Source organism: Lathamus discolor, chromosome W, assembly GCF_037157495.1.
Source record: "Lathamus discolor isolate bLatDis1 chromosome W, bLatDis1.hap1, whole genome shotgun sequence".
NCBI classification, from domain to species: Eukaryota; Metazoa; Chordata; class Aves; order Psittaciformes; family Psittacidae; genus Lathamus; species Lathamus discolor.
In genome coordinates, this window is record NC_088908.1 from 5,363,305 (window position 1) to 5,506,917 (window position 143,613).

The following is a 143,613-nucleotide window of genomic DNA, read 5'->3' on the forward strand; positions in this document are numbered from 1 at the left end:
TCCTTTCCCACAAGTGAAACAAGAGATTGATAGTCCTCCTTAGCCCGCCATCCTTCAATCCCTAGCATGTTCCTCTTGGGCTTGTCCCCAACAGGCCCAGTTAAATCCCCTCCCCACTTCATAACTAGTTTAAAGCCCTGTCAATAAGCCCTGCTAACTCCTGCCCCAAAACCCTTTTTCTTCTCTGGGACTGGTGTATCCCGCCTGTCACCAGCAAACCAGGTGTCCCATACAGCAGCCCGTGACAGAAAAACCCAAACCCCTGCCTTTGGCACCAGTCACGTAGCCATACATTAACCTGCAGAGTCTTCTTATATATCCCTTCACCCTCGCTTGCAACAGGTATGGAGGCAAACACCACTTGCGCTCCAGACCCTTTAACCAGCCTTCCCAGGGCCCTGTAGTCTCTCTTCATTGCCCTTACGTTCCTCGTAATAATTTCGTCACTGCCAACCTGAAAAACCAGCAGTGGGTAGTAGTCAGACGGCTGCACCAGTTCAGAGAGCTTCTTTTTAACATCTCTAATCCGAGCCCCAGGCAGGCAGCAGACCTCCCTGTGGGGTGGATCCGGTCGACAAATGGGCCCTTCTGTTCCCCTCAGAAGGGAGTCACCCACCACAATTACTCTTTTTTCTTCTTGGTTGGGGAAGTTCTGAGGCATGGGGGTGAGTGACACAAACATTGCTGTCACTCAATTTATCTCCTAAAAGTGCATTTGACTCCATCGTTTCTGGTGCGCACTCTTGTTTCCAGAGGAGTTGTGACAGGGGAGGACGAGCGCGTGGACTCTAATCCCACAGCCGAAGGGCCATCAGGGAAACTCCTGCTGGGCATCTTCAGCACACAGTGAGCTTTGCAACTCTGAAACACACATTGCTGTCACCTCTCACTTTCCTACCTGAAAGTCCAATTGAATCCTACATCTCCTGTGCTTGCTCCTTGTGAGCAGTAGCAGAATATAGCACTTACGTTTGGACTCTGCTGAAACAGCAGAAGAGACAGTCCAGAAAGTTCCCACTGATCATCAGCGCACAGCGAGCTTTGCAACTCTGCAACACACATTGCTGTCACTCCTCCCTTTCCTGCCTGAAAGACGAACTGATTCCACCATCTCTGTGCCCGCTCTCTGCTTAGCAGCAACAGAGAGAGTATAGCAGGAATGTTTAGACAGGGCTATAACAGCAGAAGAGCCTTGCAAAAAAGCTCCTGCTGATCATGTTTAGCACACAGTGAGTTTTGAAGCTGTGACACAAACATAGCTGTCACTCCTCACTTTATCTCCTAAAAGTGCATTTGAGTCCAACGTTTCTGGTGCGCTCTGTCGTTTCGAGAGGAGTTGCGACAGGGGAAGACGAGCGCTTGGACTCTAATCCCACAGCCGAAGGGCGTGCAGGGAAACTCCTGCTGGCCATCTTCAGCACACAGTGATCTTTGCAACCCTGAACACATATAGCTGTCACCTCTCACTTTCCTACCTGAAAGTCCAATTGAATCCTACTTCTCCTGTGCTTTGCTCCTTGTGAGCAGTAGCAGAATATAGCCCATACGTTTGCACTCTGCTGAAACAGCAGAAGAGACAGTCCTGAAAGTTCCCACTGATCATCTTCAGCGCACAGCGAGCTTTGCAACTCTGCAGCACACATTGCTGTCACTCCTCCCTTTCCTGCCTGAAAGACCAACTGATTCCACCATCACTGAGCCCGCACTCTATTGAGCAGCAACAGGGAGAGTATAGCAGGAATGTTTAGACTGGGCTAAAACAGCAGAAGAGCCTTGCAAAAAAGCTCCTGCTTTTCATGTTTAGCGCACATTGATCATTAAACTGCGACACAAACATTGCTGTCATTCACTTTATCTCCTAAAAGTGCATTTGAAACCATCGTTTCTGGTGCGCTCTCTCGTTTCGAGTGGAGTTGTGACAGGGGAGGACGAGCGCTTGGACTCTAATCCCACAGCCGAAGGGCGTGCAGGGAAACTCCTGCTGGGCATCTTCAGCACACAGTGAGCTTTGCAGCTCTGAAACACATATAGCTGTCACCTCTCACTATCCTACCTGAAAGTCCAATTGAATACTACATCTCCTGTTCTTGCTCCTTGTGAGCAGTAGCAGAATATAGCACTTACGCTTGGACTCTGCTGAAACAGCAGAAGAGACAGTCCAGAAAGTTCCCACTGATCATCAGCGCACAGCGAGCTTTGCAACTCTGCAACACACATTGCTGTCACTCCTCCCTTTCCTGCCTGAAAGACGAACTGATTCCACCATCTCTGTGCCCGCTCTCTGCTTAGCAGCAACAGAGAGAGTATAGCAGGAATGTTTAGACAGGGCTATAACAGCAGAAGAGCCTTGCAAAAAAGCTCCTGCTGATCATGTTTAGCACACAGTGAGTTTTGAAGCTGTGACAAAAACATAGCTGTCACTCCTCACTTTATCTCCTAAAAGTGCATTTGAGTCCAACGTTTCTGGTGCGCTCTGTCGTTTCGAGAGGAGTTGCGACAGGGGAGGACGAGCGCTTGGACTCTAATCCCACAGCAGAAGGGCGAGCAGGGAAACTCCTGCTGGGCATCTTCAGCACACAGTGATCTTTGCAACCCTGAACACATATAGCTGTCACCTCTCCCTTTCCTACGTGAAAGTCCAATTGAATCCTACATCTCCTGTGCTGCAATTTGTGAGCAGTAGCAGAATATAGCCCATACGTTTGCACTCTGCTGAAACAGCAGAAGAGAAAGTTTAGAAAGTTCCCACTGATCATCTTCAGAACACAGAGAGCTTTGCAACTCTGCAACACACATTGCTGTCACTCCTCCTTTTCCTGCCTGAAAGACCAAAAGATTCCACCATCTCTGTGCCTGCTCTCTGCTGAGCAGCAACAGGGAGAGAAGAGCAATAATGTTTAGACTGGGCTAAAACAGCAGAAGAGCCTTGCAAAAAAGCTCCTGCTGATCATGTTTAGCACACAGTGAGCTTTGAGGCTGTGACACAAACATTGCTGTCACTCCTCACTTTATCTCCTAAAAGTGCATTTGAGTCCAACGTTTTTGGTGCCCTCTCTCGTTTCAAGAGCAGATGTGACAGGGGAGGACGAGCGCTTGGACTCTAATCCCACAGCCGAAGGGCCAGCAGGGAAACTCCTGATGGGCATCTTCAGCACACAGTGAGCTTTGCAACTCGGAAACACACATTGCTGTCACCTCTCACTTTCCTACCTGAAAGTCCAATTGAATCCTACTTCTCCTGTGCTTTGGTCCTTATGAGCAGTAGCAGAATATAGCCCATACGTTTGCACTCTGCTGAAACAGCAGAAGAGACAGTCCTGAAAGTTCCCACTGATCATCTTCAGCGCACAGCGAGCTTTGCAACTCTGCAACACACATTGCTGTCACTCCTCCCTTTCCTGCCTGAATGACCAACTGATTCCACCATCTCTGTGTCCGCTCTCTGCTGAGCATCAACAGAGAGAGTATAGCTGGAATGTTTAGACTGGGCTAAAACAGCAGAAGAGCCTTGCAAAAAAGCTCCTGCTGATCATGTTTAGCACACAGTGAGTTTTGAAGCTGTGACACAAACATTGCTGTCACTCCTCACTTTATCTCCTGAAAGTGCATTTGAAACCATCGTTTCTGGTGCGCTCTCTCGTTTCGGGAGGAGTTGTGACAGGGGAGGACGAGCGCTTGGACTCTAATCCCACAGCCAAAGGGCGTGCAGGGAAAATCCTGCTGGGCATCTTCAGCACACATTGAGCTTTGCAACTCGGAAACACACATTGCTGTCACCTCTCACTTTCCTACCTGAAAGTCCAATTGAATCCTACATCTCCTGTGCTTGCTCCTTGTGAGCAGTAGCAGAATATAGCACTAACGTTCAGATTCTGCTGAAACAGCAGAAGAGACAGTCCAGAAAGTTAACATTGATCATCTTCAGCGCACAGCGAGCTTTGCAGCTCTGCAGCACACATTGCTGTCACTCCTCCCTTTCCTGCCTGAAAGACCAATTGATTCCACCATCTCTGTGCCCGCACTCTATTGAGCAGCAACAGGGAGAGTATAGCAGGAATGTTTAGACTGGGCTAAAACAGCAGAAGAGCCTTGCAAAAAAGCTCCAGCTTTTCATGTTTAGCGCACAGTGAGCTTTAAACTGCGACACAAACATTGCTGCCACTCACTTTATCTCCGAAAAGTGCATTTGAATCTATCGTTTCTGGGGCGCTCTCTCGTTTCGAGTGGAGTTGTGACAGGGGAGGAAGAGCGCTTGGACTCTAATCCCACAGCCGAAGGGCGTGCAGGGAAGCTCCTGCTGGCCATCTTCAGCACACAGTGATCTTTGCAACCCTGAACACATATAGCTGTCACCTCTCCCTTTCCTACCTGAAAGTCCAATTGAATCCTACATCTCCTGTGCTGCAATTTGTGAGCAGTAGCAGAATATAGCCCATAAGTTTGCACTCTGCTGAAACAGCAGAAGAGACAGTCCTGAAAGTTCCCACTGATCATCTTCAGCGCACAGCGAGCTTTGCAACTCTGCAGCACACATTGCTGTCACTCCTCCCTTTCCTGCCTGAAAGACCAACTGAATCCACCATCTCTGTGCCCGCTCTCTGCTGAGCAGCAACAGGGAGAGTATAGCAGGAATGTTTAGCCTAGGCTAAAACAGCAGAAGAGCCTTGCAAAAAAGCTCCTGCTGATCATGATTAGCACACAGTGAGCTTTGAAACTGTGACACAAGCATTGCTGTCACTCCTCACTTTATCTCCTAAAAGTGCATTTGAAACCATCGTTTCTGGTGCGCTCTCTCGTTTCGAGAGGAGTTGTGACAGGGGAGGACGAGCGCTTGGACTCTAATCCCACAGCCGAAGGGCCAGCAGGGAAACTCCTGCTGGGCATCTTCAGCACACATTGAGCTTTGCTACTCTGAAACTCACATTGCTGTCACCTCTCACTTTCCTACCTGAAAGTCCAATTGAATCCTACATCTCCTGTGCTTTGCTCCTTGTAAGCAGTAGCTGAATATAGCACTTACGTTTGGACTCTGCTGAAACAGCAGAAGAGACAGTCCTGAAAGTTCCTACTGATCATCTTCAGCGCACAGCGAGCTTTGCAACACTGCAACACACATTGCTGTCACACCTCCCTTTCCTGCCTGAAAGACCAACTGAAACCACCATCTCTGTGCCAGCTCTCTGCTGAGCAGCAACAGGGAGAGTATAGCAGGAATGTTTAGACTGGGGTAAAACAGCAGAAGAGCCTTGCAAAAAAGCTCCTGCTGATCATGTTTAGCACACAGTGAGCTTTAAACTGTGCCACAGAATCACAGAATCACAGAATCCCAAGGGTTGGAAGGGACCTAAAATGATCATCTAGTCCAACCCCCCTGCAAGAGCAGGGTAACCTACAGTACATCACACAGGAACTTGTCCAGGCGGGCCTTGAATATCTCCAGTGTAGGAGACTCCACAACCCCCCTGGGCAACCTGTTCCAGTGCTCTGTCACTCTTACAGTAAAGAAGTTCTTCCTGATGTTAACGTGGAACTTCCTATGTTCCAGTTTACACCCATTGCCCCTTGTCCTATCACTGGATATCACTGAAAAAAGCCTAGCTCCATCATCCTGACACCTACCCTTTACATATTTGTAAACACTGATGAGGTCACCCCTCAGTCTCCTCTTTTGCAAGCTAAAGAGACCCAGCTCCCTCAGCCTCTCCTCATAAGGGAGATGTTCCACTCCCTTAATCATCTTTGTGGCTCTGCGCTGGACTCCTTCAAGCAATTCCCTGTCCTTCTTGAACAGAGGGGCCCAGAACTGGACGCAATATTCCAGATGCGGCCTCACCAAGGCTGAGTAGAGGGGGAGGAGAACCTCTCTTGACCTACTAACCACTCCCTTTCTAATGCACCCTAAGATGCCATTTGCCTTCTTGGCCACAAGAGCACATTGCTGGCTCATGGTCATCCTCCTATCCACCAGGACCCCCAGGTCCCTTTCCCCTTCACTACTTTCCAGCAGGTCAACCCCCAACCTGTACTGGTACATGGGGTTGTTCTTCCCCAGATGCAAGACTCTACACTTGCCCTTGTTAAATTTCATCAAGTTTCTCCCCGCCCAACTCTCCAGCCTGTCCAGGTCTCGCTGAATGGCAGCACAGTCCTCTGGTGTGTCAGCCACTCCTCCCAGTTTTGTGTCATCAGCAAACTTGCTGAGGGTGCACTCAGTTCCCTCATCCAGGTCATTGATGAAAATATTAAACAGCACCGGTCCCAGCACCGACCCCTGAGGAACTCCACTAGTCACAGACCTCCAGCTAGATTCTGCGCCATTGACCACAACTCTCTGCCTTCTTCCTTTCAACCAGTTCTCGATCCACCTCACTACTTGATCGTCAAGCCCACACTTCCTTAGCTTATCTATGAGGATGCTGTGGGAGACAGTATCAAATGCCTTACTGAAATCAAGAAAAACTACATCTACCGCTCTACCATCATCCCTCCACCTAGTCACTTCCTCATAGAAGGCTATAAGGTTGGTCATACATGACTTCCCCCTCATAAAACCATGTTGGCTGTTCTTAATGACCCCCTCATCCTTGATATGCCTAGTGATGGAGTCAAGAATAAGTTGTTCCATCATCTTTCCAGGGATGGAGGTAAGGCTGACCGGTCTATAATTACCCGGGTCCTCCTTCTTGCCCTTCTTATAGATTGGTGTGACCTTTGCCATCCGCCAATCCTCAGGCACCTCGCCCATTTCCCACGACTTACCAAAGATGATGGAAAGTGGCCTAGCAATGACCTCCGCCAGCTCCCTCAGCACCCGTGGGTGCATTCCATCCGGACCCATCGATTTACAGATGTCCAGTTTGCATAGCTGATCCCTAACCCAATCCTCATCTACCAAAGCAAACTCCTCCTTTGTCCTGACTCCTTCTGGGGCTATAGAAATCCGGGGCCCTCGGGGAGAGTCTGCAGGAGTAAAGACAGAGGCAAAGAAGGCATTCAGCACCTCTGCCTTCTTTATATCCTCTGTCTCCAGGGTACCCACTTCGTTCAGCAATGGGCCTATATTGCCTCTTGTTTTAGTTTTATTTGCTATGTATTTGAAGAAGCCCTTTCTATTGTCTTTAACCCGACTAGCAAGATTGAGTTCCAAGGAGGCCTTAGCTGTCCTAATTGCCTCCCTACATCCTCTAACAACTGTCCTATATTCCTCCCAAGCGGCCAGCCCCTCCTTCCATAATCCATAGATTCTCCTTTTCCACTTGAGTTTGCCCAGCAGCTCCTTGTTTAACCACGCCGGTCTCCTAGATCCCTTACTTGACTTCCTACTCATTGGGACGCTCCGATCCTGAGCTTGGAAGAAGCGGTCCTTGAATGCTAACCAACTATCTTGAGCCCCTTTACCGCCTAGTACACTTTCCCATGAGACTTCCCTTAGCAGTTGACTGAAGAGGCCAAAGTTGGCCCTTCGGAAATCCAGAACTGTGGCTTTGCTAGGTATTCTATTCCTCCCACACAGGATCCTAAACTCCACCATCTCATGGTCACTGCAGCCAAGGCTGCCATTGACCGTCACCACTTCGACCAAACCCTCCTTGTTGGCGAGTACTAAATCTAGCAGCGCTGCTCCCCTAGTTGGTACGTCCACCATTTGCATTAAGAAATTATCATCAATGCACTCGAGGAACCTCCTAGACTGTGAATGACTGGCTGTGTGAGTCTTCCAGCAAATATCGGGGTAATTAAAGTCCCCCACGACGACTAAGGCATGTAGTCGCGAGGCTACTTCCAGTTGCCTGTAGAAAGCCTCATCAACTCCTTCGTCCTGATCAGGAGGTCTGTAATAGACCCCCACAACTGTATCACCCGTGCCAGTCAGCCCCTTGATTCGTACCCACAGACATTCCACTTGCTCCTCATCCGACCCCGGACAGAACTCAATACATTCTAGTTGCTCTCTCACGTAAAGAGCAACTCCACCACCTCGCTTCGCTGACCTATCTTTCCTAAAAAGGACATAGCCATCCATGACCACATTCCAGTCATGTGAACTGTCCCACCATGTCTCTGTAATCGCCACTAGATCATAACCTTTAGCCCGCACACAGACTTCTAACTCCTCCTGTTTATTCCCCATGCTGCGTGCATTGGTGTACAGGCATTTCAGGGAGCCAGTCCTAGTACCCTTTTTCCCCTGCGGGACAGGGTCTAAAGAGCTATCCTTTCCCACAAGTGAAACAAGAGATTGATAGTCCTCCTTAGCCCGCCATCCTTCAATCCCTAGCATGTTCCTCTTGGGCTTGTCCCCAACAGGCCCAGTTAAATCCCCTCCCCACTTCATAACTAGTTTAAAGCCCTGTCAATAAGCCCTGCTAACTCCTGCCCCAAAACCCTTTTTCTTCTCTGGGACTGGTGTATCCCGCCTGTCACCAGCAAACCAGGTGTCCCATACAGCAGCCCGTGACAGAAAAACCCAAACCCCTGCCTTTGGCACCAGTCACGTAGCCATACATTAACCTGCAGAGTCTTCTTATATATCCCTTCACCCTCGCTTGCAACAGGTATGGAGGCAAACACCACTTGCGCTCCAGACCCTTTAACCAGCCTTCCCAGGGCCCTGTAGTCTCTCTTCATTGCCCTTACGTTCCTCGTAATAATTTCGTCACTGCCAACCTGAAAAACCAGCAGTGGGTAGTAGTCAGACGGCTGCACCAGTTCAGAGAGCTTCTTTTTAACATCTCTAATCCGAGCCCCAGGCAGGCAGCAGACCTCCCTGTGGGGTGGATCCGGTCGACAAATGGGCCCTTCTGTTCCCCTCAGAAGGGAGTCACCCACCACAATTACTCTTTTTTCTTCTTGGTTGGGGAAGTTCTGAGGCATGGGGGTGAGTGACACAAACATTGCTGTCACTCAATTTATCTCCTAAAAGTGCATTTGACTCCATCGTTTCTGGTGCGCACTCTTGTTTCCAGAGGAGTTGTGACAGGGGAGGACGAGCGCGTGGACTCTAATCCCACAGCCGAAGGGCCATCAGGGAAACTCCTGCTGGGCATCTTCAGCACACAGTGAGCTTTGCAACTCTGAAACACACATTGCTGTCACCTCTCACTTTCCTACCTGAAAGTCCAATTGAATCCTACATCTCCTGTGCTTGCTCCTTGTGAGCAGTAGCAGAATATAGCACTTACGTTTGGACTCTGCTGAAACAGCAGAAGAGACAGTCCAGAAAGTTCCCACTGATCATCAGCGCACAGCGAGCTTTGCAACTCTGCAACACACATTGCTGTCACTCCTCCCTTTCCTGCCTGAAAGACGAACTGATTCCACCATCTCTGTGCCCGCTCTCTGCTTAGCAGCAACAGAGAGAGTATAGCAGGAATGTTTAGACAGGGCTATAACAGCAGAAGAGCCTTGCAAAAAAGCTCCTGCTGATCATGTTTAGCACACAGTGAGTTTTGAAGCTGTGACACAAACATAGCTGTCACTCCTCACTTTATCTCCTAAAAGTGCATTTGAGTCCAACGTTTCTGGTGCGCTCTGTCGTTTCGAGAGGAGTTGCGACAGGGGAAGACGAGCGCTTGGACTCTAATCCCACAGCCGAAGGGCGTGCAGGGAAACTCCTGCTGGCCATCTTCAGCACACAGTGATCTTTGCAACCCTGAACACATATAGCTGTCACCTCTCACTTTCCTACCTGAAAGTCCAATTGAATCCTACTTCTCCTGTGCTTTGCTCCTTGTGAGCAGTAGCAGAATATAGCCCATACGTTTGCACTCTGCTGAAACAGCAGAAGAGACAGTCCTGAAAGTTCCCACTGATCATCTTCAGCGCACAGCGAGCTTTGCAACTCTGCAGCACACATTGCTGTCACTCCTCCCTTTCCTGCCTGAAAGACCAACTGATTCCACCATCACTGAGCCCGCACTCTATTGAGCAGCAACAGGGAGAGTATAGCAGGAATGTTTAGACTGGGCTAAAACAGCAGAAGAGCCTTGCAAAAAAGCTCCTGCTTTTCATGTTTAGCGCACATTGATCATTAAACTGCGACACAAACATTGCTGTCATTCACTTTATCTCCTAAAAGTGCATTTGAAACCATCGTTTCTGGTGCGCTCTCTCGTTTCGAGAGGAGTTGTGACAGGGGAGGACGAGCGCTTGGACTCTAATCCCACAGCTGAAGGGCGTGCAGGGAAACTCCTGCTGGGCATCTTCAGCACACAGTGAGCTTTGCAGCTCTGAAACACATATAGCTGTCACCTCTCACTATCCTACCTGAAAGTCCAATTGAATACTACATCTCCTGTTCTTGCTCCTTGTGAGCAGTAGCAGAATATAGCACTTACGCTTGGACTCTGCTGAAACAGCAGAAGAGACAGTCCAGAAAGTTCCCACTGATCATCAGCGCACAGCGAGCTTTGCAACTCTGCAACACACATTGCTGTCACTCCTCCCTTTCCTGCCTGAAAGACGAACTGATTCCACCATCTCGGTGCCCGCTCTCTGCTTAGCAGCAACAGAGAGAGTATAGCAGGAATGTTTAGACAGGGCTATAACAGCAGAAGAGCCTTGCAAAAAAGCTCCTGCTGATCATGATTAGCACACAGTGAGTTTTGAAGCTGTGACAAAAACATAGCTGTCACTCCTCACTTTATCTCCTAAAAGTGCATTTGAGTCCAACGTTTCTGGTGCGCTCTGTCGTTTCGAGAGGAGTTGCGACAGGGGAGGACGAGCGCTTGGACTCTAATCCCACAGCAGAAGGGCGAGCAGGGAAACTCCTGCTGGGCATCTTCAGCACACAGTGATCTTTGCAACCCTGAACACATATAGCTGTCACCTCTCCCTTTCCTACGTGAAAGTCCAATTGAATCCTACATCTCCTGTGCTGCAATTTGTGAGCAGTAGCAGAATATAGCCCATACGTTTGCACTCTGCTGAAACAGCAGAAGAGAAAGTTTAGAAAGTTCCCACTGATCATCTTCAGAACACAGAGAGCTTTGCAACTCTGCAACACACATTGCTGTCACTCCTCCTTTTCCTGCCTGAAAGACCAAAAGATTCCACCATCTCTGTGCCTGCTCTCTGCTGAGCAGCAACAGGGAGAGAAGAGCAATAATGTTTAGACTGGGCTAAAACAGCAGAAGAGCCTTGCAAAAAAGCTCCTGCTGATCATGTTTAGCACACAGTGAGCTTTGAGGCTGTGACACAAACATTGCTGTCACTCCTCACTTTATCTCCTAAAAGTGCATTTGAGTCCAACGTTTTTGGTGCCCTCTCTCGTTTCAAGAGCAGATGTGACAGGGGAGGACGAGCGCTTGGACTCTAATCCCACAGCCGAAGGGCCAGCAGGGAAACTCCTGATGGGCATCTTCAGCACACAGTGAGCTTTGCAACTCGGAAACACACATTGCTGTCACCTCTCACTTTCCTACATGAAAGTCCAATTGAATCCTACTTCTCCTGTGCTTTGCTCCTTGTGAGCAGTAGCAGAATATAGCCCATACGTTTGCACTCTGCTGAAACAGCAGAAGAGACAGTCCTGAAAGTTCCCACTGATCATCTTCAGCGCACAGCGAGCTTTGCAACTCTGCAACACACATTGCTGTCACTCCTCCCTTTCCTACCTGAAAGACCAACTGATTCCACCATCTCTGTGTCCGCTCTCTGCTGAGCATCAACAGAGAGAGTATAGCTGGAATGTTTAGACTGGGCTAAAACAGCAGAAGAGCCATGCAAAAAAGCTCCTGCTGATCATGTTTAGCACACAGTGAGTTTTGAAGCTGTGACACAAACATTGCTGTCACTCCTCACTTTATCTCCTAAAAGTGCATTTGAAACCATCGTTTCCGGTGCGCTCTCTCGTTTCGAGAGGAGTTGTGACAGGGGAGGACGAGCGCTTGGACTCTAATCCCACAGCCGAAGGGCCATCAGGGAAACTCCTGCTGGGCATCTTCAGCACACATTGAGCTTTGCTACTCTGAAACACACATTGCTGTCACCTCTCACTTTCCTACCTGAAAGTCCAATTGAATCCTACATCTCCTGTGCTTGCTCCTTGTGAGCAGTAGCAGAATATAGCACTTACGTTCAGATTCTGCTGAAACAGCAGAAGAGACAGTCCAGAAAGTTAACACTGATCATCTTCAGCGCACAGCGAGCTTTGCAGCTCTGCAGCACACATTGCTGTCACTCCTCCCTTTCCTGCCTGAAAGACCAATTGATTCCACCATCTCTGTGCCCGCTCTCTGCTTAGCAGCAACAGGGAGAGTATAGCAGGAATGTTTAGACTGGGCTAAAACAGCAGAAGAGCCTTACAAAAAAGCTCCAGCTTTTCATGTTTAGCGCACAGTGAGCTTTAAACTGTGACACAAACATTGCTGCCACTCATTTTATCTCCTAAAAGTGCATTTGAATCTATCGTTTCTGGTGCGCTCTCTCGTTTCGAGAGGAGTTGTGACAGGGGAGGACGAGCGCTTGGACTCTAATCCCACAGCCGAAGAGCCAGCAGGGAAAGTCCTGCTGGGCATCTTCAGCACACAGTGAGCTTTGCAACTCTGAAACACGCATTGCTGTCACCTCTCACTTTCCTAGTTGAAAGTCCAATTGAATCATACATCTCCTGTGCTTGCTCCTTGTGAGCAGTAGCAGAATATAGCACTTACGTTTGGACTCTGCTGAAACAGCAGAAGAGACAGTCCTGAAAGTTCCCACTGATCATCTTCAGCGCACAGAGAGCTTTGCAACTCTGCAACACACATTGCTGTCACTCCTCCCTTTCCTGCCTGAATGACCAACTGAATCCACCATCTCTGTGCCCGCTCTCTGCTGAGCAGCAACAGGGAGAGTATAACAGGAATGTTTAGACAGGGCTATAACAGCAGAAGAGCCTTGCAAAAAAGCTCCTGCTGATCATGATTAGCACACAGTGAGCTTTGAAGCTGTGACACAAACATTGCTGTCACTCCTCACTTTATCTCCTAAAAGTGCATTTGAAACCTTCGTTTCTGCTGCGCTCTCTCGTTTCGAGAGGAGTTGTGACAGGGGAGGACGAGCGCTTGGACTCTAATCCCACAGCCGAAGGGCCAGCAGGGAAACTCCTGCTGGGCATCTTCAGCACACAGTGAGCTTTGCTACTCTGAAACACACATTGCTGTCACCTCTCACTTTCCTATCTGAAAGTCCAATTGAATCCCACATCTCCTGTTCTTGCTTTGTGAGCAGTAGCAGAACATAGCACTTACGTTTGGACTCTGCTGAAACAGCAGAAGAGGCAGTCCAGAAAGATCCCACTGATCATCTTCAGCTCACAGCGAGCTTTGCAACTCTGCAACACACATTGCTGTCAGTCCTCCCTTTCCTGCCTGAAAGACGAACTGATTCCACCATCTCTGTGTCCGCTCTCTGCTGAGCAGCAACAGAGAGAGTAGAGCAGGAATGTTTAGACTGGGCTACAACCGCAGAAGAGCCTAGCAAAAAAGCTCCTGCTGATCATGTTTAGCACACAGTGAGCTTTGAAGCTGTGACAAAAACACTGCTGTCTCTCCTCACTTTATCTCCTAAAAGTGCATTTGAGTCCAACGTTTTTCGTGCCCTCTCTCGTTTCAAGACCAGATGTGACAGGGAAGGACGAGGGCTAGGACTCTAATCCGACAGCCGAAGGGCCAGCAGGGGAATTCCTGCTGGACATCCTCAGCACACATTGAGCTTTGCTACTCTGAAACACACATTGCTGTCACCTCTAACTTTCCTACCTGAATGTCCAATTGAATCCTCCATCACCTGTGCTTGCCCTTAGTGAGCAGTAGCAGAATATAGCACTTTACGTTTGGACTCTGCTATAACAGCAGAATCACAGAATCACAGAATCCCAAGGGTTGGAAGGGACCTAAAAAGGTCATCTAGTCCAACCCCCCTGCAAGAGCAGGGTAACCTACAGTACATCACACAGGAACTTGTCCAGGCGGGCCTTGAATATCTCCAGTGTAGGAGACTCCACAACCCCCCTGGGCAACCTGTTCCAGTGCTCTGTCACTCTTACAGTAAAGAAGTTCTTCCTGATGTTAACGTGGAACTTCCTATGTTCCAGTTTACACCCATTGCCCCTTGTCCTATCACTGGATATCACTGAAAAAAGCCTAGCTCCATCATCCTGACACCTACCCTTCACATATTTGTAAACATTGATGAGGTCACCCCTCAGTCTCCTCTTTTGCAAGCTAAAGAGACCCAGCTCCCTCAGCCTCTCCTCATAAGGGAGATGTTCCACTCCCTTAATCATCTTTGTGGCTCTGCGCTGGACTCCTTCAAGCAATTCCCTGTCCTTCTTGAACAGAGGGGCCCAGAACTGGACGCAATATTCCAGAAGAGACAGTCCAGAAAGTTCCCACTGATCATCTTCAGCGCACAGCGAGCTTTGCAACTCTGAAACACACATTGCTGTCACCTCTCACTTTCCTACCTGAAAGTCCAATTGAATCCTACATCACCTGTGCTTGCTCTTAGTGAGCAGTAGCAGAATATAGCACTTTACGTTTGGACTCTGCTATAACAGCAGAAGAGACAGACCAGAAAGTTCCCACTGATCATCTTCAGCGCACAGTGAGCTTTGCAACTCTGCAACACACATTGCTTTCACTCCTACCTTTTCTGCCTGAAAGACCAACTGATTCCACATTCTCTGTGCCCGCTCTCTGCTGAGCAGCAACAGAGAGAGTATAGCAGGAATGTTTAGACTGGGCTAAAACAGCAGAAGAGCCTTGCAAAAAAGCTCCTGCTGATCATGTTTAGCACACAGTGAGCTTTGAAGCTGTGACACAAACATTGCTGTCACTCCTCACTTTATCTCCTAAAAGTGCATTTGATTCCAACGTTTTTGGTGCCCTCTCTCGTTTCAAGAGCAGATGTGACAGGGGAGGACGAGCGCTTGGACTCTAATCCCACAGCCGAAGGGCGTGCAGGGAAACTCCTGCTGGGCATCTTCAGCACACAGTGAGCTTTGCAACTCTGAAACACATATTGCTGTCACCTCTCACTTTCCTACCTGAAAGTCCAATTGAAACCTACATCACCTGTGCTTGCTCTTAGTGAGCAGTAGCAGAATATAGCCCATACGTTTGCACTCTGCTGAAACAGCAGAAGAGACAGTCCTGAAAGTTCCCACTGATCATCTTCAGCGCACAGCGAGCTTTGCAACTCTGCAACACACATTGCTGTCAGTCCTAACTTTCCTGCCTGAAAGACCAACTGATTCCACCATCTCTGAGCCCGCACTCTATTGAGCAGCAACAGGGAGAGTATAGCAGGAATGTTTAGACTGGGCTAAAACAGCTGAAGAGCCATGCAAAAAAGCTCCTGCTTTTCATGTTTAGCGCACAGTGAGCATTAAACTGCGACACAAACATTGCTGTCATTCACTTTATCTCCTAAAAGTGCATTTGACTCCATCGTTTCTGGTGCGCTCTCTCGTTTCGAGAGGAGTTCTGACAGGGGAGGACGAGTGCTTGGACTCTAATCCCACAGCCGAAGGGCGTGCAGGGAAAATCCTGCTGGGCATCTTCAGCACACAGTGAGCTTTGCAAATCTGAAACACATATAGCTGTCACCTCTCACATTCCTACCTGAAAGTCCAATTGAATCCTACTTCTCCTGTGCTTTGCTCCTTGTGAGCAGTAGCAGAATATAGCACTTAAGTTTGCACTCTGCTGAAACAGCAGAAGAGACAGTCCTGAAAGTTCCCACTGATCATCTTCAGCGCACAGCGAGCTTTGCAACTCTGAAACACACATTGCTGTCACCTCACACTTCCCTACCTGAAAGTGCAATTGAATCCTACTTCTCCTGTGCTTTGCTCCTTGTGAGCAGTAGCCGAATATAGCCCATACGTTTGCACTCTGCTGAAACAGCAGAAGAGACAGTCCTTAAAGTTCCCACTGATCATCTTCAGCGCACAGCGAGCTTTGCAACTCTGCAACACACATTGCTGTCACTCCTCCCTTTTTGCCTGAAAGACCAGCTGAATCGACCATCTCTGTGCCCGCTCTCTGCTGAGCAGCAACAGAGAGAGTAGAGCAGGAATTTTTAGACCTGCCTAAAACAGCAGAAGAGCCTTGAAAAAAATCTCCTGCTTGATCATGTTTTGCACACAGTGAGCTTTAAACTGTGACACAAACATTGCTGTCACTCCTCACTTTATCTCCTAAAAGTGCATTTGAATCCGAAGTTTCTGGTACGCACTCTCGTTTGGAGAGGAGTTGTGACAGGGGAGGAGCAGCGCTTGGACTCTAATCCCACAGATGAAGGGCCAGCAGGGAAACTCCTGCAGGGCATCTTCAGCACACAGTGAGCTTTGCAACTCTGCAAAACACATTGCTGTCACTCCTCCTTTTCCTGCCTGGAAGACCAATTGATTCCAACATCTCTGTGCCCACTCTCTGCTGAGCAGCAACAGAGAGAAGGAATGTTTAGACTGGGCTAAAACAGCAGAAGAGCCTTGCAAAAAAGCTCCTCCTGATCATGTTTAGCACACAGTGAGCTTTAAACTGTGACACAAACATTGCTGTCACTCTTCACTCTTTCTCCTAAAAGACCATTTCAATCCCAGAACTCCGTTGCCAGCACTCTGCTGAGCAGCAGAGTGAGCAGGGATGTCTGCAATCTGTAAGGCAGTGGAAGAGACAGGCCTGAAGGCTGCTCTTGTGCTTCTTCAACACACTGAGCTTTACAACTTTGACACACACACTGTTGTCACTCCTCATTGTAGCTCCTAAAAGTGCATTTGAATCCAGCGTTTCTGGTCTCCACTCTCGTTTCCAGTGCAGCAGAGGCAGGTGAGCACGAGCGCTTGGAATCCGCTCCCAGTTCCGAAGGGCAGGGAGGGAAAGTCCTTGCAGATCATCTTCAGCGCACAGTGAGCTTTGCAACTCTGAAACACACATTGCTGTCACTCCTCACTTTATCTCCTAAAAGTCCATTTCAAGCCAACGTTTCTGGTGCGCTCTCTTGCTTCGAGAGCAGTTGTGACAGGGGAGGACGAGCGCTTGGATTCTAATTTCACCGCCGAAGGGCCAGCATGGAAACTACTGCTGGGCATCTTCAGCACACATTGAGATTCACAACTCTGAAACACATATTGCTGTCACCTCTCACTTTCCTACCTGAAAGTCCAATTGAATAATACATCTCCTGTGCTTGCTCTTTGTGAGCAGTAGCAGAATATAGCACTTACGTTTGGACTCTGCTGAAACAGCAGAAGAGACAGTCCAGAAAGTTCCCACTGATCATCTTCAGCACACAGTGAGCTTTGCAACTCTGCAACACACATTGCTGTCTCTTCTTTTCCTGCCTGAAAGACCAATTGATTCCAACACCTCTGTGCCCGCTCTCTGCTGAGCAGCAACAGAGAGAGTAGAGCAGGAATTTTTAGCCTGGGCTAAAACAGCAGAAGAGCCTTGCAAAAAATCTCCTGCTTGATCATGTTTTGCACACAGTGAGCTTTAAACTGTGACACAAACATTGATGTCACTCCTCACTTTATCTCCTAAAAGTGCATTTGAATCCAAAGTTTCTGGTGCGCCCTCACGTTTCGAGAGGAGTTGTGACAGGGGAGGAGCAGCGCTTGGACTCTAATCCCACAGACGAAGGGCCAGCAGGGAAACTCCTGCAGGGCATCTTCAGCACACAGTGAGCTTTGCAATTCTGCAACACACATTGCTGTAACTCCTTTTCCTGCCTGGAAGACCAATTGATTCCAACATCTCAGTGCCCACTCTCTGCTGAGCAGCAACAGAGAGAGTAGAGCAGGAATGTTTAGACTGGGCTAAAACAGCAGAAGAGCCTTGCAAAAAAGCTCCTCCTGATCATGTTTAGCACACAGTGAGCTTTAAACTGTGACACAAACATTGCTGTCACTCTTCACTCTTTCTCCTAAAACACCATTTCAATCCAAGAACTCCGTTGCCAGCACTCTGCTGAGCAGCAGAGTGAGCAGGAATGTCTGCAATCTGTAAGGCAGTGGAAGAGACAGGCCTGAAGGCTGCTCTTGTGCTTCTTCAACACACTGAGCTTTACAACTGTGACACACACACTGTTGTCACTCCTCATTGTAGCTCCTAAAAGTGCATTTGAATCCAGCATTTCTGGTCTCCACTCTCGTTTCAAGAGCAGCAGAGGAAGGTGAGCACGAGCGCTTGGAATCCGCTCCCAGTTCCGAAGGGCAGGGAGGGAAAGTCCTTGCAGATCATCTTCAGCGCACAGTGAGCTTTGCAACTCTGAAACACACATTGCTGTCACTCCTCACTTCATCTCCTAATAATCCGTTTGAATCCATGGTCTCTCCCGCCCTCTCTCGTTTGAACAGCAGCAGTGACAGGTGAACACGATCTCTTGGCCTCTGCTCCCACAGCCGAAGAGCCCGGAGTGAAAGCTCCGGCAGGGCATCTTCAGCACGCAGTCAGCTTTGCAACTGTGACACATATATTGCTCTCGCTCCGCACTTTCCTACCTCAAAGTCCAATTGAATCCAAAATCTCTGTGCCCTTTCTCTGCTGGGCAGAAGCAGAGAGAGTAGAGCAGGAACCTTTAGCCAATGCTAAAAGAGCAGAAGAGACAGTCCAGAAAGTTCCCACTGATCATCTTCAGCGCACAGTGAGCTTTGCAACTCTGCAACACACATTGCTGTCACTCCTCCCTTTTTGCCTGAAAGACCAGCTGAATCGACCATCTCTGTGCCCGCTCTCTGCTGAGCAGCAACAGAGAGAGTAGAGCAGGAATTTTTAGACCTGCCTAAAACAGCAGAAGAGCCTTGAAAAAAATCTCCTGCTTGATCATGTTTTGCACACAGTGAGCTTTAAACTGTGACACAAACATTGCTGTCACTCCTCACTTTATCTCCTAAAAGTGCATTTGAATCCGAAGTTTCTGGTACGCACTCTCGTTTGGAGAGGAGTTGTGACAGGGGAGGAGCAGCGCTTGGACTCTAATCCCACAGATGAAGGGCCAGCAGGGAAACTCCTGCAGGGTATCTTCAGCACACAGTGAGCTTTGCAACTCAGCAACACGCATTGCTGTCACTCCTCCCTTTCCTGCCTGAAAGAAAGACCAACTGAATCCACCATCTCTGTGCCCGCTCTCTACTGAGCAGCAACAGAGAGAGTAGAGCAGGAATGTTTAGCCTGGGCTAAAACAGCAGAAGAGCATTGCAAAAAAAGCTCCTGCTAATCATGTTTAGCACACAGTGATCTTTAAACTGTGACACAAACATTGCTGTCACTCCTCACTTTATCTCCTAAAAGTGCATTTGAAGCCAACGTTTCTGGTGCGCTCTCTCGTTTCACAGAATCACAGAATCACAGAATCCCAAGGGTTGGAAGGGACCTCAAAAGATCATCTAGTCCAACCCCCCTGCAAGAGCAGGGTAACCTACAGTACATCACACAGGAACTTGTCCAGGCGGGCCTTGAATATCTCCAGTGTAGGAGACTCCACAACCCCCCTGGGCAACCTGTTCCAGTGCTCTGTCACTCTTACAGTAAAGAAGTTCTTCCTGATGTTAACGTGGAACTTCCTATGTTCCAGTTTACACCCATTGCCCCTTGTCCTATCACTGGATATCACTGAAAAAAGCCTAGCTCCATCATCCTGACACCTACCCTTTACATATTTGTAAACATTGATGAGGTCACCCCTCAGTCTCCTCTTTTGCAAGCTAAAGAGACCCAGCTCCCTCAGCCTCTCCTCATAAGGGAGATGTTCCACTCCCTTAATCATCTTTGTGGCTCTGCGCTGGACTCCTTCAAGCAATTCCCTGTCCTTCTTGAACAGAGGGGCCCAGAACTGGACGCAATATTCCAGATGTGGCCTCACCAAGGCTGAGTAGAGGGGGAGGAGAACCTCTCTTGACCTACTAACCACTCCCTTTCTAATGCACCCTAAGATGCCATTTGCCTTCTTGGCCACAAGAGCACATTGCTGGCTCATGGTCATCCTCCTATCCACCAGGACCCCCAGGTCCCTTTCCCCTTCACTACTTTCCAGCAGGTCAACCCCCAACCTGTACTGGTACATGGGGTTGTTCTTCCCCAGATGCAAGACTCTACACTTGCCCTTGTTAAATTTCATCAAGTTTCTCCCCGCCCAACTCTCCAGCCTGTCCAGGTCTCGCTGAATGGCAGCACAGTCCTCTGGTGTGTCAGGCACTCCTCCCAGTTTTGTGTCATCAGTTTCGAGAGGAGTTGTGACAGGGGAGGAGCAGCGCTTGGACTCTAATCCCACAGACGAAGGGCCAGCAGGGAAACTCCTGCTGGGCATCTTCAGCACACAGTGAGCTTTGCAATTCTGCAACACACATTGCTGTCACTCCTCCTTTTCCTGCCTGAAAGACCAATTGATTCCAACATCTCTGCGCCCCCTCTCTGCTGAGCAGCAACAGAGAGAAGGAATGTTTAGACTGGGCTAAAACAGCAGAAGAGCCTTGCAAAAAAGCTCCTCCTGATCATGTTTAGCACACAGTGAGCTTTAAACTGTGACACAAACATTGCTGTCACTCTTCACTCTTTCTCCTAAAAGACCATTTCAATCCCAGAACTCCGTTGCCAGCACTCTGCTGAGCAGCAGAGTGAGCAGGAATGTCTGCAATCTGTAAGGCAGTGGAAGAGACAGGCCTGAAGGCTGCTCTTGTGCTTCTTCAACACACTGAGCTTTACAACTTTGACACACACACTGTTGTCACTCCTCATTGTAGCTCCTAAAAGTGCATTTGAATCCAGCGTTTCTGGTCTCCACTCTCGTTTCAAGAGCAGCAGAGGAAGGTGAGCACGAGCGCTTGGAATCCGCTCCCAGTTCCGAAGGGCAGGGAGGGAAAGTCCTTGCAGATCATCTTCAGCGCACAGTGAGCTTTGCAACTCTGAAACACACATTGCTGTCACTCCTCACTTCATCTCCTAATAATCCGTTTGAATCCATGGTCTCTCCCGCCCTCTCTCGTTTGAACAGCAGCAGTGACAGGTGAACACGATCTCTTGGCCTCTGCTCCCACAGCCGAAGAGCCCGGAGTGAAAGCTCCGGCAGGGCATCTTCAGCACGCGGTCAGCTTTGCAACTGTGACACATATATTGCTCTCGCTCCGCACTTTCCTACCTCAAAGTCCAATTGAATCCAAAATCTCTGTGCCCTTTATCTGCTGGGCAGAAGCAGAGAGAGTAGAGCAGGTACCTTTAGCCAATGCTAAAAGAGCAGAAGAGACAGTCCAGAAAGTTCCCACTGATCATCTTCAGCGCACAGCGAGCTTTGCAACTCTGCAACACACATTGCTGTCACTCCTCCCTTTTTGCCTGAAAGACCAATTGATTCCAACATCTCTGTGCCCACTCTCTGCTGAGCAGCAACAGAGAGAGTAGAGCAGGAATGTTTAGCCTGGGCTAAAACAGCAGAAGAGCCTTGCAAAATAGCTCCTGCTAATCATGTTTAGCACACAGTGAGCTTTGAAACTGTGACACAAACATTGCTGTCACTCCTCACTTTATCTCCTAAAAGTGCATTTGAATCCAAAGTCTCTGGTGCTCTCTCTCGTTTCGAGAGGAGTTGTGACAGGGGAGGAGGAGCGCTTGGACTCTAATCCAGCAGACGAAGGGCCAGCAGGGAAACTCCTGCAGGGCATCTTCAGCACACAGTGAGCTTTGCAACTCTGCAACACACATTGCTGTCACTCCTCCCTTTCCTGCCTGGAAGACCAATTGATTCCAACATCTCTGTGCCCACTCTCTGCTGAGCAGCAACAGAGAGAGTAGAGCAGGAATGTTTAGACTGGGCTAAAACAGCAGAAGAGCATTGCAAAAAAAGCTCCTCCTGATCATGTTTAGCACACAGTGAGCTTTAAACTGTGACACAAACAATTCTGTCACTCCTCACATTATCTCCTAAAAGTGCATTTGAATCCAACGTTTCTGGTGCGCTCTCTCCTTTCGAGAGGAGTTGTGACAGGGGTGGACGAGCGCTTGGACTCTAATCCCACAGCCGAAGGGCCAGCAGGGAAACTCCTGCTGGGCATCTTCAGCACACGGTGAGCTTTGCAACTCTGAAACACACATTGCTGTCACCTCTCACTTTCCTACCTGAAAGTCCAATTGAATCCTACTTCTCCTGTGCTTTGCTCCTTTTGAGCAGTAGCAGAATATAGCCCATACGTTTGCACTCTGCTGAAACAGCAGAAGAGACAGTCCAGGAAGTTCCCACTGATCATCTTCAGCGCACAGCGAGCTTTGCAACTCTGCAACACACATTGCTGTCACTCCTCCCTTTCCTGCCTGAAAGACCAATTGATTCCACCATCTCTGTGCCCGCACTCTATTGAGCAGCATCAGGGAGAGTATAGCAGGAATGTTTAGACTGGGCTAAAACAGCAGAAGAGCCCCGCAAAAAAGCTCCTGCTGATCATGTTTAGCGCACAGTGACCTTTAAACTGCGACACAAACATTGCTGCCACTCACTTTATCTCCTAAAAGTGCATTTGAAACCATTGTTTCTGGTGTGCTCTCTCGTTTCGAGAGGAGTTGTGACAGGGGAGGACGAGCGCTTGGACTCTAATCCCACAGCCGAAGGGGCAGCAGGGAAACTCCTGCTGGGCATCTTCAGCACACAGTGAGCTTTGCAACTCTGAAACACACATGGCTGTCACCTCTCACTTTCCTACCTGAAAGTCCAGTTGAATCCTACATCTCCTGTGCTTGCTCCTTGTGAGCAGTAGCAGAATATAGCACTTACGTTTGGAATCTGCTGAAACACCAGAAGAGACAGTTCAGAAAGTTCCCACTGATCATCAGCGCACAGCGAGCTTTGCAACTCTGCAACACACATTGCTGTCACTCCTCCCTTTCCTGCCTGAAAGACGAACTGATTCCACCATCTCTGTGCCCACTCTCTGCTGAGCAGCAACAGGGAGAGTATAGCAGGAATGTTTAGACTGGGCTAAAACAGCAGAAGAGCCTTGCAAAAAAAGCTCCTGCTGATCATGTTTAGCGCACAGTGAGCATTGAAGCTGTGACACAAACATTGCTGCCACTCCTCACTTAGCCTCCTAAAAGTGCATTTGAAACCATCGTTTCTGGTGCGCTCTCTCGTTTCAACAGCAGATGTGACAGGGGTGGACGAGCGCTTGGACTCTAATCCCACAGCCGAAGGGCCAGCAGGGAAACTCCTGCTGGGCATCTTCAGCACACAGTGAGCTTTGCAACTCTGAAACACACATTGCTGTCACCTCTCACTTTCCTACCTGAAAGTCCAATTGAATCCCTCTTCTCCTGTGCTTTGCTCCTTGTGAGCAGTAGCAGAATATAGCCCATAAGTTTGCACTCTACTGAAACAGCAGAAGAGACGGTCCAGAAAGATCCCACTGATCATCTTCAGCGCACAGCGAGCTTTACAACTCTGCAACACACATTGCTGTCAGTCCTAACTTTCCTGCCTGAAAGACGAACTGATTCCACCATCTCTGTGCCCGCTCTCTGCTGAGCAGCAACAGAGAGAGTATAGCAGGAATGTTTAGACTGGGCTAAAACAGCAGAAGAGCCTTGCAAAAAAGCTCCTGCTTGATCATGTTTTGCACACAGTGAGCTTTAAACTGTGACACAAACATTGCTGTCACTCCTCACTTTATCTCCTAAAAGTGCATTTGAAACCATCGTTTCTGGGGCGCTCTCTCGTTTCGAGAGGAGTTGTGACAGGGGAGGACGAGCGCTTGGACTCTAATCCCACAGCCGAAGGGCGAGCAGGGAAACTCCTGCTGGGCATCTTCAGCGCACAGGAGCTTTGCAACTCTGAAACACACATTGCTGTCACCTCTCACTTTCCTACCTGAAAGTCCAATTGAATCCTACATCTCCTGTGCTTTGCTCCTTGTGAGCAGTAGCTGAATATAGCACTTACGTTTCACATTGCGGGTAGTGTGTGACATGGCGTGGGAACTGCTTCAAAGAAGCAAAGGAGCCAAGGAGGATTTGCGGATAGAGATAATAAAGGAATACACTGAGGCAGATAAATTAACACACCCAAAACAAGAAAAACAAGAAACCTGTAGGAGGAAATTTAATAAAAAGGAGATTTTATGTTGACAATCTTCCTTAAAGCAAAATTAAACCAGCAATAAACGTGACCCCTTAAGAGTGGAAGTTCTTCTGTTGTTTTGGTTTTTTTATAAAATAAGAAGTTGCTAATATTTCATCTGCTGTACAAAAGCTGTGAAATAAAGAGGACTTTTCAGAATGTGCTAGCCCATCCTGAGTTTGCTGGAGACGTATTTAAGGTGTCAGAGATCAGTGGCACAGGTTTTATAGAAGAGTGACTTTGTAGATCTTCAGCAAAAGCATGCAGCCCTGATTACCAGACTTTGAAATATAACAGAGGGATTTTTGTACAGATACCTTTAAGTGGATTTTTTCCTAAGTATTTACTGAATTTGCAAGCTTTGATCTTATCTCAGAATTCCATCCCCTGCACTAGGGATTGTTGGCACAGGGTATGATGGTGATTAAAAGATCTCTCTGCATCACGTGGGGCAAAGTAAATAAGAAATGACAGTGCCTCTTGCCCGAGACTCGTTCCTAACTTGGCTAACTTGTCCTTCAGACACTGTACTGGGGCCACAGTTAAATTTCCCTGATGTTGTCATGAAGAGATCTGCCAGCATCTTGTCCCTGAAAGTCTGCTCAGTCAAGATTTACTGGATCAAAATTTTGCCTGTTGCATTATTTGATTTAAATATATGGTTTGGAGAGATGTCCTGGATCTGGGTTAGCCGGAAGAACATTCAGCATAATCCATTTACCCACCGTGAGCACCAGGAGCCATGGCAGTGGCGTTGGCCATCAAAGAGCCAAGTGGCAGCCAGTTCGGATGTAGCTGACGAAGCAGGGAGCAGGGGAAGGTTATCAGGGTGACGGACAGTGCCTCAGAGAGTGGAAACAGGCAGGATGACAAGTTATTTGAGAAAAAGTAGTCTTTCTTTGTATTTAGAGCTCTTTACAACACTTCCTTTTGGAAATGATTCCCTGCCTGCCCTTTTCAGCCAGGGCTTTAAGCACTGAAATGACAAATCTCGAGGAACCTGTCCAGCTCTCCCAGAAAATCCGTGAGTTGCAATCACTTGTCACTGTGTTCTTCAGAGTTAGACCTCATTGCCAGCAGTGGCAGAGACATGCACAGGTTACAGAAGAAGCCTTGGTGGGTCAGGATGCATTTGTCCATTGCTGCCACTGAGCAGAGCATTAGAACTTCTTTATAGGTACTCTATGCATTGTACCAGGGTCTTTGCACAATTTAAAGCAAAGTTTGAACAGATTATCATCCACGGCCCCTCCAGACCTTTGAAAACGATTTTGTGCCTGGAACGGCATCAAGTTTTGAATCTTGTCGCCTCTAGAGCAGTCAACAGTATTACCACAAAAATAAGTAATCAAAATAAAAGAACAGAGATTTGTGCACACTAAATGCCATAAACAAATTTCCAGGATGTGGCAAACACATTTCAAATTAAATACAATAAACAAATTTCTAGGCTGTGGCAATCTACATGCGCAAAACCTAGAAGCATAACTACACATTGGGAACATGAGTGCTTTCTCCTCTTTGGACTAGATTTCTGGATCGCTTGGTCAATGTTTCCAAGAGACAGGTTTCTGTAAGGTCTTATCTGCTCTAACTTGCCCAGGAAAAGCACGGGCTCCACGACAAGACGTAAGCAGCATATTATGACCTTGCAAAGGAACTATGACCAGGATTGTTCAGTGCTTGTCCTGGTTTTGAGCAGCAGCAGTCATTTTTCTCCTTCTTAGGAGCTAGTACAGTGCTGTGTTTTGATCTTTTGGCCTTGGAGCAGTGGTGATAACGCCGATGTTTTCAGTTGCTGCTCGAATGTTTGGTCTGGCCAAGGACTTTCTGAGCCTCATGCTCTGCCAGGGAGGAGGGGAGGCTGGGAGGAAGCAGAGACAGGACACCTGACCCAAGCTAGCCAAAGAGGTATTCCATACCACAGCACGTCATGCCCAGGATGTAACTTGGAGTTACCCGGAAGGGTGGGGACGGCAGGGTTGGAGGAGGTATCGGTCGGTGCTTGGCTGGGGGGAGTGGGGTGAGTTATTGGTCGGCTGGTGTTGAGGTGTTGTATTCTTTCCTCTTGTTATTTCCTTTAGCACCATTATTACTGGTGGTAGCAGCAGTGATTTGTGTTATACCTTAGTTACTGAACTGTTCTTATCTCAACCCGTGGGAGTTGCATTCTTTTCGATTCTCCTCTCCGTCCCTCCAGGAGCAGGGGGAGGGCAAGAAGTGGGGGGAGTGAGTGGACGAGGTTTGTGGTTGGGTTTAAACCACGACAGTTCTTTTTGGCGCCCAACGTGGGGCACAAAGGGTTGAGATAACGACGGAGATGATCAGATTAATAGTCGTCACAGTGCTGATTTATTGGCTCTCAAAGTTGTTTCTCTTGCTCTCAGCGCTTCAGAATGTAGTACATTACATAGAGCCGGTATTCCCTGTGTTCGTGTTTATCAAGTGTGGGGCTTGGGCTAAGGTTTTTGTTTCACTGTACTTTATGGCAATGGCTTGTAATACGGGTGGGCTCCAGCAGCAGGGAGAGATGGACGTGGCCGTGGACTTGTACCTGGCCGTCCCGCTGCTCTTCACCGTCCTGGCCCTTGTCCTCGCCTCCGTCTTCGTGAGGCTGCGGGGAGCTGAGGGGGAGCGGCCCCGGGAGCCGGTGGCGGCCGAAGCGGCCCGGGAGAGCGGCCCCGGGGACCAGGCGGCGGCGGGAGCGGGGCCGGAGCCCGGGAGGAAGGCGGCTGCTGAGCAGCGGGAGGAGGCGGCCGAGGAGCCGAGCCCCGCGGAGGAGCCGAGCCCAGCGGAGGAGCCCAGCCCCGCAGCGGCCGAGAGCGTCCCCCGGCAGCCGCCCGCCGAGCCCCAGGAGGATGCAGGAGCCCAGGCAGCATTTCCCAGCACGGCAGAGGAGGAAGAGCTGCACCCGGGAAAAGAGAAGCTGGTGGTGGGAGAGCCGGCAAGCACGGCAGCTACACCAGCCCCAGGGACAAGTACAGCAGCATCGTTGGAGAGTTCTGAAGGGTTTGAATGGCCTGTGGGTACCCTTGGGACCTGCCTGCTGATTGTGATGGGGATCAGCATGTTGGCACACACACAGAGGGTGTTCTACCCACGGCCATTTTGTCTGATCTCAGAAGTCAAGCAGAGTCGGGTTTGCTTCTTGTCTGGGGTTAGACAACAATATGGGAGGAACAAGAGATATTCCCCAAGGCTGGACAGCCATGAGTGGCAGAGTGTGTGGGACAGTATGAGCGAGTATCTGGTCCACTGGGCCCCTCCAGTGCTTTGGAAGCGTCGGAGATGGAAGGCGGCTCTATGGAGTCCCCAGCAACAAGCTGCAGAAACTGCTGAAGGGGACAGTGAATTATTTCGAGCCTGGTGGGCCATGACACTTCAGGCCATCAGGGCAGAGATGCAACATAGAGATGGACTCATGATCGAGGGGTGGACTTAGCAATGGGCACTATTGCCCAGGTTATTCACGAGTGTGAACACTGCACACAGCCTCTCCTGCTCTGAGAGACTGTAACAAGAGATGGAGCCTGACATCATGGACCGAATGGACTCAGCAGCTTTATAGGTCCATGCACTAAGAAATGATGTTTTTCTCTGTGTATATGTAGATGTATATATATATGTAAGAGTGATGGCATATTGAAGATGTGGGATCTGAGCATGACATGAATGGTATGGAATAAGGGGTGGATAATGTCCTGGTTTTGAGCAGCAGCAGTCATTTTTCTCCTTCTTAGGAGCTAGTACAGTGCTGTGTTTTGATCTTTTGGCCTTGGAGCAGTGGTGATAACGCCGATGTTTTCAGTTGCTGCTCGAATGTTTGGTCTGGCCAAGGACTTTCTGAGCCTCATGCTCTGCCAGGGAGGAGGGGAGGCTGGGAGGAAGCAGAGACAGGACACCTGACCCAAGCTAGCCAAAGAGGTATTCCATACCACAGCACGTCATGCCCAGGATGTAACTTGGAGTTACCCGGAAGGGTGGGGACGGCAGGGTTGGAGGAGGTATCGGTCGGTGCTTGGCTGGGGGGAGTGGGGTGAGTTATTGGTCGGCTGGTGTTGAGGTGTTGTATTCTTTCCTCTTGTTATTTCCTTTAGCACCATTATTACTGGTGGTAGCAGCAGTGATTTGTGTTATACCTTAGTTACTGAACTGTTCTTATCTCAACCCGTGGGAGTTGCATTCTTTTCGATTCTCCTCTCCGTCCCTCCAGGAGCAGGGGGAGGGCAAGAAGTGGGGGGAGTGAGTGGACGAGGTTTGTGGTTGGGTTTAAACCACGACAGTTCTTCAAATGGAATCAGCCAGTCCCAGGAAAAGTGGGTCTCTGGGACATTACAGTGATGTGCTCCATCCTTTGGATTAGTACGAAGCTCCAGCCTTCATCTATGCAGTGCTGAGTTACTGGAGATGCCAGCCTATTGCTCTGCTTGTGTGCCTTTACAATCTTGATATCAATATAATAGCACCGGTGTAAAACTGTAGGGAAGCAGCATGGGGTAAGTTTGTGATATAAAGCTACAACTCCCGGTCACTGTCTTTCCAAGGGAATTGATTCTGAGAAAACTCCAGGAACAAACTGGCAATACCGTCCAAGTTGATTTTCCCTTCCTCTGTCAGGATTTTCCCATTAAAAGCAAATAAATTTTGTCTTTCTTTGGCAAGTGGTAAGCAAAAGAAAGCGTAACTTATATCAAATACGGCAAACCATTTCTGATTCTTATGCAATTTGGTCAAAAATCTCACTAATTAACTGGTACTGTGTGAACATTTTCTGAAATTTTGTGGATTACTCTGAGACCTTGAATCTGTCTGCAACTTTTCCGATCATTATTCTCTACTGTCCAGATAGGAGTGTTACATTCCAATTCACATTCAATAAATAATCTATATTTTAAAATTTATCAAAGATTTTTTGTTTCCTTTTGATCTTCTAATTTTGAGGGATATTGTTTTATTCTAATTGGGCAGGTACCCCCTTTACTTTAACAGATAAAGCAGTTTTCGCCTTACCTGGAACTTCAGGTGCCCATAGTCCCAGATATAACTGATTAAAGATTTCTTCTGTTTCAGGGAGGTCATCCTGTTAGCTTTAATGCTGAATTAAAGATAAACTCAAAACTGCAATTATTTGATTGTTTTTAACTCTAAATTCCATTTTGCCTTCTTTAAATTTTGCTTCTCGACCTAATAAAGATTTTCGAGAGTATGGCGTGCCTAAAAATTTGCGCACTCGTATTTGTTTTCCCAATTTGTACTTTAAAGGTTTCAGAAAGAATGCCTCCCTTTTCTTTTCTTTTTTTTTCTCTCTTTTTCTTGGTGGCCAGTAGCTCCCACGTGTGTAATTCATTCTTTTCTTTCCGGTTTAATAGCAAATAAGTTGCTCCTGTATCCATTAAATTCAACTTTATTTCCTCTAGTCCTTTATCTTAATTTAATCAGTGGATCTCCTAGTGTAGATTCCCCAGGTCCCGTTCAGTCTAGTTCCAATTCAGTCACTGGAGCTCCCCATGTCCCTTCCTCCAGGGCAGCCTCACTTCCAAAGTTCAAACTCTCCATACCAAGAATACCAATCCAGTTCCTCAGAAGAGCACTCTCTTCCACCTCCGTCCGCCATTCCTCCTCCACCAGTTTCAATGCAAGTGCCACATCTTGCATCTGGGGAAGAACAACCCCATGTACCAGTACAGGATGGGGGGTGACCTGCTGGAAAGTAGTGAAGGGGAAAGGGACCGGGGGTCCTGGTGGATAGGAGGATGACCATGAGCCAGCAATGTGCTCTTGTGGCCAAGAAGGCAAATGGCATCTTAGGGTGCATTAGAAAGGGAGTGGTTAGTAGGTCAAGAGAGGTTCTCCTCCCCCTCTACTCAGCCTTGGTGAGGCCGCATCTCGAATATTGCGTCCAGTTCTGGGCCCCTCTGTTCAAGAAGGACAGGGAATTGCTTGAAGGAGTCCAGCGCAGAGCCACAAAGATGATTAAGGGAGTGGAACATCTCCCTTATGAGGAGAGGCTGAGGGAGCTGGGTCTCTTTAGCTTGCAAAAGAGGAGACTGAGGGGTGACCTCATCAATGTTTACAAATATGTAAAGGGTAGGTGTCAGGATGATGGAGCTAGGCTTTTTTCAGTGATATCCAGTGATAGGACAAGGGGCAATGGGTGTAAACTGGAACATAGGAAGTTCCACGTTAACATCAGGAAGAACTTCTTTACTGTAAGAGTGACAGAGCACTGGAACAGGTTGCCCAGGGGGGTTGTGGAGTCTCCTACACTGGAGATATTCAAGGCCCGCCTGGACAAGTTCCTGTGTGATGTACTGTAGGTTACCCTGCTCTTGCAGGGGGGTTGGACTAGATGATCTTTTTAGGTCTCTTCCAACCCTTGGGATTCTGTGATTCTGTGATTCTGTGATCCGTGGCTATAGCACGGCTGAGCTTTTTTTCTACCTGTTCCCAATTCCTATACTCACTTCATGCTTCCTCCTTCACTCCGGTTCACATTTATTCAGCAAAACCTCAGTCATAGAATCATAGAATAGTTATGGTTGGGAAGGACCTCAAGATCATCTAGTTCCAACCCCCCCGGCATGGGCAGGGTCACCTCACACTAAACCATCCCACACAAGGCCTCATCCAACCTGGCCTTGAACACTGCCAGGGATGGAGCAAATTTTTTTTTTTTTTTTTTTTTTGCACACTACTGGAATCTATACTGTGGGTTTTAAATACTAAGAGGTGGGAAGAAAAATGTAGTGGCTCTGTTCTTCCCCAAATAAGTGATGGCAAATGACTGTACAATGAGCTCCTGAGCTTGTATGTGCAGAGAGGAATTTAGCCTTGCAGAAAAGCTCCTGCTGATCATGTTTAGCTCACAGAAAGCTTTAAACTGCGACACAAACATTGCTGTCACTCCTCACTTTATCTCCTTAAAGTGCATTTGAAACCATCGTTTCTGGTGCGCTCATTCATTTCGAGAGGAATTGTGACAGGGGAGGACGAGCTCTTGGACTCTAATCCCAAAGGTGAAAGGCCAGCAGGGAAAATCCTGCTGGGCATCTTCAGCACACAGTGAGCTTTGCAACTCTGAAACACACATTGCTGTCACCTCTCGCTTTCCTACCTGAAAGTCTAATTGAATCCTACATCTCCTGTTCTTGCTTTGTGAGCAGTAGCAGAATATAGCACTTACGTTTGGACTCTGCTGAAACAGAGGAAGAGACAGTCCAGAAAGATCCCACTGATCATCTTCAGTGCACAGCGAGCTTTACAAATCTGCAACACACATTGCGGTCAGTCCTAACTTTCCTGCCTGAAAGACGAACTGATTCCACCATCTCTGTGCCCGCTCTCTGCTGAGCAGCAACAGGGAGAGTATAGCAGGAATGTTTAGCCTAGGGCTAAAACAGCAGAAGAGCCTTGCAAAAAAGCTCCTGCTGATCATGTTTAGCACACAGTGAGCTTTGAGGCTGTGACACAAACACTGCTGTCACTCCTCACTTTATCTCCTAAAAGTGCATTTGAGTCCAACGTTTTTGGTGCCCTCTCTCGTTTCAAGAGCAGATGTGACAGGGGAGGACGAGCACTTGGACTCTAATCCCACAGACGAAGGGGCAGCAGGGAAACTCCTGCTGGGCGTCCTCAGCACACAGTGAGCTTTGCAACTCTGAAACACACATTGCTGTCACCTCTCACTTTCCTACCTGAAAGTCCAATTGAATCCCTCTTCTCCTGTGCTTTGCTCCTTGTGAGCAGTAGCAGAATATAGCCCATAAGTTTGCACTCTGCTGAAACAGCAGAAGAGACAGTCCAGAAAGATCCCACTGATCATCTTCAGTGCACAGCGAGCTTTACAACTCTGCAACACACATTGCTGTCAGTCCTAACTTTCCTGCCTGAAAGACGAACTGATTCCACCATCTCTGTGCCCGCTCTCTGCTGAGCAGCAACAGAGAGAGTAGAGCAGGAATGTTTAGCCTGGGCTAAAACAGCAGAAGAGCCTTGCAAAAAAGCTCCTCCTGATCATGTTTAGCACACAGTGATCTTTAAACTGTGACACAAACATTGCTGTCACTCTCGAAACGAGAGAGCGCACCAGAAACGATGGATTCAAATGCACTTTTAGGAGATAAAGTGAGGAGAGACAGCAATGGTTGTATCACAGCTTCAAAGCTCACAGTGTGCTAATCATGACCAGCAGGAGCTTTTTTGCATGGCTCTTCTGCTGTTTTAGCCCAGTCTAAACATTCCTGCTATAGTCTCCCTGTTGCTGCTCAGCAGAGAGATAGTGGAATCAGTTTGTCTTTCAGGCAGGAAAGTTAGGACTGACAGCAATGTGTGTTGCAGAGTGGTAAAGCTCGCTGTGCACTGAAGATGATCAGTGGGATCTTTCTGGACTGTCTGTTCTGCTTTTTCAGCAGAGTGCAAAATTATGGGCTAAAACAGCAGAAGAGCCATGCAAAAAAGCTCCTGCTGATCATGTTTAGCTCACAGTGAGCTTTAAACTGTGACACAAACATTGCTGTCACTCCTCACTTTATCTCCTAAAAGTGCATTTGAAACCATCGTTTCTGAACGATCTGAAAACTCTCTCCTGAGCAGCAACGGGGAGAGTATAGCAGGAATGTTTAGTCTGGGCTAAAACAGCAGAAGAGCCATGCAAAAAAGCTCCTGCTGATCATGATTAGCACACAGTGAGCTTTGAATCTGTGACACAACCATTGCTGTCCCTCCTCACTTTATCTCCTTAAAGTGCATTTGAAACCATCGTTTTTGGTGCGCTCTCTCGTTTCGAGGGGAGTTGTGACAGGGGAGGACGAGCGCATGGACTCTAATCCCACAGCTGGCGGGCCAGAAGGGAAACTGCTGCTGGGCATCTTCAGCACACAGTGAGCTTTGCAACTCTGAAACACACATTCCTGTCACCTCTCACTTTCCTACCTGAAAGTCCAATTGAATCCTACATCTCCTGTGCTTGCTCTTTGGAGCAGAAGCAGAATACAGCACTTACGTTTGGACTCTGCTGAAACAGCAGAAGAGACAGTCCAGAAAGTTCCCACTGATCATCTTCAGCGCACAGCGAGCTTTGCAACTCTGAAACACACATTGCTGTCACCTCTCACTTTCCTACCTGAAAGTCCAATTGAATCCTACTTCTCCTGTGCTTTGCTCCTTATGAGCAGTAGCAGAATATAGCCCATACTTTCGCACTCTGCTGAAACAGCAGAAGAGACAGTCCTGAAAGTTCCCACTGATCATCTTCAGCGCACAGCGAGCTTTGCAACTCTGCAACACACATTGCTGTCACTCCTCCCTTTCCTGCCTGAAAGACCAACTGAATCCACATTCTCTGTGCCCGCTCTCTGCTGAGCAGCAACAGAGAGAGTATAACAGGAATGTTTAGACTGGGCTAAAACAGCAGAAGAGCCTTGCAAAAAAGCTCAAGCTTTTCATGTTTAGCGCAGATGAGCTTTAAACTGTGACACAAACATTGCAGTCACTCCTCACTTTATCTCCTAAAAGTGCATTTAAAACCATCGTTTCTGGTGCGCTCTCTCGTTTCGAGAGGAGTTGTGACAGGGGAGGACGAGCGCATGGACTCTAATCCCACAGCCGAAGGGCCAGCAGGGAAAATCCTGCTGGGCATCTTCAGCACACAGCGAGCTTTGCAACTCTGAAACACACATTGCTGTCACCTCTCACTTTCCTACCTGAAAGTCCAATTGAATCCTAATTCTCCTGTGCTTTGCTCCTTGTGAGCAGTAGCAGAATATAGCACTTACGTTTGCACTTTGCTGAAACAGCAGAAGAGACAGTCCTGAAAGTTCACACTGATCATCTTCAGCGCACAGCGAGCTTTGCAACTCTGCAACACACATTGCTGTCACTCCTCCCTTTCCTGCCTGAAAGACCAACTGATTCCACCATCTCTGTGTCCGCTCTCTGCTGAGCAGCAACGGGGAGAGTATAGCAGGAATGTTTAGTCTGGGCTAAAACAGCAGAAGCGCCATGCAAAAAAGCCCCTGCTGATCATGATTAGCACACAGTGAGCTTTGAATCTGTGACACAACCATTGCTGTCCCTCCTCACTTTATCTCCTTAAAGTGCATTTGAAACCATCGTTTTTGGTGCGCTCTCTCGTTTCGAGAGGAGTTGTGACAGGGGAGGACGAGCGCTTGGACTCTAATCCCACAGCCGAAGGGGCAGCAGGGAAACTCCTGCTGGACATCTTCAGCACACAGTGAGCTTTGCAACTCTGAAACACACATTGCTGTCACCTCTCACTTTCCTACCTGAAAGTCTAATTGAATCCCTCTTCTCCTGTGCTTTGCTCTTTGTGAGCAGTAGCAGAATATAGCCCATAAGTTTGCACTCTGCTGAAACAGCAGAAGAGATAGTCTAGAAAGTTCCCACTGATCATCTTCAGCGCACAGCGAGCTTTGCAACTCTGCAACACACATTGCTGTCAGTCCTCCCTTTCCTGCCTGAAAGACCAGCTGAATCCACCATCTCTGTGCCCGCTCTCTGCTGAGCAGCAACAGAGAGAGTAGAGCAGGAATTTTTAGACCTGCCTAAAGCAGCAGAAGAGCCTTGAAAAAAATCTCCTGCTTGATCATGTTTTGCACACAGTGAGCTTTAAACTGTGACACAAACATTGCTGTCACTCCTCACTTTATCTCCTAAAAGTGCATTTGAATCCAAAGTTTCTGGTGCGCTCTCTCGTTTCGAGAGGAGTTGTGACAGGGGAGGAGCAGCGCTTGGGCTCTAATCCCACAGACGAAGGGCCAGCAGGGAAACTCCTGCAGGGCATCTTCAGCACACAGTGAGCTTTGCAATTCTGCAACACACATTGCTGTCACTCCTCCTTTTCCTGCCTGAAAGACCAATTGATTCCAACATCTCTGTGCCCCCTCTCTGCTGAGCAGCAACAGAGAGAAGGAATGTTTAGACTGGGCTAAAACAGCAGAAGAGCCTTGCAAAAAAGCTCCTCCTGATCATGCTTAGCACACAGTGAGCTTTAAACTGTGACACAAACATTGCTGTCACTCTTCACTCTTTCTCCTAAAAGACCATTTCAATCCAAGAACTCCGTTGCCAGCACTCTGCTGAGCAGCAGAGTGAGCAGGAATGTCTGCAATCTGTAAGGCAGTGGAAGAGACAGGCCTGAAGGCTGCTCTTGTGCTTCTTCAACACACTGAGCTTTACAACTTTGACACACACACTGTTGTCACTCCTCATTGTAGCTCCTAAAAGTGCATTTGAATCCAGCGTTTCTGGTCTCCACTCTCGTTTCAAGAGCAGCAGAGGAAGGTGAGCACGAGCGCTTGGAATCCGCTCCCAGTTCCGAAGGGCAGGGAGGGAAAGTCCTTGCAGATCATCTTCAGCGCACAGTGAGCTTTGCAACTCTGAAACACACATTGCTGTCACTCCTCACTTCATCTCCTAATAATCCGTTTGAATCCATGGTCTCTCCCGCCCTCTCTCGTTTGAACAGCAGCAGTGACAGGTGAACACGATCTCTTGGCCTCTGCTCCCACAGCCGAAGAGCCCGGAGTGAAAGCTCCGGCAGGGCATCTTCAGCACGCAGTCAGCTTTGCAACTGTGACACATATATTGCTCTCGCTCCGCACTTTCCTACCTCAAAGTCCAATTGAATCCAAAATCTCTGTGCCCTTTCTCTGCTGGGCAGAAGCAGAGAGAGTAGAGCAGGAACCTTTAGCCAATGCTAAAAGAGCAGAAGAGACTGTCCAGAAAGTTCCCAATGATCATCTTCAGTGCACAGCGAGCTTTGCAACTCTGCAACACACATTGCTGTCACTCCTCCCTTTTTGCCTGTAAGACCAATTGATTCCAACATCTCTGTGCCCACTCTCTGCTGAGCAGCAACAGAGAGTGTAGAGCAGTAATGATTATCCTGGGCTAAAACAGCAGAAGAGCCTTGCAAAAAATCTCCTGCTAATCATGTTTAGCACACAGTGATCTTTAAACTGTGACACAAACATTGCTGTCACTCCTCACTTTATCTCCTAAAAGTGCATTTGAAGCCAACGTTTCTGGTGCGCTCTCTCGTTTCGAGAGGAGTTGTGACAGGGGAGGAGGAGCGCTTGGACTCTAATCCCACAGCCGAAGGGCCAGCATGGAAACTCCTGCTGGGCATCTTCAGCACACAGTGAGCTTTGCAACACTGAAACACATATAGCTGTCACCTCTCACTTTCCTACCTGAAAGTCCAATTGAATCCTACTTCTCCTGTGCTTTGCTCCTTGTGAGCAGTAGCAGAATATAGCCCGTACGTTTGCACTCTGCTGAAACAGCAGAAGAGACAGTCCTGAAAGTTCCCACTGATCATCTTCAGCGCACAGCGAGTTTGCAACTCTGCAGCACACATGGCTGTCACTCCTCCCTTTCCTGCCTGAAAGACCAACTGATTCCACCATCTCTGAGCCCGCACTCTATTGAGCAGCAACAGGGAGTGTATAGCAGGAATGTTTAGACTGGACTAAAACAGCATAGGAACCTTTCAAAAAAGCTCCTGCTTTTCATGTTTAGCGCACAGTGAGCATTAAACTGAGACACAAACATTGCTGTCATTCACTTTATCTCCTAAAAGTGCATTTGAACCCATCGTTTCAGGTGCGCTCTCTCGTTTCGAGAGGAGTTGTGACAGGGGAGGACGAGCGCTTGGACTCTAATCCCACAGCCGAAGGGCGTGCGGGGAAACTCCTGCTGGCCATCTTCAGCACACAGTGATCTTTGCAACCCTGAACACATATAGCTGTCACCTCTCCCTTTCCTACCTGAAAGTCCAATTGAATCCTACTTCTCCTGTGCTTTCCTCCTTGTGAGCAGTAGCAGAATATAGCCCATACGTTTGCACTCTGCTGAAACAGCAGAAGAGACAGTCCAGAAAGTTAACACTGATCATCTTGAGCGCACAGCGAGCTTTGCAACTCTGCAACACACATTGCTGTCACTCCTCCTTTTCCTGCCTGAAAGACCAAAAGATTCCACCATCTCTGTGCCTGCTCTCTGCTGAGCAGCAACAGGGAGAGAAGAGCAATAATGTTTAGACTGAGCTAAAACAGCAGAAGAGCCTTGCAAAAAAGCTCCTGCTTTTCATGTTTAGCGCACAGTGAGCATTAAACTGCGACACAAACATTGCTGTCATTCACTTTATCTCCTAAAAGTGCATTTGAAACCATCGTTTCTGGTGCGCTCTCTCGTTTCGAGAGCACATGTGACAGGGGAGGACGAGCGCTTGGACTCTAATCCCACAGCCGAAGGGCTAGCAGGGAGACTCCTGCTGGGCATCTTCAGCACACAGTGAGCTTTGCAACTCTGAAACAGATATAGCTGTCACCTCTCACTTTCCTACCTGAAAGTCCAATTGAATCCTTCTTCTCCTGTGCTTGCTCTTTGTGAGCAATAGCAGAATATAGCACTTAGGTTCAGATTCTGCCGAAACAGCAGAAGAGACAGTCCAGAAAGTTAACACTGATCATCTTCAGCGCACAGCGAGCTTTGCAGCTCTGCAGCACACATTGCTGTCACTCCTCCCTTTCCTGCCTGAAAGACCAATTGATTCCACCATCTCTGTGCCCGCACTCTATTGAGCAGCAACAGGGAGTGTATAGCAGTAATGTTTAGACTAGGCTAAAACAGCAGAAGAGCCTGGCAAAAAAGCTCCAGCATTTCATGTTTAGCGCACAGTGAGCTTTACACTGCGACACAAACATTGCTGCCACTCACTTTATCTCCTTAAAGTGCATTTGAATCTTTCGTTTCTGGGGCGCTCTCTCGTTTCGAGAGGAGTTGTGACAGGGGAGGACGAGCGCTTAGACTCTAATCCCACAGCCGAAGGGCCATCAGGGAAACTCCTGCTGGGCATCTTCAGCACACAGTGAGCTTTGCAACTCTGAAACACACATTGCTGTCACCTCTCACTTTCCTACCTGAAAGTCCAATTGAATCCTACATCTCCTGTGCTTGCTCCTTGTGAGCAGTAGCAGAATATAGCACTTACGTTTGGACTCTGCTGAAACAGCAGAAGAGACAGTCCAGAAAGTTCCCACTGATCATCAGCGCACAGCGAGCTTTGCAACTCTGCAACACACACTGCTGTCACTCCTCCCTTTCCTGCCTGAAAGACGAACTGATTCCACCATCTCTGTGCCCGCTCTCTGCTTAGCAGCACCAGAGAGAGTATAGCAGGAATGTTTAGACAGGGCTATAACAGCAGAAGAGCCTTGCAAAAAAGCTCCTGCTGATCATGTTTAGCACACAGTGAGTTTTGAAGCTGTGACACAAACATAGCTGTCACTCCTCACTTTATCTCCTAAAAGTGCATTTGAGTCCAACATTTCTGGTGCGCTCTGTCGTTTCGAGAGGAGTTGCGACAGGGGAGGACGAGCGCTTGGACTCTAATCCCACAGCTGAAGGGCGTGCAGGGAAACTCCTGCTGGGCATCTTCAGGACACAGTGATCTTTGCAACCCTGAACACATATAGCTGTCACCTCTCCCTTTCCTACCTGAAAGTCCAATTGAATCCTACATCTCCTGTGCTGCAATTTGTGAGCAGTAGCAGAATACAGCCCATACGTTTGCACTCTGCTGAAACAGCAGATGAGAAAGTTTAGAAAGTTCCCACTGATCATCTTCAGCGCACAGCGAGATTTGCAACTCTGCAACACACATTGCTGTCACTCCTCCTTTTCCTGCCTGAAAGACCAAAAGATTCCACCATCTCTGTGCCTGCTCTCTGCTGAGCAGCAACAGGGAGAGAAGAGCAATAATGTTTAGACTGGGCTAAAACAGCAGAAGAGCCTTGCAAAAAAGCTCCTGCTGATCATGATTAGCACACAGTGAGCTTTGAACTGTGTCACAAACATTGCTTTCACTCACTTTATCTCCTAAAAGTGCATTTGACTCCATCGTTTCTGGTGCGCACTCTAGTTTCCAGAGGAGTTGTGACAGGGCAGGACGAGCGCGTGGACTCTAATCCCACAGCCGAAGGGCCATCAGGGAAACTCCTGCTGGGCATCTTCAGCACACAGTGAGCTTTGCAACTCTGAAACACACATTGCTGTCACCTCTCACTTTCCTACTTGAAAGTCCAATTGAATCCTACATCTCCTGTGCTTGCTCCTTGTGAGCAGTAGCAGAATATAGCACTTACGTTTGGACTCTGCTGAAACAGCAGAAGAGACAGTCCAGAAAATTCCCACTGATCATCTTCAGCGCACAGCGAGCTTTGCAACTCTGCAACACACATTGCTGTCACTCCTCCCTTTCCTGCCTGAAAGACGAACTGATTCCACCATCTCTGTGCCCGCTCTCTGCTTAGCAGCACCAGAGAGAGTATAGCAGGAATGTTTAGACAGGGCTATAACAGCAGAAGAGCCTTGCAAAAAAGCTCCTGCTGATCATGTTTAGCACACAGTGAGTTTTGAAGCTGTGACACAAGCATTGCTGTCACTCCTCACTTTATCTCCTAAAAGTGCATTTGAGTCCAACGTTTCTGGTGCGCTCTGTCGTTTCGAGAGGAGTTGCGACAGGGGAGGACGAGCGCTTGGACTCTAATCCCACAGCCGAAGGGCGTGCAGGGAAACTCCTGCTGGGCATCTTCAGCACACAGTGAGCTTTGCATCCCTGAAACACACATTGCTGTCACCTCTCACTTTCCTACCTGAAAGTCCAATTGAATCCTACATCTCCTGTTCTTGCTTTGTGAGCAGTAGCAGAATATAGCACTTACGTTTGGACTCTGCTGAAACAGCAGAAGAGACAGTCCAGAAAGTTCCCACTGATCCTGTTCAGCGCACAGCGAGCTTTGCAACTCTGCAGCACACATTGCTGTCACTCCTCCCTTTCCTGCCTGAAAGACCAACTGAATCCACCATCTCTGTGCCCGCTCTCTGCTGAGCAGCAACAGGGAGAGTATAGCAGGAATGTTTAGACTGGGCTAAAACAGCAGAAGAGCCTTGCAAAAAAGCTCCTGCTGATCATGATTAGCACACAGTGAGCTTGGAAACTGTGACACAAGCATTGCTGTCACTCCTCACTTTATCTCGTAAAAGTGCATTTGAAACCATCGTTTCTGGTGCGCTCTCTCGTTTCGAGAGGAGTTGTGACAGGGGAGGACGAGCGCTTGGACTCTAATCCCACAGCCGAAGGGCCAGCAGGGAAACTCCTGCTGGGCATCTTCAGCACACAGTGAGCTTTGCAACTCTGAAACACACATGGCTGTCACCTCTCACTTTCCTACCTGAAAGTCCAATTGAATCCTACATCTCCTGTGCTTGCTCTTTGAGGCAGAAGCAGAATACAGCACTTACGTTTGGACTCTGCTGAAAATGCAGAAGAGACAGTCCAGAAAGTTCCCATTGATCATCTTCAGCGCTCAGCGAGCTTTGCAACTCTGAAACACACATTGCTGTCACCTCTCACTTTCCTACCTGAAAGTCCAATTGAATCCTACATCTCCTGTGCTTGCTCCTTGTGAGCAGTAGCAGAATATAGCACTTACGTTTGCACTCTGCTGAAACAGCAGAAGAGACAGTCCTGAAAGTTCCCACTGATCATCTTCAGCGCACAGCGAGCTTTGCAACTCTGCAGCACACAATGCTGTCACTCCTCCCTTTCCTGCCTGAAAGACGAACTGATTCCACCATCTCTGTGCCCGCTCTCTGCTGAGCAGCAACAGAGAGAGTATAGCAGGAATGTTTAGACTGGGCTAAAACAGCAGAAGAGCCTTGCAGAAAAGCTCCTGCTGATCATGTTTAGCTCACAGTGAGCTTTAAACTGCGACACAAACATTGCTGTCACTCCTCACTTTATCTCCTAAAAGTGCATTTGAAACCATCGTTTCTGGTGCGCTCTCTCATTTCGAGAGGAATTGTGACAGGGGAGGACGAGCGCTTGCACTCTAATCCTACAGCCGAAGGGCCAGCAGGGAAACTCCTGATGGGCATCTTCAGCACACAGTGAGCTTTGCAACTCTGAAATATATATTGATGTCACCTCTCACTTTCCTACCGGAAAGTCCAATTGAATCCTACATCTCCTGTTCTTGCTTTGTGAGCAGTAGCAGAATATAGCACTTACGTTTGGACTCTGCTGAATCAGCAGAAGAGACAGTCCAGAAAGATCCCACTGATCATCTTCAGCGCACAGCGAGCTTTGCAACTCTGCAACACACATTGGTGGCAGTCCTCCCTTTCCTGCCTGAAAGAGGAACTGATTCCACAATCTCTGTGCCTGCTCTCTGCTGAGCAGCAACAGAGATAAGTAGAGCAGGAATGTTTAGACTGGTCTAAAACAGCAGAAGAGCCTTGCAAAAAAGCTCCTGCTGATCATGTTTAGCGCACAGTGAGCTTTGAAGCTGTGACACAAACACTGCTGTCACTCCTCACTTTATCTCCTAAAAGTGCGTTTGAGTCCAAAGTTTTTGGTGCCCTCTCTCGTTTCAAGAGCAGATGTGACAGGGGAGGACGAGCGCTTGGACTCTAATCCCACAGCCGAAGGGGCAGCAGGGAAAATCCTCCTGGGCATCTTCAGCACACAGTGAGCTTTGCAACTCTGAAACACACATTGCTGTCACCTCTCACTTTCCCCCCTGAAAGTCCAATTGAATCCCTCTTCTCCTGTGCTTTGCTCCTTGTGAGCAGTAGCAGAATATAGCCCATAAGTTTGCACTCTGCTGAAACAGATTAGCCCAGTCTAAACATTCCTGCTATACACTCCCTGTCGCTGCTCAATAGAGTGCGGGCTCAGAGATGGTGGAATCAGTTGGGGTTTCAGGCAGGAAAGGGAGGAGTGACAGCAATGTGTGCTGCAGAGTTGCAAACTCGCTGTGCGCTGAAGATGATCAGTGGGAACTTTCAGGACTGTCTCTTCTGCTGATTCAGCAGAGTGCAAACGTATGGGCTATATTCTGCTACTGCTCACAAGGAGCAAAGCACAGGAGAAGTAGGATTCAATTGGACTTTCAGGTAGGAAAGTGAGAGGTGACAGCAATGTGTGTTTCCGAGTTGCAAAGCTCACTGTGTGCTGAAGATGCCCAGCAGGAGTTTCCCTGCTGGCCCTTCGGCTGTGGGATTAGAGTCCAAGCGCTCGTCCTCCCCTGTCACATCTGCTCTTGAAACGAGAGAGGGCACCAAAAACTTTGGACTCAAATGCACTTTTAGGAGATAAAGTGAGGAGTGACAGCAATGTTTGTGTCACAGCCTCAAAGCTCACTGTGTGCTAAACATGATCAGCAGGAGCTTTTTTTCAAGGCTCTTCTGCTGTTTTAGCTCAGTCTAAACATTATTGCTCTTCTCTCCCTGTTGCTGCTCAGCAGAGAGCAGGCACAGAGATGGTGGAATCTTTTGGTCTTTCAGGCAGGAGAAGGAGGAGTGACAGCAATGTGTGTTGCAGAGTTGCAAAGCTCTCTGTGTTCTGAAGATGATCAGTGGGAACTTTCTAAACTTTCTCTTCTGCTGTTTCAGCAGTGTGCAAACGTATGGGCTATATTCTGCTACTGCTCACAAGGAGCAAAGCACAGGAGAAGTAGGATTCAATTGGACTTTCAGGTAGGAAAGGGAGAGGTGACAGCTATATGTGTTCAGGGTTGCAAAGATCACTGTGTGCTGAAGATGGCCAGCAGGAGTTTCCCTGCACGCCCTTCGGCTGTGGGATTAGAGTCCAAGCGCTCGTCCTCCCCTGTCACAACTCCTCTCGAAACGAGAGAGCGCACCAGAAACGTTGGCTTCAAATGCACTTTTAGGAGATAAAGTGAGGCGTGACAGCAATGTTTGTGTCTCAGTTTAATGCTCACTGTGCGCTAAACATGAAAAGCAGGAGCTTTTTTGCCAAGCTCCTTTGCTGTTTTAGCCCAGTCTAAACATTCCTGCTATACTCTCCGTGTTGCTGCTAAGCAGAGAGCGGGCACAGAGATGGTAGTTTCAGCTGGTCTTTCAGGCAGGAAAGGGAGGAGTGACAGCAATGTGTGCTGCAGAGTTGCAAAGCTCGCTGTGCGCTGAAGATGATCAGTGGTAACTTTCTGGACTGTCTCTTCTGCTGTTTCAGCAGAGTGCAAACGTATGGGCTATATTCTGCTACTGCTCATCAGGACCAAAGCACAGGAGAAGTAGGATTCAATTGGACTTTCAGGTAGGAAAGTGAGAGGTGACAGCAATATGTGTTTCAGAGTTGCAAAGCTCACTGTGTGCTGAAGATGCCCTGCAGGAGTTTCCCTGTTGGCCCTTCGGCTGTGGGATTAGAATCCAAGCGCTCGTCCTCCCCTGTCACATCTGCTCTTGAAACGAGAGAGGGCAACAAAAACGTTGGACTCAAATACACTTTTAGGAGATAAAGTGAGGAGTGACTGCAATGTTTGTGTCACAGCTTCAAAGCTCACTGTGTGCTAAACATAATCAGCAAGAGCTTTTTTGCAAGGCTCTTCTGCTGTTTTAGCCCAGTCTAAACATTCCTGCTATACTCTCTCTGTTGCTGCTCATCAGAGAGCGGGCACAGAGAATGTGGATTCAGTTGGTCTTTCAGGCAGGAAAGGGAGGAGTGACAGCAATGTGTGTTGCAGAGTTGCAAAGCTCGCTGTGCGCTGAAGATGATCAATGGGAACGTTCTGGACTGTCTCTTCTGCTGTTTCAGCAGAGTGCAAAAGTATGGGCTATATTCTGCTACTGCTCATAAGGAGCAAAGCACAGGAGAAGTAGGATTCAATTGGACTTTCAGGTAGGAAAGTGAGAGGTGACAGCAATGTGTGTTTCAGATTTGCAAAGCTCACTGTGTGCTGAAGATGCCCATCAGGAGTTTCCCTGCTGGCCCTTCGGCTGTGGGATTAGAGTCCAAGCGCTCGTCCTCCCCTGTCACAACTCCTCTCGAAACGAGAGAGCGCACCAGAAACGATGGATTCAAATGCACTTTTAGGAGATAAAGTGAGGAGTGACAGCAATGTTTGTGTCACAGTTTAAAGCTCACTGTTTGCTAATCATGATCAGCAGGAGCTTTTTTGCAAGGCTCTTCTGCTGTTTTAGCCCAGTCTAAACATTCCTGCTATACTCTCCCCGTTGCTGCTCAGCAGAGAGCGGACACAGAGATGGTGGAATCAGTTGGTCTTTCAGGCAGGAAAGGGAGGAGTGACAGCAATGTGTGTTGCAGAGTTGCAAAGCTCGCTGTGCGCTGAAGATGATCAGTGGGAACTTTCTAGACTATCTCTTCTGCTGTTTCAGCAGAGTCCAAACGTAAGTGCTATATTCTGCTACTGCTCACAAAGAGCAAGCACAGGAGATGTAGGATTCAATAGGACTTTCAGGTAGGAAAGTGAGAGGTGGCAGCAATATGTGTTTCAGAGCTGCAAAGCTCACTGTGCGCTGAAGATGATCAGTGGGAACTTTCTGGACTGTCTCTTCTGCTGTTTCTGCAGAGTCCAAACGTAAGTGCTATATTCTGCTACTGCTCACAAAGCAAGAACAGGAGATGTATGATTCAATTGGACTTTCAGGTAGGAAAGTGAGAGGTGACAGCTATATGTGTTTCAGAGTTGCAAAGCTCACTGTGTGCTGAAGATGCCCACCAGGATTTTCCCTGCTGGCCTCTCAGCTGTGGGATTAGAGTCCATGCGCTCGTCCTCCCCTGTCACAACTCCTCTCGAAACGAGAGCGCGCACCAGAAACGATGGAGTCAAATGCACTTTTAGGAGATAAAGTGAGGTTTGACAGCAATGTTTGTGTCACAGTTTCAAAGCTCACTGTGAGCTAAACATGATGAGCAGGAGCTTTTCTGCAAGGCTCTTCTGCTGTTTTAGCCCAGTCTAAACATTCCTGCTATAGTCTCCCTGTTTCTGCTCAGCAGAGAGTGGGCACAGAGATGGTGGAATCAGTTCGTCTTTCAGGCAGGAAAGGGAGGACTGACAGCAATGTGTGTTGCAGAGTTGCAAAGCTCGCTGTGCGCTTAAGATGATCAGTGGGATCTTTCTGGACTGTCTCTTCTGCTGTTTCAGCAGAGTGCAAACTTATGGGCTATATTCTGCTACTGCTCACAAGGAGCAAAGCACAGGAGAAGAGGGATTCAATTGGACTTTCAGGCAGGAAAGTGAGAGGTGACAGCAATGTGTGTTTCACAGTTGCAAAGGTCACTGTGTGCTGAAGATGCCCAGCAGGAGTTTCCCTGCTGGCCCTTCGGCTGTGGGATTAGAGTCCAAGCGCTCGTCCTCCCCTGTCACATCTGCTCTTGAAACGAGAGAGGGCACCAAAAACTTTGGACTCAAATGCACTTTTAGGAGATAAAGTGAGGAGCGACAGCAGTGTTTGTGTCACAGCTTCAAAGCTCACTGTGTGCTAAACATGATCAGCAGGAGCTTTTTTGCAAGGCTCTTCTGCTGTTTTAGACCAGTCTAAACATTCCTGCTCTACTCTCTCTGTAGCTGCTCAGCAGAGAGCGGGCACAGAGATGGTGGAATCAGTTCCTCTTTCAGGCAGGAAAGGGAGGAGTGACAGCAATGTGTGCTACAGAGTTGCAAAGCTCGCTGAGCGCTGAAGATGATCAGTGGGAACTTTCTGGACTGCCTCTTCTGCTGTTTCAGCAGAGTCCAAACGTAAGTGCTATATTCTGCTACTGCTCACAAAGCAAGAACAGGAGATGTAGGATTCAATTGGACTTTCAGGTAGGAAAGTGAGAGGTGACAGCAATGTGTGTTTCAGAGTTGCAAAGCTCACTGTGTGCTGAAGATGCCCAGCAGGATTTTCCCTGCTGGCCCGCCAGCTGTGGGATTAGAGTCCATGCGCTCGTCCTCCCCTGTCACAACTCCTCTCGAAACGAGAGAGCGCACCAGAAACGATGGTTTTAAATGCACTTTTAGGAGATAAAGTGAGGAGTGACAGCAATGTTTGTGTCACAGTTTAAAGCTCATCTGCGCTAAACATGAAAAGCTTGAGCTTTTTTGCAAGGCTCTTCTGCTGTTTTAGCCCAGTCTAAACATTCCTGCTATACTCTCTCTGTTGCTGCTCAGCAGAGAGCGGGCACAGAGAATGTGGATTCAGTTGGTCTTTCAGGCAGGAAAGGGAGGAGTGACAGCAATGTGTGTTGCAGAGTTGCAAACCTCGCTGTGCGCTGAAGATGATCAGTGGGAACTTTCAGGACTGTCTCTTCTGCTCTTTCAGCAGAGTGCAAAAGTATGGGCTATATTCTGCTACTGCTCATAAGGAGCAAAGCACAGGAGATGTAGGATTCAATTGGACTTTCAGGTAGGAAAGTGAGAGGTGACAGCAATGTGTGTTTCAGAGTTGCAAAGCTCACTGTGTGCTGAAGAGGCCCAGCAGGAGTTTCCCTGCTAGCCCTTCGGCTGTGGGATTAGAGTCCAAGCGCTCGTCCTCCCCTGTCACATCTGCTCTTGAAACAAGAGAGGGCACCAAAAACGTTGGACTCAAATGCACTTTTAGGAGATAAAGTGAGGAGTGACAGCAATGTTTGTGTCACAGTTTAAAGCTCACTGTGAGCTAAACATGATCAGCAGGAGCTTTTCTGCAAGGCTCTTCTGCTGTTTTAGACCAGTCTAAACATTCCTGCTCTACTCTCTCTGTTGCTGCTCAGCAGAGAGCGGGCACAGAGATGGTGGAATCAGTTGGTCTTTCAGGCAGGAAAGGGAGGACTGACAGCAATGTGTTTTGCAGAGTTGCAAAGCTCGCTGTGCGCTGAAGATGATCAGTGGGATCTTTCTGGGCTGTCTCTTCTGCTGTTTCAGCAGAGTGCAAACGTATGGGCTATATTCTGCTACTGCTCACAAGGAGCAAAGCACAGGAGAAGAGGGATTCAATTGGACTTTCAGGGGGGAAAGTGAGAGGTGACAGCAATGTGTGTTTCAGAGTTGCAAAGGTCGCTGTGCGCTGAAGATGATCAATGGGAACTTTCTGGACTGTCTCTTATGCTGTTTCAGCAGAGTCCAAACGTAAGTGCTGTATTCTGCTTCTGCTCCAAAGAGCAAGCACAGGAGATGTAGTATTCAATTGGACTTTCAGGTAGGATAGTGAGAGGTGGCAGCTATATGTGTTTCAGAGCTGCAAAGCTCACTGTGTGCTGAAGATGCCCAGCAGGAGTTTCCCTGCACGCCCTTCGGCTGTGGGATTAGAGTCCAAGCGCTCGTCCTCCCCTGTCACAACTCCTCTCGAAACGAGAGAGCGCACCAGAAACGATGGTTTCAAATGCACTTTTAGGAGATAAAGTGAATTACAGCAATGTTTGTGTCGCAGTTTAATGATGAATGTGCGCTAAACATAAAAAGCAGGAGCTTTTTTGCAAGGCTCTTCTGCTGTTTTAGCCCAGTCTAAACATTCCTGCAATACTCTCCCTGTTGCTGCTCAATAGAGTGCGGTCTCAGAGATGGTGGAATCAGTTGGTCTTTCAGGCAGGAAAGGGAGGAGTGACAGCAATGTGTGTTGCAGAGTTGCAAAGCTCGCTGTGCGCTGAACATGATCAGTGGGAACTTTCAGGACTGTCTCTTCTGCTGTTTCAGCAGAGTGCAAATGTATGGGCTATATTCTGCTACTGCTCACTAAGAGCAAGCACAGGTGATGTAGGATTCAATTGGACTTTCAGGTAGGAAAGTGAGAGGTGACAGCAATGTGTGTTTCAGAGTTGCAAAGCTCACTGTGTGCTGAAGATGCCCATCAGGAGTTTCCCTGCACGCCCTTCGGCTGTGGGATTAGAGTCCAAGCGCTCGTCCTCCCCTGTCACATCTGCTCTTGAAACGAGAGAGGGCACCAAAAACGTTGGACTCAAATGCACTTCTAGGAGATAAAGTGAGGAGTTACAGCAATGTTTGTGTCACAGCCTCAAAGCTCACTGTGTGCTAAACATGATCAGCAGGAGCTTTTTTGCAAGGCTCTTCTGCTGTTTTAGCCCAGTCTAAACATTCCTGCTATACTCTCCGTGTTGCTGCTCAGCAGAGAGCAGGCACAGAGATGGTGGAATCTTTTGGTCTTTCAGGCAGGAAAAGGAGGAGTGACAGCAATGTGTGTTGCAGAGTTGCAAAGCTCTCTGTGTTCTGAAGATGATCAGTGGGAACTTTCAGGACTGTCTTCTGCTGTTTCAGCAGAGTGCAAACGTATGGGCTATATTCTGCTACTGCTCACAAGGAGCAAAGCACAGGAGAAGTAGGATTCAATTGGACTTTCAGGTAGGAAAGTGAGAGGTGACAGATATATGTGTTCAGGGTTGCAAAGATCACTGTGTGCTGAAGATGCCCAGCAGGAGTTTCCCTGCACGCCCTTCGGCTGTGGGATTAGATTCCTAGCGCTGCTCCTCCCCTGTCACAACTCCTCTCCAAACGAGAGAGCGCACCAGAAACTTTGGATTCAAATGCACTTTTAGGAGATAAAGTGAGGAGTGACAGCAATGTTTGTGTCACAGTTTAAAGCTCACTGTGTGCTAAACATGATCAGGAGGAGCTTTTTTGCAAGGCTCTTCTGCTGTTTTAGCCCAGTCTAAACATTCCTGCTCTACTCTCTCTGTTGCTGCTCAGCAGAGAGTGGGCACAGAGATGTTGGAATCAATTGGTCTTCCAGGCAGGAAAAGGAGTTACAGCAATGTGTGTTGCAGAACACGATCTCTTGGCCTCTGCTCCCACAGCCGAAGAGCCCGGAGTGAAAGCTCCGGCAGGGCATCTTCAGCACGCAGTCAGCTTTGCAACTGTGACACATATATTGCTCTCGCTCCGCACTTTCCTACCTCAAAGTCCAATTGAATCCAAAATCTCTGTGCCCTTTCTCTGCTGGGCAGAAGCAGAGTAGAGCAGGAACCTTTGGCCAATGCTAAAAGAGCAGAAGAGACAGTCCAGAAAGTTCCCACTGATCATCTTCAGCGCACAGCGAGCTTTGCAACTCTGCAACACACATTGCTGTCACTCCTCCCTTTTTGCCTGAAAGACCAGCTGAATCCACCATCTCTGTGCCCGCTCTCTGCTGAGCAGCAACAGAGAGAGTAGAGCAGGAATTTTTAGACCTGCCTAAAACAGCAGAAGAGCCTTGAAAAAAAGCTCCTGCTTGATCATGTTTTGCACACAGTGAGCTTTAAACTGTGACACAAGCATTGCTGTCACTCCTCACTTTATCTCCTAAAAGTGCATTTGAATCCAAAGTTTCTGGTGCGCTCTCACGTTTCGAGAGGAGTTGTGACAGGGGAGGAGCAGCGCTTGGACTCTAATCCCACAGACGAAGGGCCAGCAGGGAAACTCCTGCAGGGCATCTTCAGCACACAGTGAGCTTTACAATTCTGCAACACACATTGCTGTCACTCCTCCTTTTCTTGCCTGAAAGTCCAATTGATTCCAACATCACTGTGCCCACTCTCTGCTGAGCAGCAACAGAGAGAGTAGAGCAGGAATGTTTAGACTGGGCTAAAACAGCAGAAGAGCCTTGCAAAAAAGCTCCTCCTGATCATGTTTAGCACACAGTGAGCTTTAAACTGTGACACAAACATTGCTGTCACTCTTCACTCTTTCTCCTAAAAGACCATTTCAATCCAAGAACTCCGTTGCCAGCACTCTGCTGAGCAGCAGAGTGAGCAGGAATGTCTGCAATCTGTAAGGCAGTGGAAGAGACAGGCCTGAAGGCTGCTCTTGTGCTTCTTCAACACACTGAGCTTTACAACTGTGACACACACACTGTTGTCACTCCTCATTGTAGCTCCTAAAAGTGCATTTGAATCCAGCGTTTCTGGTCTCCACTCTCGTTTCAAGAGCTGCAGAGGAAGGTGAGCACGAGCGCTTGGAATCCGCTCCCAGTTCCGAAGGGCAGGGAGGGAAAGTCCTTGCAGATCATCTTCAGCGCACAGTGAGCTTTGCAACTCTGAAACACACATTGCTGTCACTCCTCACTTCATCTCCTAATAATCCGTTTGAATCCATGGTCTCTCCCGCCCTCTCTCGTTTGAACAGCAGCAGTGACAGGTGAACACGATCTCTTGGCCTCTGCTCCCACAGCCGAAGAGCCCGGAGTGAAAGCTCCGGCAGGGCATCTTCAGCACGCAGTCAGCTTTGCAACTGTGACACATATATTGCTCTCGCTCCGCACTTTCCTACCTCAAAGTCCAATTGAATCCAAAATCTCTGTGCCCTTTCTCTGCTGGGCAGAAGCAGAGTAGAGCAGGAACCTTTGGCCAATGCTAAAAGAGCAGAAGAGACAGTCCAGAAAGTTCCCACTGATCATCTTCAGCGCACAGCGAGCTTTGCAACTCTGCAACACACATTGCTGTCACTCCTCCCTTTTTGCCTGAAAGACCAGCTGAATCCACCATCTCTGTGCCCGCTCTCTGCTGAGCAGCAACAGAGAGAGTAGAGCAGGAATTTTTAGACCTGCCTAAAACAGCAGAAGAGCCTTGAAAAAAATCTCCTGCTTGATCATGTTTTGCACACAGTGAGCTTTAAACTGTGACACAAACATTGCTGTCACTCCTCACTTTATCTCCTAAAAGTGCATTTCAAGCCAACGTTTCTGGTGCGCTCTCTCGCTTCGAGAGCAGTTGTGACAGGGGAGGACGAGCGCTTGGATTCTAATTTCACAGCCGAAGGGCCAGCATGGAAACTACTGCTGGGCATCTTCAGCACACATTGAGATTCACAACTCTGAAACACATATTGCTGTCACCTCTCACTTTCCTACCTGAAAGTCCAATTGAATAATACATCTCCTGTGCTTGCTCTTTGTGAGCAGTAGCAGAATATAGCACTTACGTTTGGACTCTGCTGAAACAGCAGAAGAGACAGTCCAGAAAGTTCCCACTGATCATCTTCAGCACACAGTGAGCTTTGCAACTCTGCAACACACATTGCTGTCTCTTCTTTTCCTGCCTGAAAGACCAATTGATTCCAACACCTCTGTGCCCGCTCTCTGCTGAGCAGCAACAGAGAGAGTAGAGCAGGAATGTTTAGCCTGGGCTAAAACAGCAGAAGAGCCTTGAAAAAAATCTCCTGCTTGATCATGTTTTGCACACAGTGAGCTTTAAACTGTGACACAAACATTGCTGTCACTCCTCACTTTATCTCCTAAAAGTGCATTTGAATCCAAAGTTTCTGGTGCGCTCTCTCGTTTCGAGAGGAGTTGTGACAGGGGAGGAGCAGCGCTTGGACTCTAATCCCACAGACGAAGGGCCAGCAGGGAAACTCCTGCAGGGCATCTTCAGCACACAGTGAGCTTTGCAATTCTGCAAAACACATTGCTGTCACTCCTCCTTTTCTTGCCTGAAAGACAAATTGATTCCAACATCTCTGTGCCCACTCTCTGCTGAGCAGCAACAGAGAGAAGGAATGTTTAGACTGGGCTAAAACAGCAGAAGAGCCTTGCAAAAAAGCTCCTCCTGATCATGTTTAGCACACAGTGAGCTTTAAACTGTGACACAAACATTGCTGTCACTCTTCACTCTTTCTCCTAAAAGACCATTTCAATCCAAGAACTCCGTTGCCAGCACTCTGCTGAGCAGCAGAGTGAGCAGGGATGTCTGCAATCTGTAAGGCAGTGGAAGAGACAGGCCTGAAGGCTGCCCTTGTGCTTCTTCAACACACTGAGCTTTACAACTTTGACACGCACACTGTGGTCACTCCTCATTGTAGCTCCTAAAAGTGCATTTGAATCCAGCGTTTCTGGTCTCCACTCTCGTTTCCAGTGCAGCAGAGGCAGGTGAGCACGAGCGCTTGGAATCCGCTCCCAGTTCCGAAGGGCAGGGAGGGAAAGTCCTTGCAGATCATCTTCAGCGCACAGTGAGCTTCACAACTCTGAAACACACATTGCTGTCACTCCTCACTTTATCCCCTAAAAGTGCATTTCAAGCCAACATTTCTGGTGCGCTCTCTCGCTTCGAGAGCAGTTGTGACAGGGGAGGACGAGCGCTTGGATTCTAATTTCACAGCCTAAGGGCCAGCATGGAAACTGCTGCTGGGCATCTTCAGCACACATTGAGATTCGCAACTCTGAAACACATATTGCTGTCACCTCTCACTTTCCTACCAGAAAGTCCAATTGAATAATACATCTCCTGTGCTTGCTCTTTGTGAGCAGTAGCAGAATATAGCACTTACGTTTGGACTCTGCTGAAACAGCAGAAGAGACAGTCCAGAAAGTTCCCACTGATCATCTTCAGCACACAGTGACCTTTGCAACTCTGCAACACACATTGCTGTCACTTCTTTTCCTGTCTGAAAGACCAATTGATTCCAACACCTCTGTGCCCGCTCTCTGCTGAGCAGCAACAGAGAGAGTAGAGCAGGAATGTTTAGCCTGGGCTAAAACAGCAGAAGAGCCTTGCAAAAAATCTCCTGCTTGATCATGTTTTGCACACAGTGAGCTTTAAACTGTGACACAAACATTGCTGTCACTCCTCACTTTATCTCCTAAAAGTGCATTTGAATCCAAAGTTTCTGGTGCGCTCTCTCGTTTGGAGAGGAGTTGTGACAGGGGAGGAGCAGCGCTTGGACTCTAATCCCACAGACGAAGGGCCAGCAGGGAAACGCCTGCAGGGCATCTTCAGCACACAGTGAGCTTTGCAACTCTGCAAAACACATTGCTGTAACTCCTCCTTTTCCTGCCTGGAAGACCAATTGATTCCAACATCTCTGTGCCCGCTCTCTGCTGAGCAGCAACAGAGAGAGTAGAGCAGGAATGTTTAGACTGGGCTAAAACAGCAGAAGAGCCTTGCAAAAAAGCTCCTCCTGATCATGTTTAGCACACAGTGAGCTTTAAACTGTGACACAAACATTGCTGTCACTCTTCACTCTTTCTCCTAAAAGACCATTTCAATCCAAGAACTCCGTTGCCAGCACTCTGCTGAGCAGCAGAGTGAGCAGGAATGTCTGCAATCTGTAAGGCAGTGGAAGAGACAGGCCTGAAGGCTGCTCTTGTGCTTCTTCAACACACTGAGCTTTACAACTGTGACACACACACTGTTGTCACTCCTCATTGTAGCTCCTAAAAGTGCATTTGAATCCAGCGTTTCTGGTCTCCACTCTCGTTTCAAGAGCAGCAGAGGAAGGTGAGCACGAGCGCTTGGAATCCGCTCCCAGTTCCGAAGGGCAGGGAGGGAAAGTCCTTGCAGATCATCTTCAGCGCACAGTGAGCTTTGCAACTCTGAAACACACATTGCTGTCACTCCTCACTTCATCTCCTAATAATCCGTTTGAATCCATGGTCTCTCCCGCCCTCTCTCGTTTGAACAGCAGCAGTGACAGGTGAACACGATCTCTTGGCCTCTGCTCCCACAGCCAAAGAGCCCGGAGTGAAAGCTCCGGCAGGGCATCTTCAGCACGCAGTCAGCTTTGCAACTGTGACACATATATTGCTCTCGCTCCGCACTTTCCTACCTCAAAGTCCAATTGAATCCAAAATCTCTGTGCCCTTTCTCTGCTGGGCAGAAGCAGAGTAGAGCAGGAACCTTTAGCCAATGCTAAAAGAGCAGAAGAGACAGTCCAGAAAGTTCCCACTGATCATCTTCAGCGCACAGCGAGCTTTGCAACTCTGCAACACACATTGCTGTCGCTCCTCCCTTTTTGCCTGAAAGACCAGCTGAATCCACCATCTCTGTGCCCGCTCTCTGCTGAGCAGCAACAGAGAGAGTAGAGCAGGAATTTTTAGACCTGCCTAAAACAGCAGAAGAACCTTGAAAAAAATCTCCTGCTTGATCATGTTTTGCACACAGTGAGCTTTAAACTGTGACACAAACATTGCTGTCACTCCTCACTTTATCTCCTAAAAGTGCATTTGAATCCAAAGTTTCTGGTGCGCTCTCTCGTTTGGAGAGGAGTTGTGACAGGGGAGGAGCAGCGCTTGGACTCTAATCCCACAGACGAAGGGCCAGCAGGGAAACTCCTGCAGGGCATCTTCAGCACACAGTGAGCTTTGCAATTCTGCAACACACATTGCTGTCACTCCTCCTTTTCTTGCCTGAAAGACAAATTGATTCCAACATCTCTGTGCCCACTCTCTGCTGAGCAGCAACAGAGAGAAGGAATGTTTAGACTGGGCTAAAACAGCAGAAGAGCCTTGCAAAAAAGCTCCTCCTGATCATGTTTAGCACACAGTGAGCTTTAAACTGTGACACAAACATTGCTGTCACTCTTCACTCTTTCTCCTAAAAGACCATTTCAATCCAAGAACTCCGTTGCCAGCACTCTGCTGAGCAGCAGAGTGAGCAGGGATGTCTGCAATCTGTAAGGCAGTGGAAGAGACAGGCCTGAAGGCTGCCCTTGTGCTTCTTCAACACACTGAGCTTTACAACTTTGACACGCACACTGTGGTCACTCCTCATTGTAGCTCCTAAAAGTGCATTTGAATCCAGCGTTTCTGGTCTCCACTCTCGTTTCCAGTGCAGCAGAGGCAGGTGAGCACGAGCGCTTGGAATCCGCTCCCAGTTCCGAAGGGCAGGGAGGGAAAGTCCTTGCAGATCATCTTCAGCGCACAGTGAGCTTCACAACTCTGAAACACACATTGCTGTCACTCCTCACTTTATCCCCTAAAAGTGCATTTCAAGCCAACGTTTCTGGTGCGCTCTCTCGCTTCGAGAGCAGTTGTGACAGGGGAGGACGAGCGCTTGGATTCTAATTTCACAGCCGAAGGGCCAGCATGGAAACTGCTGCTGGGCATCTTCAGCACACATTGAGATTCGCAACTCTGAAACACATATTGCTGTCACCTCTCACTTTCCTACCAGAAAGTCCAATTGAATAATACATCTCCTGTGCTTGCTCTTTGTGAGCAGTAGCAGAATATAGCACTTACGTTTGGACTCTGCTGAAACAGCAGAAGAGACAGTCCAGAAAGTTCCCACTGATCATCTTCAGCACACAGTGACCTTTGCAACTCTGCAACACACATTGCTGTCACTTCTTTTCCTGTCTGAAAGACCAATTGATTCCAACACCTCTGTGCCCGCTCTCTGCTGAGCAGCAACAGAGAGAGTAGAGCAGGAATGTTTAGCCTGGGCTAAAACAGCAGAAGAGCCTTGCAAAAAATCTCCTGCTTGATCATGTTTTGCACACAGTGAGCTTTAAACTGTGACACAAACATTGCTGTCACTCCTCACTTTATCTCCTAAAAGTGCATTTGAATCCAAAGTTTCTGGTGCGCTCTCTCGTTTGGAGAGGAGTTGTGACAGGGGAGGAGCAGCGCTTGGACTCTAATCCCACAGACGAAGGGCCAGCAGGGAAACTCCTGCAGGGCATCTTCAGCACACAGTGAGCTTTGCAATTCTGCAACACACATTGCTGTCACTCCTCCCTTTTTGCCTGAAAGACCAGCTGAATCCACCATCTCTGTGCCCGCTCTCTGCTGAGCAGCAACAGAGAGAGTAGAGCAGGAATTTTTAGACCTGCCTAAAACAGCAGAAGAGCCTTGAAAAAAATCTCCTGCTTGATCATGTTTTGCACACAGTGAGCTTTAAACTGTGACACAAACATTGCTGTCACTCCTCACTTCATCTCCTAAAAGTGCATTTGAATCCAAAGTTTCTTGTGCGCTCTCTCGTTTCGAGAGGAGTTGTGACAGGGGAGGAGCAGCGCTTGGACTCTAATCCCACAGACGAAGGGCCAGCAGGGAAACTCCTGCAGGGCATCTTCAGCACACAGTGAGCTTTGCAACTCTGCAAAACACATTGCTGTAACTCCTCCTTCTCCTGCCTGGAAGACCAATTGATTCCAACATCTCTGTGCCCACTCTCTGCTGAGCAGCAACAGAGAGAGTAGAGCAGGAATGTTTAGACTGGGCTAAAACAGCAGAAGAGCCTTGCAAAAAAGCTCCTCCTGATCATGTTTAGCACACAGTGAGCTTTAAACTGTGACACAAACATTGCTGTCACTCTTCACTCTTTCTCCTAAAAGACCATTTCAATCCAAGAACTCCGTTGCCAGCACTCTGCTGAGCAGCAGAGTGAGCAGGAATGTCTGCAATCTGTAAGGCAGTGGAAGAGACAGGCCTGAAGGCTGCTCTTGTGCTTCTTCAACACACTGAGCTTTACAACTGTGACACACACACTGTTGTCACTCCTCATTGTAGCTCCTAAAAGTGCATTTGAATCCAGCGTTTCTGGTCTCCACTCTCGTTTCAAGAGCAGCAGAGGAAGGTGAGCACGAGCGCTTGGAATCCGCTCCCAGTTCCGAAGGGCAGGGAGGGAAAGTCCTTGCAGATCATCTTCAGCGCACAGTGAGCTTTGCAACTCTGAAACACACATTGCTGTCACTCCTCACTTCATCTCCTAATAATCCGTTTGAATCCATGGTCTCTCCCGCCCTCTCTCGTTTGAACAGCAGCAGTGACAGGTGAACACGATCTCTTGGCCTCTGCTCCCACAGCCAAAGAGCCCGGAGTGAAAGCTCCGGCAGGGCATCTTCAGCACGCAGTCAGCTTTGCAACTGTGACACATATATTGCTCTCGCTCCGCACTTTCCTACCTCAAAGTCCAATTGAATCCAAAATCTCTGTGCCCTTTCTCTGCTGGGCAGAAGCAGAGTAGAGCAGGAACCTTTAGCCAATGCTAAAAGAGCAGAAGAGACAGTCCAGAAAGTTCCCACTGATCATCTTCAGCGCACAGCGAGCTTTGCAACTCTGCAACACACATTGCTGTCGCTCCTCCCTTTTTGCCTGAAAGACCAGCTGAATCCACCATCTCTGTGCCCGCTCTCTGCTGAGCAGCAACAGAGAGAGTAGAGCAGGAATTTTTAGACCTGCCTAAAACAGCAGAAGAACCTTGAAAAAAATCTCCTGCTTGATCATGTTTTGCACACAGTGAGCTTTAAACTGTGACACAAACATTGCTGTCACTCCTCACTTTATCTCCTAAAAGTGCATTTGAATCCAAAGTTTCTGGTGCGCTCTCTCGTTTGGAGAGGAGTTGTGACAGGGGAGGAGCAGCGCTTGGACTCTAATCCCACAGACGAAGGGCCAGCAGGGAAACTCCTGCAGGGCATCTTCAGCACACAGTGAGCTTTGCAATTCTGCAACACACATTGCTGTCACTCCTCCTTTTCTTGCCTGAAAGACAAATTGATTCCAACATCTCTGTGCCCACTCTCTGCTGAGCAGCAACAGAGAGAAGGAATGTTTAGACTGGGCTAAAACAGCAGAAGAGCCTTGCAAAAAAGCTCCTCCTGATCATGTTTAGCACACAGTGAGCTTTAAACTGTGACACAAACATTGCTGTCACTCTTCACTCTTTCTCCTAAAAGACCATTTCAATCCAAGAACTCCGTTGCCAGCACTCTGCTGAGCAGCAGAGTGAGCAGGGATGTCTGCAATCTGTAAGGCAGTGGAAGAGACAGGCCTGAAGGCTGCCCTTGTGCTTCTTCAACACACTGAGCTTTACAACTTTGACACGCACACTGTGGTCACTCCTCATTGTAGCTCCTAAAAGTGCATTTGAATCCAGCGTTTCTGGTCTCCACTCTCGTTTCCAGTGCAGCAGAGGCAGGTGAGCACGAGCGCTTGGAATCCGCTCCCAGTTCCGAAGGGCAGGGAGGGAAAGTCCTTGCAGATCATCTTCAGCGCACAGTGAGCTTCACAACTCTGAAACACACATTGCTGTCACTCCTCACTTTATCCCCTAAAAGTGCATTTCAAGCCAACGTTTCTGGTGCGCTCTCTCGCTTCGAGAGCAGTTGTGACAGGGGAGGACGAGCGCTTGGATTCTAATTTCACAGCCGAAGGGCCAGCATGGAAACTGCTGCTGGGCATCTTCAGCACACATTGAGATTCGCAACTCTGAAACACATATTGCTGTCACCTCTCACTTTCCTACCAGAAAGTCCAATTGAATAATACATCTCCTGTGCTTGCTCTTTGTGAGCAGTAGCAGAATATAGCACTTACGTTTGGACTCTGCTGAAACAGCAGAAGAGACAGTCCAGAAAGTTCCCACTGATCATCTTCAGCACACAGTGACCTTTGCAACTCTGCAACACACATTGCTGTCACTTCTTTTCCTGTCTGAAAGACCAATTGATTCCAACACCTCTGTGCCCGCTCTCTGCTGAGCAGCAACAGAGAGAGTAGAGCAGGAATGTTTAGCCTGGGCTAAAACAGCAGAAGAGCCTTGCAAAAAATCTCCTGCTTGATCATGTTTTGCACACAGTGAGCTTTAAACTGTGACACAAACATTGCTGTCACTCCTCACTTTATCTCCTAAAAGTGCATTTGAATCCAAAGTTTCTGGTGCGCTCTCTCGTTTGGAGAGGAGTTGTGACAGGGGAGGAGCAGCGCTTGGACTCTAATCCCACAGACGAAGGGCCAGCAGGGAAACTCCTGCAGGGCATCTTCAGCACACAGTGAGCTTTGCAATTCTGCAACACACATTGCTGTCACTCCTCCCTTTTTGCCTGAAAGACCAGCTGAATCCACCATCTCTGTGCCCGCTCTCTGCTGAGCAGCAACAGAGAGAGTAGAGCAGGAATTTTTAGACCTGCCTAAAACAGCAGAAGAGCCTTGAAAAAAATCTCCTGCTTGATCATGTTTTGCACACAGTGAGCTTTAAACTGTGACACAAACATTGCTGTCACTCCTCACTTCATCTCCTAAAAGTGCATTTGAATCCAAAGTTTCTTGTGCGCTCTCTCGTTTCGAGAGGAGTTGTGACAGGGGAGGAGCAGCGCTTGGACTCTAATCCCACAGACGAAGGGCCAGCAGGGAAACTCCTGCAGGGCATCTTCAGCACACAGTGAGCTTTGCAACTCTGCAAAACACATTGCTGTAACTCCTCCTTCTCCTGCCTGGAAGACCAATTGATTCCAACATCTCTGTGCCCACTCTCTGCTGAGCAGCAACAGAGAGAGTAGAGCAGGAATGTTTAGACTGGGCTAAAACAGCAGAAGAGCCTTGCAAAAAAGCTCCTCCTGATCATGTTTAGCACACAGTGAGCTTTAAACTGTGACACAAACATTGCTGTCACTCTTCACTCTTTCTCCTAAAAGACCATTTCAATCCAAGAACTCCGTTGCCAGCACTCTGCTGAGCAGCAGAGTGAGCAGGAATGTCTGCAATCTGTAAGGCAGTGGAAGAGACAGGCCTGAAGGCTGCTCTTGTGCTTCTTCAACACACTGAGCTTTACAACTGTGACACACAAACTGTTGTCACTCCTCATTGTAGCTCCTAAAAGTGCATTTGAATCCAGCGTTTCTGGTCTCCCCTCTCGTTTCAAGAGCAGCAGAGGAAGGTGAGCACGAGCGCTTGGAATCCGCTCCCAGTTCCGAAGGGCAGGGAGGGAAAGCACTTGCAGATCATCTTCAGCGCACAGTGAGCTTTGCAACTCTGAAACACACATTGCTGTCACTCCTCACTTCATCTCCTAATAATCCGTTTGAATCCATGGTCTCTCCCGCCCTCTCTCGTTTGAACAGCAGCAGTGACAGGTGAACACGATCTCTTGGCCTCTGCTCCCACAGCCGAAGAGCCCGGAGTGAAAGCTCCGGCAGGGCATCTTCAGCACGCAGTCAGCTTTGCAACTGTGACACATATATTGCTCTCGCTCCGCACTTTCCTACCTCAAAGTCCAATTGAATCCAAAATCTCTGTGCCCTTTCTCTGCTGGGCAGAAGCAGAGTAGAGCAGGAACCTTTAGCCAATGCTAAAAGAGCAGAAGAGACAGTCCAGAAAGTTCCCACTGATCATCTTCAGCGCACAGCGAGCTTTGCAACTCTGCAACACACATTGCTGTCACTCCTCCCTTTTTGCCTGAAAGACCAGCTGAATCCACCATCTCTGTGCCCGCTCTCTGCTGAGCAGCAACAGAGATAGTAGAGCAGGAATTTTTAGACCTGCCTAAAACAGCAGAAGAGCCTTGAAAGAAATCTCCTGCTTGATCATGTTTTGCACACAGTGAGCTTTAAACTGTGACACAAACATTGCTGTCACTCCTCACTTTATCTCCTAAAAGTGCATTTGAATCCAAAGTTTCTGGTGCGCTCTCTCGTTTGGAGAGGAGTTGTGACAGGGGAGGAGCAGCGCTTGGACTCTAATACCACAGACGAAGGGCCAGCAGGGAAACTCCTGCAGGGCATCTTCAGCACACAGTGAGCTTTGCAATTCTGCAAAACACATTGCTGTAACTCCTCCTTCTCCTGCCTGGAAGACCAATTGATTCCAACATCTCTGTGCCCACTCTCTGCTGAGCAGCATCAGAGAGCAGGAATGTTTAGACTGGGCTAAAACAGCAGAAGAGCCTTGCAAAAAAGCTCCTCCTGATCATGTTTAGCACACAGTGAGCTTTAAACTGTGACACAAACATTGCTGTCACTCTTCACTCTTTCTCCTAAAAGACCATTTCAATCCAAGAACTCCGTTGCCAGCACTCTGCTGAGCAGCAGAGTGAGCAGGAATGTCTGCAATCTGTAAGGCAGTGGAAGAGACAGGCTGAAGGCTGCTCTTGTGCTTCTTCAACACACTGAGCTTTACAACTTTGACACACACACTGTTGTCACTCCTCATTGTAGCTCCTAAAAGTGCATTTGAATCCAGCGTTTCTGGTCTCCACTCTCGTTTCCAGTGCAGCAGAGGCAGGTGAGCACGAGCGCTTGGAATCCGCTCCCAGTTCCGAAGGGCAGGGAGGGAAAGTCCTTGCAGATCATCTTCAGCGCACAGCGAGCTTTGCAACTCTGCAACACACATTGCTGTCACTCCTCACTTCATCTCCTAATAATCCGTTTGAATCCATGGTCTCTCCCGCCCTCTCTCGTTTGAACAGCAGCAGTGACAGGTGAACACGATCTCTTGGCCTCTGCTCCCACAGCCGAAGAGCCCGGAGTGAAAGCTCCGGCAGGGCATCTTCAGCACGCAGTCAGCTTTGCAACTGTGACATATATATTGCTCTCGCTCCGCACTTTCCTACCTCAAAGTCCAATTGAATCCAAAATCTCTGTGCCCTTTCTCTGCTGGGCAGAAGCAGAGTAGAGCAGGAACCTTTAGCCAATGCTAAAAGAGCAGAAGAGACAGTCCAGAAAGTTCCCACTGATCATCTTCAGCGCACAGCGAGCTTTGCAACTCTGCAACACACATTGCTGTCACTCCTCCCTTTTTGCCTGAAAGACCAGCTGAATCCACCATCTCTGTGCCCGCTCTCTGCTGAGCAGCAACAGAGAGAGTAGAGCAGGAATTTTTAGACCTGCCTAAAACAGCAGAAGAGCCTTGAAAAAAATCTCCTGCTTGATCATGTTTTGCACACAGTGAGCTTTAAACTGTGACACAAACATTGCTGTCACTCCTCACTTTATCTCCTAAAAGTGCATTTGAATCCAAAGTTTCTGGTGCGCTCTCTCGTTTCGAGAGGAGTTGTGACAGGGGAGGAGCAGCGCTTGGACTCTAATACCACAGACGAAGGGCCAGCAGGGAAACGCCTGCAGGGCATCTTCAGCACACAGTGAGCTTTGCAACTCTGCAAAACACATTGCTGTAACTCCTCCTTCTCCTGCCTGGAAGACCAATTGATTCCAACATCTCTGTGCCCACTCTCTGCTGAGCAGCATCAGAGAGAGTAGAGCAGGAATGTTTAGACTGGGCTAAAACAGCAGAAGAGCCTTGCAAAAAAGCTCCTCCTGATCATGTTTAGCACACAGTGAGCTTTAAACTGTGACACAAACATTGCTGTCACTCTTCACTCTTTCTCCTAAAAGACCATTTCAATCCAAGAACTCCGTTGCCAGCACTCTGCTGAGCAGCAGAGTGAGCAGGAATGTCTGCAATCTGTAAGGCAGTGGAAGAGACAGGCTGAAGGCTGCTCTTGTGCTTCTTCAACACACTGAGCTTTACAACTTTGACACACACACTGTTGTCACTCCTCATTGTAGCTCCTAAAAGTGCATTTGAATCCAGCGTTTCTGGTCTCCACTCTCGTTTCCAGTGCAGCAGAGGCAGGTGAGCACGAGCGCTTGGAATCCGCTCCCAGTTCCGAAGGGCAGGGAGGGAAAGTCCTTGCAGATCATCTTCAGCGCACAGTGAGCTTTGCAACTCTGAAACACACATTGCTGTCACTCCTCACTTCATCTCCTAATAATCCGTTTGAATCCATGGTCTCTCCCGCCCTCTCTCGTTTGAACAGCAGCAGTGACAGGTGAACACGATCTCTTGGCCTCTGCTCCCACAGCCGAAGAGCCCGGAGTGAAAGCTCCGGCAGGGCATCTTCAGCACGCAGTCAGCTTTGCAACTGTGACACATATATTGCTCTCGCTCCGCACTTTCCTACCTCAAAGTCCAATTGAATCCAAAATCTCTGTGCCCTTTCTCTGCTGGGCAGAAGCAGAGTAGAGCAGGAACCTTTAGCCAATGCTAAAAGAGCAGAAGAGACAGTCCAGAAAGTTCCCACTGATCATCTTCAGCGCACAGCGAGCTTTGCAACTCTGCAACACACATTGCTGTCACTCCTCCCTTTTTGCCTGAAAGACCAGCTGAATCCACCATCTCTGTGCCCGCTCTCTGCTGAGCAGCAACAGAGATAGTAGAGCAGGAATTTTTAGACCTGCCTAAAACAGCAGAAGAGCCTTGAAAAAAATCTCCTGCTTGATCATGTTTTGCACACAGTGAGCTTTAAACTGTGACACAAACATTGCTGTCACTCCTCACTTTATCTCCTAAAAGTGCATTTGAATCCAAAGTTTCTGGTGCGCTCTCTCGTTTCGAGAGGAGTTGTGACAGGGGAGGAGCAGCGCTTGGACTCTAATCCCACAGACGAAGGGCCAGCAGGAAAACGCCTGCAGGGCATCTTCAGCACACAGTGAGCTTTGCAACTCTGCAAAACACATTGCTGTAACTCCTCCTTCTCCTGCCTGGAAGACCAATTGATTCCAACATCTCTGTGCCCACTCTCTGCTGAGCAGCATCAGAGAGAGTAGAGCAGGAATGTTTAGACTGGGCTAAAACAGCAGAAGAGCCTTGCAAAAAAGCTCCTCCTGATCATGTTTAGCACACAGTGAGCTTTAAACTGTGACACAAACATTGCTGTCACTCTTCACTCTTTCTCCTAAAAGACCATTTCAATCCAAGAACTCCGTTGCCAGCACTCTGCTGAGCAGCAGAGTGAGCAGGAATGTCTGCAATCTGTAAGGCAGTGGAAGAGACAGGCCTGAAGGCTGCTCTTGTGCTTCTTCAACACACTGAGCTTTACAACTGTGACACACATACTGTTGTCACTCCTCATTGTAGCTCCTAAAAGTGCATTTGAATCCAGCGTTTCTGGTCTCCACTCTCGTTTCAAGAGCAGCAGAGGAAGGTGAGCACGAGCGCTTGGAATCCGCTCCCAGTTCCGAAGGGCAGGGAGGGAAAGTCCTTGCAGATCATCTTCAGCGCACAGTGAGCTTTGCAACTCTGAAACACACATTGCTGTCACTCCTCACTTCATCTCCTAATAATCCGTTTGAATCCATGGTCTCTCCCGCCCTCTCTCGTTTGAACAGCAGCAGTGACAGGTGAACACGATCTCTTGGCCTCTGCTCCCACAGCCGAAGAGCCCGGAGTGAAAGCTCCGGCAGGGCATCTTCAGCACGCAGTCAGCTTTGCAACTGTGACACATATATTGCTCTCGCTCCGCACTTTCCTACCTCAAAGTCCAATTGAATCCAAAATCTCTGTGCCCTTTCTCTGCTGGGCAGAAGCAGAGTAGAGCAGGAACCTTTAGCCAATGCTAAAAGAGCAGAAGAGACAGTCCAGAAAGTTCCCACTGATCATCTTCAGCGCACAGCGAGCTTTGCAACTCTGCAACACACATTGCTGTCACTCCTCCCTTTTTGCCTGAAAGACCAGCTGAATCCACCATCTCTGTGCCCGCTCTCTGCTGAGCAGCAACAGAGAGAGTAGAGCAGGAATTTTTAGACCTGCCTAAAGCAGCAGAAGAGCCTTGAAAAAAATCTCCTGCTTGATCATGTTTTGCACACAGTGAGCTTTAAACTGTGACACAAACATTGCTGTCACTCCTCACTTTATCTCCTAAAAGTGCATTTGAATCCAAAGTTTCTGGTGCGCTCTCTCGTTTGGAGAGGAGTTGTGACAGGGGAGGAGCAGCGCTTGGACTCTAATCCCACAGACGAAGGGCCAGCAGGGAAACTCCTGCAGGGCATCTTCAGCACACAGTGAGCTTTGCAATTCTGCAACACACATTGCTGTAACTCCTCCTTTTCCTGCCTGGAAGACCAATTGATTCCAACATCTCTGTGCCCACTCTCTGCTGAGCAGCAACAGAGAGCAGGAATGTTTAGACTGGGCTAAAACAGCAGAAGAGCCTTGCAAAAAAGCTCCTCCTGATCATGTTTAGCACACAGTGAGCTTTAAACTGTGACACAAACATTGCTGTCACTCTTCACTCTTTCTCCTAAAAGACCATTTCAATCCAAGAACTCCGTTGCCAGCACTCTGCTGAGCAGCAGAGTGAGCAGGAATGTCTGCAATCTGTAAGGCAGTGGAAGAGACAGGCCTGAAGGCTGCTCTTGTGCTTCTTCAACACACTGAGCTTTACAACTGTGACACACACACTGTTGTCACTCCTCATTGTAGCTCCTAAAAGTGCATTTGAATCCAGCGTTTCTGGTCTCCACTCTCGTTTCAAGAGCAGCAGAGGAAGGTGAGCACGAGCGCTTGGAATCCGCTCCCAGTTCCGAAGGGCAGGGAGGGAAAGTCCTTGCAGATCATCTTCAGCGCACAGTGAGCTTTGCAACTCTGAAACACACATTGCTGTCACTCCTCACTTCATCTCCTAATAATCCGTTTGAATCCATGGTCTCTCCCGCCCTCTCTCGTTTGAACAGCAGCAGTGACAGGTGAACACGATCTCTTGGCCTCTGCTCCCACAGCCGAAGAGCCCGGAGTGAAAGCTCCGGCAGGGCATCTTCAGCACGCAGTCAGCTTTGCAACTGTGACACATATATTGCTCTCGCTCCGCACTTTCCTACCTCAAAGTCCAATTGAATCCAAAATCTCTGTGCCCTTTCTCTGCTGGGCAGAAGCAGAGTAGAGCAGGAACCTTTAGCCAATGCTAAAAGTGCAGAAGAGACAGTCCAGAAAGTTCCCACTGATCATCTTCAGCGCACAGCGAGCTTTGCAACTCTGCAACACACATTGCTGTCACTCCTCCCTTTTTGCCTGAAAGACCAGCTGAATCCACCATCTCTGTGCCCGCTCTCTGCTGAGCAGCAACAGAGAGAGTAGAGCAGGAATTTTTAGACCTGCCTAAAGCAGCAGAAGAGCCTTGAAAAAAATCTCCTGCTTGATCATGTTTTGCACACAGTGAGCTTTAAACTGTGACACAAACATTGCTGTCACTCCTCACTTTATCTCCTAAAAGTGCATTTGAATCCAAAGTTTCTGGTGCGCTCTCTCGTTTCGAGAGGAGTTGTGACAGGGGAGGAGCAGCGCTTGGACTCTAATCCCACAGACGAAGGGCCAGCAGGGAAACTCCTGCAGGGCATCTTCAGCACACAGTGAGCTTTGCAATTCTGCAACACACATTGCTGTCACTCCTCCTTTTCTTGCCTGAAAGACAAATTGATTCCAACATCTCTGTGCCCACTCTCTGCTGAGCAGCAACAGAGAGAAGGAATGTTTAGACTGGGCTAAAACAGCAGAAGAGCCTTGCAAAAAAGCTCCTCCTGATCATGTTTAGCACACAGTGAGCTTTAAACTGTGACACAAACATTGCTGTCACTCTTCACTCTTTCTCCTAAAAGACCATTTCAATCCAAGAACTCCGTTGCCAGCACTCTGCTGAGCAGCAGAGTGAGCAGGGATGTCTGCAATCTGTAAGGCAGTGGAAGAGACAGGCCTGAAGGCTGCCCTTGTGCTTCTTCAACACACTGAGCTTTACAACTTTGACACGCACACTGTGGTCACTCCTCATTGTAGCTCCTAAAAGTGCATTTGAATCCAGCGTTTCTGGTCTCCACTCTCGTTTCCAGTGCAGCAGAGGCAGGTGAGCACGAGCGCTTGGAATCCGCTCCCAGTTCCGAAGGGCAGGGAGGGAAAGTCCTTGCAGATCATCTTCAGCGCACAGTGAGCTTCACAACTCTGAAACACACATTGCTGTCACTCCTCACTTTATCCCCTAAAAGTGCATTTCAAGCCAACGTTTCTGGTGCGCTCTCTCGCTTCGAGAGCAGTTGTGACAGGGGAGGACGAGCGCTTGGATTCTAATTTCACAGCCGAAGGGCCAGCATGGAAACTGCTGCTGGGCATCTTCAGCACACATTGAGATTCGCAACTCTGAAACACATATTGCTGTCACCTCTCACTTTCCTACCAGAAAGTCCAATTGAATAATACATCTCCTGTGCTTGCTCTTTGTGAGCAGTAGCAGAATATAGCACTTACGTTTGGACTCTGCTGAAACAGCAGAAGAGACAGTCCAGAAAGTTCCCACTGATCATCTTCAGCACACAGTGACCTTTGCAACTCTGCAACACACATTGCTGTCACTTCTTTTCCTGTCTGAAAGACCAATTGATTCCAACACCTCTGTGCCCGCTCTCTGCTGAGCAGCAACAGAGAGAGTAGAGCAGGAATGTTTAGCCTGGGCTAAAACAGCAGAAGAGCCTTGCAAAAAATCTCCTGCTTGATCATGTTTTGCACACAGTGAGCTTTAAACTGTGACACAAACATTGCTGTCACTCCTCACTTTATCTCCTAAAAGTGCATTTGAATCCAAAGTTTCTGGTGCGCTCTCTCGTTTGGAGAGGAGTTGTGACAGGGGAGGAGCAGCGCTTGGACTCTAATCCCACAGACGAAGGGCCAGCAGGGAAACTCCTGCAGGGCATCTTCAGCACACAGTGAGCTTTGCAATTCTGCAACACACATTGCTGTCACTCCTCCCTTTTTGCCTGAAAGACCAGCTGAATCCACCATCTCTGTGCCCGCTCTCTGCTGAGCAGCAACAGAGAGAGTAGAGCAGGAATTTTTAGACCTGCCTAAAACAGCAGAAGAGCCTTGAAAAAAATCTCCTGCTTGATCATGTTTTGCACACAGTGAGCTTTAAACTGTGACACAAACATTGCTGTCACTCCTCACTTCATCTCCTAAAAGTGCATTTGAATCCAAAGTTTCTTGTGCGCTCTCTCGTTTCGAGAGGAGTTGTGACAGGGGAGGAGCAGCGCTTGGACTCTAATCCCACAGACGAAGGGCCAGCAGGGAAACTCCTGCAGGGCATCTTCAGCACACAGTGAGCTTTGCAACTCTGCAAAACACATTGCTGTAACTCCTCCTTCTCCTGCCTGGAAGACCAATTGATTCCAACATCTCTGTGCCCACTCTCTGCTGAGCAGCAACAGAGAGAGTAGAGCAGGAATGTTTAGACTGGGCTAAAACAGCAGAAGAGCCTTGCAAAAAAGCTCCTCCTGATCATGTTTAGCACACAGTGAGCTTTAAACTGTGACACAAACATTGCTGTCACTCTTCACTCTTTCTCCTAAAAGACCATTTCAATCCAAGAACTCCGTTGCCAGCACTCTGCTGAGCAGCAGAGTGAGCAGGAATGTCTGCAATCTGTAAGGCAGTGGAAGAGACAGGCCTGAAGGCTGCTCTTGTGCTTCTTCAACACACTGAGCTTTACAACTGTGACACACAAACTGTTGTCACTCCTCATTGTAGCTCCTAAAAGTGCATTTGAATCCAGCGTTTCTGGTCTCCCCTCTCGTTTCAAGAGCAGCAGAGGAAGGTGAGCACGAGCGCTTGGAATCCGCTCCCAGTTCCGAAGGGCAGGGAGGGAAAGCACTTGCAGATCATCTTCAGCGCACAGTGAGCTTTGCAACTCTGAAACACACATTGCTGTCACTCCTCACTTCATCTCCTAATAATCCGTTTGAATCCATGGTCTCTCCCGCCCTCTCTCGTTTGAACAGCAGCAGTGACAGGTGAACACGATCTCTTGGCCTCTGCTCCCACAGCCGAAGAGCCCGGAGTGAAAGCTCCGGCAGGGCATCTTCAGCACGCAGTCAGCTTTGCAACTGTGACACATATATTGCTCTCGCTCCGCACTTTCCTACCTCAAAGTCCAATTGAATCCAAAATCTCTGTGCCCTTTCTCTGCTGGGCAGAAGCAGAGTAGAGCAGGAACCTTTAGCCAATGCTAAAAGAGCAGAAGAGACAGTCCAGAAAGTTCCCACTGATCATCTTCAGCGCACAGCGAGCTTTGCAACTCTGCAACACACATTGCTGTCACTCCTCCCTTTTTGCCTGAAAGACCAGCTGAATCCACCATCTCTGTGCCCGCTCTCTGCTGAGCAGCAACAGAGATAGTAGAGCAGGAATTTTTAGACCTGCCTAAAACAGCAGAAGAGCCTTGAAAAAAATCTCCTGCTTGATCATGTTTTGCACACAGTGAGCTTTAAACTGTGACACAAACATTGCTGTCACTCCTCACTTTATCTCCTAAAAGTGCATTTGAATCCAAAGTTTCTGGTGCGCTCTCTCGTTTGGAGAGGAGTTGTGACAGGGGAGGAGCAGCGCTTGGACTCTAATACCACAGACGAAGGGCCAGCAGGGAAACTCCTGCAGGGCATCTTCAGCACACAGTGAGCTTTGCAATTCTGCAAAACACATTGCTGTAACTCCTCCTTCTCCTGCCTGGAAGACCAATTGATTCCAACATCTCTGTGCCCACTCTCTGCTGAGCAGCATCAGAGAGCAGGAATGTTTAGACTGGGCTAAAACAGCAGAAGAGCCTTGCAAAAAAGCTCCTCCTGATCATGTTTAGCACACAGTGAGCTTTAAACTGTGACACAAACATTGCTGTCACTCTTCACTCTTTCTCCTAAAAGACCATTTCAATCCAAGAACTCCGTTGCCAGCACTCTGCTGAGCAGCAGAGTGAGCAGGAATGTCTGCAATCTGTAAGGCAGTGGAAGAGACAGGCTGAAGGCTGCTCTTGTGCTTCTTCAACACACTGAGCTTTACAACTTTGACACACACACTGTTGTCACTCCTCATTGTAGCTCCTAAAAGTGCATTTGAATCCAGCGTTTCTGGTCTCCACTCTCGTTTCCAGTGCAGCAGAGGCAGGTGAGCACGAGCGCTTGGAATCCGCTCCCAGTTCCGAAGGGCAGGGAGGGAAAGTCCTTGCAGATCATCTTCAGCGCACAGCGAGCTTTGCAACTCTGCAACACACATTGCTGTCACTCCTCACTTCATCTCCTAATAATCCGTTTGAATCCATGGTCTCTCCCGCCCTCTCTCGTTTGAACAGCAGCAGTGACAGGTGAACACGATCTCTTGGCCTCTGCTCCCACAGCCGAAGAGCCCGGAGTGAAAGCTCCGGCAGGGCATCTTCAGCACGCAGTCAGCTTTGCAACTGTGACATATATATTGCTCTCGCTCCGCACTTTCCTACCTCAAAGTCCAATTGAATCCAAAATCTCTGTGCCCTTTCTCTGCTGGGCAGAAGCAGAGTAGAGCAGGAACCTTTAGCCAATGCTAAAAGAGCAGAAGAGACAGTCCAGAAAGTTCCCACTGATCATCTTCAGCGCACAGCGAGCTTTGCAACTCTGCAACACACATTGCTGTCACTCCTCCCTTTTTGCCTGAAAGACCAGCTGAATCCACCATCTCTGTGCCCGCTCTCTGCTGAGCAGCAACAGAGAGAGTAGAGCAGGAATTTTTAGACCTGCCTAAAACAGCAGAAGAGCCTTGAAAAAAATCTCCTGCTTGATCATGTTTTGCACACAGTGAGCTTTAAACTGTGACACAAACATTGCTGTCACTCCTCACTTTATCTCCTAAAAGTGCATTTGAATCCAAAGTTTCTGGTGCGCTCTCTCGTTTCGAGAGGAGTTGTGACAGGGGAGGAGCAGCGCTTGGACTCTAATACCACAGACGAAGGGCCAGCAGGGAAACGCCTGCAGGGCATCTTCAGCACACAGTGAGCTTTGCAACTCTGCAAAACACATTGCTGTAACTCCTCCTTCTCCTGCCTGGAAGACCAATTGATTCCAACATCTCTGTGCCCACTCTCTGCTGAGCAGCATCAGAGAGAGTAGAGCAGGAATGTTTAGACTGGGCTAAAACAGCAGAAGAGCCTTGCAAAAAAGCTCCTCCTGATCATGTTTAGCACACAGTGAGCTTTAAACTGTGACACAAACATTGCTGTCACTCTTCACTCTTTCTCCTAAAAGACCATTTCAATCCAAGAACTCCGTTGCCAGCACTCTGCTGAGCAGCAGAGTGAGCAGGAATGTCTGCAATCTGTAAGGCAGTGGAAGAGACAGGCTGAAGGCTGCTCTTGTGCTTCTTCAACACACTGAGCTTTACAACTTTGACACACACACTGTTGTCACTCCTCATTGTAGCTCCTAAAAGTGCATTTGAATCCAGCGTTTCTGGTCTCCACTCTCGTTTCCAGTGCAGCAGAGGCAGGTGAGCACGAGCGCTTGGAATCCGCTCCCAGTTCCGAAGGGCAGGGAGGGAAAGTCCTTGCAGATCATCTTCAGCGCACAGTGAGCTTTGCAACTCTGAAACACACATTGCTGTCACTCCTCACTTCATCTCCTAATAATCCGTTTGAATCCATGGTCTCTCCCGCCCTCTCTCGTTTGAACAGCAGCAGTGACAGGTGAACACGATCTCTTGGCCTCTGCTCCCACAGCCGAAGAGCCCGGAGTGAAAGCTCCGGCAGGGCATCTTCAGCACGCAGTCAGCTTTGCAACTGTGACACATATATTGCTCTCGCTCCGCACTTTCCTACCTCAAAGTCCAATTGAATCCAAAATCTCTGTGCCCTTTCTCTGCTGGGCAGAAGCAGAGTAGAGCAGGAACCTTTAGCCAATGCTAAAAGAGCAGAAGAGACAGTCCAGAAAGTTCCCACTGATCATCTTCAGCGCACAGCGAGCTTTGCAACTCTGCAACACACATTGCTGTCACTCCTCCCTTTTTGCCTGAAAGACCAGCTGAATCCACCATCTCTGTGCCCGCTCTCTGCTGAGCAGCAACAGAGATAGTAGAGCAGGAATTTTTAGACCTGCCTAAAACAGCAGAAGAGCCTTGAAAAAAATCTCCTGCTTGATCATGTTTTGCACACAGTGAGCTTTAAACTGTGACACAAACATTGCTGTCACTCCTCACTTTATCTCCTAAAAGTGCATTTGAATCCAAAGTTTCTGGTGCGCTCTCTCGTTTCGAGAGGAGTTGTGACAGGGGAGGAGCAGCGCTTGGACTCTAATCCCACAGACGAAGGGCCAGCAGGAAAACGCCTGCAGGGCATCTTCAGCACACAGTGAGCTTTGCAACTCTGCAAAACACATTGCTGTAACTCCTCCTTCTCCTGCCTGGAAGACCAATTGATTCCAACATCTCTGTGCCCACTCTCTGCTGAGCAGCATCAGAGAGAGTAGAGCAGGAATGTTTAGACTGGGCTAAAACAGCAGAAGAGCCTTGCAAAAAAGCTCCTCCTGATCATGTTTAGCACACAGTGAGCTTTAAACTGTGACACAAACATTGCTGTCACTCTTCACTCTTTCTCCTAAAAGACCATTTCAATCCAAGAACTCCGTTGCCAGCACTCTGCTGAGCAGCAGAGTGAGCAGGAATGTCTGCAATCTGTAAGGCAGTGGAAGAGACAGGCCTGAAGGCTGCTCTTGTGCTTCTTCAACACACTGAGCTTTACAACTGTGACACACATACTGTTGTCACTCCTCATTGTAGCTCCTAAAAGTGCATTTGAATCCAGCGTTTCTGGTCTCCACTCTCGTTTCAAGAGCAGCAGAGGAAGGTGAGCACGAGCGCTTGGAATCCGCTCCCAGTTCCGAAGGGCAGGGAGGGAAAGTCCTTGCAGATCATCTTCAGCGCACAGTGAGCTTTGCAACTCTGAAACACACATTGCTGTCACTCCTCACTTCATCTCCTAATAATCCGTTTGAATCCATGGTCTCTCCCGCCCTCTCTCGTTTGAACAGCAGCAGTGACAGGTGAACACGATCTCTTGGCCTCTGCTCCCACAGCCGAAGAGCCCGGAGTGAAAGCTCCGGCAGGGCATCTTCAGCACGCAGTCAGCTTTGCAACTGTGACACATATATTGCTCTCGCTCCGCACTTTCCTACCTCAAAGTCCAATTGAATCCAAAATCTCTGTGCCCTTTCTCTGCTGGGCAGAAGCAGAGTAGAGCAGGAACCTTTAGCCAATGCTAAAAGAGCAGAAGAGACAGTCCAGAAAGTTCCCACTGATCATCTTCAGCGCACAGCGAGCTTTGCAACTCTGCAACACACATTGCTGTCACTCCTCCCTTTTTGCCTGAAAGACCAGCTGAATCCACCATCTCTGTGCCCGCTCTCTGCTGAGCAGCAACAGAGAGAGTAGAGCAGGAATTTTTAGACCTGCCTAAAGCAGCAGAAGAGCCTTGAAAAAAATCTCCTGCTTGATCATGTTTTGCACACAGTGAGCTTTAAACTGTGACACAAACATTGCTGTCACTCCTCACTTTATCTCCTAAAAGTGCATTTGAATCCAAAGTTTCTGGTGCGCTCTCTCGTTTGGAGAGGAGTTGTGACAGGGGAGGAGCAGCGCTTGGACTCTAATCCCACAGACGAAGGGCCAGCAGGGAAACTCCTGCAGGGCATCTTCAGCACACAGTGAGCTTTGCAATTCTGCAACACACATTGCTGTAACTCCTCCTTTTCCTGCCTGGAAGACCAATTGATTCCAACATCTCTGTGCCCACTCTCTGCTGAGCAGCAACAGAGAGCAGGAATGTTTAGACTGGGCTAAAACAGCAGAAGAGCCTTGCAAAAAAGCTCCTCCTGATCATGTTTAGCACACAGTGAGCTTTAAACTGTGACACAAACATTGCTGTCACTCTTCACTCTTTCTCCTAAAAGACCATTTCAATCCAAGAACTCCGTTGCCAGCACTCTGCTGAGCAGCAGAGTGAGCAGGAATGTCTGCAATCTGTAAGGCAGTGGAAGAGACAGGCCTGAAGGCTGCTCTTGTGCTTCTTCAACACACTGAGCTTTACAACTGTGACACACACACTGTTGTCACTCCTCATTGTAGCTCCTAAAAGTGCATTTGAATCCAGCGTTTCTGGTCTCCACTCTCGTTTCAAGAGCAGCAGAGGAAGGTGAGCACGAGCGCTTGGAATCCGCTCCCAGTTCCGAAGGGCAGGGAGGGAAAGTCCTTGCAGATCATCTTCAGCGCACAGTGAGCTTTGCAACTCTGAAACACACATTGCTGTCACTCCTCACTTCATCTCCTAATAATCCGTTTGAATCCATGGTCTCTCCCGCCCTCTCTCGTTTGAACAGCAGCAGTGACAGGTGAACACGATCTCTTGGCCTCTGCTCCCACAGCCGAAGAGCCCGGAGTGAAAGCTCCGGCAGGGCATCTTCAGCACGCAGTCAGCTTTGCAACTGTGACACATATATTGCTCTCGCTCCGCACTTTCCTACCTCAAAGTCCAATTGAATCCAAAATCTCTGTGCCCTTTCTCTGCTGGGCAGAAGCAGAGTAGAGCAGGAACCTTTAGCCAATGCTAAAAGTGCAGAAGAGACAGTCCAGAAAGTTCCCACTGATCATCTTCAGCGCACAGCGAGCTTTGCAACTCTGCAACACACATTGCTGTCACTCCTCCCTTTTTGCCTGAAAGACCAGCTGAATCCACCATCTCTGTGCCCGCTCTCTGCTGAGCAGCAACAGAGAGAGTAGAGCAGGAATTTTTAGACCTGCCTAAAGCAGCAGAAGAGCCTTGAAAAAAATCTCCTGCTTGATCATGTTTTGCACACAGTGAGCTTTAAACTGTGACACAAACATTGCTGTCACTCCTCACTTTATCTCCTAAAAGTGCATTTGAATCCAAAGTTTCTGGTGCGCTCTCTCGTTTCGAGAGGAGTTGTGACAGGGGAGGAGCAGCGCTTGGACTCTAATCCCACAGACGAAGGGCCAGCAGGGAAACTCCTGCAGGGCATCTTCAGCACACAGTGAGCTTTGCAATTCTGCAACACACATTGCTGTAACTCCTCCTTTTCCTGCCTGGAAGACCAATTGATTCCAACATCTCTGTGCCCACTCTCTGCTGAGCAGCAACAGAGAGCAGGAATGTTTAGACTGGGCTAAAACAGCAGAAGAGCCTTGCAAAAAAGCTCCTCCTGATCATGTTTAGCACACAGTGAGCTTTAAACTGTGACACAAACATTGCTGTCACTCTTCACTCTTTCTCCTAAAAGACCATTTCAATCCAAGAACTCCGTTGCCAGCACTCTGCTGAGCAGCAGAGTGAGCAGGAATGTCTGCAATCTGTAAGGCAGTGGAAGAGACAGGCCTGAAGGCTGCTCTTGTGCTTCTTCAACACACTGAGCTTTACAACTGTGACACACACACTGTTGTCACTCCTCATTGTAGCTCCTAAAAGTGCATTTGAATCCAGCGTTTCTGGTCTCCACTCTCGTTTCAAGAGCAGCAGAGGAAGGTGAGCACGAGCGCTTGGAATCCGCTCCCAGTTCCGAAGGGCAGGGAGGGAAAGTCCTTGCAGATCATCTTCAGCGCACAGTGAGCTTTGCAACTCTGAAACACACATTGCTGTCACTCCTCACTTCATCTCCTAATAATCCGTTTGAATCCATGGTCTCTCCCGCCCTCTCTCGTTTGAACAGCAGCAGTGACAGGTGAACACGATCTCTTGGCCTCTGCTCCCACAGCCGAAGAGCCCGGAGTGAAAGCTCCGGCAGGGCATCTTCAGCACGCAGTCAGCTTTGCAACTGTGACACATATATTGCTCTCGCTCCGCACTTTCCTACCTCAAAGTCCAATTGAATCCAAAATCTCTGTGCCCTTTCTCTGCTGGGCAGAAGCAGAGTAGAGCAGGAACCTTTAGCCAATGCTAAAAGAGCAGAAGAGACAGTCCAGAAAGTTCCCACTGATCATCTTCAGCGCACAGCGAGCTTTGCAACTCTGCAACACACATTGCTGTCACTCCTCCCTTTTTGCCTGAAAGACCAGCTGAATCCACCATCTCTGTGCCCGCTCTCTGCTGAGCAGCAACAGAGAGAGTAGAGCAGGAATTTTTAGACCTGCCTAAAACAGCAGAAGAGCCTTGAAAAAAATCTCCTGCTTGATCATGTTTTGCACACAGTGAGCTTTAAACTGTGACACAAACATTGCTGTCACTCCTCACTTTATCTCCTAAAAGTGCATTTGAATCCAAAGTTTCTGGTGCGCTCTCTCGTTTCGAGAGGAGTTGTGACAGGGGAGGAGCAGCGCTTGGACTCTAATCCCACAGACGAAGGGCCAGCAGGGAAACTCCTGCAGGGCATCTTCAGCACACAGTGAGCTTTGCAATTCTGCAACACACATTGCTGTAACTCCTCCTTTTCCTGCCTGGAAGACCAATTGATTCCAACATCTCTGTGCCCACTCTCTGCTGAGCAGCAACAGAGAGCAGGAATGTTTAGACTGGGCTAAAACAGCAGAAGAGCCTTGCAAAAAAGCTCCTCCTGATCATGTTTAGCACACAGTGAGCTTTAAACTGTGACACAAACATTGCTGTCACTCTTCACTCTTTCTCCTAAAAGACCATTTCAATCCAAGAACTCCGTTGCCAGCACTCTGCTGAGCAGCAGAGTGAGCAGGAATGTCTGCAATCTGTAAGGCAGTGGAAGAGACAGGCCTGAAGGCTGCTCTTGTGCTTCTTCAACACACTGAGCTTTACAACTGTGACACACAAACTGTTGTCACTCCTCATTGTAGCTCCTAAAAGTGCATTTGAATCCAGCGTTTCTGGTCTCCCCTCTCGTTTCAAGAGCAGCAGAGGAAGGTGAGCACGAGCGCTTGGAATCCGCTCCCAGTTCCGAAGGGCAGGGAGGGAAAGCACTTGCAGATCATCTTCAGCGCACAGTGAGCTTTGCAACTCTGAAACACACATTGCTGTCACTCCTCACTTCATCTCCTAATAATCCGTTTGAATCCATGGTCTCTCCCGCCCTCTCTCGTTTGAACAGCAGCAGTGACAGGTGAACACGATCTCTTGGCCTCTGCTCCCACAGCCGAAGAGCCCGGAGTGAAAGCTCCGGCAGGGCATCTTCAGCACGCAGTCAGCTTTGCAACTGTGACACATATATTGCTCTCGCTCCGCACTTTCCTACCTCAAAGTCCAATTGAATCCAAAATCTCTGTGCCCTTTCTCTGCTGGGCAGAAGCAGAGTAGAGCAGGAACCTTTAGCCAATGCTAAAAGAGCAGAAGAGACAGTCCAGAAAGTTCCCACTGATCATCTTCAGCGCACAGCGAGCTTTGCAACTCTGCAACACACATTGCTGTCACTCCTCCCTTTTTGCCTGAAAGACCAGCTGAATCCACCATCTCTGTGCCCGCTCTCTGCTGAGCAGCAACAGAGATAGTAGAGCAGGAATTTTTAGACCTGCCTAAAACAGCAGAAGAGCCTTGAAAGAAATCTCCTGCTTGATCATGTTTTGCACACAGTGAGCTTTAAACTGTGACACAAACATTGCTGTCACTCCTCACTTTATCTCCTAAAAGTGCATTTGAATCCAAAGTTTCTGGTGCGCTCTCTCGTTTGGAGAGGAGTTGTGACAGGGGAGGAGCAGCGCTTGGACTCTAATCCCACAGACGAAGGGCCAGCAGGGAAACTCCTGCAGGGCATCTTCAGCACACAGTGAGCTTTGCAATTCTGCAAAACACATTGCTGTAACTCCTCCTTCTCCTGCCTGGAAGACCAATTGATTCCAACATCTCTGTGCCCACTCTCTGCTGAGCAGCATCAGAGAGAGTAGAGCAGGAATGTTTAGACTGGGCTAAAACAGCAGAAGAGCCTTGCAAAAAAGCTCCTCCTGATCATGTTTAGCACACAGTGAGCTTTAAACTGTGACACAAACATTGCTGTCACTCTTCACTCTTTCTCCTAAAAGACCATTTCAATCCAAGAACTCCGTTGCCAGCACTCTGCTGAGCAGCAGAGTGAGCAGGAATGTCTGCAATCTGTAAGGCAGTGGAAGAGACAGGCTGAAGGCTGCTCTTGTGCTTCTTCAACACACTGAGCTTTACAACTTTGACACACACACTGTTGTCACTCCTCATTGTAGCTCCTAAAAGTGCATTTGAATCCAGCGTTTCTGGTCTCCACTCTCGTTTCCAGTGCAGCAGAGGAAGGTGAGCACGAGCGCTTGGAATCCGCTCCCAGTTCCGAAGGGCAGGGAGGGAAAGTCCTTGCAGATCATCTTCAGCGCACAGTGAGCTTTGCAACTCTGAAACACACATTGCTGTCACTCCTCACTTCATCTCCTAATAATCCGTTTGAATCCATGGTCTCTCCCGCCCTCTCTCGTTTGAACAGCAGCAGTGACAGGTGAACACGATCTCTTGGCCTCTGCTCCCACAGCCGAAGAGCCCGGAGTGAAAGCTCCGGCAGGGCATCTTCAGCACGCAGTCAGCTTTGCAACTGTGACACATATATTGCTCTCGCTCCGCACTTTCCTACCTCAAAGTCCAATTGAATCCAAAATCTCTGTGCCCTTTCTCTGCTGGGCAGAAGCAGAGTAGAGCAGGAACCTTTAGCCAATGCTAAAAGAGCAGAAGAGACAGTCCAGAAAGTTCCCACTGATCATCTTCAGCGCACAGCGAGCTTTGCAACTCTGCAACACACATTGCTGTCACTCCTCCCTTTTTGCCTGAAAGACCAGCTGAATCCACCATCTCTGTGCCCGCTCTCTGCTGAGCAGCAACAGAGATAGTAGAGCAGGAATTTTTAGACCTGCCTAAAACAGCAGAAGAGCCTTGAAAAAAATCTCCTGCTTGATCATGTTTTGCACACAGTGAGCTTTAAACTGTGACACAAACATTGCTGTCACTCCTCACTTTATCTCCTAAAAGTGCATTTGAATCCAAAGTTTCTGGTGCGCTCTCTCGTTTCGAGAGGAGTTGTGACAGGGGAGGAGCAGCGCTTGGACTCTAATCCCACAGACGAAGGGCCAGCAGGGAAACTCCTGCAGGGCATCTTCAGCACACAGTGAGCTTTGCAACTCTGCAAAACACATTGCTGTAACTCCTCCTTCTCCTGCCTGGAAGACCAATTGATTCCAACATCTCTGTGCCCACTCTCTGCTGAGCAGCATCAGAGAGAGTAGAGCAGGAATGTTTAGACTGGGCTAAAACAGCAGAAGAGCCTTGCAAAAAAGCTCCTCCTGATCATGTTTAGCACACAGTGAGCTTTAAACTGTGACACAAACATTGCTGTCACTCTTCACTCTTTCTCCTAAAAGACCATTTCAATCCAAGAACTCCGTTGCCAGCACTCTGCTGAGCAGCAGAGTGAGCAGGAATGTCTGCAATCTGTAAGGCAGTGGAAGAGACAGGCTGAAGGCTGCTCTTGTGCTTCTTCAACACACTGAGCTTTACAACTTTGACACACACACTGTTGTCACTCCTCATTGTAGCTCCTAAAAGTGCATTTGAATCCAGCGTTTCTGGTCTCCACTCTCGTTTCCAGTGCAGCAGAGGCAGGTGAGCACGAGCGCTTGGAATCCGCTCCCAGTTCCGAAGGGCAGGGAGGGAAAGTCCTTGCAGATCATCTTCAGCGCACAGTGAGCTTTGCAACTCTGAAACACACATTGCTGTCACTCCTCACTTCATCTCCTAATAATCCGTTTGAATCCATGGTCTCTCCCGCCCTCTCTCGTTTGAACAGCAGCAGTGACAGGTGAACACGATCTCTTGGCCTCTGCTCCCACAGCCGAAGAGCCCGGAGTGAAAGCTCCGGCAGGGCATCTTCAGCACGCAGTCAGCTTTGCAACTGTGACACATATATTGCTCTCGCTCCGCACTTTCCTACCTCAAAGTCCAATTGAATCCAAAATCTCTGTGCCCTTTCTCTGCTGGGCAGAAGCAGAGTAGAGCAGGAACCTTTAGCCAATGCTAAAAGAGCAGAAGAGACAGTCCAGAAAGTTCCCACTGATCATCTTCAGCGCACAGCGAGCTTTGCAACTCTGCAACACACATTGCTGTCACTCCTCCCTTTTTGCCTGAAAGACCAGCTGAATCCACCATCTCTGTGCCCGCTCTCTGCTGAGCAGCAACAGAGAGAGTAGAGCAGGAATTTTTAGACCTGCCTAAAACAGCAGAAGAGCCTTGAAAAAAATCTCCTGCTTGATCATGTTTTGCACACAGTGAGCTTTAAACTGTGACACAAACATTGCTGTCACTCCTCACTTTATCTCCTAAAAGTGCATTTGAATCCAAAGTTTCTGGTGCGCTCTCTCGTTTGGAGAGGAGTTGTGACAGGGGAGGAGCAGCGCTTGGACTCTAATCCCACAGACGAAGGGCCAGCAGGGAAACGCCTGCAGGGCATCTTCAGCACACAGTGAGCTTTGCAACTCTGCAAAACACATTGCTGTAACTCCTCCTTCTCCTGCCTGGAAGACCAATTGATTCCAACATCTCTGTGCCCACTCTCTGCTGAGCAGCATCAGAGAGAGTAGAGCAGGAATGTTTAGACTGGGCTAAAACAGCAGAAGAGCCTTGCAAAAAAGCTCCTCCTGATCATGTTTAGCACACAGTGAGCTTTAAACTGTGACACAAACATTGCTGTCACTCTTCACTCTTTCTCCTAAAAGACCATTTCAATCCAAGAACTCCGTTGCCAGCACTCTGCTGAGCAGCAGAGTGAGCAGGAATGTCTGCAATCTGTAAGGCAGTGGAAGAGACAGGCCTGAAGGCTGCTCTTGTGCTTCTTCAACACACTGAGCTTTACAACTGTGACACACATACTGTTGTCACTCCTCATTGTAGCTCCTAAAAGTGCATTTGAATCCAGCGTTTCTGGTCTCCACTCTCGTTTCAAGAGCAGCAGAGGAAGGTGAGCACGAGCGCTTGGAATCCGCTCCCAGTTCCGAAGGGCAGGGAGGGAAAGTCCTTGCAGATCATCTTCAGCGCACAGTGAGCTTTGCAACTCTGAAACACACATTGCTGTCACTCCTCACTTCATCTCCTAATAATCTGTTTGAATCCATGGTCTCTCCCGCCCTCTCTCGTTTGAACAGCAGCAGTGACAGGTGAACACGATCTCTTGGCCTCTGCTCCCACAGCCGAAGAGCCCGGAGTGAAAGCTCCGGCAGGGCATCTTCAGCACGCAGTCAGCTTTGCAACTGTGACACATATATTGCTCTCGCTCCGCACTTTCCTACCTCAAAGTCCAATTGAATCCAAAATCTCTGTGCCCTTTCTCTGCTGGGCAGAAGCAGAGTAGAGCAGGAACCTTTAGCCAATGCTAAAAGAGCAGAAGAGACAGTCCAGAAAGTTCCCACTGATCATCTTCAGCGCACAGCGAGCTTTGCAACTCTGCAACACACATTGCTGTCACTCCTCCCTTTTTGCCTGAAAGACCAGCTGAATCCACCATCTCTGTGCCCGCTCTCTGCTGAGCAGCAACAGAGAGAGTAGAGCAGGAATTTTTAGACCTGCCTAAAACAGCAGAAGAGCCTTGAAAAAAATCTCCTGCTTGATCATGTTTTGCACACAGTGAGCTTTAAACTGTGACACAAACATTGCTGTCACTCCTCACTTTATCTCCTAAAAGTGCATTTGAATCCAAAGTTTCTTGTGCGCTCTCTCGTTTCGAGAGGAGTTGTGACAGGGGAGGAGCAGCGCTTGGACTCTAATACCACAGACGAAGGGCCAGCAGGGAAACTCCTGCAGGGCATCTTCAGCACACAGTGAGCTTTGCAACTCTGCAAAACACATTGCTGTAACTCCTCCTTCTCCTGCCTGGAAGACCAATTGATTCCAACATCTCTGTGCCCACTCTCTGCTGAGCAGCATCAGAGAGAGTAGAGCAGGAATGTTTAGACTGGGCTAAAACAGCAGAAGAGCCTTGCAAAAAAGCTCCTCCTGATCATGTTTAGCACACAGTGAGCTTTAAACTGTGACACAAACATTGCTGTCACTCTTCACTCTTTCTCCTAAAAGACCATTTCAATCCAAGAACTCCGTTGCCAGCACTCTGCTGAGCAGCAGAGTGAGCAGGAATGTCTGCAATCTGTAAGGCAGTGGAAGAGACAGGCTGAAGGCTGCTCTTGTGCTTCTTCAACACACTGAGCTTTACAACTTTGACACACACACTGTTGTCACTCCTCATTGTAGCTCCTAAAAGTGCATTTGAATCCAGCGTTTCTGGTCTCCACTCTCGTTTCCAGTGCAGCAGAGGCAGGTGAGCACGAGCGCTTGGAATCCGCTCCCAGTTCCGAAGGGCAGGGAGGGAAAGTCCTTGCAGATCATCTTCAGCGCACAGCGAGCTTTGCAACTCTGCAACACACATTGCTGTCACTCCTCACTTCATCTCCTAATAATCCGTTTGAATCCATGGTCTCTCCCGCCCTCTCTCGTTTGAACAGCAGCAGTGACAGGTGAACACGATCTCTTGGCCTCTGCTCCCACAGCCGAAGAGCCCGGAGTGAAAGCTCCGGCAGGGCATCTTCAGCACGCAGTCAGCTTTGCAACTGTGACATATATATTGCTCTCGCTCCGCACTTTCCTACCTCAAAGTCCAATTGAATCCAAAATCTCTGTGCCCTTTCTCTGCTGGGCAGAAGCAGAGTAGAGCAGGAACCTTTAGCCAATGCTAAAAGAGCAGAAGAGACAGTCCAGAAAGTTCCCACTGATCATCTTCAGCGCACAGCGAGCTTTGCAACTCTGCAACACACATTGCTGTCACTCCTCCCTTTTTGCCTGAAAGACCAGCTGAATCCACCATCTCTGTGCCCGCTCTCTGCTGAGCAGCAACAGAGAGAGTAGAGCAGGAATTTTTAGACCTGCCTAAAACAGCAGAAGAGCCTTGAAAAAAATCTCCTGCTTGATCATGTTTTGCACACAGTGAGCTTTAAACTGTGACACAAACATTGCTGTCACTCCTCACTTTATCTCCTAAAAGTGCATTTGAATCCAAAGTTTCTGGTGCGCTCTCTCGTTTCGAGAGGAGTTGTGACAGGGGAGGAGCAGCGCTTGGACTCTAATACCACAGACGAAGGGCCAGCAGGGAAACGCCTGCAGGGCATCTTCAGCACACAGTGAGCTTTGCAACTCTGCAAAACACATTGCTGTAACTCCTCCTTCTCCTGCCTGGAAGACCAATTGATTCCAACATCTCTGTGCCCACTCTCTGCTGAGCAGCATCAGAGAGAGTAGAGCAGGAATGTTTAGACTGGGCTAAAACAGCAGAAGAGCCTTGCAAAAAAGCTCCTCCTGATCATGTTTAGCACACAGTGAGCTTTAAACTGTGACACAAACATTGCTGTCACTCTTCACTCTTTCTCCTAAAAGACCATTTCAATCCAAGAACTCCGTTGCCAGCACTCTGCTGAGCAGCAGAGTGAGCAGGAATGTCTGCAATCTGTAAGGCAGTGGAAGAGACAGGCTGAAGGCTGCTCTTGTGCTTCTTCAACACACTGAGCTTTACAACTTTGACACACACACTGTTGTCACTCCTCATTGTAGCTCCTAAAAGTGCATTTGAATCCAGCGTTTCTGGTCTCCACTCTCGTTTCCAGTGCAGCAGAGGCAGGTGAGCACGAGCGCTTGGAATCCGCTCCCAGTTCCGAAGGGCAGGGAGGGAAAGTCCTTGCAGATCATCTTCAGCGCACAGTGAGCTTTGCAACTCTGAAACACACATTGCTGTCACTCCTCACTTCATCTCCTAATAATCCGTTTGAATCCATGGTCTCTCCCGCCCTCTCTCGTTTGAACAGCAGCAGTGACAGGTGAACACGATCTCTTGGCCTCTGCTCCCACAGCCGAAGAGCCCGGAGTGAAAGCTCCGGCAGGGCATCTTCAGCACGCAGTCAGCTTTGCAACTGTGACATATATATTGCTCTCGCTCCGCACTTTCCTACCTCAAAGTCCAATTGAATCCAAAATCTCTGTGCCCTTTCTCTGCTGGGCAGAAGCAGAGTAGAGCAGGAACCTTTAGCCAATGCTAAAAGAGCAGAAGAGACAGTCCAGAAAGTTCCCACTGATCATCTTCAGCGCACAGCGAGCTTTGCAACTCTGCAACACACATTGCTGTCACTCCTCCCTTTTTGCCTGAAAGACCAGCTGAATCCACCATCTCTGTGCCCGCTCTCTGCTGAGCAGCAACAGAGAGAGTAGAGCAGGAATTTTTAGACCTGCCTAAAACAGCAGAAGAGCCTTGAAAAAAATCTCCTGCTTGATCATGTTTTGCACACAGTGAGCTTTAAACTGTGACACAAACATTGCTGTCACTCCTCACTTTATCTCCTAAAAGTGCATTTGAATCCAAAGTTTCTGGTGCGCTCTCTCGTTTCGAGAGGAGTTGTGACAGGGGAGGAGCAGCGCTTGGACTCTAATACCACAGACGAAGGGCCAGCAGGGAAACGCCTGCAGGGCATCTTCAGCACACAGTGAGCTTTGCAACTCTGCAAAACACATTGCTGTAACTCCTCCTTCTCCTGCCTGGAAGACCAATTGATTCCAACATCTCTGTGCCCACTCTCTGCTGAGCAGCATCAGAGAGAGTAGAGCAGGAATGTTTAGACTGGGCTAAAACAGCAGAAGAGCCTTGCAAAAAAGCTCCTCCTGATCATGTTTAGCACACAGTGAGCTTTAAACTGTGACACAAACATTGCTGTCACTCTTCACTCTTTCTCCTAAAAGACCATTTCAATCCAAGAACTCCGTTGCCAGCACTCTGCTGAGCAGCAGAGTGAGCAGGAATGTCTGCAATCTGTAAGGCAGTGGAAGAGACAGGCTGAAGGCTGCTCTTGTGCTTCTTCAACACACTGAGCTTTACAACTTTGACACACACACTGTTGTCACTCCTCATTGTAGCTCCTAAAAGTGCATTTGAATCCAGCGTTTCTGGTCTCCACTCTCGTTTCCAGTGCAGCAGAGGCAGGTGAGCACGAGCGCTTGGAATCCGCTCCCAGTTCCGAAGGGCAGGGAGGGAAAGTCCTTGCAGATCATCTTCAGCGCACAGTGAGCTTTGCAACTCTGAAACACACATTGCTGTCACTCCTCACTTCATCTCCTAATAATCCGTTTGAATCCATGGTCTCTCCCGCCCTCTCTCGTTTGAACAGCAGCAGTGACAGGTGAACACGATCTCTTGGCCTCTGCTCCCACAGCCGAAGAGCCCGGAGTGAAAGCTCCGGCAGGGCATCTTCAGCACGCAGTCAGCTTTGCAACTGTGACACATATATTGCTCTCGCTCCGCACTTTCCTACCTCAAAGTCCAATTGAATCCAAAATCTCTGTGCCCTTTCTCTGCTGGGCAGAAGCAGAGTAGAGCAGGAACCTTTAGCCAATGCTAAAAGAGCAGAAGAGACAGTCCAGAAAGTTCCCACTGATCATCTTCAGCGCACAGCGAGCTTTGCAACTCTGCAACACACATTGCTGTCACTCCTCCCTTTTTGCCTGAAAGACCAGCTGAATCCACCATCTCTGTGCCCGCTCTCTGCTGAGCAGCAACAGAGATAGTAGAGCAGGAATTTTTAGACCTGCCTAAAACAGCAGAAGAGCCTTGAAAAAAATCTCCTGCTTGATCATGTTTTGCACACAGTGAGCTTTAAACTGTGACACAAACATTGCTGTCACTCCTCACTTTATCTCCTAAAAGTGCATTTGAATCCAAAGTTTCTGGTGCGCTCTCTCGTTTCGAGAGGAGTTGTGACAGGGGAGGAGCAGCGCTTGGACTCTAATCCCACAGACGAAGGGCCAGCAGGAAAACGCCTGCAGGGCATCTTCAGCACACAGTGAGCTTTGCAACTCTGCAAAACACATTGCTGTAACTCCTCCTTCTCCTGCCTGGAAGACCAATTGATTCCAACATCTCTGTGCCCACTCTCTGCTGAGCAGCATCAGAGAGAGTAGAGCAGGAATGTTTAGACTGGGCTAAAACAGCAGAAGAGCCTTGCAAAAAAGCTCCTCCTGATCATGTTTAGCACACAGTGAGCTTTAAACTGTGACACAAACATTGCTGTCACTCTTCACTCTTTCTCCTAAAAGACCATTTCAATCCAAGAACTCCGTTGCCAGCACTCTGCTGAGCAGCAGAGTGAGCAGGAATGTCTGCAATCTGTAAGGCAGTGGAAGAGACAGGCCTGAAGGCTGCTCTTGTGCTTCTTCAACACACTGAGCTTTACAACTGTGACACACATACTGTTGTCACTCCTCATTGTAGCTCCTAAAAGTGCATTTGAATCCAGCGTTTCTGGTCTCCACTCTCGTTTCAAGAGCAGCAGAGGAAGGTGAGCACGAGCGCTTGGAATCCGCTCCCAGTTCCGAAGGGCAGGGAGGGAAAGTCCTTGCAGATCATCTTCAGCGCACAGTGAGCTTTGCAACTCTGAAACACACATTGCTGTCACTCCTCACTTCATCTCCTAATAATCCGTTTGAATCCATGGTCTCTCCCGCCCTCTCTCGTTTGAACAGCAGCAGTGACAGGTGAACACGATCTCTTGGCCTCTGCTCCCACAGCCGAAGAGCCCGGAGTGAAAGCTCCGGCAGGGCATCTTCAGCACGCAGTCAGCTTTGCAACTGTGACACATATATTGCTCTCGCTCCGCACTTTCCTACCTCAAAGTCCAATTGAATCCAAAATCTCTGTGCCCTTTCTCTGCTGGGCAGAAGCAGAGTAGAGCAGGAACCTTTAGCCAATGCTAAAAGAGCAGAAGAGACAGTCCAGAAAGTTCCCACTGATCATCTTCAGCGCACAGCGAGCTTTGCAACTCTGCAACACACATTGCTGTCACTCCTCCCTTTTTGCCTGAAAGACCAGCTGAATCCACCATCTCTGTGCCCGCTCTCTGCTGAGCAGCAACAGAGAGAGTAGAGCAGGAATTTTTAGACCTGCCTAAAACAGCAGAAGAGCCTTGAAAAAAATCTCCTGCTTGATCATGTTTTGCACACAGTGAGCTTTAAACTGTGACACAAACATTGCTGTCACTCCTCACTTTATCTCCTAAAAGTGCATTTGAATCCAAAGTTTCTGGTGCGCTCTCTCGTTTCGAGAGGAGTTGTGACAGGGGAGGAGCAGCGCTTGGACTCTAATCCCACAGACGGAGGGCCAGCAGGGAAACTCCTGCAGGGCATCTTCAGCACACAGTGAGCTTTGCAACTCTGCAAAACACATTGCTGTAACTCCTCCTTCTCCTGCCTGGAAGACCAATTGATTCCAACATCTCTGTGCCCACTCTCTGCTGAGCAGCATCAGAGAGAGTAGAGCAGGAATGTTTAGACTGGGCTAAAACAGCAGAAGAGCCTTGCAAAAAAGCTCCTCCTGATCATGTTTAGCACACAGTGAGCTTTAAACTGTGACACAAACATTGCTGTCACTCTTCACTCTTTCTCCTAAAAGACCATTTCAATCCAAGAACTCCGTTGCCAGCACTCTGCTGAGCAGCAGAGTGAGCAGGAATGTCTGCAATCTGTAAGGCAGTGGAAGAGACAGGCTGAAGGCTGCTCTTGTGCTTCTTCAACACACTGAGCTTTACAACTTTGACACACACACTGTTGTCACTCCTCATTGTAGCTCCTAAAAGTGCATTTGAATCCAGCGTTTCTGGTCTCCACTCTCGTTTCCAGTGCAGCAGAGGCAGGTGAGCACGAGCGCTTGGAATCCGCTCCCAGTTCCGAAGGGCAGGGAGGGAAAGTCCTTGCAGATCATCTTCAGCGCACAGTGAGCTTTGCAACTCTGAAACACACATTGCTGTCACTCCTCACTTCATCTCCTAATAATCCGTTTGAATCCATGGTCTCTCCCGCCCTCTCTCGTTTGAACAGCAGCAGTGACAGGTGAACACGATCTCTTGGCCTCTGCTCCCACAGCCGAAGAGCCCGGAGTGAAAGCTCCGGCAGGGCATCTTCAGCACGCAGTCAGCTTTGCAACTGTGACACATATATTGCTCTCGCTCCGCACTTTCCTACCTCAAAGTCCAATTGAATCCAAAATCTCTGTGCCCTTTCTCTGCTGGGCAGAAGCAGAGTAGAGCAGGAACCTTTAGCCAATGCTAAAAGAGCAGAAGAGACAGTCCAGAAAGTTCCCACTGATCATCTTCAGCGCACAGCGAGCTTTGCAACTCTGCAACACACATTGCTGTCACTCCTCCCTTTTTGCCTGAAAGACCAGCTGAATCCACCATCTCTGTGCCCGCTCTCTGCTGAGCAGCAACAGAGATAGTAGAGCAGGAATTTTTAGACCTGCCTAAAACAGCAGAAGAGCCTTGAAAAAAATCTCCTGCTTGATCATGTTTTGCACACAGTGAGCTTTAAACTGTGACACAAACATTGCTGTCACTCCTCACTTTATCTCCTAAAAGTGCATTTGAATCCAAAGTTTCTGGTGCGCTCTCTCGTTTCGAGAGGAGTTGTGACAGGGGAGGAGCAGCGCTTGGACTCTAATCCCACAGACGAAGGGCCAGCAGGAAAACGCCTGCAGGGCATCTTCAGCACACAGTGAGCTTTGCAACTCTGCAAAACACATTGCTGTAACTCCTCCTTCTCCTGCCTGGAAGACCAATTGATTCCAACATCTCTGTGCCCACTCTCTGCTGAGCAGCATCAGAGAGAGTAGAGCAGGAATGTTTAGACTGGGCTAAAACAGCAGAAGAGCCTTGCAAAAAAGCTCCTCCTGATCATGTTTAGCACACAGTGAGCTTTAAACTGTGACACAAACATTGCTGTCACTCTTCACTCTTTCTCCTAAAAGACCATTTCAATCCAAGAACTCCGTTGCCAGCACTCTGCTGAGCAGCAGAGTGAGCAGGAATGTCTGCAATCTGTAAGGCAGTGGAAGAGACAGGCCTGAAGGCTGCTCTTGTGCTTCTTCAACACACTGAGCTTTACAACTGTGACACACATACTGTTGTCACTCCTCATTGTAGCTCCTAAAAGTGCATTTGAATCCAGCGTTTCTGGTCTCCACTCTCGTTTCAAGAGCAGCAGAGGAAGGTGAGCACGAGCGCTTGGAATCCGCTCCCAGTTCCGAAGGGCAGGGAGGGAAAGTCCTTGCAGATCATCTTCAGCGCACAGTGAGCTTTGCAACTCTGAAACACACATTGCTGTCACTCCTCACTTCATCTCCTAATAATCCGTTTGAATCCATGGTCTCTCCCGCCCTCTCTCGTTTGAACAGCAGCAGTGACAGGTGAACACGATCTCTTGGCCTCTGCTCCCACAGCCGAAGAGCCCGGAGTGAAAGCTCCGGCAGGGCATCTTCAGCACGCAGTCAGCTTTGCAACTGTGACACATATATTGCTCTCGCTCCGCACTTTCCTACCTCAAAGTCCAATTGAATCCAAAATCTCTGTGCCCTTTCTCTGCTGGGCAGAAGCAGAGTAGAGCAGGAACCTTTAGCCAATGCTAAAAGTGCAGAAGAGACAGTCCAGAAAGTTCCCACTGATCATCTTCAGCGCACAGCGAGCTTTGCAACTCTGCAACACACATTGCTGTCACTCCTCCCTTTTTGCCTGAAAGACCAGCTGAATCCACCATCTCTGTGCCCGCTCTCTGCTGAGCAGCAACAGAGAGAGTAGAGCAGGAATTTTTAGACCTGCCTAAAGCAGCAGAAGAGCCTTGAAAAAAATCTCCTGCTTGATCATGTTTTGCACACAGTGAGCTTTAAACTGTGACACAAACATTGCTGTCACTCCTCACTTTATCTCCTAAAAGTGCATTTGAATCCAAAGTTTCTGGTGCGCTCTCTCGTTTGGAGAGGAGTTGTGACAGGGGAGGAGCAGCGCTTGGACTCTAATCCCACAGACGAAGGGCCAGCAGGGAAACTCCTGCAGGGCATCTTCAGCACACAGTGAGCTTTGCAATTCTGCAACACACATTGCTGTAACTCCTCCTTTTCCTGCCTGGAAGACCAATTGATTCCAACATCTCTGTGCCCACTCTCTGCTGAGCAGCAACAGAGAGCAGGAATGTTTAGACTGGGCTAAAACAGCAGAAGAGCCTTGCAAAAAAGCTCCTCCTGATCATGTTTAGCACACAGTGAGCTTTAAACTGTGACACAAACATTGCTGTCACTCTTCACTCTTTCTCCTAAAAGACCATTTCAATCCAAGAACTCCGTTGCCAGCACTCTGCTGAGCAGCAGAGTGAGCAGGAATGTCTGCAATCTGTAAGGCAGTGGAAGAGACAGGCCTGAAGGCTGCTCTTGTGCTTCTTCAACACACTGAGCTTTACAACTGTGACACACACACTGTTGTCACTCCTCATTGTAGCTCCTAAAAGTGCATTTGAATCCAGCGTTTCTGGTCTCCACTCTCGTTTCAAGAGCAGCAGAGGAAGGTGAGCACGAGCGCTTGGAATCCGCTCCCAGTTCCGAAGGGCAGGGAGGGAAAGTCCTTGCAGATCATCTTCAGCGCACAGTGAGCTTTGCAACTCTGAAACACACATTGCTGTCACTCCTCACTTCATCTCCTAATAATCCGTTTGAATCCATGGTCTCTCCCGCCCTCTCTCGTTTGAACAGCAGCAGTGACAGGTGAACACGATCTCTTGGCCTCTGCTCCCACAGCCGAAGAGCCCGGAGTGAAAGCTCCGGCAGGGCATCTTCAGCACGCAGTCAGCTTTGCAACTGTGACACATATATTGCTCTCGCTCCGCACTTTCCTACCTCAAAGTCCAATTGAATCCAAAATCTCTGTGCCCTTTCTCTGCTGGGCAGAAGCAGAGTAGAGCAGGAACCTTTAGCCAACGCTAAAAGTGCAGAAGAGACAGTCCAGAAAGTTCCCACTGATCATCTTCAGCGCACAGCGAGCTTTGCAACTCTGCAACACACATTGCTGTCACTCCTCCCTTTTTGCCTGAAAGACCAGCTGAATCCACCATCTCTGTGCCCGCTCTCTGCTGAGCAGCAACAGAGAGAGTAGAGCAGGAATTTTTAGACCTGCCTAAAGCAGCAGAAGAGCCTTGAAAAAAATCTCCTGCTTGATCATGTTTTGCACACAGTGAGCTTTAAACTGTGACACAAACATTGCTGTCACTCCTCACTTTATCTCCTAAAAGTGCATTTGAATCCAAAGTTTCTGGTGCGCTCTCTCGTTTCGAGAGGAGTTGTGACAGGGGAGGAGCAGCGCTTGGACTCTAATCCCACAGACGAAGGGCCAGCAGGGAAACTCCTGCAGGGCATCTTCAGCACACAGTGAGCTTTGCAATTCTGCAACACACATTGCTGTAACTCCTCCTTTTCCTGCCTGGAAGACCAATTGATTCCAACATCTCTGTGCCCACTCTCTGCTGAGCAGCAACAGAGAGCAGGAATGTTTAGACTGGGCTAAAACAGCAGAAGAGCCTTGCAAAAAAGCTCCTCCTGATCATGTTTAGCACACAGTGAGCTTTAAACTGTGACACAAACATTGCTGTCACTCTTCACTCTTTCTCCTAAAAGACCATTTCAATCCAAGAACTCCGTTGCCAGCACTCTGCTGAGCAGCAGAGTGAGCAGGAATGTCTGCAATCTGTAAGGCAGTGGAAGAGACAGGCCTGAAGGCTGCTCTTGTGCTTCTTCAACACACTGAGCTTTACAACTGTGACACACACACTGTTGTCACTCCTCATTGTAGCTCCTAAAAGTGCATTTGAATCCAGCGTTTCTGGTCTCCACTCTCGTTTCAAGAGCAGCAGAGGAAGGTGAGCACGAGCGCTTGGAATCCGCTCCCAGTTCCGAAGGGCAGGGAGGGAAAGTCCTTGCAGATCATCTTCAGCGCACAGTGAGCTTTGCAACTCTGAAACACACATTGCTGTCACTCCTCACTTCATCTCCTAATAATCCGTTTGAATCCATGGTCTCTCCCGCCCTCTCTCGTTTGAACAGCAGCAGTGACAGGTGAACACGATCTCTTGGCCTCTGCTCCCACAGCCGAAGAGCCCGGAGTGAAAGCTCCGGCAGGGCATCTTCAGCACGCAGTCAGCTTTGCAACTGTGACACATATATTGCTCTCGCTCCGCACTTTCCTACCTCAAAGTCCAATTGAATCCAAAATCTCTGTGCCCTTTCTCTGCTGGGCAGAAGCAGAGTAGAGCAGGAACCTTTAGCCAATGCTAAAAGAGCAGAAGAGACAGTCAAGAAAGTTCCCACTGATCATCTTCAGCGCACAGCGAGCTTTGCAACTCTGCAACACACATTGCTGTCACTCCTCCCTTTTTGCCTGAAAGACCAGCTGAATCCACCATCTCTGTGCCCGCTCTCTGCTGAGCAGCAACAGAGAGAGTAGAGGAGGAATTTTTAGACCTGCCTAAAACAGCCGAAGAGCCTTGAAAAAAATCTCCTGCTTGATCATGTTTTGCACACAGTGAGCTTTAAACTGTGACACAAATATTGCTGTCACTCCTCACTTTATCTCCTAAAAGTGCATTTGAATCCAAAGTTTCTGGTGCGCTCTCTCGTTTCGAGAGGAGTTGTGACAGGGGAGGAGCAGCGCTTGGACTCTAATCCCACAGACGAAGGGCCAGCAGGGAAACTCCTGCAGGGCATCTTCAGCACACAGTGAGCTTTACAATTCTGCAACACACATTGCTGTCACTCCTCCTTTTCTTGCCTGAAAGACCAATTGATTCCAACATCTCTGTGCCCACTCTCTGCTGAGCAGCAACAGAGAGAGTAGAGCAGGAATGTTTAGCCTGGGCTAAAACAGCAGAAGAGCCTTGCAAAAAAGCTCCTCCTGATCATGTTTAGCACACAGTGAGCTTTAAACTGTGACACAAGCATTGGTGTCACTCTTCACTCTTTCTCCTAAAAGACCATTTCAATCCAAGAACTCCGTTGCCAGCACTCTGCTGAGCAGCAGAGTGAGCAGGGATGTCTGCAATCTGTAAGGCAGTGGAAGAGACAGGCCTGAAGGCTGCTCTTGTGCTTCTTCAACACACTGAGCTTTACAACTTTGACACACACACTGTTGTCACTCCTCATTGTAGCTCCTAAAAGTGCATTTGAATCCAGCGTTTCTGGTCTCCACTCTCGTTTCCAGTGCACCAGAGGCAGGTGAGCACGAGCGCTTGGAATCCGCTCCCAGTTCCGAAGGGCAGGGAGGGAAAGTTCTTGCAGATCATCTTCAGCGCACAGTGAGCTTTGCAACTCTGAAACACACATTGCTGTCACTCCTCACTTTATCTCCTAAAAGTGCATTTCAAGCCAACGTTTCTGGTGCGCTCTCTCGCTTCGAGAGCAGTTGTGACAGGGGAGGACGAGCGCTTGGATTCTAATTTCACAGCCGAAGGGCCAGCATGGAAACTACTGCTGGGCATCTTCAGCACACATTGAGATTCGCAACTCTGAAACACATATTGCTGTCACCTCTCACTTTCCTACCTGAAAGTCCAATTGAATAATACATCTCCTGTGCTTGCTCTTTGTGAGCAGTAGCAGAATATAGCACTTACGTTTGGACTCTGCTGAAACAGCAGAAGAGACAGTCCAGAAAGTTCCCACTGATCATCTTCAGCACACAGTGAGCTTTGCAACTCTGCAACACACATTGCTGTCTCTTCTTTTCCTGCCTGAAAGACCAGCTGAATCCACCATCTCTGTGCCCACTCTCTGCTGAGCAGCAACAGAGAGAGTAGAGCAGCAATGTTTAGCCTGGGCTAAAACAGCAGAAGAGCCTTGCAAAAAATCTCCTGCTTGATCATGTTTTGCACACAGTGAGCTTTAAACTGTGACACAAACATTGCTGTCACTCCTCACTTTATCTCCTAAAAGTGCATTTGAATCCAAAGTTTCTGGCGCGCTCTCTCGTTTCGAGAGGAGTTGTGACAGGGGAGGAGCAGCGCTTGGACTCTAATCCCACAGACGAAGGGCCAGCAGGGAAACTCCTGCAGGGCATCTTCAGCACACAGTGAGATTTGCAATTCTGCAACACACATTGCTGTAACTCCTTTTCCTGCCTGGAAGACCAATTGATTCCAACATCTCTGTGCCCACTCTCTGCTGAGCAGCAACAGAGAGAGTAGAGCAGGAATGTTTAGACTGGGCTAAAACAGCAGAAGAGCCTTGCAAAAAAGCTCCTCCTGATCATGTTTAGCACACAGTGAGCTTTAAACTGTGACACAAACATTGCTGTCACTCTTCACTCTTTCTCCTAAAAGACCATTTCAATCCAAGAACTCCGTTGCCAGCACTCTGCTGAGCAGCAGAGTGAGCAGGAATGTCTGCAATCTGTAAGGCAGTGGAAGAGACAGGCTGAAGGCTGCTCTTGTGCTTCTTCAACACACTGAGCTTTACAACTGTGACACACACACTGTTGTCACTCCTCATTGTAGCTCCTAAAAGTGCATTTGAATCCAGCGTTTCTGGTCTCCACTCTCGTTTCAAGAGCAGCAGAGGCAAGTGAGCACGAGCGCTTGGAATCCGCTCCCAGTTCCGAAGGGCAGGGAGGGAAAGTCCTTGCAGATCATCTTCAGCGCACAGTGAGCTTTGCAACTCTGAAACACACATTGCTGTCACTCCTCACTTCATCTCCTAATAATCCGTTTGAATCCATGGTCTCTCCCGCCCTCTCTCGTTTGAACAGCAGCAGTGACAGGTGAACACGATCTCTTGGCCTCTGCTCCCACAGCCGAAGAGCCCGGAGTGAAAGCTCCGGCAGGGCATCTTCAGCACGCAGTCAGCTTTGCAACTGTGACACATATATTGCTCTCGCTCCGCACTTTCCTACCTCAAAGTCCAATTGAATCCAAAACTCTGTGCCCTTTCTCTGCTGGGCAGAAGCAGAGTAGAGCAGGAACCTTTAGCCAATGCTAAAAGAGCAGAAGAGACAGTCCAGAAAGTTCCCACTGATCATCTTCAGCGCACAGCGAGCTTTGCAACTCTGCAACACACATTGCTGTCACTCCTCCCTTTTTGCCTGAAAGACCAGCTGAATCCACCATCTCTGTGCCCGCTCTCTGCTGAGCAGCAACAGAGAGAGTAGAGCAGGAATTTTTAGACCTGCCTAAAACAGCAGAAGAGCCTTGAAAAAAATCTCCTGCTTGATCATGTTTTGCACACAGTGAGCTTTAAACTGTGACACAAACATTGCTGTCACTCCTCACTTTATCTCCTAAAAGTGCATTTGAATCCAAAGTTTCTGGTGCGCTCTCTCGTTTCGAGAGGAGTTGTGACAGGGGAGGAGCAGCGCTTGGACTCTAATCCCACAGACGAAGGGCCAGCAGGGAAACTCCTGCAGGGCATCTTCAGCACACAGTGAGCTTTGCAACTCTGCAAAACACATTGCTGTAACTCCTCCTTCTCCTGCCTGGAAGACCAATTGATTCCAACATCTCTGTGCCCACTCTCTGCTGAGCAGCATCAGAGAGAGTAGAGCAGGAATGTTTAGACTGGGCTAAAACAGCAGAAGAGCCTTGCAAAAAAGCTCCTCCTGATCATGTTTAGCACACAGTGAGCTTTAAACTGTGACACAAACATTGCTGTCACTCTTCACTCTTTCTCCTAAAAGACCATTTCAATCCAAGAACTCCGTTGCCAGCACTCTGCTGAGCAGCAGAGTGAGCAGGAATGTCTGCAATCTGTAAGGCAGTGGAAGAGACAGGCTGAAGGCTGCTCTTGTGCTTCTTCAACACACTGAGCTTTACAACTTTGACACACACACTGTTGTCACTCCTCATTGTAGCTCCTAAAAGTGCATTTGAATCCAGCGTTTCTGGTCTCCACTCTCGTTTCCAGTGCAGCAGAGGCAGGTGAGCACGAGCGCTTGGAATCCGCTCCCAGTTCCGAAGGGCAGGGAGGGAAAGTCCTTGCAGATCATCTTCAGCGCACAGTGAGCTTTGCAACTCTGAAACACACATTGCTGTCACTCCTCACTTCATCTCCTAATAATCCGTTTGAATCCATGGTCTCTCCCGCCCTTTCTCGTTTGAACAGCGGCAGTGACAGGTGAACACGATCTCTTGGCCTCTGCTCCCACAGCCGAAGAGCCCGGAGTGAAAGCTCCGGCAGGGCATCTTCAGCACGCAGTCAGCTTTGCAACTGTGACACATATATTGCTCTCGCTCCGCACTTTCCTACCTCAAAGTCCAATTGAATCCAAAATCTCTGTGCCCTTTCTCTGCTGGGCAGAAGCAGAGTAGAGCAGGAACCTTTAGCCAATGCTAAAAGAGCAGAAGAGACAGTCCAGAAAGTTCCCACTGATCATCTTCAGCGCACAGCGAGCTTTGCAACTCTGCAACACACATTGCTGTCACTCCTCCCTTTTTGCCTGAAAGACCAGCTGAATCCACCATCTCTGTGCCCGCTCTCTGCTGAGCAGCAACAGAGATAGTAGAGCAGGAATTTTTAGACCTGCCTAAAACAGCAGAAGAGCCTTGAAAAAAATCTCCTGCTTGATCATGTTTTGCACACAGTGAGCTTTAAACTGTGACACAAACATTGCTGTCACTCCTCACTTTATCTCCTAAAAGTGCATTTGAATCCAAAGTTTCTGGTGCGCTCTCTCGTTTCGAGAGGAGTTGTGACAGGGGAGGAGCAGCGCTTGGACTCTAATCCCACAGACGAAGGGCCAGCAGGAAAACGCCTGCAGGGCATCTTCAGCACACAGTGAGCTTTGCAACTCTGCAAAACACATTGCTGTAACTCCTCCTTCTCCTGCCTGGAAGACCAATTGATTCCAACATCTCTGTGCCCACTCTCTGCTGAGCAGCATCAGAGAGAGTAGAGCAGGAATGTTTAGACTGGGCTAAAACAGCAGAAGAGCCTTGCAAAAAAGCTCCTCCTGATCATGTTTAGCACACAGTGAGCTTTAAACTGTGACACAAACATTGCTGTCACTCTTCACTCTTTCTCCTAAAAGACCATTTCAATCCAAGAACTCCGTTGCCAGCACTCTGCTGAGCAGCAGAGTGAGCAGGAATGTCTGCAATCTGTAAGGCAGTGGAAGAGACAGGCCTGAAGGCTGCTCTTGTGCTTCTTCAACACACTGAGCTTTACAACTGTGACACACATACTGTTGTCACTCCTCATTGTAGCTCCTAAAAGTGCATTTGAATCCAGCGTTTCTGGTCTCCACTCTCGTTTCAAGAGCAGCAGAGGAAGGTGAGCACGAGCGCTTGGAATCCGCTCCCAGTTCCGAAGGGCAGGGAGGGAAAGTCCTTGCAGATCATCTTCAGCGCACAGTGAGCTTTGCAACTCTGAAACACACATTGCTGTCACTCCTCACTTCATCTCCTAATAATCCGTTTGAATCCATGGTCTCTCCCGCCCTCTCTCGTTTGAACAGCAGCAGTGACAGGTGAACACGATCTCTTGGCCTCTGCTCCCACAGCCGAAGAGCCCGGAGTGAAAGCTCCGGCAGGGCATCTTCAGCACGCAGTCAGCTTTGCAACTGTGACACATATATTGCTCTCGCTCCGCACTTTCCTACCTCAAAGTCCAATTGAATCCAAAATCTCTGTGCCCTTTCTCTGCTGGGCAGAAGCAGAGTAGAGCAGGAACCTTTAGCCAATGCTAAAAGTGCAGAAGAGACAGTCCAGAAAGTTCCCACTGATCATCTTCAGCGCACAGCGAGCTTTGCAACTCTGCAACACACATTGCTGTCACTCCTCCCTTTTTGCCTGAAAGACCAGCTGAATCCACCATCTCTGTGCCCGCTCTCTGCTGAGCAGCAACAGAGAGAGTAGAGCAGGAATTTTTAGACCTGCCTAAAGCAGCAGAAGAGCCTTGAAAAAAATCTCCTGCTTGATCATGTTTTGCACACAGTGAGCTTTAAACTGTGACACAAACATTGCTGTCACTCCTCACTTTATCTCCTAAAAGTGCATTTGAATCCAAAGTTTCTGGTGCGCTCTCTCGTTTGGAGAGGAGTTGTGACAGGGGAGGAGCAGCGCTTGGACTCTAATCCCACAGACGAAGGGCCAGCAGGGAAACTCCTGCAGGGCATCTTCAGCACACAGTGAGCTTTGCAATTCTGCAACACACATTGCTGTAACTCCTCCTTTTCCTGCCTGGAAGACCAATTGATTCCAACATCTCTGTGCCCACTCTCTGCTGAGCAGCAACAGAGAGCAGGAATGTTTAGACTGGGCTAAAACAGCAGAAGAGCCTTGCAAAAAAGCTCCTCCTGATCATGTTTAGCACACAGTGAGCTTTAAACTGTGACACAAACATTGCTGTCACTCTTCACTCTTTCTCCTAAAAGACCATTTCAATCCAAGAACTCCGTTGCCAGCACTCTGCTGAGCAGCAGAGTGAGCAGGAATGTCTGCAATCTGTAAGGCAGTGGAAGAGACAGGCCTGAAGGCTGCTCTTGTGCTTCTTCAACACACTGAGCTTTACAACTGTGACACACACACTGTTGTCACTCCTCATTGTAGCTCCTAAAAGTGCATTTGAATCCAGCGTTTCTGGTCTCCACTCTCGTTTCAAGAGCAGCAGAGGAAGGTGAGCACGAGCGCTTGGAATCCGCTCCCAGTTCCGAAGGGCAGGGAGGGAAAGTCCTTGCAGATCATCTTCAGCGCACAGTGAGCTTTGCAACTCTGAAACACACATTGCTGTCACTCCTCACTTCATCTCCTAATAATCCGTTTGAATCCATGGTCTCTCCCGCCCTCTCTCGTTTGAACAGCAGCAGTGACAGGTGAACACGATCTCTTGGCCTCTGCTCCCACAGCCGAAGAGCCCGGAGTGAAAGCTCCGGCAGGGCATCTTCAGCACGCAGTCAGCTTTGCAACTGTGACACATATATTGCTCTCGCTCCGCACTTTCCTACCTCAAAGTCCAATTGAATCCAAAATCTCTGTGCCCTTTCTCTGCTGGGCAGAAGCAGAGTAGAGCAGGAACCTTTAGCCAATGCTAAAAGTGCAGAAGAGACAGTCCAGAAAGTTCCCACTGATCATCTTCAGCGCACAGCGAGCTTTGCAACTCTGCAACACACATTGCTGTCACTCCTCCCTTTTTGCCTGAAAGACCAGCTGAATCCACCATCTCTGTGCCCGCTCTCTGCTGAGCAGCAACAGAGAGAGTAGAGCAGGAATTTTTAGACCTGCCTAAAGCAGCAGAAGAGCCTTGAAAAAAATCTCCTGCTTGATCATGTTTTGCACACAGTGAGCTTTAAACTGTGACACAAACATTGCTGTCACTCCTCACTTTATCTCCTAAAAGTGCATTTGAATCCAAAGTTTCTGGTGCGCTCTCTCGTTTCGAGAGGAGTTGTGACAGGGGAGGAGCAGCGCTTGGACTCTAATCCCACAGACGAAGGGCCAGCAGGGAAACTCCTGCAGGGCATCTTCAGCACACAGTGAGCTTTGCAATTCTGCAACACACATTGCTGTAACTCCTCCTTTTCCTGCCTGGAAGACCAATTGATTCCAACATCTCTGTGCCCACTCTCTGCTGAGCAGCAACAGAGAGCAGGAATGTTTAGACTGGGCTAAAACAGCAGAAGAGCCTTGCAAAAAAGCTCCTCCTGATCATGTTTAGCACACAGTGAGCTTTAAACTGTGACACAAACATTGCTGTCACTCTTCACTCTTTCTCCTAAAAGACCATTTCAATCCAAGAACTCCGTTGCCAGCACTCTGCTGAGCAGCAGAGTGAGCAGGAATGTCTGCAATCTGTAAGGCAGTGGAAGAGACAGGCCTGAAGGCTGCTCTTGTGCTTCTTCAACACACTGAGCTTTACAACTGTGACACACATACTGTTGTCACTCCTCATTGTAGCTCCTAAAAGTGCATTTGAATCCAGCGTTTCTGGTCTCCACTCTCGTTTCAAGAGCAGCAGAGGAAGGTGAGCACGAGCGCTTGGAATCCGCTCCCAGTTCCGAAGGGCAGGGAGGGAAAGTCCTTGCAGATCATCTTCAGCGCACAGTGAGCTTTGCAACTCTGAAACACACATTGCTGTCACTCCTCACTTCATCTCCTAATAATCCGTTTGAATCCATGGTCTCTCCCGCCCTCTCTCGTTTGAACAGCAGCAGTGACAGGTGAACACGATCTCTTGGCCTCTGCTCCCACAGCCGAAGAGCCCGGAGTGAAAGCTCCGGCAGGGCATCTTCAGCACGCAGTCAGCTTTGCAACTGTGACACATATATTGCTCTCGCTCCGCACTTTCCTACCTCAAAGTCCAATTGAATCCAAAATCTCTGTGCCCTTTCTCTGCTGGGCAGAAGCAGAGTAGAGCAGGAACCTTTAGCCAATGCTAAAAGAGCAGAAGAGACAGTCCAGAAAGTTCCCACTGATCATCTTCAGCGCACAGCGAGCTTTGCAACTCTGCAACACACATTGCTGTCACTCCTCCCTTTTTGCCTGAAAGACCAGCTGAATCCACCATCTCTGTGCCCGCTCTCTGCTGAGCAGCAACAGAGAGAGTAGAGCAGGAATTTTTAGACCTGCCTAAAACAGCAGAAGAGCCTTGAAAAAAATCTCCTGCTTGATCATGTTTTGCACACAGTGAGCTTTAAACTGTGACACAAACATTGCTGTCACTCCTCACTTTATCTCCTAAAAGTGCATTTGAATCCAAAGTTTCTGGTGCGCTCTCTCGTTTCGAGAGGAGTTGTGACAGGGGAGGAGCAGCGCTTGGACTCTAATCCCACAGACGAAGGGCCAGCAGGGAAACTCCTGCAGGGCATCTTCAGCACACAGTGAGCTTTGCAATTCTGCAACACACATTGCTGTAACTCCTCCTTTTCCTGCCTGGAAGACCAATTGATTCCAACATCTCTGTGCCCACTCTCTGCTGAGCAGCAACAGAGAGCAGGAATGTTTAGACTGGGCTAAAACAGCAGAAGAGCCTTGCAAAAAAGCTCCTCCTGATCATGTTTAGCACACAGTGAGCTTTAAACTGTGACACAAACATTGCTGTCACTCTTCACTCTTTCTCCTAAAAGACCATTTCAATCCAAGAACTCCGTTGCCAGCACTCTGCTGAGCAGCAGAGTGAGCAGGAATGTCTGCAATCTGTAAGGCAGTGGAAGAGACAGGCCTGAAGGCTGCTCTTGTGCTTCTTCAACACACTGAGCTTTACAACTGTGACACACACACTGTTGTCACTCCTCATTGTAGCTCCTAAAAGTGCATTTGAATCCAGCGTTTCTGGTCTCCACTCTCGTTTCAAGAGCAGCAGAGGAAGGTGAGCACGAGCGCTTGGAATCCGCTCCCAGTTCCGAAGGGCAGGGAGGGAAAGTCCTTGCAGATCATCTTCAGCGCACAGTGAGCTTTGCAACTCTGAAACACACATTGCTGTCACTCCTCACTTCATCTCCTAATAATCCGTTTGAATCCATGGTCTCTCCCGCCCTCTCTCGTTTGAACAGCAGCAGTGACAGGTGAACACGATCTCTTGGCCTCTGCTCCCACAGCCGAAGAGCCCGGAGTGAAAGCTCCGGCAGGGCATCTTCAGCACGCAGTCAGCTTTGCAACTGTGACACATATATTGCTCTCGCTCCGCACTTTCCTACCTCAAAGTCCAATTGAATCCAAAATCTCTGTGCCCTTTCTCTGCTGGGCAGAAGCAGAGTAGAGCAGGAACCTTTAGCCAATGCTAAAAGAGCAGAAGAGACAGTCCAGAAAGTTCCCACTGATCATCTTCAGCGCACAGCGAGCTTTGCAACTCTGCAACACACATTGCTGTCACTCCTCCCTTTTTGCCTGAAAGACCAGCTGAATCCACCATCTCTGTGCCCGCTCTCTGCTGAGCAGCAACAGAGAGAGTAGAGCAGGAATTTTTAGACCTGCCTAAAACAGCAGAAGAGCCTTGAAAAAAATCTCCTGCTTGATCATGTTTTGCACACAGTGAGCTTTAAACTGTGACACAAACATTGCTGTCACTCCTCACTTTATCTCCTAAAAGTGCATTTGAATCCAAAGTTTCTGGTGCGCTCTCTCGTTTCGAGAGGAGTTGTGACAGGGGAGGAGCAGCGCTTGGACTCTAATCCCACAGACGAAGGGCCAGCAGGGAAACTCCTGCAGGGCATCTTCAGCACACAGTGAGCTTTGCAACTCTGCAAAACACATTGCTGTAACTCCTCCTTCTCCTGCCTGGAAGACCAATTGATTCCAACATCTCTGTGCCCACTCTCTGCTGAGCAGCATCAGAGAGAGTAGAGCAGGAATGTTTAGACTGGGCTAAAACAGCAGAAGAGCCTTGCAAAAAAGCTCCTCCTGATCATGTTTAGCACACAGTGAGCTTTAAACTGTGACACAAACATTGCTGTCACTCTTCACTCTTTCTCCTAAAAGACCATTTCAATCCAAGAACTCCGTTGCCAGCACTCTGCTGAGCAGCAGAGTGAGCAGGAATGTCTGCAATCTGTAAGGCAGTGGAAGAGACAGGCCTGAAGGCTGCTCTTGTGCTTCTTCAACACACTGAGCTTTACAACTTTGACACACACACTGTTGTCACTCCTCATTGTAGCTCCTAAAAGTGCATTTGAATCCAGCGTTTCTGGTCTCCACTCTCGTTTCCAGTGCAGCAGAGGCAGGTGAGCACGAGCGCTTGGAATCCGCTCCCAGTTCCGAAGGGCAGGGAGGGAAAGTCCTTGCAGATCATCTTCAGCGCACAGTGAGCTTTGCAACTCTGAAACACACATTGCTGTCACTCCTCACTTCATCTCCTAATAATCCGTTTGAATCCATGGTCTCTCCCGCCCTTTCTCGTTTGAACAGCGGCAGTGACAGGTGAACACGATCTCTTGGCCTCTGCTCCCACAGCCGAAGAGCCCGGAGTGAAAGCTCCGGCAGGGCATCTTCAGCACGCAGTCAGCTTTGCAACTGTGACACATATATTGCTCTCGCTCCGCACTTTCCTACCTCAAAGTCCAATTGAATCCAAAATCTCTGTGCCCTTTCTCTGCTGGGCAGAAGCAGAGTAGAGCAGGAACCTTTAGCCAATGCTAAAAGAGCAGAAGAGACAGTCCAGAAAGTTCCCACTGATCATCTTCAGCGCACAGCGAGCTTTGCAACTCTGCAACACACATTGCTGTCACTCCTCCCTTTTTGCCTGAAAGACCAGCTGAATCCACCATCTCTGTGCCCGCTCTCTGCTGAGCAGCAACAGAGATAGTAGAGCAGGAATTTTTAGACCTGCCTAAAACAGCAGAAGAGCCTTGAAAAAAATCTCCTGCTTGATCATGTTTTGCACACAGTGAGCTTTAAACTGTGACACAAACATTGCTGTCACTCCTCACTTTATCTCCTAAAAGTGCATTTGAATCCAAAGTTTCTGGTGCGCTCTCTCGTTTCGAGAGGAGTTGTGACAGGGGAGGAGCAGCGCTTGGACTCTAATCCCACAGACGAAGGGCCAGCAGGGAAACTCCTGCAGGGCATCTTCAGCACACAGTGAGCTTTGCAACTCTGCAAAACACATTGCTGTAACTCCTCCTTCTCCTGCCTGGAAGACCAATTGATTCCAACATCTCTGTGCCCACTCTCTGCTGAGCAGCATCAGAGAGAGTAGAGCAGGAATGTTTAGACTGGGCTAAAACAGCAGAAGAGCCTTGCAAAAAAGCTCCTCCTGATCATGTTTAGCACACAGTGAGCTTTAAACTGTGACACAAACATTGCTGTCACTCTTCACTCTTTCTCCTAAAAGACCATTTCAATCCAAGAACTCCGTTGCCAGCACTCTGCTGAGCAGCAGAGTGAGCAGGAATGTCTGCAATCTGTAAGGCAGTGGAAGAGACAGGCTGAAGGCTGCTCTTGTGCTTCTTCAACACACTGAGCTTTACAACTTTGACACACACACTGTTGTCACTCCTCATTGTAGCTCCTAAAAGTGCATTTGAATCCAGCGTTTCTGGTCTCCACTCTCGTTTCCAGTGCAGCAGAGGCAGGTGAGCACGAGCGCTTGGAATCCGCTCCCAGTTCCGAAGGGCAGGGAGGGAAAGCCCTTGCAGATCATCTTCAGCGCACAGTGAGCTTTGCAACTCTGAAACACACATTGCTGTCACTCCTCACTTCATCTCCTAATAATCCGTTTGAATCCATGGTCTCTCCCGCCCTCTCTCGTTTGAACAGCAGCAGTGACAGGTGAACACGATCTCTTGGCCTCTGCTCCCACAGCCGAAGAGCCCGGAGTGAAAGCTCCGGCAGGGCATCTTCAGCACGCAGTCAGCTTTGCAACTGTGACACATATATTGCTCTCGCTCCGCACTTTCCTACCTCAAAGTCCAATTGAATCCAAAATCTCTGTGCCCTTTCTCTGCTGGGCAGAAGCAGAGTAGAGCAGGAACCTTTAGCCAATGCTAAAAGAGCAGAAGAGACAGTCCAGAAAGTTCCCACTGATCATCTTCAGCGCACAGCGAGCTTTGCAACTCTGCAACACACATTGCTGTCACTCCTCCCTTTTTGCCTGAAAGACCAGCTGAATCCACCATCTCTGTGCCCGCTCTCTGCTGAGCAGCAACAGAGATAGTAGAGCAGGAATTTTTAGACCTGCCTAAAACAGCAGAAGAGCCTTGAAAAAAATCTCCTGCTTGATCATGTTTTGCACACAGTGAGCTTTAAACTGTGACACAAACATTGCTGTCACTCCTCACTTTATCTCCTAAAAGTGCATTTGAATCCAAAGTTTCTTGTGCGCTCTCTCGTTTCGAGAGGAGTTGTGACAGGGGAGGAGCAGCGCTTGGACTCTAATACCACAGACGAAGGGCCAGCAGGGAAACGCCTGCAGGGCATCTTCAGCACACAGTGAGCTTTGCAACTCTGCAAAACACATTGCTGTAACTCCTCCTTCTCCTGCCTGGAAGACCAATTGATTCCAACATCTCTGTGCCCACTCTCTGCTGAGCAGCATCAGAGAGAGTAGAGCAGGAATGTTTAGACTGGGCTAAAACAGCAGAAGAGCCTTGCAAAAAAGCTCCTCCTGATCATGTTTAGCACACAGTGAGCTTTAAACTGTGACACAAACATTGCTGTCACTCTTCACTCTTTCTCCTAAAAGACCATTTCAATCCAAGAACTCCGTTGCCAGCACTCTGCTGAGCAGCAGAGTGAGCAGGAATGTCTGCAATCTGTAAGGCAGTGGAAGAGACAGGCTGAAGGCTGCTCTTGTGCTTCTTCAACACACTGAGCTTTACAACTTTGACACACACACTGTTGTCACTCCTCATTGTAGCTCCTAAAAGTGCATTTGAATCCAGCGTTTCTGGTCTCCACTCTCGTTTCCAGTGCAGCAGAGGCAGGTGAGCACGAGCGCTTGGAATCCGCTCCCAGTTCCGAAGGGCAGGGAGGGAAAGTCCTTGCAGATCATCTTCAGCGCACAGTGAGCTTTGCAACTCTGAAACACACATTGCTGTCACTCCTCACTTCATCTCCTAATAATCCGTTTGAATCCATGGTCTCTCCCGCCCTCTCTCGTTTGAACAGCAGCAGTGACAGGTGAACACGATCTCTTGGCCTCTGCTCCCACAGCCGAAGAGCCCGGAGTGAAAGCTCCGGCAGGGCATCTTCAGCACGCAGTCAGCTTTGCAACTGTGACACATATTCCTCTCGCTCCGCACTTTCCTACCTCAAAGTCCAATTGAATCCAAAATCTCTGTGCCCTTTCTCTGCTGGGCAGAAGCAGAGTAGAGCAGGAACCTTTAGCCAATGCTAAAAGAGCAGAAGAGACAGTCCAGAAAGTTCCCACTGATCATCTTCAGCGCACAGCGAGCTTTGCAACTCTGCAACACACATTGCTGTCACTCCTCCCTTTTTGCCTGAAAGACCAGCTGAATCCACCATCTCTGTGCCCGCCCTCTGCTGAGCAGCAACAGAGATAGTAGAGCAGGAATTTTTAGACCTGCCTAAAACAGCAGAAGAGCCTTGAAAAAAATCTCCTGCTTGATCATGTTTTGCACACAGTGAGCTTTAAACTGTGACACAAACATTGCTGTCACTCCTCACTTTATCTCCTAAAAGTGCATTTGAATCCAAAGTTTCTTGTGCGCTCTCTCGTTTCGAGAGGAGTTGTGACAGGGGAGGAGCAGCGCTTGGACTCTAATACCACAGACGAAGGGCCAGCAGGGAAACTCCTGCAGGGCATCTTCAGCACACAGTGAGCTTTGCAACTCTGCAAAACACATTGCTGTAACTCCTCCTTCTCCTGCCTGGAAGACCAATTGATTCCAACATCTCTGTGCCCACTCTCTGCTGAGCAGCATCAGAGAGAGTAGAGCAGGAATGTTTAGACTGGGCTAAAACAGCAGAAGAGCCTTGCAAAAAAGCTCCTCCTGATAATGTTTAGCACACAGTGAGCTTTAAACTGTGACACAAACATTGCTGTCACTCTTCACTCTTTCTCCTAAAAGACCATTTCAATCCAAGAACTCCGTTGCCAGCACTCTGCTGAGCAGCAGAGTGAGCAGGAATGTCTGCAATCTGTAAGGCAGTGGAAGAGACAGGCTGAAGGCTGCTCTTGTGCTTCTTCAACACACTGAGCTTTACAACTTTGACACACACACTGTTGTCACTCCTCATTGTAGCTCCTAAAAGTGCATTTGAATCCAGCGTTTCTGGTCTCCACTCTCGTTTCCAGTGCAGCAGAGGCAGGTGAGCACGAGCGCTTGGAATCCGCTCCCAGTTCCGAAGGGCAGGGAGGGAAAGTCCTTGCAGATCATCTTCAGCGCACAGTGAGCTTTGCAACTCTGAAACACACATTGCTGTCACTCCTCACTTCATCTCCTAATAATCCGTTTGAATCCATGGTCTCTCCCGCCCTCTCTCGTTTGAACAGCAGCAGTGACAGGTGAACACGATCTCTTGGCCTCTGCTCCCACAGCCGAAGAGCCCGGAGTGAAAGCTCCGGCAGGGCATCTTCAGCACGCAGTCAGCTTTGCAACTGTGACACATATATTGCTCTCGCTCCGCACTTTCCTACCTCAAAGTCCAATTGAATCCAAAATCTCTGTGCCCTTTCTCTGCTGGGCAGAAGCAGAGTAGAGCAGGAACCTTTAGCCAATGCTAAAAGAGCAGAAGAGACAGTCCAGAAAGTTCCCACTGATCATCTTCAGCGCACAGCGAGCTTTGCAACTCTGCAACACACATTGCTGTCACTCCTCCCTTTTTGCCTGAAAGACCAGCTGAATCCACCATCTCTGTGCCCGCTCTCTGCTGAGCAGCAACAGAGAGAGTAGAGCAGGAATTTTTAGACCTGCCTAAAACAGCAGAAGAGCCTTGAAAAAAATCTCCTGCTTGATCATGTTTTGCACACAGTGAGCTTTAAACTGTGACACAAACATTGCTGTCACTCCTCACTTTATCTCCTAAAAGTGCATTTGAATCCAAAGTTTCTGGTGCGCTCTCTCGTTTGGAGAGGAGGTGTGACAGGGGAGGAGCAGCGCTTGGACTCTAATCCCACAGAGGAAGGGCCAGCAGGGAAACTCCTGCAGGGCATCTTCAGCACACAATGAGCTTTGCAACTCTGCAAAACACATTGCTGTAACTCCTCCTTTTCCTGCCTGGAAGACCAATTGATTCCAACATCTCTGTGCCCACTCCCTGCTGAGCAGCATTAGAGAGAGTAGAGCAGGAATGTTTAGACTGGGCTAAAACAGCAGAAGAGCCTTGCAAAAAAGCACCTCCTGATCATGTTTAGCACACAGTGAGCTTTAAACTGTGACACAAACATTGCTGTCACTCTTCACTCTTTCTCCTAAAAGACCATTTCAATCCAAGAACTCCGTTGCCAGCACTCTGCTGAGCAGCAGAGTGAGCAGGAATGTCTGCAATCTGTAAGGCAGTGGAAGAGACAGGCTGAAGGCTGCTCTTGTGCTTCTTCAACACACTGAGCTTTACAACTTTGACACACACACTGTTGTCACTCCTCATTGTAGCTCCTAAAAGTGCATTTGAATCCAGCGTTTCTGGTCTCCACTCTCGTTTCCAGTGCAGCAGAGGCAGGTGAGCACGAGCGCTTGGAATCCGCTCCCAGTTCCGAAGGGCAGGGAGGGAAAGTCCTTGCAGATCATCTTCAGCGCACAGTGAGCTTTGCAACTCTGAAACACACATTGCTGTCACTCCTCACTTCATCTCCTAATAATCCGTTTGAATCCATGGTCTCTCCCGCCCTCTCTCGTTTGAACAGCAGCAGTGACAGGTGAACACGATCTCTTGGCCTCTGCTCCCACAGCCGAAGAGCCCGGAGTGAAAGCTCCGGCAGGGCATCTTCAGCACGCAGTCAGCTTTGCAACTGTGACACATACATTGCTCTCGCTCCGCACTTTCCTACCTCAAAGTCCAATTGAATCCAAAATCTCTGTGCCCTTTCTCTGCTGGGCAGAAGCAGAGTAGAGCAGGAACCTTTAGCCAATGCTAAAAGAGCAGAAGAGACAGTCCAGAAAGTTCCCACTGATCATCTTCAGCGCACAGCGAGCTTTGCAACTCTGCAACACACATTGCTGTCACTCCTCCCTTTTTGCCTGAAAGACCAGCTGAATCCACCATCTCTGTGCCCGCTCTCTGCTGAGCAGCAACAGAGATAGTAGAGCAGGAATTTTTAGACCTGCCTAAAACAGCAGAAGAGCCTTGAAAAAAATCTCCTGCTTGATCATGTTTTGCACACAGTGAGCTTTAAACTGTGACACAAACATTGCTGTCACTCCTCACTTTATCTCCTAAAAGTGCATTTGAATCCAAAGTTTCTGGTGCGCTCTCTCGTTTCGAGAGGAGTTGTGACAGGGGAGGAGCAGCGCTTGGACTCTAATCCCACAGACGGAGGGCCAGCAGGGAAACTCCTGCAGGGCATCTTCAGCACACAGTGAGCATTGCAACTCTGCAAAACACATTGCTGTAACTCCTCCTTTTCCTGCCTGGAAGACCTATTGATTCCAACATCTCTGTGCCCACTCTCTGCTGAGCAGCAACAGAGAGAGTAGAGCAGGAATGTTTAGACTGGGCTAAAACAGCAGAAGAGCCTTGCAAAAAAGCTCCTCCTGATCATGTTTAGCACACAGTGAGCTTTAAACTGTGACACAAACATTGCTGTCACTCTTCACTCTTTCTCCTAAAAGACCATTTCAATCCAAGAACTCCGTTGCCAGCACTCTGCTGAGCAGCAGAGTGAGCAGGAATGTCTGCAATCTGTAAGGCAGTGGAAGAGACAGGCTGAAGGCTGCTCTTGTGCTTCTTCAACACACTGAGCTTTACAACTTTGACACACACACTGTTGTCACTCCTCATTGTAGCTCCTAAAAGTGCATTTGAATCCAGCGTTTCTGGTCTCCACTCTCGTTTCCAGTGCAGCAGAGGCAGGTGAGCACGAGCGCTTGGAATCCGCTCCCAGTTCCGAAGGGCAGGGAGGGAAAGTCCTTGCAGATCATCTTCAGCGCACAGTGAGCTTTGCAACTCTGAAACACACATTGCTGTCACTCCTCACTTCATCTCCTAATAATCCGTTTGAATCCATGGTCTCTCCCGCCCTCTCTCGTTTGAACAGCAGCAGTGACAGGTGAACACGATCTCTTGGCCTCTGCTCCCACAGCCGAAGAGCCCGGAGTGAAAGCTCCGGCAGGGCATCTTCAGCACGCAGTCAGCTTTGCAACTGTGACACATATATTGCTCTCGCTCCGCACTTTCCTACCTCAAAGTCCAATTGAATCCAAAATCTCTGTGCCCTTTCTCTGCTGGGCAGAAGCAGAGTAGAGCAGGAACCTTTAGCCAATGCTAAAAGAGCAGAAGAGACAGTCCAGAAAGTTCCCACTGATCATCTTCAGCGCACAGCGAGCTTTGCAACTCTGCAACACACATTGCTGTCACTCCTCCCTTTTTGCCTGAAAGACCAGCTGAATCCACCATCTCTGTGCCCGCTCTCTGCTGAGCAGCAACAGAGATAGTAGAGCAGGAATTTTTAGACCTGCCTAAAACAGCAGAAGAGCCTTGAAAAAAATCTCCTGCTTGATCATGTTTTGCACACAGTGAGCTTTAAACTGTGACACAAACATTGCTGTCACTCCTCACTTTATCTCCTAAAAGTGCATTTGAATCCAAAGTTTCTGGTGCGCTCTCTCGTTTCGAGAGGAGTTGTGACAGGGGAGGAGCAGCGCTTGGACTCTAATCCCACAGACGGAGGGCCAGCAGGGAAACTCCTGCAGGGCATCTTCAGCACACAGTGAGCATTGCAACTCTGCAAAACACATTGCTGTAACTCCTCCTTTTCCTGCCTGGAAGACCTATTGATTCCAACATCTCTGTGCCCACTCTCTGCTGAGCAGCAACAGAGAGAGTAGAGCAGGAATGTTTAGACTGGGCTAAAACAGCAGAAGAGCCTTGCAAAAAAGCTCCTCCTGATCATGTTTAGCACACAGTGAGCTTTAAACTGTGACACAAACATTGCTGTCACTCTTCACTCTTTCTCCTAAAAGACCATTTCAATCCAAGAACTCCGTTGCCAGCACTCTGCTGAGCAGCAGAGTGAGCAGGAATGTCTGCAATCTGTAAGGCAGTGGAAGAGACAGGCTGAAGGCTGCTCTTGTGCTTCTTCAACACACTGAGCTTTACAACTTTGACACACACACTGTTGTCACTCCTCATTGTAGCTCCTAAAAGTGCATTTGAATCCAGCGTTTCTGGTCTCCACTCTCGTTTCCAGTGCAGCAGAGGCAGGTGAGCACGAGCGCTTGGAATCCGCTCCCAGTTCCGAAGGGCAGGGAGGGAAAGTCCTTGCAGATCATCTTCAGCGCACAGTGAGCTTTGCAACTCTGAAACACACATTGCTGTCACTCCTCACTTCATCTCCTAATAATCCGTTTGAATCCATGGTCTCTCCCGCCCTCTCTCGTTTGAACAGCAGCAGTGACAGGTGAACACGATCTCTTGGCCTCTGCTCCCACAGCCGAAGAGCCCGGAGTGAAAGCTCCGGCAGGGCATCTTCAGCACGCAGTCAGCTTTGCAACTGTGACACATACATTGCTCTCGCTCCGCACTTTCCTACCTCAAAGTCCAATTGAATCCAAAATCTCTGTGCCCTTTCTCTGCTGGGCAGAAGCAGAGTAGAGCAGGAACCTTTAGCCAATGCTAAAAGAGCAGAAGAGACAGTCCAGAAAGTTCCCACTGATCATCTTCAGCGCACAGCGAGCTTTGCAACTCTGCAACACACATTGCTGTCACTCCTCCCTTTTTGCCTGAAAGACCAGCTGAATCCACCATCTCTGTGCCCGCTCTCTGCTGAGCAGCAACAGAGATAGTAGAGCAGGAATTTTTAGACCTGCCTAAAACAGCAGAAGAGCCTTGAAAAAAATCTCCTGCTTGATCATGTTTTGCACACAGTGAGCTTTAAACTGTGACACAAACATTGCTGTCACTCCTCACTTTATCTCCTAAAAGTGCATTTGAATCCAAAGTTTCTGGTGCGCTCTCTCGTTTCGAGAGGAGTTGTGACAGGGGAGGAGCAGCGCTTGGACTCTAATACCACAGACGAAGGGCCAGCAGGGAAACTCCTGCAGGGCATCTTCAGCACACAGTGAGCTTTGCAACTCTGCAAAACACATTGCTGTAACTCCTCCTTCTCCTGCCTGGAAGACCAATTGATTCCAACATCTCTGTGCCCACTCTCTGCTGAGCAGCATCAGAGAGAGTAGAGCAGGAATGTTTAGACTGGGCTAAAACAGCAGAAGAGCCTTGCAAAAAAGCTCCTCCTGATCATGTTTAGCACACAGTGAGCTTTAAACTGTGACACAAACATTGCTGTCACTCTTCACTCTTTCTCCTAAAAGACCATTTCAATCCAAGAACTCCGTTGCCAGCACTCTGCTGAGCAGCAGAGTGAGCAGGAATGTCTGCAATCTGTAAGGCAGTGGAAGAGACAGGCTGAAGGCTGCTCTTGTGCTTCTTCAACACACTGAGCTTTACAACTTTGACACACACACTGTTGTCACTCCTCATTGTAGCTCCTAAAAGTGCATTTGAATCCAGCGTTTCTGGTCTCCACTCTCGTTTCCAGTGCAGCAGAGGCAGGTGAGCACGAGCGCTTGGAATCCGCTCCCAGTTCCGAAGGGCAGGGAGGGAAAGTCCTTGCAGATCATCTTCAGCGCACAGTGAGCTTTGCAACTCTGAAACACACATTGCTGTCACTCCTCACTTCATCTCCTAATAATCCGTTTGAATCCATGGTCTCTCCCGCCCTCTCTCGTTTGAACAGCAGCAGTGACAGGTGAACACGATCTCTTGGCCTCTGCTCCCACAGCCGAAGAGCCCGGAGTGAAAGCTCCGGCAGGGCATCTTCAGCACGCAGTCAGCTTTGCAACTGTGACACATATATTGCTCTCGCTCCGCACTTTCCTACCTCAAAGTCCAATTGAATCCAAAATCTCTGTGCCCTTTCTCTGCTGGGCAGAAGCAGAGTAGAGCAGGAACCTTTAGCCAATGCTAAAAGAGCAGAAGAGACAGTCCAGAAAGTTCCCACTGATCATCTTCAGCGCACAGCGAGCTTTGCAACTCTGCAACACACATTGCTGTCACTCCTCCCTTTTTGCCTGAAAGACCAGCTGAATCCACCATCTCTGTGCCCGCTCTCTGCTGAGCAGCAACAGAGATAGTAGAGCAGGAATTTTTAGACCTGCCTAAAACAGCAGAAGAGCCTTGAAAAAAATCTCCTGCTTGATCATGTTTTGCACACAGTGAGCTTTAAACTGTGACACAAACATTGCTGTCACTCCTCACTTTATCTCCTAAAAGTGCATTTGAATCCAAAGTTTCTGGTGCGCTCTCTCGTTTCGAGAGGAGTTGTGACAGGGGAGGAGCAGCGCTTGGACTCTAATCCCACAGACGGAGGGCCAGCAGGGAAACTCCTGCAGGGCATCTTCAGCACACAGTGAGCATTGCAACTCTGCAAAACACATTGCTGTAACTCCTCCTTTTCCTGCCTGGAAGACCTATTGATTCCAACATCTCTGTGCCCACTCTCTGCTGAGCAGCAACAGAGAGAGTAGAGCAGGAATGTTTAGACTGGGCTAAAACAGCAGAAGAGCCTTGCAAAAAAGCTCCTCCTGATCATGTTTAGCACACAGTGAGCTTTAAACTGTGACACAAACATTGCTGTCACTCTTCACTCTTTCTCCTAAAAGACCATTTCAATCCAAGAACTCCGTTGCCAGCACTCTGCTGAGCAGCAGAGTGAGCAGGAATGTCTGCAATCTGTAAGGCAGTGGAAGAGACAGGCTGAAGGCTGCTCTTGTGCTTCTTCAACACACTGAGCTTTACAACTTTGACACACACACTGTTGTCACTCCTCATTGTAGCTCCTAAAAGTGCATTTGAATCCAGCGTTTCTGGTCTCCACTCTCGTTTCCAGTGCAGCAGAGGCAGGTGAGCACGAGCGCTTGGAATCCGCTCCCAGTTCCGAAGGGCAGGGAGGGAAAGTCCTTGCAGATCATCTTCAGCGCACAGTGAGCTTTGCAACTCTGAAACACACATTGCTGTCACTCCTCACTTCATCTCCTAATAATCCGTTTGAATCCATGGTCTCTCCCGCCCTCTCTCGTTTGAACAGCAGCAGTGACAGGTGAACACGATCTCTTGGCCTCTGCTCCCACAGCCGAAGAGCCCGGAGTGAAAGCTCCGGCAGGGCATCTTCAGCACGCAGTCAGCTTTGCAACTGTGACACATATATTGCTCTCGCTCCGCACTTTCCTACCTCAAAGTCCAATTGAATCCAAAATCTCTGTGCCCTTTCTCTGCTGGGCAGAAGCAGAGTAGAGCAGGAACCTTTAGCCAATGCTAAAAGAGCAGAAGAGACAGTCCAGAAAGTTCCCACTGATCATCTTCAGCGCACAGCGAGCTTTGCAACTCTGCAACACACATTGCTGTCACTCCTCCCTTTTTGCCTGAAAGACCAGCTGAATCCACCATCTCTGTGCCCGCTCTCTGCTGAGCAGCAACAGAGATAGTAGAGCAGGAATTTTTAGACCTGCCTAAAACAGCAGAAGAGCCTTGAAAAAAATCTCCTGCTTGATCATGTTTTGCACACAGTGAGCTTTAAACTGTGACACAAACATTGCTGTCACTCCTCACTTTATCTCCTAAAAGTGCATTTGAATCCAAAGTTTCTGGTGCGCTCTCTCGTTTGGAGAGGAGGTGTGACAGGGGAGGAGCAGCGCTTGGACTCTAATCCCACAGAGGAAGGGCCAGCAGGGAAACTCCTGCAGGGCATCTTCAGCACACAATGAGCTTTGCAACTCTGCAAAACACATTGCTGTAACTCCTCCTTTTCCTGCCTGGAAGACCAATTGATTCCAACATCTCTGTGCCCACTCTCTGCTGAGCAGCAACAGAGAGAGTAGAGCAGGAATGTTTAGACTGGGCTAAAACAGCAGAAGAGCCTTGCAAAAAAGCTCCTCCTGATCATGTTTAGCACACAGTGAGCTTTAAACTGTGACACAAACATTGCTGTCACTCTTCACTCTTTCTCCTAAAAGACCATTTCAATCCAAGAACTCCGTTGCCAGCACTCTGCTGAGCAGCAGAGTGAGCAGGAATGTCTGCAATCTGTAAGGCAGTGGAAGAGACAGGCTGAAGGCTGCTCTTGTGCTTCTTCAACACACTGAGCTTTACAACTTTGACACACACACTGTTGTCACTCCTCATTGTAGCTCCTAAAAGTGCATTTGAATCCAGCGTTTCTGGTCTCCACTCTCGTTTCCAGTGCAGCAGAGGCAGGTGAGCACGAGCGCTTGGAATCCGCTCCCAGTTCCGAAGGGCAGGGAGGGAAAGTCCTTGCAGATCATCTTCAGCGCACAGTGAGCTTTGCAACTCTGAAACACACATTGCTGTCACTCCTCACTTCATCTCCTAATAATCCGTTTGAATCCATGGTCTCTCCCGCCCTCTCTCGTTTGAACAGCAGCAGTGACAGGTGAACACGATCTCTTGGCCTCTGCTCCCACAGCCGAAGAGCCCGGAGTGAAAGCTCCGGCAGGGCATCTTCAGCACGCAGTCAGCTTTGCAACTGTGACACATATATTGCTCTCGCTCCGCACTTTCCTACCTCAAAGTCCAATTGAATCCAAAATCTCTGTGCCCTTTCTCTGCTGGGCAGAAGCAGAGTAGAGCAGGAACCTTTAGCCAATGCTAAAAGAGCAGAAGAGACAGTCCAGAAAGTTCCCACTGATCATCTTCAGCGCACAGCGAGCTTTGCAACTCTGCAACACACATTGCTGTCACTCCTCCCTTTTTGCCTGAAAGACCAGCTGAATCCACCATCTCTGTGCCCGCTCTCTGCTGAGCAGCAACAGAGATAGTAGAGCAGGAATTTTTAGACCTGCCTAAAACAGCAGAAGAGCCTTGAAAAAAATCTCCTGCTTGATCATGTTTTGCACACAGTGAGCTTTAAACTGTGACACAAACATTGCTGTCACTCCTCACTTTATCTCCTAAAAGTGCATTTGAATCCAAAGTTTCTGGTGCGCTCTCTCGTTTCGAGAGGAGTTGTGACAGGGGAGGAGCAGCGCTTGGACTCTAATCCCACAGACGGAGGGCCAGCAGGGAAACTCCTGCAGGGCATCTTCAGCACACAGTGAGCATTGCAACTCTGCAAAACACATTGCTGTAACTCCTCCTTTTCCTGCCTGGAAGACCTATTGATTCCAACATCTCTGTGCCCACTCTCTGCTGAGCAGCAACAGAGAGAGTAGAGCAGGAATGTTTAGACTGGGCTAAAACAGCAGAAGAGCCTTGCAAAAAAGCTCCTCCTGATCATGTTTAGCACACAGTGAGCTTTAAACTGTGACACAAACATTGCTGTCACTCTTCACTCTTTCTCCTAAAAGACCATTTCAATCCAAGAACTCCGTTGCCAGCACTCTGCTGAGCAGCAGAGTGAGCAGGAATGTCTGCAATCTGTAAGGCAGTGGAAGAGACAGGCTGAAGGCTGCTCTTGTGCTTCTTCAACACACTGAGCTTTACAACTTTGACACACACACTGTTGTCACTCCTCATTGTAGCTCCTAAAAGTGCATTTGAATCCAGCGTTTCTGGTCTCCACTCTCGTTTCCAGTGCAGCAGAGGCAGGTGAGCACGAGCGCTTGGAATCCGCTCCCAGTTCCGAAGGGCAGGGAGGGAAAGTCCTTGCAGATCATCTTCAGCGCACAGTGAGCTTTGCAACTCTGAAACACACATTGCTGTCACTCCTCACTTCATCTCCTAATAATCCGTTTGAATCCATGGTCTCTCCCGCCCTCTCTCGTTTGAACAGCAGCAGTGACAGGTGAACACGATCTCTTGGCCTCTGCTCCCACAGCCGAAGAGCCCGGAGTGAAAGCTCCGGCAGGGCATCTTCAGCACGCAGTCAGCTTTGCAACTGTGACACATATATTGCTCTCGCTCCGCACTTTCCTACCTCAAAGTCCAATTGAATCCAAAATCTCTGTGCCCTTTCTCTGCTGGGCAGAAGCAGAGTAGAGCAGGAACCTTTAGCCAATGCTAAAAGAGCAGAAGAGACAGTCCAGAAAGTTCCCACTGATCATCTTCAGCGCACAGCGAGCTTTGCAACTCTGCAACACACATTGCTGTCACTCCTCCCTTTTTGCCTGAAAGACCAGCTGAATCCACCATCTCTGTGCCCGCTCTCTGCTGAGCAGCAACAGAGATAGTAGAGCAGGAATTTTTAGACCTGCCTAAAACAGCAGAAGAGCCTTGAAAAAAATCTCCTGCTTGATCATGTTTTGCACACAGTGAGCTTTAAACTGTGACACAAACATTGCTGTCACTCCTCACTTTATCTCCTAAAAGTGCATTTGAATCCAAAGTTTCTGGTGCGCTCTCTCGTTTGGAGAGGAGGTGTGACAGGGGAGGAGCAGCGCTTGGACTCTAATCCCACAGAGGAAGGGCCAGCAGGGAAACTCCTGCAGGGCATCTTCAGCACACAATGAGCTTTGCAACTCTGCAAAACACATTGCTGTAACTCCTCCTTTTCCTGCCTGGAAGACCAATTGATTCCAACATCTCTGTGCCCACTCTCTGCTGAGCAGCAACAGAGAGAGTAGAGCAGGAATGTTTAGACTGGGCTAAAACAGCAGAAGAGCCTTGCAAAAAAGCTCCTCCTGATCATGTTTAGCACACAGTGAGCTTTAAACTGTGACACAAACATTGCTGTCACTCTTCACTCTTTCTCCTAAAAGACCATTTCAATCCAAGAACTCCGTTGCCAGCACTCTGCTGAGCAGCAGAGTGAGCAGGAATGTCTGCAATCTGTAAGGCAGTGGAAGAGACAGGCTGAAGGCTGCTCTTGTGCTTCTTCAACACACTGAGCTTTACAACTTTGACACACACACTGTTGTCACTCCTCATTGTAGCTCCTAAAAGTGCATTTGAATCCAGCGTTTCTGGTCTCCACTCTCGTTTCCAGTGCAGCAGAGGCAGGTGAGCACGAGCGCTTGGAATCCGCTCCCAGTTCCGAAGGGCAGGGAGGGAAAGTCCTTGCAGATCATCTTCAGCGCACAGTGAGCTTTGCAACTCTGAAACACACATTGCTGTCACTCCTCACTTCATCTCCTAATAATCCGTTTGAATCCATGGTCTCTCCCGCCCTCTCTCGTTTGAACAGCAGCAGTGACAGGTGAACACGATCTCTTGGCCTCTGCTCCCACAGCCGAAGAGCCCGGAGTGAAAGCTCCGGCAGGGCATCTTCAGCACGCAGTCAGCTTTGCAACTGTGACACATATATTGCTCTCGCTCCGCACTTTCCTACCTCAAAGTCCAATTGAATCCAAAATCTCTGTGCCCTTTCTCTGCTGGGCAGAAGCAGAGTAGAGCAGGAACCTTTAGCCAATGCTAAAAGAGCAGAAGAGACAGTCCAGAAAGTTCCCACTGATCATCTTCAGCGCACAGCGAGCTTTGCAACTCTGCAACACACATTGCTGTCACTCCTCCCTTTTTGCCTGAAAGACCAGCTGAATCCACCATCTCTGTGCCCGCTCTCTGCTGAGCAGCAACAGAGATAGTAGAGCAGGAATTTTTAGACCTGCCTAAAACAGCAGAAGAGCCTTGAAAAAAATCTCCTGCTTGATCATGTTTTGCACACAGTGAGCTTTAAACTGTGACACAAACATTGCTGTCACTCCTCACTTTATCTCCTAAAAGTGCATTTGAATCCAAAGTTTCTGGTGCGCTCTCTCGTTTCGAGAGGAGTTGTGACAGGGGAGGAGCAGCGCTTGGACTCTAATCCCACAGACGGAGGGCCAGCAGGGAAACTCCTGCAGGGCATCTTCAGCACACAGTGAGCATTGCAACTCTGCAAAACACATTGCTGTAACTCCTCCTTTTCCTGCCTGGAAGACCTATTGATTCCAACATCTCTGTGCCCACTCTCTGCTGAGCAGCAACAGAGAGAGTAGAGCAGGAATGTTTAGACTGGACTAAAACAGCAGAAGAGCCTTGCAAAAAAGCTCCTCCAGATCATGTTTAGCACACAGTGAGCTTTAAACTTTGACAAAAACATTGCTGTCACTCTTCACTCTTTCTCCTAAAAGACCATTTCAATCCAAGAACTCCGTTGCCAGCACTCTGCTGAGCAGCAGAGTGAGCAGGAATGTCTGCAATCTGTAAGGCAGTGGAAGAGACAGGCTGAAGGCTGCTCTTGTGCTTCTTCAACACACTGAGCTTTACAACTTTGACACACACACTGTTGTCACTCCTCATTGTAGCTCCTAAAAGTGCATTTGAATCCAGCGTTTCTGGTCTCCACTCTCGTTTCCAGTGCAGCAGAGGCAGGTGAGCACGAGCGCTTGGAATCCGCTCCCAGTTCCGAAGGGCAGGGAGGGAAAGTCCTTGCAGATCATCTTCAGCGCACAGTGAGCTTTGCAACTCTGAAACACACATTGCTGTCACTCCTCACTTCATCTCCTAATAATCCGTTTGAATCCATGGTCTCTCCCGCCCTCTCTCGTTTGAACAGCAGCAGTGACAGGTGAACACGATCTCTTGGCCTCTGCTCCCACAGCCGAAGAGCCCGGAGTGAAAGCTCCGGCAGGGCATCTTCAGCACGCAGTCAGCTTTGCAACTGTGACACATACATTGCTCTCGCTCCGCACTTTCCTACCTCAAAGTCCAATTGAATCCAAAATCTCTGTGCCCTTTCTCTGCTGGGCAGAAGCAGAGTAGAGCAGGAACCTTTAGCCAATGCTAAAAGAGCAGAAGAGACAGTCCAGAAAGTTCCCACTGATCATCTTCAGCGCACAGCGAGCTTTGCAACTCTGCAACACACATTGCTGTCACTCCTCCCTTTTTGCCTGAAAGACCAGCTGAATCCACCATCTCTGTGCCCGCTCTCTGCTGAGCAGCAACAGAGATAGTAGAGCAGGAATTTTTAGACCTGCCTAAAACAGCAGAAGAGCCTTGAAAAAAATCTCCTGCTTGATCATGTTTTGCACACAGTGAGCTTTAAACTGTGACACAAACATTGCTGTCACTCCTCACTTTATCTCCTAAAAGTGCATTTGAATCCAAAGTTTCTGGTGCGCTCTCTCGTTTCGAGAGGAGTTGTGACAGGGGAGGAGCAGCGCTTGGACTCTAATACCACAGACGAAGGGCCAGCAGGGAAACTCCTGCAGGGCATCTTCAGCACACAGTGAGCTTTGCAACTCTGCAAAACACATTGCTGTAACTCCTCCTTCTCCTGCCTGGAAGACCAATTGATTCCAACATCTCTGTGCCCACTCTCTGCTGAGCAGCATCAGAGAGAGTAGAGCAGGAATGTTTAGACTGGGCTAAAACAGCAGAAGAGCCTTGCAAAAAAGCTCCTCCTGATCATGTTTAGCACACAGTGAGCTTTAAACTGTGACACAAACATTGCTGTCACTCTTCACTCTTTCTCCTAAAAGACCATTTCAATCCAAGAACTCCGTTGCCAGCACTCTGCTGAGCAGCAGAGTGAGCAGGAATGTCTGCAATCTGTAAGGCAGTGGAAGAGACAGGCTGAAGGCTGCTCTTGTGCTTCTTCAACACACTGAGCTTTACAACTTTGACACACACACTGTTGTCACTCCTCATTGTAGCTCCTAAAAGTGCATTTGAATCCAGCGTTTCTGGTCTCCACTCTCGTTTCCAGTGCAGCAGAGGCAGGTGAGCACGAGCGCTTGGAATCCGCTCCCAGTTCCGAAGGGCAGGGAGGGAAAGTCCTTGCAGATCATCTTCAGCGCACAGTGAGCTTTGCAACTCTGAAACACACATTGCTGTCACTCCTCACTTCATCTCCTAATAATCCGTTTGAATCCATGGTCTCTCCCGCCCTCTCTCGTTTGAACAGCAGCAGTGACAGGTGAACACGATCTCTTGGCCTCTGCTCCCACAGCCGAAGAGCCCGGAGTGAAAGCTCCGGCAGGGCATCTTCAGCACGCAGTCAGCTTTGCAACTGTGACACATATATTGCTCTCGCTCCGCACTTTCCTACCTCAAAGTCCAATTGAATCCAAAATCTCTGTGCCCTTTCTCTGCTGGGCAGAAGCAGAGTAGAGCAGGAACCTTTAGCCAATGCTAAAAGAGCAGAAGAGACAGTCCAGAAAGTTCCCACTGATCATCTTCAGCGCACAGCGAGCTTTGCAACTCTGCAACACACATTGCTGTCACTCCTCCCTTTTTGCCTGAAAGACCAGCTGAATCCACCATCTCTGTGCCCGCTCTCTGCTGAGCAGCAACAGAGATAGTAGAGCAGGAATTTTTAGACCTGCCTAAAACAGCAGAAGAGCCTTGAAAAAAATCTCCTGCTTGATCATGTTTTGCACACAGTGAGCTTTAAACTGTGACACAAACATTGCTGTCACTCCTCACTTTATCTCCTAAAAGTGCATTTGAATCCAAAGTTTCTGGTGCGCTCTCTCGTTTCGAGAGGAGTTGTGACAGGGGAGGAGCAGCGCTTGGACTCTAATCCCACAGACGGAGGGCCAGCAGGGAAACTCCTGCAGGGCATCTTCAGCACACAGTGAGCATTGCAACTCTGCAAAACACATTGCTGTAACTCCTCCTTTTCCTGCCTGGAAGACCTATTGATTCCAACATCTCTGTGCCCACTCTCTGCTGAGCAGCAACAGAGAGAGTAGAGCAGGAATGTTTAGACTGGGCTAAAACAGCAGAAGAGCCTTGCAAAAAAGCTCCTCCTGATCATGTTTAGCACACAGTGAGCTTTAAACTGTGACACAAACATTGCTGTCACTCTTCACTCTTTCTCCTAAAAGACCATTTCAATCCAAGAACTCCGTTGCCAGCACTCTGCTGAGCAGCAGAGTGAGCAGGAATGTCTGCAATCTGTAAGGCAGTGGAAGAGACAGGCTGAAGGCTGCTCTTGTGCTTCTTCAACACACTGAGCTTTACAACTTTGACACACACACTGTTGTCACTCCTCATTGTAGCTCCTAAAAGTGCATTTGAATCCAGCGTTTCTGGTCTCCACTCTCGTTTCCAGTGCAGCAGAGGCAGGTGAGCACGAGCGCTTGGAATCCGCTCCCAGTTCCGAAGGGCAGGGAGGGAAAGTCCTTGCAGATCATCTTCAGCGCACAGTGAGCTTTGCAACTCTGAAACACACATTGCTGTCACTCCTCACTTCATCTCCTAATAATCCGTTTGAATCCATGGTCTCTCCCGCCCTCTCTCGTTTGAACAGCAGCAGTGACAGGTGAACACGATCTCTTGGCCTCTGCTCCCACAGCCGAAGAGCCCGGAGTGAAAGCTCCGGCAGGGCATCTTCAGCACGCAGTCAGCTTTGCAACTGTGACACATATATTGCTCTCGCTCCGCACTTTCCTACCTCAAAGTCCAATTGAATCCAAAATCTCTGTGCCCTTTCTCTGCTGGGCAGAAGCAGAGTAGAGCAGGAACCTTTAGCCAATGCTAAAAGAGCAGAAGAGACAGTCCAGAAAGTTCCCACTGATCATCTTCAGCGCACAGCGAGCTTTGCAACTCTGCAACACACATTGCTGTCACTCCTCCCTTTTTGCCTGAAAGACCAGCTGAATCCACCATCTCTGTGCCCGCTCTCTGCTGAGCAGCAACAGAGATAGTAGAGCAGGAATTTTTAGACCTGCCTAAAACAGCAGAAGAGCCTTGAAAAAAATCTCCTGCTTGATCATGTTTTGCACACAGTGAGCTTTAAACTGTGACACAAACATTGCTGTCACTCCTCACTTTATCTCCTAAAAGTGCATTTGAATCCAAAGTTTCTGGTGCGCTCTCTCGTTTCGAGAGGAGTTGTGACAGGGGAGGAGCAGCGCTTGGACTCTAATCCCACAGACGGAGGGCCAGCAGGGAAACTCCTGCAGGGCATCTTCAGCACACAGTGAGCATTGCAACTCTGCAAAACACATTGCTGTAACTCCTCCTTTTCCTGCCTGGAAGACCTATTGATTCCAACATCTCTGTGCCCACTCTCTGCTGAGCAGCAACAGAGAGAGTAGAGCAGGAATGTTTAGACTGGGCTAAAACAGCAGAAGAGCCTTGCAAAAAAGCTCCTCCTGATCATGTTTAGCACACAGTGAGCTTTAAACTGTGACACAAACATTGCTGTCACTCTTCACTCTTTCTCCTAAAAGACCATTTCAATCCAAGAACTCCGTTGCCAGCACTCTGCTGAGCAGCAGAGTGAGCAGGAATGTCTGCAATCTGTAAGGCAGTGGAAGAGACAGGCTGAAGGCTGCTCTTGTGCTTCTTCAACACACTGAGCTTTACAACTTTGACACACACACTGTTGTCACTCCTCATTGTAGCTCCTAAAAGTGCATTTGAATCCAGCGTTTCTGGTCTCCACTCTCGTTTCCAGTGCAGCAGAGGCAGGTGAGCACGAGCGCTTGGAATCCGCTCCCAGTTCCGAAGGGCAGGGAGGGAAAGTCCTTGCAGATCATCTTCAGCGCACAGTGAGCTTTGCAACTCTGAAACACACATTGCTGTCACTCCTCACTTCATCTCCTAATAATCCGTTTGAATCCATGGTCTCTCCCGCCCTCTCTCGTTTGAACAGCAGCAGTGACAGGTGAACACGATCTCTTGGCCTCTGCTCCCACAGCCGAAGAGCCCGGAGTGAAAGCTCCGGCAGGGCATCTTCAGCACGCAGTCAGCTTTGCAACTGTGACACATATATTGCTCTCGCTCCGCACTTTCCTACCTCAAAGTCCAATTGAATCCAAAATCTCTGTGCCCTTTCTCTGCTGGGCAGAAGCAGAGTAGAGCAGGAACCTTTAGCCAATGCTAAAAGAGCAGAAGAGACAGTCCAGAAAGTTCCCACTGATCAGATTCAGCGCACAGCGAGCTTTGCAACTCTGCAACACACATTGCTGTCACTCCTCCCTTTTTGCCTGAAAGACCAGCTGAATCCACCATCTCTGTGCCCGCTCTCTGCTGAGCAGCAACAGAGATAGTAGAGCAGGAATTTTTAGACCTGCCTAAAACAGCAGAAGAGCCTTGAAAAAAATCTCCTGCTTGATCATGTTTTGCACACAGTGAGCTTTAAACTGTGACACAAACATTGCTGTCACTCCTCACTTTATCTCCTAAAAGTGCATTTGAATCCAAAGTTTCTTGTGCGCTCTCTCGTTTCGAGAGGAGTTGTGACAGGGGAGGAGCAGCGCTTGGACTCTAATACCACAGACGAAGGGCCAGCAGGGAAACTCCTGCAGGGCATCTTCAGCACACAGTGAGCTTTGCAACTCTGCAAAACACATTGCTGTAACTCCTCCTTCTCCTGCCTGGAAGACCAATTGATTCCAACATCTCTGTGCCCACTCTCTGCTGAGCAGCATCAGAGAGAGTAGAGCAGGAATGTTTAGACTGGGCTAAAACAGCAGAAGAGCCTTGCAAAAAAGCTCCTCCTGATAATGTTTAGCACACAGTGAGCTTTAAACTGTGACACAAACATTGCTGTCACTCTTCACTCTTTCTCCTAAAAGACCATTTCAATCCAAGAACTCCGTTGCCAGCACTCTGCTGAGCAGCAGAGTGAGCAGGAATGTCTGCAATCTGTAAGGCAGTGGAAGAGACAGGCTGAAGGCTGCTCTTGTGCTTCTTCAACACACTGAGCTTTACAACTTTGACACACACACTGTTGTCACTCCTCATTGTAGCTCCTAAAAGTGCATTTGAATCCAGCGTTTCTGGTCTCCACTCTCGTTTCCAGTGCAGCAGAGGCAGGTGAGCACGAGCGCTTGGAATCCGCTCCCAGTTCCGAAGGGCAGGGAGGGAAAGTCCTTGCAGATCATCTTCAGCGCACAGTGAGCTTTGCAACTCTGAAACACACATTGCTGTCACTCCTCACTTCATCTCCTAATAATCCGTTTGAATCCATGGTCTCTCCCGCCCTCTCTCGTTTGAACAGCAGCAGTGACAGGTGAACACGATCTCTTGGCCTCTGCTCCCACAGCCGAAGAGCCCGGAGTGAAAGCTCCGGCAGGGCATCTTCAGCACGCAGTCAGCTTTGCAACTGTGACACATATATTGCTCTCGCTCCGCACTTTCCTACCTCAAAGTCCAATTGAATCCAAAATCTCTGTGCCCTTTCTCTGCTGGGCAGAAGCAGAGTAGAGCAGGAACCTTTAGCCAATGCTAAAAGAGCAGAAGAGACAGTCCAGAAAGTTCCCAGTGATCATCTTCAGCGCACAGCGAGCTTTGCAACTCTGCAACACACATTGCTGTCACTCCTCCCTTTTTGCCTGAAAGACCAGCTGAATCCACCATCTCTGTGCCCGCTCACTGCTGAGCAGCAACAGAGAGAGTAGAGCAGGAATTTTTAGACCTGCCTAAAACAGCAGAAGAGCCTTGAAAAAAATCTCCTGCTTGATCATGTTTTGCACACAGTGAGCTTTAAACTGTGACACAAACATTGCTGTCACTCCTCACTTTATCTCCTAAAAGTGCATTTGAATCCAAAGTTTCTGGTGCGCTCTCTCGTTTCGAGAGCAGTTGTGACAGGGGAGGAGCAGCGCTTGGACTCTAATACCACAGACGAAGGGCCAGCAGGGAAACTCCTGCAGGGCATCTTCAGCACACAGTGAGCTTTGCAACTCTGCAAAACACATTGCTGTAACTCCTCCTTCTCCTGCCTGGAAGACCAATTGATTCCAACATCTCTGTGCCCACTCTCTGCTGAGCAGCATCAGAGAGAGTAGAGCAGGAATGTTTAGACTGGGCTAAAACAGCAGAAGAGCCTTGCAAAAAAGCTCCTCCTGATAATGTTTAGCACACAGTGAGCTTTAAACTGTGACACAAACATTGCTGTCACTCTTCACTCTTTCTCCTAAAAAACCATTTCAATCCAAGAACTCCGTTGCCAGCACTCTGCTGAGCAGCAGAGTGAGCAGGAATGTCTGCAATCTGTAAGGCAGTGGAAGAGACAGGCTGAAGGCTGCTCTTGTGCTTCTTCAACACACTGAGCTTTACAACTTTGACACACACACTGTTGTCACTCCTCATTGTAGCTCCTAAAAGTGCATTTGAATCCAGCGTTTCTGGTCTCCACTCTCGTTTCCAGTGCAGCAGAGGCAGGTGAGCACGAGCGCTTGGAATCCGCTCCCAGTTCCGAAGGGCAGGGAGGGAAAGTCCTTGCAGATCATCTTCAGCGCACAGTGAGCTTTGCAACTCTGAAACACACATTGCTGTCACTCCTCACTTCATCTCCTAATAATCCGTTTGAATCCATGGTCTCTCCCGCCCTCTCTCGTTTGAACAGCAGCAGTGACAGGTGAACACGATCTCTTGGCCTCTGCTCCCACAGCCGAAGAGCCCGGAGTGAAAGCTCCGGCAGGGCATCTTCAGCACGCAGTCAGCTTTGCAACTGTGACACATATATTGCTCTCGCTCCGCACTTTCCTACCTCAAAGTCCAATTGAATCCAAAATCTCTGTGCCCTTTCTCTGCTGGGCAGAAGCAGAGTAGAGCAGGAACCTTTAGCCAATGCTAAAAGAGCAGAAGAGACAGTCCAGAAAGTTCCCACTGATCAGATTCAGCGCACAGCGAGCTTTGCAACTCTGCAACACACATTGCTGTCACTCCTCCCTTTTTGCCTGAAAGACCAGCTGAATCGACCATCTCTGTGCCCGCTCTCTGCTGAGCAGCAACAGAGATAGTAGCGCAGGAATTTTTAGACCTGCCTAAAACAGCAGAAGAGCCTTGAAAAAAATCTCCTGCTTGATCATGTTTTGCACACAGTGAGCTTTAAACTGTGACACAAACATTGCTGTCACTCCTCACTTTATCTCCTAAAAGTGCATTTGAATCCAAAGTTTCTTGTGCGCTCTCTCGTTTCGAGAGGAGTTGTGACAGGGGAGGAGCAGCGCTTGGACTCTAATACCACAGACGAAGGGCCAGCAGGGAAACTCCTGCAGGGCATCTTCAGCACACAGTGAGCTTTGCAACTCTGCAAAACACATTGCTGTAACTCCTCCTTCTCCTGCCTGGAAGACCAATTGATTCCAACATCTCTGTGCCCACTCTCTGCTGAGCAGCATCAGAGAGAGTAGAGCAGGAATGTTTAGACTGGGCTAAAACAGCAGAAGAGCCTAGCAAAAAAGCTCCTCCTGATAATGTTTAGCACACAGTGAGCTTTAAACTGTGACACAAACATTGCTGTCACTCTTCACTCTTTCTCCTAAAAGACCATTTCAATCCAAGAACTCCGTTGCCAGCACTCTGCTGAGCAGCAGAGTGAGCAGGAATGTCTGCAATCTGTAAGGCAGTGGAAGAGACAGGCTGAAGGCTGCTCTTGTGCTTCTTCAACACACTGAGCTTTACAACTTTGACACACACACTGTTGTCATTCCTCATTGTAGCTCCTAAAAGTGCATTTGAATCCAGCGTTTCTGGTCTCCACTCTCGTTTCCAGTGCAGCAGAGGCAGGTGAGCACGAGCGCTTGGAATCCGCTCCCAGTTCCGAAGGGCAGGGAGGGAAAGTCCTTGCAGATCATCTTCAGCGCACAGTGAGCTTTGCAACTCTGAAACACACATTGCTGTCACTCCTCACTTCATCTCCTAATAATCCGTTTGAATCCATGGTCTCTCCCGCCCTCTCTCGTTTGAACAGCAGCAGTGACAGGTGAACACGATCTCTTGGCCTCTGCTCCCACAGCCGAAGAGCCCGGAGTGAAAGCTCCGGCAGGGCATCTTCAGCACGCAGTCAGCTTTGCAACTGTGACACATATATTGCTCTCGCTCCGCACTTTCCTACCTCAAAGTCCAATTGAATCCAAAATCTCTGTGCCCTTTCTCTGCTGGGCAGAAGCAGAGTAGAGCAGGAACCTTTAGCCAATGCTAAAAGAGCAGAAGAGACAGTCCAGAAAGTTCCCACTGATCATCTTCAGCGCACAGCGAGCTTTGCAACTCTGCAACACACATTGCTGTCACTCCTCCCTTTTTGCCTGAAAGACCAGCTGAATCCACCATCTCTGTGCCCGCTCTCTGCTGAGCAGCAACAGAGAGAGTAGAGCAGGAATTTTTAGACCTGCCTAAAACAGCAGAAGAGCCTTGAAAAAAATCTCCTGCTTGATCATGTTTTGCACACAGTGAGCTTTAAACTGTGACACAAACATTGCTGTCACTCCTCACTTTATCTCCTAAAAGTGCATTTGAATCCAAAGTTTCTGGTGCGCTCTCTCGTTTGGAGAGGAGGTGTGACAGGGGAGGAGCAGCGCTTGGACTCTAATCCCACAGACGAAGGGCCAGCAGGGAAACTCCTGCAGGGCATCTTCAGCACACAATGAGCTTTGCAACTCTGCAAAACACATTGCTGTAACTCCTCCTTCTCCTGCCTGGAAGACCAATTGATTCCAACATCTCTGTGCCCACTCTCTGCTGAGCAGCATCAGAGAGAGTAGAGCAGGAATGTTTAGACTGGGCTAAAACAGCAGAAGAGCCTTGCAAAAAAGCTCCTCCTGATCATGTTTAGCACACAGTGAGCTTTAAACTGTGACACAAACATTGCTGTCACTCTTCACTCTTTCTCCTAAAAGACCATTTCAATCCAAGAACTCCGTTGCCAGCACTCTGCTGAGCAGCAGAGTGAGCAGGAATGTCTGCAATCTGTAAGGCAGTGGAAGAGACAGGCTGAAGGCTGCTCTTGTGCTTCTTCAACACACTGAGCTTTACAACTTTGACACACACACTGTTGTCACTCCTCATTGTAGCTCCTAAAAGTGCATTTGAATCCAGCGTTTCTGGTCTCCACTCTCGTTTCCAGTGCAGCAGAGGCAGGTGAGCACGAGCGCTTGGAATCCGCTCCCAGTTCCGAAGGGCAGGGAGGGAAAGTCCTTGCAGATCATCTTCAGCGCACAGTGAGCTTTGCAACTCTGAAACACACATTGCTGTCACTCCTCACTTCATCTCCTAATAATCCGTTTGAATCCATGGTCTCTCCCGCCCTCTCTCGTTTGAACAGCAGCAGTGACAGGTGAACACGATCTCTTGGCCTCTGCTCCCACAGCCGAAGAGCCCGGAGTGAAAGCTCCGGCAGGGCATCTTCAGCACGCAGTCAGCTTTGCAACATGTGACACATACATTGCTCTCGCTCCGCACTTTCCTACCTCAAAGTCCAATTGAATCCAAAATCTCTGTGCCCTTTCTCTGCTGGGCAGAAGCAGAGTAGAGCAGGAACCTTTAGCCAATGCTAAAAGAGCAGAAGAGACAGTCCAGAAAGTTCCCACTGATCATCTTCAGCGCACAGCGAGCTTTGCAACTCTGCAACACACATTGCTGTCACTCCTCCCTTTTTGCCTGAAAGACCAGCTGAATCCACCATCTCTGTGCCCGCTCTCTGCTGAGCAGCAACAGAGATAGTAGAGCAGGAATTTTTAGACCTGCCTAAAACAGCAGAAGAGCCTTGAAAAAAATCTCCTGCTTGATCATGTTTTGCACACAGTGAGCTTTAAACTGTGACACAAACATTGCTGTCACTCCTCACTTTATCTCCTAAAAGTGCATTTGAATCCAAAGTTTCTGGTGCGCTCTCTCGTTTGGAGAGGAGTTGTGACAGGGGAGGAGCAGCGCTTGGACTCTAATCCCACAGACGAAGGGCCAGCAGGGAAACTCCTGCAGGGCATCTTCAGCACACAGTGAGCTTTGCAATTCTGCAACACACATTGCTGTAACTCCTCCTTTTCCTGCCTGGAAGACCAATTGATTCCAACATCTCTGTGCCCACTCTCTGCTGAGCAGCAACAGAGAGAAGGAATGTTTAGACTGGGCTAAAACAGCAGAAGAGCCTTGCAAAAAAGCTCCTCCTGATCATGTTTAGCACACAGTGAGCTTTAAACTGTGACACAAACATTGCTGTCACTCTTCACTCTTTCTCCTAAAAGACCATTTCAATCCAAGAACTCCGTTGCCAGCACTCTGCTGAGCAGCAGAGTGAGCAGGAATGTCTGCAATCTGTAAGGCAGTGGAAGAGACAGGCCTGAAGGCTGCTCTTGTGCTTCTTCAACACACTGAGCTTTACAACTGTGACACACACACTGTTGTCACTCCTCATTGTAGCTCCTAAAAGTGCATTTGAATCCAGCGTTTCTGGTCTCCCCTCTCGTTTCAAGAGCAGCAGAGGAAGGTGAGCACGAGCGCTTGGAATCCGCTCCCAGTTCCGAAGGGCAGGGAGGGAAAGTCCTTGCAGATCATCTTCAGCGCACAGTGAGCTTTGCAACTCTGAAACACACATTGCTGTCACTCCTCACTTCATCTCCTAATAATCCGTTTGAATCCATGGTCTCTCCCGCCCTCTCTCGTTTGAACAGCAGCAGTGACAGGTGAACACGATCTCTTGGCCTCTGCTCCCACAGCCGAAGAGCCCGGAGTGAAAGCTCCGGCAGGGCATCTTCAGCACGCAGTCAGCTTTGCAACAAGTGACACATACATTGCTCTCGCTCCGCACTTTCCTACCTCAAAGTCCAATTGAATCCAAAATCTCTGTGCCCTTTCTCTGCTGGGCAGAAGCAGAGTAGAGCAGGAACCTTTAGCCAATGCTAAAAGAGCAGAAGAGACAGTCCAGAAAGTTCCCACTGATCATCTTCAGCGCACAGCGAGCTTTGCAACTCTGCAACACACATTGCTGTCACTCCTCCCTTTTTGCCTGAAAGACCAGCTGAATCCACCATCTCTGTGCCCGCTCTCTGCTGAGCAGCAACAGAGATAGTAGAGCAGGAATTTTTAGACCTGCCTAAAACAGCAGAAGAGCCTTGAAAAAAATCTCCTGCTTGATCATGTTTTGCACACAGTGAGCTTTAAACTGTGACACAAACATTGCTGTCACTCCTCACTTTATCTCCTAAAAGTGCATTTGAATCCAAAGTTTCTGGTGCGCTCTCTCGTTTCGAGAGCAGTTGTGACAGGGGAGGAGCAGCGCTTGGTCTCTAATACCACAGACGAAGGGCCAGCAGGGAAACTCCTGCAGGGCATCTTCAGCACACAGTGAGCTTTGCAACTCTGCAAAACACATTGCTGTAACTCCTCCTTCTCCTGCCTGGAAGACCAATTGATTCCAACATCTCTGTGCCCACTCTCTGCTGAGCAGCATCAGAGAGAGTAGAGCAGGAATGTTTAGACTGGGCTAAAACAGCAGAAGAGCCTTGCAAAAAAGCTCCTCCTGATCATGTTTAGCACACAGTGAGCTTTAAACTGTGACACAAACATTGCTGTCACTCTTCACTCTTTCTCCTAAAAGACCATTTCAATCCAAGAACTCCGTTGCCAGCACTCTGCTGAGCAGCAGAGTGAGCAGGAATGTCTGCAATCTGTAAGGCAGTGGAAGAGACAGGCCTGAAGGCTGCTCTTGTGCTTCTTCAACACACTGAGCTTTACAACTGTGACACACACACTGTTGTCACTCCTCATTGTAGCTCCTAAAAGTGCATTTGAATCCAGCGTTTCTGGTCTCCACTCTCGTTTCAAGAGCAGCAGAGGCAGGTGAGCACGAGCGCTTGGAATCCGCTCCCAGTTCCGAAGGGCAGGGAGGGAAAGTCCTTGCAGATCATCTTCAGCGCACAGTGAGCTTTGCAACTCTGAAACACACATTGCTGTCACTCCTCACTTCATCTCCTAATAATCCGTTTGAATCCATGGTCTCTCCCGCCCTCTCTCGTTTGAACAGCAGCAGTGACAGGTGAACACGATCTCTTGGCCTCTGCTCCCACAGCCGAAGAGCCCGGAGTGAAAGCTCCGGCAGGGCATCTTCAGCACGCAGTCAGCTTTGCAACTGTGACACATATATTGCTCTCGCTCCGCACTTTCCTACCTCAAAGTCCAATTGAATCCAAAATCTCTGTGCCCTTTCTCTGCTGGGCAGAAGCAGAGTAGAGCAGGAACCTTTAGCCAATGCTAAAAGAGCAGAAGAGACAGTCCAGAAAGTTCCCACTGATCATCTTCAGCGCACAGCGAGCTTTGCAACTCTGCAACACACATTGCTGTCACTCCTCCCTTTTTGCCTGAAAGACCAGCTGAATCCACCATCTCTGTGCCCGCTCTCTGCTGAGCAGCAACAGAGATAGTAGAGCAGGAATTTTTAGACCTGCCTAAAACAGCAGAAGAGCCTTGAAAAAAATCTCCTGCTTGATCATGTTTTGCACACAGTGAGCTTTAAACTGTGACACAAACATTGCTGTCACTCCTCACTTTATCTCCTAAAAGTGCATTTGAATCCAAAGTTTCTGGTGCGCTCTCTCGTTTCGAGAGGAGTTGTGACAGGGGAGGAGCAGCGCTTGGACTCTAATACCACAGACGAAGGGCCAGCAGGGAAACTCCTGCAGGGCATCTTCAGCACACAGTGAGCTTTGCAACTCTGCAAAACACATTGCTGTAACTCCTCCTTCTCCTGCCTGGAAGACCAATTGATTCCAACATCTCTGTGCCCACTCTCTGCTGAGCAGCATCAGAGAGAGTAGAGCAGGAATGTTTAGACTGGGCTAAAACAGCAGAAGAGCCTTGCAAAAAAGCTCCTCCTGATCATGTTTAGCACACAGTGAGCTTTAAACTGTGACACAAACATTGCTGTCACTCTTCACTCTTTCTCCTAAAAGACCATTTCAATCCAAGAACTCCGTTGCCAGCACTCTGCTGAGCAGCAGAGTGAGCAGGAATGTCTGCAATCTGTAAGGCAGTGGAAGAGACAGGCCTGAAGGCTGCTCTTGTGCTTCTTCAACACACTGAGCTTTACAACTGTGACACACACACTGTTGTCACTCCTCATTGTAGCTCCTAAAAGTGCATTTGAATCCAGCGTTTCTGGTCTCCACTCTCGTTTCCAGTGCAGCAGAGGCAGGTGAGCACGAGCGCTTGGAATCCGCTCCCAGTTCCGAAGGGCAGGGAGGGAAAGTCCTTGCAGATCATCTTCAGCGCACAGTGAGCTTTGCAACTCTGAAACACACATTGCTGTCACTCCTCACTTCATCTCCTAATAATCCGTTTGAATCCATGGTCTCTCCCGCCCTCTCTCGTTTGAACAGCAGCAGTGACAGGTGAACACGATCTCTTGGCCTCTGCTCCCACAGCCGAAGAGCCCGGAGTGAAAGCTCCGGCAGGGCATCTTCAGCACGCAGTCAGCTTTGCAACTGTGACACATATATTGCTCTCGCTCCGCACTTTCCTACCTCAAAGTCCAATTGAATCCAAAATCTCTGTGCCCTTTCTCTGCTGGGCAGAAGCAGAGTAGAGCAGGAACCTTTAGCCAATGCTAAAAGAGCAGAAGAGACAGTCCAGAAAGTTCCCACTGATCATCTTCAGCGCACAGCGAGCTTTGCAACTCTGCAACACACATTGCTGTCACTCCTCCCTTTTTGCCTGAAAGACCAGCTGAATCCACCATCTCTGTGCCCGCTCTCTGCTGAGCAGCAACAGAGATAGTAGAGCAGGAATTTTTAGACCTGCCTAAAACAGCAGAAGAGCCTTGAAAAAAATCTCCTGCTTGATCATGTTTTGCACACAGTGAGCTTTAAACTGTGACACAAACATTGCTGTCACTCCTCACTTTATCTCCTAAAAGTGCATTTGAATCCAAAGTTTCTGGTGCGCTCTCTCGTTTCGAGAGGAGTTGTGACAGGGGAGGAGCAGCGCTTGGACTCTAATCCCACAGACGGAGGGCCAGCAGGGAAACTCCTGCAGGGCATCTTCAGCACACAGTGAGCTTTGCAACTCTGCAAAACACATTGCTGTAACTCCTCCTTCTCCTGCCTGGAAGACCAATTGATTCCAACATCTCTGTGCCCACTCTCTGCTGAGCAGCATCAGAGAGAGTAGAGCAGGAATGTTTAGACTGGGCTAAAACAGCAGAAGAGCCTTGCAAAAAAGCTCCTCCTGATAATGTTTAGCACACAGTGAGCTTTAAACTGTGACACAAACATTGCTGTCACTCTTCACTCTTTCTCCTAAAAGACCATTTCAATCCAAGAACTCCGTTGCCAGCACTCTGCTGAGCAGCAGAGTGAGCAGGAATGTCTGCAATCTGTAAGGCAGTGGAAGAGACAGGCCTGAAGGCTGCTCTTGTGCTTCTTCAACACACTGAGCTTTACAACTGTGACACACACACTGTTGTCACTCCTCATTGTAGCTCCTAAAAGTGCATTTGAATCCAGCGTTTCTGGTCTCCACTCTCGTTTCAAGAGCAGCAGAGGCAGGTGAGCACGAGCGCTTGGAATCCGCTCCCAGTTCCGAAGGGCAGGGAGGGAAAGTCCTTGCAGATCATCTTCAGCGCACAGTGAGCTTTGCAACTCTGAAACACACATTGCTGTCACTCCTCACTTCATCTCCTAATAATTCGTTTGAATCCATGGTCTCTCCCGCCCTCTCTCGTTTGAACAGCAGCAGTGACAGGTGAACACGATCTCTTGGCCTCTGCTCCCACAGCCGAAGAGCCCGGAGTGAAAGCTCCGGCAGGGCATCTTCAGCACGCAGTCAGCTTTGCAACTGTGACACATATATTGCTCTCGCTCCGCACTTTCCTACCTCAAAGTCCAATTGAATCCAAAATCTCTGTGCCCTTTCTCTGCTGGGCAGAAGCAGAGTAGAGCAGGAACCTTTAGCCAATGCTAAAAGAGCAGAAGAGACAGTCCAGAAAGTTCCCACTGATCATCTTCAGCGCACAGCGAGCTTTGCAACTCTGCAACACACATTGCTGTCACTCCTCCCTTTTTGCCTGAAAGACCAGCTGAATCCACCATCTCTGTGCCCGCTCTCTGCTGAGCAGCAACAGAGAGAGTAGAGCAGGAATTTTTAGACCTGCCTAAAACAGCAGAAGAGCCTTGAAAAAAATCTCCTGCTTGATCATGTTTTGCACACAGTGAGCTTTAAACTGTGACACAAACATTGCTGTCACTCCTCACTTTATCTCCTAAAAGTGCATTTGAATCCAAAGTTTCTGGTGCGCTCTCTCGTTTCGAGAGCAGTTGTGACAGGGGAGGAGCAGCGCTTGGACTCTAATCCCACAGACGAAGGGCCAGCAGGGAAACTCCTGCAGGGCATCTTCAGCACACAGTGAGCTTTGCAACTCTGCAAAACACATTGCTGTAACTCCTCCTTCTCCTGCCTGGAAGACCAATTGATTCCAACATCTCTGTGCCCACTCTCTGCTGAGCAGCATCAGAGAGAGTAGAGCAGGAATGTTTAGACTGGGCTAAAACAGCAGAAGAGCCTTGCAAAAAAGCTCCTCCTGATCATGTTTAGCACACAGTGAGCTTTAAACTGTGACACAAACATTGCTGTAACTCTTCACTCTTTCTCCTAAAAGACCATTTCAATCCAAGAACTCCGTTGCCAGCACTCTGCTGAGCAGCAGAGTGAGCAGGAATGTCTGCAATCTGTAAGGCAGTGGAAGAGACAGGCCTGAAGGCTGCTCTTGTGCTTCTTCAACACACTGAGCTTTACAACTGTGACACACACACTGTTGTCACTCCTCATTGTAGCTCCTAAAAGTGCATTTGAATCCAGCGTTTCTGGTCTCCACTCTCGTTTCCAGTGCAGCAGAGGCAGGTGAGCACGAGCGCTTGGAATCCGCTCCCAGTTCCGAAGGGCAGGGAGGGAAAGTCCTTGCAGATCATCTTCAGCGCACAGTGAGCTTTGCAACTCTGAAACACACATTGCTGTCACTCCTCACTTCATCTCCTAATAATCCGTTTGAATCCATGGTCTCTCCCGCCCTCTCTCGTTTGAACAGCAGCAGTGACAGGTGAACACGATCTCTTGGCCTCTGCTCCCACAGCCGAAGAGCCCGGAGTGAAAGCACCGGCAGGGCATCTTCAGCACGCAGTCAGCTTTGCAACTGTGACACATATATTGCTCTCGCTCCGCACTTTCCTACCTCAAAGTCCAATTGAATCCAAAATCTCTGTGCCCTTTCTCTGCTGGGCAGAAGCAGAGTAGAGCAGGAACCTTTAGCCAATGCTAAAAGAGCAGAAGAGACAGTCCAGAAAGTTCCCACTGATCATCTTCAGCGCACAGCGAGCTTTGCAACTCTGCAACACACATTGCTGTCACTCCTCCCTTTTTGCCTGAAAGACCAGCTGAATCCACCATCTCTGTGCCCGCTCTCTGCTGAGCAGCAACAGAGATAGTAGAGCAGGAATTTTTAGACCTGCCTAAAACAGCAGAAGAGCCTTGAAAAAAATCTCCTGCTTGATCATGTTTTGCACACAGTGAGCTTTAAACTGTGACACAAACATTGCTGTCACTCCTCACTTTATCTCCTAAAAGTGCATTTGAATCCAAAGTTTCTTGTGCGCTCTCTCGTTTCGAGAGGAGTTGTGACAGGGGAGGAGCAGCGCTTGGACTCTAATCCCACAGACGAAGGGCCAGCAGGGAAACTCCTGCAGGGCATCTTCAGCACACAGTGAGCTTTGCAACTCTGCAAAACACATTGCTGTAACTCCTCCTTCTCCTGCCTGGAAGACCAATTGATTCCAACATCTCTGTGCCCACTCTCTGCTGAGCAGCATCAGAGAGAGTAGAGCAGGAATGTTTAGACTGGGCTAAAACAGCAGAAGAGCCTTGCAAAAAAGCTCCTCCTGATCATGTTTAGCACACAGTGAGCTTTAAACTGTGACACAAACATTGCTGTCACTCTTCACTCTTTCTCCTAAAAGACCATTTCAATCCAAGAACTCCGTTGCCAGCACTCTGCTGAGCAGCAGAGTGAGCAGGAATGTCTGCAATCTGTAAGGCAGTGGAAGAGACAGGCTGAAGGCTGCTCTTGTGCTTCTTCAACACACTGAGCTTTACAACTGTGACACACACACTGTTGTCACTCCTCATTGTAGCTCCTAAAAGTGCATTTGAATCCAGCGTTTCTGGTCTCCACTCTCGTTTCCAGTGCAGCAGAGGCAGGTGAGCACGAGCGCTTGGAATCCGCTCCCAGTTCCGAAGGGCAGGGAGGGAAAGTCCTTGCAGATCATCTTCAGCGCACAGTGAGCTTTGCAACTCTGAAACACACATTGCTGTCACTCCTCACTTCATCTCCTAATAATCCGTTTGAATCCATGGTCTCTCCCGCCCTCTCTCGTTTGAACAGCAGCAGTGACAGGTGAACACGATCTCTTGGCCTCTGCTCCCACAGCCGAAGAGCCTGGAGTGAAAGCTCCGGCAGGGCATCTTCAGCACGCAGTCAGCTTTGCAACTGTGACACATATATTGCTCTCGCTCCGCACTTTCCTACCTCAAAGTCCAATTGAATCCAAAATCTCTGTGCCCTTTCTCTGCTGGGCAGAAGCAGAGTAGAGCAGGAACCTTTAGCCAATGCTAAAAGAGCAGAAGAGACAGTCCAGAAAGTTCCCACTGATCATCTTCAGCGCACAGCGAGCTTTGCAACTCTGCAACACACATTGCTGTCACTCCTCCCTTTTTGCCTGAAAGACCAGCTGAATCCACCATCTCTGTGCCCGCTCTCTGCTGAGCAGCAACAGAGAGAGTAGAGCAGGAATTTTTAGACCTGCCTAAAACAGCAGAAGAGCCTTGAAAAAAATCTCCTGCTTGATCATGTTTTGCACACAGTGAGCTTTAAACTGTGACACAAACATTGCTGTCACTCCTCACTTTATCTCCTAAAAGTGCATTTGAATCCAAAGTTTCTTGTGCGCTCTCTCGTTTCGAGAGGAGTTGTGACAGGGGAGGAGCAGCGCTTGGACTCTAATACCACAGACGAAGGGCCAGCAGGGAAACTCCTGCAGGGAATCTTCAGCACACAGTGAGCTTAGCAACTCTGCAAAACACATTGCTGTAACTCCTCCTTCTCCTGCCTGGAAGACCAATTGATTCCAACATCTCTGTGCCCACTCTCTGCTGAGCAGCATCAGAGAGAGTAGAGCAGGAATGTTTAGACTGGGCTAAAACAGCAGAAGAGCCTTGCAAAAAAGCTCCTCCTGATCATGTTTAGCACACAGTGAGCTTTAAACTGTGACACAAACATTGCTGTCACTCTTCACTCTTTCTCCTAAAAGACCATTTCAATCCAAGAACTCCGTTGCCAGCACTCTGCTGAGCAGCAGAGTGAGCAGGAATGTGTGCAATCTGTAAGGCAGTGGAAGAGACAGGCTGAAGGCTGCTCTTGTGCTTCTTCAACACACTGAGCTTTACAACTTTGACACACACACTGTTGTCACTCCTCATTGTAGCTCCTAAAAGTGCATTTGAATCCAGCGTTTCTGGTCTCCACTCTCGTTTCCAGTGCAGCAGAGGCAGGTGAGCACGAGCGCTTGGAATCCGCTCCCAGTTCCGAAGGGCAGGGAGGGAAAGTCCTTGCAGATCATCTTCAGCGCACAGTGAGCTTTGCAACTCTGAAACACACATTGCTGTCACTCCTCACTTCATCTCCTAATAATCCGTTTGAATCCATGGTCTCTCCCGCCCTCTCTCGTTTGAACAGCAGCAGTGACAGGTGAACACGATCTCTTGGCCTCTGCTCCCACAGCCGAAGAGCCCGGAGTGAAAGCTCCGGCAGGGCATCTTCAGCACGCAGTCAGCTTTGCAACTGTGACACATATATTGCTCTCGCTCCGCACTTTCCTACCTCAAAGTCCAATTGAATCCAAAACTCTGTGCCCTTTCTCTGCTGGGCAGAAGCAGAGTAGAGCAGGAACCTTTAGCCAATGCTAAAAGAGCAGAAGAGACAGTCCAGAAAGTTCCCACTGATCATCTTCAGCGCACAGCGAGCTTTGCAACTCTGCAACACACATTGCTGTCACTCCTCCCTTTTTGCCTGAAAGACCAGCTGAATCCACCATCTCTGTGCCCGCTCTCTGCTGAGCAGCAACAGAGATACTAGAGCAGGAATTTTTAGACCTGCCTAAAACAGCAGAAGAGCCTTGAAAAAAATCTCCTGCTTGATCATGTTTTGCACACAGTGAGCTTTAAACTGTGACACAAACATTGCTGTCACTCCTCACTTTATCTCCTAAAAGTGCATTTGAATCCAAAGTTTCTGGTGCGCTCTCTCGTTTGGAGAGGAGTTGTGACAGGGGAGGAGCAGCGCTTGGACTCTAATCCCACAGACGAAGGGCCAGCAGGGAAACGCCTGCAGGGCATCTTCAGCACACAATGAGCTTTGCAACTCTGCAAAACACATTGCTGTAACTCCTCCTTTTCCTGCCTGGAAGACCAATTGATTCCAACATCTCTGTGCCCACTCTCTGCTGAGCAGCATCAGAGAGAGTAGAGCAGGAATGTTTAGACTGGGCTAAAACAGCAGAAGAGCCTTGCAAAAAAGCTCCTCCTGATCATGTTTAGCACACAGTGAGCTTTAAACTGTGACACAAACATTGCTGTCACTCTTCACTCTTTCTCCTAAAAGACCATTTCAATCCAAGAACTCCGTTGCCAGCACTCTGCTGAGCAGCAGAGTGAGCAGGAATGTCTGCAATCTGTAAGGCAGTGGAAGAGACAGGCCTGAAGGCTGCTCTTGTGCTTCTTCAACACACTGAGCTTTACAACTGTGACACACACACTGTTGTCACTCCTCATTGTAGCTCCTAAAAGTGCATTTGAATCCAGCGTTTCTGGTCTCCACTCTCGTTTCAAGAGCAGCAGAGGCAGGTGAGCACGAGCGCTTGGAATCCGCTCCCAGTTCCGAAGGGCAGGGAGGGAAAGTCCTTGCAGATCATCTTCAGCGCACAGTGAGCTTTGCAACTCTGAAACACACATTGCTGTCACTCCTCACTTCATCTCCTAATAATCCGTTTGAATCCATGGTCTCTCCCGCCCTCTCTCGTTTGAACAGCAGCAGTGACAGGTGAACACGATCTCTTGGCCTCTGCTCCCACAGCCGAAGAGCCCGGAGTGAAAGCTCCGGCAGGGCATCTTCAGCACGCAGTCAGCTTTGCAACTGTGACACATATATTGCTCTCGCTCCGCACTTTCCTACCTCAAAGTCCAATTGAATCCAAAACTCTGTGCCCTTTCTCTGCTGGGCAGAAGCAGAGTAGAGCAGGAACCTTTAGCCAATGCTAAAAGAGCAGAAGAGACAGTCCAGAAAGTTCCCACTGATCATCTTCAGCGCACAGCGAGCTTTGCAACTCTGCAACACACATTGCTGTCACTCCTCCCTTTTTGCCTGAAAGACCAGCTGAATCCACCATCTCTGTGCCCGCTCTCTGCTGAGCAGCAACAGAGAGAGTAGAGCAGGAATTTTTAGACCTGCCTAAAACAGCAGAAGAGCCTTGAAAAAAATCTCCTGCTTGATCATGTTTTGCACACAGTGAGCTTTAAACTGTGACACAAACATTGCTGTCACTCCTCACTTTATCTCCTAAAAGTGCATTTGAATCCAAAGTTTCTGGTGCGCTCTCTCGTTTGGAGAGGAGTTGTGACAGGGGAGGAGCAGCGCTTGGACTCTAATCCCACAGACGAAGGGCCAGCAGGGAAACTCCTGCAGGGCATCTTCAGCACACAGTGAGCTTTGCAACTCTGCAAAACACATTGCTGTAACTCCTCCTTTTCCTGCCTGGAAGACCTATTGATTCCAACATCTCTGTGCCCACTCTCTGCGGAGCAGCAACAGAGAGAGTAGAGCAGGAATGTTTAGACTGGGCTAAAACAGCAGAAGAGCCTTGCAAAAAAGCTCCTCCTGATCATGTTTAGCACACAGTGAGCTTTAAACTGTGACACAAACATTGCTGTCACTCTTCACTCTTTCTCCTAAAAGACCATTTCAATCCAAGAACTCCGTTGCCAGCACTCTGCTGAGCAGCAGAGTGAGCAGGAATGTCTGCAATCTGTAAGGCAGTGGAAGAGACAGGCCTGAAGGCTGCTCTTGTGCTTCTTCAACACACTGAGCTTTACAACTGTGACACACACACTGTTGTCACTCCTCATTGTAGCTCCTAAAAGTGCATTTGAATCCAGCGTTTCTGGTCTCCACTCTCGTTTCAAGAGCAGCAGAGGCAGGTGAGCACGAGCGCTTGGAATCCGCTCCCAGTTCCGAAGGGCAGGGAGGGAAGTCCTTGCAGATCATCTTCAGCGCACAGTGAGCTTTGCAACTCTGAAACACACATTGCTGTCACTCCTCACTTCATCTCCTAATAATCCGTTTGAATCCATGGTCTCTCCCGCCCTCTCTCGTTTGAACAGCAGCAGTGACAGGTGAACACGATCTCTTGGCCTCTGCTCCCACAGCCGAAGAGCCCGGAGTGAAAGCTCCGGCAGGGCATCTTCAGCACGCAGTCAGCTTTGCAACTGTGACACATATATTGCTCTCGCTCCGCACTTTCCTACCTCAAAGTCCAATTGAATCCAAAACTCTGTGCCCTTTCTCTGCTGGGCAGAAGCAGAGTAGAGCAGGAACCTTTAGCCAATGCTAAAAGAGCAGAAGAGACAGTCCAGAAAGTTCCCACTGATCATCTTCAGCGCACAGCGAGCTTTGCAACTCTGCAACACACATTGCTGTCACTCCTCCCTTTTTGCCTGAAAGACCAGCTGAATCCACCATCTCTGTGCCCGCTCTCTGCTGTGCAGCAACAGAGATAGTAGAGCAGGAATTTTTAGACCTGCCTAAAACAGCAGAAGAGCCTTGAAAAAAATCTCCTGCTTGATCATGTTTTGCACACAGTGAGCTTTAAACTGTGACACAAACATTGCTGTCACTCCTCACTTTATCTCCTAAAAGTGCATTTGAATCCAAAGTTTCTTGTGCGCTCTCTCGTTTCGAGAGGAGTTGTGACAGGGGAGGAGCAGCGCTTGGACTCTAATCCCACAGACGAAGGGCCAGCAGGGAAACGCCTGCAGGGCATCTTCAGCACACAGTGAGCTTTGCAACTCTGCAAAACACATTGCTGTAACTCCTCCTTCTCCTGCCTGGAAGACCAATTGATTCCAACATCTCTGTGCCCACTCTCTGCTGAGCAGCATCAGAGAGAGTAGAGCAGGAATGTTTAGACTGGGCTAAAACAGCAGAAGAGCCTTGCAAAAAAGCTCCTCCTGATCATGTTTAGCACACAGTGAGCTTTAAACTGTGACACAAACATTGCTGTCACTCTTCACTCTTTCTCCTAAAAGACCATTTCAATCCAAGAACTCCGTTGCAAGCACTCTGCTGAGCAGCAGAGTGAGCAGGAATGTCTGCAATCTGTAAGGCAGTGGAAGAGACAGGCCTGAAGGCTGCTCTTGTGCTTCTTCAACACACTGAGCTTTACAACTGTGACACACACACTGTTGTCACTCCTCATTGTAGCTCCTAAAAGTGCATTTGAATCCAGCGTTTCTGGTCTCCACTCTCGTTTCAAGAGCAGCAGAGGCAGGTGAGCACGAGCGCTTGGAATCCGCTCCCAGTTCCGAAGGGCAGGGAGGGAAAGTCCTTGCAGATCATCTTCAGCGCACAGTGAGCTTTGCAACTCTGAAACACACATTGCTGTCACTCCTCACTTCATCTCCTAATAATCCGTTTGAATCCATGGTCTCTCCCGCCCTCTCTCGTTTGAACAGCAGCAGTGACAGGTGAACACGATCTCTTGGCCTCTGCTCCCACAGCCGAAGAGCCCGGAGTGAAAGCTCCGGCAGGGCATCTTCAGCACGCAGTCAGCTTTGCAACTGTGACACATATATTGCTCTCGCTCCGCACTTTCCTACCTCAAAGTCCAATTGAATCCAAAACTCTGTGCCCTTTCTCTGCTGGGCAGAAGCAGAGTAGAGCAGGAACCTTTAGCCAATGCTAAAAGAGCAGAAGAGACAGTCCAAAAAGTTCCCACTGATCATCTTCAACGCACAGCGAGCTTTGCAACTCTGCAACACACATTGCTGTCACTCCTCCCTTTTTGCCTGAAAGACCAGCTGAATCCACCATCTCTGTGCCCGCTCTCTGCTGTGCAGCAACAGAGATAGTAGAGCAGGAATTTTTAGACCTGCCTAAAACAGCAGAAGAGCCTTGAAAAAAATCTCCTGCTTGATCATGTTTTGCACACAGTGAGCTTTAAACTGTGACACAAACATTGCTGTCACTCCTCACTTTATCTCCTAAAAGTGCATTTGAATCCAAAGTTTCTGGTGCGCTCTCTCGTTTCGAGAGGAGTTGTGACAGGGGAGGAGCAGCGCTTGGACTCTAATACCACAGACGAAGGGCCAGCAGGGAAACGCCTGCAGGGCATCTTCAGCACACAGTGAGCTTTGCAACTCTGCAAAACACATTGCTGTAACTCCTCCTTCTCCTGCCTGGAAGACCAATTGATTCCAACATCTCTGTGCCCACTCTCTGCTGAGCAGCATCAGAGGGAGTAGAGCAGGAATGTTTAGACTGGGCTAAAACAGCAGAAGAGCCTTGCAAAAAAGCTCCTCCTGATCATGTTTAGCACACAGTGAGCTTTAAACTGTGACACAAACATTGCTGTCACTCTTCACTCTTTCTCCTAAAAGACCATTTCAATCCAAGAACTCCGTTGCCAGCACTCTGCTGAGCAGCAGAGTGAGCAGGAATGTCTGCAATCTGTAAGGCAGTGGAAGAGACAGGCCTGAAGGCTGCTCTTGTGCTTCTTCAACACACTGAGCTTTACAACTGTGACACACACACTGTTGTCACTCCTCATTGTAGCTCCTAAAAGTGCATTTGAATCCAGCGTTTCTGGTCTCCACTCTCGTTTCAAGAGCAGCAGAGGAAGGTGAGCACGAGCGCTTGGAATCCGCTCCCAGTTCCGAAGGGCAGGGAGGGAAAGTCCTTGCAGATCATCTTCAGCGCACAGTGAGCTTTGCAACTCTGAAACACACATTGCTGTCACTCCTCACTTCATCTCCTAATAATCCGTTTGAATCCATGGTCTCTCCCGCCCTCTCTCGTTTGAACAGCAGCAGTGACAGGTGAACACGATCTCTTGGCCTCTGCTCCCACAGCCGAAGAGCCCGGAGTGAAAGCTCCGGCAGGGCATCTTCAGCACGCAGTCAGCTTTGCAACTGTGACACATATATTGCTCTCGCTCCGCACTTTCCTACCTCAAAGTCCAATTGAATCCAAAATCTCTGTGCCCTTTCTCTGCTGGGCAGAAGCAGAGTAGAGCAGGAACCTTTAGCCAATGCTAAAAGAGCAGAAGAGACAGTCCAGAAAGTTCCCACTGATCATCTTCAGCGCACAGCGAGCTTTGCAACTCTGCAACACACATTGCTGTCACTCCTCCCTTTTTGCCTGAAAGACCAGCTGAATCCACCATCTCTGTGCCCGCTCTCTGCTGAGCAGCAACAGAGAGAGTAGAGCAGGAATTTTTAGACCTGCCTAAAACAGCAGAAGAGCCTTGAAAAAAATCTCCTGCTTGATCATGTTTTGCACACAGTGAGCTTTAAACTGTGACACAAACATTGCTGTCACTCCTCACTTTATCTCCTAAAAGTGCATTTGAATCCAAAGTTTCTGGTGCGCTCTCTCGTTTCGAGAGGAGTTGTGACAGGGGAGGAGCAGCGCTTGGACTCTAATCCCACAGACGAAGGGCCAGCAGGGAAACTCCTGCAGGGCATCTTCAGCACACAGTGAGCTTTGCAATTCTGCAACACACATTGCTGTAACTCCTCCTTTTCCTGCCTGGAAGACCAATTGATTCCAACATCTCTGTGCCCACTCTCTGCTGAGCAGCAACAGAGAGAAGGAATGTTTAGACTGGGCTAAAACAGCAGAAGAGCCTTGCAAAAAAGCTCCTCCTGATCATGTTTAGCACACAGTGAGCTTTAAACTGTGACACAAACATTGCTGTCACTCTTCACTCTTTCTCCTAAAAGACCATTTCAATCCAAGAACTCCGTTGCCAGCACTCTGCTGAGCAGCAGAGTGAGCAGGAATGTCTGCAATCTGTAAGGCAGTGGAAGAGACAGGCCTGAAGGCTGCTCTTGTGCTTCTTCAACACACTGAGCTTTACAACTGTGACACACACACTGTTGTCACTCCTCATTGTAGCTCCTAAAAGTGCATTTGAATCCAGCGTTTCTGGTCTCCACTCTCGTTTCAAGAGCAGCAGAGGAAGGTGAGCACGAGCGCTTGGAATCCGCTCCCAGTTCCGAAGGGCAGGGAGGGAAAGTCCTTGCAGATCATCTTCAGCGCACAGTGAGCTTTGCAACTCTGAAACACACATTGCTGTCACTCCTCACTTCATCTCCTAATAATCCGTTTGAATCCATGGTCTCTCCCGCCCTCTCTCGTTTAAACAGCAGCAGTGACAGGTGAACACGATCTCTTGGCCTCTGCTCCCACAGCCAAAGAGCCCGGAGTGAAAGCTCCGGCAGGGCATCTTCAGCACGCAGTCAGCTTTGCAACTGTGACACATATATTGCTCTCGCTCCGCACTTTCCTACCTCAAAATCCAATTGAATCCAAAATC